This window comes from Ixodes scapularis, unplaced genomic scaffold, assembly GCF_016920785.2.
Source record: "Ixodes scapularis isolate PalLabHiFi unplaced genomic scaffold, ASM1692078v2 PGA_scaffold13__105_contigs__length_92229423, whole genome shotgun sequence".
NCBI lineage: Eukaryota > Metazoa > Arthropoda > Arachnida > Ixodida > Ixodidae > Ixodes > Ixodes scapularis.
Genome location: NW_024609839.1, coordinates 67,204,199 through 67,326,094, shown reverse-complemented (window position 1 = coordinate 67,326,094; position 121,896 = coordinate 67,204,199). Strand labels below are relative to the sequence as shown.

General features: G+C 46.4%; 1 protein-coding gene across 2 annotated transcripts; it reads left to right on the top strand.

The window, feature by feature from the left end:
• The first annotated feature begins 2,659 nt into the window (after nt 1-2,659).
• Nucleotides 2,660-100,983, top strand: LOC8041612 (sodium- and chloride-dependent glycine transporter 1). 2 transcript variants are annotated; one of them, XM_040213801.3, is made up of 15 exons: nt 2,660-3,386; nt 78,207-78,408; nt 82,796-82,927; nt 84,453-84,596; nt 85,580-85,736; nt 86,010-86,142; nt 89,314-89,448; nt 90,861-90,964; nt 91,109-91,233; nt 92,396-92,508; nt 92,612-92,743; nt 93,166-93,265; nt 93,393-93,499; nt 94,165-94,332; nt 96,416-100,983. In XM_040213801.3, exons 1-15 carry the CDS (start codon nt 3,351-3,353, stop codon nt 96,671-96,673), a joined length of 2,046 nt encoding a protein of 681 aa, XP_040069735.2. In that variant the 5' UTR covers nt 2,660-3,350; the 3' UTR covers nt 96,674-100,983. The 2 variants fall into 2 exon arrangements, with proteins under 2 accessions (XP_040069735.2, XP_040358147.2); XM_040502213.2 differs by lacking the exon at nt 2,660-3,386 and adding an exon at nt 76,658-76,890.
• Nucleotides 100,984-121,896: the final 20,913 nt, after the last annotated feature.

Below are 121,896 nucleotides of genomic sequence, written 5' to 3'. Positions count from 1 at the left end.
ACGTCTCCTCCACTCAAAGATTAGACGTTTCTTCGTCAAAATATAAGTCACCACACGCCTAAAAAGAGCAAATAATAATAACGTTCGGAATCTCCACGCAGTTATCTATCTTCATTGTTCAAAATTTATGGAGGTGGTGGGGACCCTAGGATGAAGGAGAAAATAGTGCTCGTGTATTTTTTTATTGCTGCGAGTTTCCCAGGACGCCTTGCTATCTAGAACTGGTATCTTTTATTTACTGAAGCCCAAGAAAACAATATGCCAGCAAGAGCACTCGAGCGCCCCTTTAAGTATACATCAGAGTGATGGAATTACGGGCTAAGGCAATCTCAAACACAAACCGGACTAAGAAAAAAAAAAAAAGAAAGAGTAATGACGACTTTTTATACGATTGCATGGCTAGTGGAGTCAGAAAATCGTGTAATCTACTACTTTATAACCGTTTCGTATTCGATTTCCTTCTTAGTGGTGAGCTGATAATTGTTCTATACAGCTCGGCCGAATCTCGAAGCAAACGTCGTCGAGCCAGGTACGCATTCGTGTACCTAGCGTCCACAAGTACAATAACAACGGCCGTTTATTCGCGAACTCGCACCTCTGACGTCACACCGCCGTGGTGGCGCTGCTGTAGGCACGGCGCACGCGCAGTGCGCCCACTTGGTGGGATCAAACGCTCGCGCTTGTTTGCAGACAGCGTGATAGTCTACGTGGAGTTCGTCTGCTTCTTTGTCAGGGGTTGTTGTGGTGACGTCAGAATGCCGAGCCCTGATTGGTTCTGAATGAAGGATAGTGAGTAGGCCTCAGGTGCGTTGAGCTCTGATTGGCTCAGGCAGAGCCAATCAGAGCTCGGCGTTCTGACGTCACCACAACCCCCCGCAAAAGAAGCAGACGAACTCGCGCTCTGCATAAAAGTTGAAAGGTACGAATTGGCAGCTCAGGAAACTGTGACGCTAACCGGACTGGGACATGTACCGACGCCACCCAATAGCATAACACCAGTTTATAGTGCACATCGTGGAAACGAACCCCCCTCCATCTCGGAAACCGAACAAATGCGGTTTCTTTCGTAGAAGCGCGCACCGCTTTTCCGAGTCGGCGAACATACAATGTGTCTCAAGCATACAAGACCACCCCTTTACCACCGCTACGCCCGACGAGTACAACCAGAACCGGTGAGAGGAAAAAAAGAAAAAGAAAAGATAAATAGAGGCGCTGGGAAGCAGCTTTTGATTGATGGCCTTTGTAGACGCTGTAGGGCTTCACCGCTAGTGCAGAGGAGTGGCCGAAGCCAAACCTAATGAGCATCGCGTATAGCCCTTATTTATGTTTCGGCGCTCCATTACGGTAGTGGAGAAGGCTCACTAATTGATAGAAATCGAGGCTCGTCTCTTGGCATGGTCTTTAAGAGCGTGTGCATTCCAAAACATAGCGATGAATGAAACCTACAAACGGTATAACAAAACCGACAAAGCAACCTAAAAAAAGAAAAAGGAAGGTTGACTCAAAGTCACCGACCACTTAAGGAACGGAGGGTGTGGCGAGACCCGCGCATCTCATTATCGCTCCTCAGCCAATGAGATTGCAGCATCGGTCAATAAGAACGCCGATCGAGCCAATCACGAAGCAAGAGGCGTTAACTAATAGATGTCGCGCCCTGCGTTTCTTAGGATGGCAGTGACTATCTCGCTTAGACCCACGTATCCCGACTATACCAGTCAGGCGCGCTAACCGACACCGCTAATCGTGCTCAGTTGCGTGTTCTGATATTCGCAGAAATCAATACATTGAAAGTTGGATTGATCGACGCATTTGTCTGGGAACTAATATATCACCAAAGAAAACGAACACCAACAAAATGACAAATTAATTCAAACACCAACAAAAAATCCCAAAGAATATTTTCTTTAAAACAAATTTAAACAAATCGACGCGATAAGTTTTCACAAAACATTCAAACGACAGCGATCCGAGACCAGACTTTGCTCGTTACTCTTTACAACTAATGAAATTACTTGTAATAGATTATTATTGGAGAAATTTTGTAATCGATTAATTACTTTTGTTAGGTAGTAATCACGAGAGTATAATTTGACTTCTGGAAGGATTAAAATTACTTGTGGCCGCTACTATCCCCCCCTTTTTTTTTCATCCATTTTTCTTTTCTTAATGGCTTCCTTTTTTCTTGCACATACATGTTTCCTGCAAACGAATCCTCGAACAATATGTCTCCGTCAGGAGGACTGTCCACGGAAATTGGCGGATTGAAAAGTAGCTTGTAATTCAGTGATGCTACTCCAATAATAGAGAGTACAAAAGTCTGTCTCGAAACCGTCAGAAAGACCTGTTTTCAAGATGTGAAGTAATCGGAAAAGCAACCGTTACTTTTTCTAACGGTTGATATACTTTTCATCTCAAGAAATCGAGTAATCTAATCATGCTTATTAGCCAAGAGTAATTGTAATTGTAATCAATTGCTTTTGTAGCGACGTGCACAAGACCGCTCGAGACGCACGATCATTGCAATGCACGCAGAAACACGCCAAAGCCTAAACCAAACCGTGTTTCCCGCCACAAGCGAGAGGCAGCCGGAGGCCGCGAGCGGCGCTGCAGTAGCTACAAATGCGAGGGAGAGGAGGCACTGGCGGCTCGCGGCGGCTCTGTCCCTCCGACAGAGCCAATATTGGTACGCGCCGGCTCGGCTCAGAACCCGACGGCTTAGCGAAGCGGCAGCACCCGGAGAATCACAGCGGCGTGCTGTATATTTTTTTTGCACCGCCACATCTCTCTCGTGACCGCCACAACCCTCCTCAAGCCAGTTGGGACTCGTTTGCACCCAGTCCGAACCAGGTGTCATAATAACACCCTCTCTCTTCTCTCTCCCGGGTGTGTAAAAAAAGAAAGAAAGATAAAACGAGAGTGACAAAAACGTCTCCCAGAGAGAAAAAGAAAACGCGTTGAAAAACGAACGCGCGCGCGGAAGAGGAGCGACGGCTGCTGCTGTGTGTGATCGGTAAAAAGCGCCACGTCGAGCGTGCATCTGTTTGTTTCTTAGAGGAACCTCAGTATACCGCTTCGCGATTTTCTACGGGCAGCGGACAGGAACAAACCGTGTACACCGCCAGCCAGTGACAACGTCTCGATCCGCGGGTTCGCTGTTGGTTCCCCGGGAAAGGAAGCGAACAAGAAAGAGGTGATTCTTCCCGCCGACGACTTCGAAGGACCTCACCGGTGGACTCGGGACCTAATCCAGTCCTCATTCCCTCGCGGATTTGGGTGAAAAGGCGGGAGCCGAGAAATCGTCATCGTCCACGAGGAAAACGGATCGCTGAGTGGTGACAACGCCGTGTGCGATGGACTATTCTCCGGTCAAAGTGATGCGGTACAAGGTGAGCGGCAGACTGGGCCTCTTGGCCTTTCTTTTTTCTTTTTTTACTCCCAGATCACTTGCTTTACTTCCCAGATTTGTTTCTTCCGTTTTCATTGAATTATTTATCATACCACTCGTCGTCTTGTTTCATCTGAAGTCCGCCAAGGCACAGGCTTCCCGTTTTGATAAAAAGAGAAGAAAAAAAAGTGCGTCCGTTTTGTTTGATCGGGTTCTAAAGTTTTTTTGTTGGTTTCCTTCTACTATTTATACGAGAACGCAAAATTCGTACGATGGGGCGGTAAAACGTGTAGAGTGCGACGTCGGTCCTGGTGTAGAAGCGAGCCGCCGTTTCGGAGAAGAGGATATACGCAGCTTCAGAATGCCTTTTCGGGTTATTTTGTACACGCGCTGGTTCGAGGATAAGTATCGATTTTAGCGAAAGAGCGCGGAGTCTCACTCAGGAGAACGTCTCCGTAACGAGAAGCGACTCCCTGGACCGTTTCTTCCTTTCTTTTTTTTTTTTTTTTCTTTTCTTTGTCCCGGCGGAAACCTTGTTAACCACGCGGTTTTTGTGTAAATACACCTGGGAAGGTTTCCTCTGACTCGTGCCGCCACGCCGTCCGCTGGGTGTCGCCGCGATGAGAACTCCGGGTCAATTTGTATACGCCGTTTGTTGTAGCTTAAATTCCACGGTGTCAAGATAATTTTGCAGAAAAAATAAGTCCTAGACATTGAGTTTTTGTTTTTTGTATATACACGGAATTGAGAGAGGACGCAAGTTATAAATAATTGTACAAAAACAAAACCAAGTTCAAAACGCGTACAGTCTTCGGACATCTTTATAGTTCATTAATGAAAGTGAATGCAGTTAAGGAAAATAGTTAAAGCTTCAAGCCTATAAAAAACGTGCTAAATATAACAAAATAGATACAGAGCCTACCTTTAAAACAGAAAATTGCACTTAGTTTCAGCTCAAGACAGCGCTGTTCGTTTACTTTCTGTGTCTGCGTTCTTCGCCGTTTTAATATGATTTAACGGAAGATCTCGACACTTGAAGCCAAAGACTCGCATGAACGAATATTCTAACTTTCGTATACTTTTACTGTTATATTATGCGAACGTGCTAACCTTTTTTTTTTTTTTTTTTACTTTTCTTTATCTCGTAAAACTCGCCAAACTACTAAATTCACTTCCAATATTAACAAAATCTGTAACTAAAAAAATAACAACAAACGTTAACACCATAATTTATTACAGTCATCTGGAAAGAATATGAAACCTGACTGACGGAGACCTTGCGCACTGTATACAGTCATTGGCAGGGCGTGTCTTTCGAATCTCCGCGCGTCCAGCCTGCGCTCTATGCCTTCCACCGTGCTTTGGTTGAGGTGCACGAGACGCCGAAGCACTGTCGAAGGTAGGAGGCTCCCGCCGGAGGCAGAACAGCTGAAACTCCTTTCTGCTGTTCTCAACTTTTTAAGCGACTAGAACAATCGTAACAGTACACAAGAACCAGAACGTCGACGCGGTTTTCGCATTCCCATGGAAGTGACCACATGTGTACAGTCAACTGACCCGGTACCCGACGACGACATGATTCATGAGCAAAGGCTTTGCTCTTGGCAAAAAGAAATACAATATTCATTTTATACTTCTCTTAAAAGCTTCGCACAATATCCTCAAAACTGTTTTTTTCTTCGTTTGTAGTATAGTTATTAAATATATACTTTTTAGTATGGACAACTTAGTTGTCATATGTCGACGCGTGAACCAAACCGCTAAAGTAGTACACACCTAAATGTATATTAGAAGTATACTTAAGTATGCTAAAAAGTATGCTTCGAGTGCAGGTATCTGTTTCGTATAGAAGTGCAAGAATAGTGTATACTTCGCATTGCTTTTTATACCGAGGGTGGCGCAGAACCGAGTACAGTTATCGGAGTTATCGGAACTAGGGAGTTTTAGCAGATCGTTCGGATACGTCCGATAATGATACCTGCTAACGATACGATGCACGCTCAAAGACATCGGCGGAGTGTCGGGCATCGTTCGCGGAGTTGCCGGAACGATCTACCAAAGCTCCCTAGTAGAGAGTTTTAGTAGATCGTTCCGATACCTCCGATAGCCCCGATAACGATACTATGCATGCGCAAGGGAGGCGGTGGCGGAGTATCGGGCTATCGTTATCGGAGTCATGGGAACGATCTACTAAAACTCTCTATTATCTGCTAAAGGTCTTCCCTAATAAAGAGTTTTTTTTGTGAACCGTTTCTGCATTCCGCGGAGCGACACCCGATAACGAAACGATGCGTGAGCAAACGCGCCGTGTCGTAGTGTCGGTAGTCAATAGAGAGTTTTAGGAAACCGTTTACGCAACTCCGATACCGTACAATGGTCCTTATACGGCACGCACTGCGCATGTGCGTGCCTTCTGCAGACGCGCATGCGCAGTTCGTACGGGAGGGCCCATTGTACCGTATCCCGGACGTGCAAAACCAGTTCCCTAAAACTCTCTATTATCGAAATAAAAATTAGAAAAGAGCTATCTGCGGGATTTATTGGCCTAATCGTTGGTTAAACGAACTAGAGAAAGGCTAAATAGTTGGTGTTTTGAATGCAGGGGTTGAGAACAAGAACGTATGGTTCTTTCGAATGGCGTACCGTAGGGTCACACAATAAGCTACGTTTCAAAGGTAAAGACAAATTCAGCCATCTTGGTGTACAAAATCATTGTTGCCAGTTATCTGAAATTGCACGATACGCTTTTCGGTCCCGCAGAAATGTTGGAACCGTCCACGACAGAGCAAAACGATATCGTCTGAGCTTTATTAGACCGTAATCGAAACTCAGGATGTTTGCTTTTATTATTTTTTATCGTAACTATCACCAATTGCGCCGACCCTGGCTGCACTAAGTACAAAAATGGCGGCGTCCAGAAGAAAATTGAGGAATGAAGTGCCGATACTCCAAGCCTTATTTAGCGACTCATAGCGTACCGTGTACAGCGCTGCTGACTGCGCAACCCACTCATCCTGCAGTCGGGAAATGACCACGATACTATACGCATCCGCTATGTTGAAAACTTTTCTTTATGACCGACATATTGGAGCCATTTGTGTGACGATATCGACCCTTGAGCGCAATCCAACGCGTATCCGGTGTGCGCACGTAGCTCTCTGAATGAACGCCTGAGCGTCACAACCGCGTGCTCCGTTGTCCCTAAAAATAAAAAAAATATTAATGAAAAAAATTCTAATGTTTGGACGAAGTACTTCGTAATTTTTTTTTATTCATTTTCCTAAATGACCGCAAGGTATCGAAAGAAAAAAGTAACAAACTTCTAAGGGAAATTTTCTAGAGCCCATTCTCAATATATCTACGCGAAGAAACAGTAAGACACGCGTCCAAGAATAACAAATCAACGTAGCAACTCAAGAAAAAACAAAAAACAAAAACAAAAAAACCACCAGGCACAGACACACATACACACACACGCGCGCGCAAAGTGTTAAGCTTAGAAAGTTTCTAAAAAAAATCGATGTTCCTCCTCGCCCTCGCTGCCTGTCCACTGTTCATTGGGTTGCTCGCAATGAACAATGGGAAGGCGTTTGTACAATCCCGTCCCGTCTGCGTTGTTAATTTGGTCTATCCTTTTCCCTCGGCGTTTCTACAATCGGTTGTTCTAACTATTTTTCTCGGCTTTTTTTTATTCGGTTTACAAGCCCTTCCCCTTTACGTTGTTTATTCGGTTGTTCAAGCCCTTCACTTCTGCGTCGTTCATTCGGTTGTTCTAGCCTTTCCCCTCAGGGTTGTCCTTTCAATGGTGCTCGGCCTTCCCCTCGACGTTGCTGAATGGGTTGTTCAAGCCCTCCCCCTCGGGTTCATTAGATCGATTATACCATATCTTTTCAGCGTTGCTCACTCGGTTGTTTTAGCCTTTACCCATGGCGATGATGAATCGGTTATCGGGTAAGTCCTTCTCACTGTTCTTCAATCGATTGTTCCCGTCTTTCCCCTCAGCCTTGTGCACTAATTGTTACTCGTCACTCCCCTAGGCGTCGTTCAATCGGTTGTTCTAGCCTTTCACCTTTTCGTTAAATCGGTTGTTCTAGCCTTTCACCTTTTCGTTAAATCGGTTCTTCTAGCCTTTCACCTTTTCGTTAAATCGGTTGTTCTAGCCTTTCACCTTTTCGTTAAATCGGTTCTTCTAGCCCTTCCCCATGGCGATAATGAATCGGTTATCCGGTAAGTCGTTCTCACTGTTCTTCAGTCGATTGTTCCCGTCTTTGCCCTCAGCCTTGTCCACTAAATGTTTCTCGTCACTCCCCTAGGCGTCGTTCAGTCGGTTGTTCTAGCCCTTCGCCTTCTCGTTAAATCGGTTGTTCTAGCCCTTCCGCTCAACGTTGATCGCTCGTTTTCCCTAGTCCCTCCACTCGACATTGTTCACCCAACTGCTGTAGGCTTTCCGACCGTTTATAGCGCCTCGTTTGCGCGTCAGCATTGCCGTGGCGGCGAGTATCATTAACCCCGACGAGGTTTTCAGACGGCGCCAACGCCGCTTCCCGTCTGTGTGAACGGACGTGTCTCGCGGGCGGACAATAAATCCGGGCGTTATCGGATGCATGGAAAGAAGATGCGGCCGCGGTTTCCTTGACGGTTTCGCTGCTGCTGCCGATGCTTCTTCATTGGGCCATCGCAGTTTCTTTTTGTTTTGTTCTTTTACAGCAGGCGCGTCGCGTGGCTCGTATAGACAGCTGCCGGCGATTGTGAGCCGCAGTCTCGTGTGTCGTGTACGCGCAAACTTAGATTAGTATAGCTGGACCATGCACGCGGAAACGTTTCGTTGTATTTAAGCGCGGATGGCGGCAAAAGTGTCATTCGTTGAAAATAACTACAATCGAGAACAACGTTAGAAATGCTTAGTATGCTCACGTTTCTTGCTTTGCGATTTGTTCTTTGGCGTCATTCTTATCGGCTAATGCTAGAATATAATTGGCTGCGAAGCCGTAATAATAATTTAGATGCTCGGTATACTCGCCACGCCCTCCGCTCCTTAAGCGGTGAGTACAGTGCAATCCACTGATAACGATACCATATATAACGATGTTCCGCTTATAACAATTAGTTTCTAGAGTTTCTAGACAAGAATCAATGATGATCGGTTATAAAGATTGAAATTTCCGGTTTTCTCATCATCGTTATACGTGGATTGCACCGGTAGTTACAGACAACCTTTCAATCGCTTAAGCAGTCTATGAACATTGTACAGGGCGGCCGTTAGCGATTCCAGTGAAACGGTTTACTACCATTTGCTTCTCACATAGTTCGTGTTTTGGCCACCAGGTGACAGAAAGACTTGACGGGGTCAGAAATAAAACTTTGCTGCCACACCGCCGCGAAAAAGAGCACGACGCGGGTATACGTTTGTGATCTTAATATAGGTTTGTTGAACGCCCTCCGCATTATCTTTTGAATCGGGCGGGGGCTTGCGCCACATATAGTTAATATTTTATTACAATATATCTATTATAACATCTCTAATCTATATAACGATAAATATATCTACAGAGAGGAGATGTGAGGTAATGTCTCAACAAATCGGTTCGGAGAAGTTAGTAGGCGAAGGCATGCGTACTGTAAGAGTAACTACTTACGCATTGAACACTTTAAGTATAGTTAATTTAATAGTACGTATCTTTTAGATATCTATCTATCTACATAAGGAAGTTAAGGTTAAGCCTTTTTAATGGCGCCATTTTTAAGGGTGGCGGCAGGAGGCGACTCACTGCCGTCGCATCTCGAAGGGCTTGCAGTAGCAGTCGGAGTGACGCTCCAAGTTAGCTTTCTTTCTGCCTTTTTTTTTTTTATTTATCTTATTTCGAAGTGCCCCCGAGGTTCCTCGTTCTAAAAGCGACGAGTAAGACTCTATTTGCGTCCGACCACGCCGCCCGACTGGGATGCGATCCCACTTTAAAATTGCATCCACGGAGCCAGCGGCGGCGCGGCGGCGCCGAGCTGCAGGCAGCAGGGGCGGCGTACGAGTCGAGGAATTCGGTGCAAGCGCCATCGGCTGCGTTTGGCGGGCGCGTGGCTCATACCTCCCTGTGTTGACAAACCCGCTCGGAATCACGTGGGGCAAAAGGAATGCGCAGTGCGCTCCATAACTTCGAGACAGGAGTATATACAGAGACAATTGGCTTTGGATTAGAGGTGCCCTCAGATCCAAAGGCAGAGACGCGAATCCGTGGTTTCTGCTCCTTTATGCCATCTCGGCGTTTAGAGCAAGACACGACCCAGAGGAAGACAAAACTACGTTTATAATGTGAAAACAAAAGTGAGGAGCGAGAGGATATTGGTGCGTTGTGGTGCTCTGTTCTAAAGTACTCGTTTTCGCTTAAAAAAACAATTTTAGCGGTGCGGTACTGCAGTTCTTATTTGTGTGGTGAATAAAGATACATGTACACGCTTTTACGATAACTCATTTGCTACTTCAACAAACCGAAGACGTTACAAACGCAACAACAACAACAACAAGAGACATTGTTTTCCCGCTGGGACAACCGAATGTTGTAAGCGCATGATCAAGCTATACGGCATGTAAAATCTGTCTATTTTTTTTTTCTTTGAGTGACAGCGAGTAGAGTGCAATAATTAGAACCCGCCAATGCATGGAACTATCCTCCAACGTTACTACAGACATCGTTGAGTTCTGCCTAACCATGGAAACAAAAAGAATATCTGCGGAGACGACGACTACAACTATATCACAACCACAACTTCCGAGCCTACAACTTCTGTTGGCCTATTGTTTCGTTCAGATGCACGTGTATTCCTCTTCGGGGTAAATATGCAACGCCGTGAAGGCTGCTTTCACGAGTACGAAGGATTTCCATTGTGCAAGCAAGACGGTTGGCGAAGCTTCGTGTTTGCACGATTCACCTTAGATATCACTGCACGCATCCTTTTAAATTTAAGTTGATTGCTGTCACTCGAAAATTACACCAGCTAAATCTTTGCATTAGCTCTAGTGGCTGAAACACGCGGTCGAAAAACCAACCGAAAATCTGACGACAATCGGAACTGGTGAAAATCATTTCACTCAGTTTTCGGTAACTGAAGGGATTTGTGGCACTCAAACTGCAAAATGATCTCTATGAAAGCTCAATCGAGATTTCCTTTCCCCAAATGCTCTACTCTAACTCGTTTTTCCTAGAAATGCTGTATACTCTTTTAAAGTTTTGGTTCTTGTGCATTTTTCGGTTTATTTTTCGCACACCTGTTCCAGATTACCACCTTTAACAGCGAGTAATAGCGCAAATACACAAAAGCACGCATCCTCACTACAAAACATAGTCGCAATACCCCGTATAGGTCGATCCCGATGTCGCTAGCACAGTGGAGGTATAAAATGCACCATGTGTTCCTCAACGTCAAAGTAGTCTGGACAAAAGAGTGCGACAACACCGGTGCCGGAACCTGCATTTCTAGCAGAACGGAGAGATAACAACGAGTGTTCCTCCGCGTCGAAATAGTCCGGACGAAAGAGTGCCACCACACCGGTGCCGCAACGGACATCGCTAGCACAGCGCGGATTGATACCAGTGTGTGTTCCTCTGCGTCAAAGAGGTCCGACAAAAGAGGTCGACAACACCGGCGCCGCAACGGACATCGCTAACACAGCGGAGGGATACAAGCGCGTGCTCCTCCGCGCAAAAGTAGTCCGGACTAAAGAGTGCGCGAAACACGTCGTCACAGTGCCGCACCCGCGGCGCCCGCACGCCCCCGGTCCAGACCGGGGGTCTAGACAGGGAGACGCCGACACGCTGACGGAACGCCGCGGGATCAGTGTCAGGGTTATTTCGGTTCCTGGGAGACGGATGGATTGGGCGGGCGGGGACGTCCCGGGCTCTTGCCCAAGGTTCGGCACCGGCGCACGCACCCAAAACAACGATTAGCGCTCCAAGAGGAAGGGCATGCAGCCAGCGCAGTGCCTCCGTGACGCGTGCGTTGCTTCACTGTTATGTTGCTAGGAAACTGTTTCTACGATCACATTTGACTATCTAGGGCTCAGAGGTACTAAATCACCTACGCTTAAAAGCCACCGTCGAACTGCTAATGCATAATACAAAAGGCAGTCTGCAAACGATTTCCGAGGCGTGTTTCCTTGGTCACGCAAAAACTGTCTGCAGAAATGTTCGAAGTACACATATGTATTTTTAGACTTAAGCTAGGTGGCGCAAGCTACCGCCCGTTATAAAGGGTATAGCCATTAACATCCATCCATCCATCCATGTATGAAGGAAACATGCCACGAACACACTTGAGGCGTGTTCGCGGATGGTTCCGTCTCATCATGTCCGAAGAGAAACACCGCGTTTCTCTCGAATGATCTACGAGTAGTGCAAGCAGTGTTTCTGCGGCTTTAGCGTATATTGGCACTCCATTTCACAGATTTTATTCTGGTGCGTCGCCATTTTGGTGCTTAGGGCAGAGCGGAGCGCAATAGACCCCTTTCCAAAAGTCCATCGGGCATCATTAAAACACCATGATGGCTGGAGTGTCGCTACTGGAGGCTGAAGCGTAGCAACTATCGAGTGGCTCTCTCTACTAACGATTTTCATCGCGTTTTTTTTTTTTTTTTTTCATCTGCTTTTATGGTTTTGTGTTTTGGCCGCCAGACGCTGTGAATTTCTGATTCGCTCTGGGTGCTGAGAGCGAACTTGCCGCCACAGCTTCTTTTTCAATAGCCGCTAGGTGCCGTCGATTTGGTTGACTGCAATCGCTAGTAGCTAGAGGCAGAGGAGCGATCGAGCGGCGGCGGGGCAACCGTATCCCAAAAGAGCGCTCCGGTGCATCTCCAAGGAGCAATGCGGGAAAACCAGCACCCTGAAACATTGCGCTAAAAATAAGAAAAACAAACAAACAAAAAACTGCTTCTTTTATTTGTAATTTTCGCACGTTGGTAGACTTGGCAGATCAATGATTTAGAGACGGCAATTATCGGTAGGTCTTTCTCTCTCCCACCCATTTTTTATTCTGCCACTCCCGGTGACGTTTTCTTGTTTTCTTTTTTTGTGTTTTTTTTTTATGGAAAAAATAAACAAATATTGATATTTCGTTACAAAGAATTTTGTGTCTTTCCTCACAGGCAGTTCAAGAATTGCAAAGCGGGACATGATGAGTTCTAACATCTTATCGTAGCTCCGCAGCAAATGAAATTGCGGCATTATAGCCGATAAGAGCGCCGAAGAACCAATCTCGAAGTGAGAAGCGTAAAGAACATAATTCCCGCCCCACGTTTATTAAGTTGCCAATGAATACATCCCCCCTTCTCCCCAAGATAAAACAACGACAATGAGAGTGTGCAGGAAACGCGTGAGTTTGGTCACCCCTACCACGTGTGCGCGTCAACCGCGCAAAAAAAAAAACAAGAAACAAACAAACAAACGGGCAAGCGTTTGCTTAGCACTACGAACTTCTAGAGTTCACCCCGAGAATTCTGAGACGACTCCAAGCCAAGTTGTTCGTCGTTAGAATGTAGACAAAGTGCATTGCTCTTGTCACCCTGTCACCCATAATGTTTCGAGACAATAGAATTTCTTTAGCTTATGCTGCCAAAACCGGAGCCGCCCACGAATATGTGTATGATGCTACCAAAACCGGGATTCCAAGTGGGAAGTGGACTCCCGTTTTAATTGTAATTAAACAAATATTTAATTGCAAAAAAAAAAAGATACGTTGGCGCGCGGCTAGCAGAAAGATCGACTTGTACATTGGTACAGCGCTGATATTTTTGTATCTTTGACGGCTTCAGTATGGTTTTTGTTAGCGGTTCGCTTTGTTCTGCCACTGTAGCGGTTCTTTCACCCCTCCACTCCCTCCTAGAATGTTATTATTATTTTTTATTGCTGATGCCTATTAACAGATACATGCCTTCCCGATGGAATGTGCATTAGTACACAGGCACGGGAAAAAAAAAAAAGAAATCGAGCAGCAGTTCGAGCGTTACGGCGGAAAGGAAAACCGACTTGTAATGAGAAGGAGCTGAGCTAGTTGGTTGTACATACTTAGATCGTGGAAACCAGCTGAACTTAACACTTTTTTCTGTAAGTTCAGCTGGTTTCCTCGATCTAAGTAAGGAAAACCGACCACGCAAACGCGTGGTCTTCAAGAGCGAAATCGAAGGGAGAGCAAGAGCCTATTGGGCTGAAGGATTATAGCTAGGTCGTAGTCGTAGATTTCCCGGCATTTATTTATAAGAGAAATCCGCGGTTCTTTTAGCGGTGTTTATTTATTTTTTCAGATATCGGTGTATTTTGTTGTTTTGTTCCGGACAAACACTACAAACGGTGGTCGTCGGTGAAAAGAAATACAATAAAATGCCAAAGAGCTCAAGTATAAGAGGGGAAGACGTTTCCACAAAAGCTGTCATAGCTGAGCCCAAAAGTTCTAGATATCGGTGTCTTTTTTTATTTTTTAACGATGATGTATTTTTAAAGTCAACGGATGTTTATTGGTGGTTTCCGATTTTAACTGACTTTTTTTACTTCCGACACTGACGAATGTTTATCGTTGTTGTTTTTTTTTTGTTAAAACTGAAAAGTTTATGGTCTAATTATAATTGGACTTCCGTGATTTCGGCGTTAATATTTCTTCTAATTCGGGGAGGGGGGGGGGGGGTATTTTTTATTTATATCCTTGGTGGTGGTTATTTCCTTTTTTTTTTTTTTAGTTTCGGTATTAATTTTTTGGTGTCTCTTTTTGGTGCTGTATCAAAATCGCTGTTTATCAAAGCGTATGATGATAGCGCCTGTTTTTTTCTTTGTTTTGTTCTTCGAGGAGAGAAGAGGGGGGGGGGGGGGCACCCGTGGCGCCGCAAGGCGAAGTGAACTCTCCGTATACGAATGGAAATGGTGCACGCAGCAATGAAGACCGCCATCCCCTTCAAGACTTGGCGCCACTGCCGTAGACCGAAACACAAACGTCGCATTAGGAGTCCGGTCTAGGCAGAGGCTTACATATCGATCGGCCCAGCGAGGCGGCGGCACCGAGCACCCGCAGCGATCCCGACGGCAGCCATCGGAACCTTGTTTATCAACAGAGCGCGCGCCACGCCTGCCGCGGGTCGCAGACGACCCGACCCTTTCGCCCAAAAAGAAAGAAAAAGAAACAGGTCGCGTACGTGCCTGCCAGTTCTCGCGTCCGCCGCGATAAGGCACGGGGCGCTGCATGTGTACCCCCATTGAGTTTGAAAACCTCCTCGCTGCTTCTTGGTCCTTTTTTTAAAAAATATTTTTGTTACATAGAGAAAATATGGCGGCCACGGGGAGATATCTATGAAACGGGGCTCTCCCTAGCACGCTGGAATGTGAACTCTTTTTGAACGTTGAATGATTTGCACTTTTCCACTCTCGAATGATTGGACACGTTCGATTAACTTGCACCGGTGTGCATTACAATAGACACCAGTTCGAAAAGTATGTCCCCGGGGCAAGGCAATGAGCGTCCGGTCATGTTATGAGATTGGTTGCACTCGTAAACCAAATAAGAATATATGGCATCGGAGCACATCGGCAGGGCAGGTGTAGCTAAATCGAACACACTCAATATTAGACATAATTATGTTGTAGGTATAGCCGGCGGGAAGTTTGTCAGACTTAATAAAAGTCTGTCTCCCTGGCGTTGTATATATATTTTAAAAAAAGCATGGCCGCCAAGAGCTTTTTTTTTTTCTTTTTTTTTGTCCGTTTGAACATGGTAGGAATGCAATTTGGATACCTTAATTGTAGGGCTCCTCTGCTTCTCAAGAAATAACGAAGCCATGTCAAAAATGTCGCGTACCCCTGCAATCAGTGACTGAAAGAACACCCCGACAGTAATTTGCTGGGAACAGCTTGTACCGTCGCAGTGGCGTACTATACTGCCAATCTGACAGGGCGTTAAACCTGGCAACCGTCGGTCTTGAAGAGCGCGATAACACTCTTTAAACCTACTTTCGCTTAGAGAGAAGACGATAAAATTCACGCTAGACTACTGATTTGTCCCGCCAGCAGATAGGTTCCACTAGTGTGATTCAATGCCCTTCTGTTTAGGGTGATGCCATCGTTTGTAGTACCCGATGGCGACAGCGCGCGCTCACAGGGAAAATACAAAGAAATCGCAGGAAACAAGATATCGCCGTAACACAGTCATCGTCACGAGCGCGTGCAGGGACACGCTCTTTCACGCGCTTCAGAACAAAAAATAAGCATTCAAAACAAAATGGCCAGATGTCATCATCCGAAGCAAAGCGCACATGGAGGCACCCTATACTCTGTTTCATACTTAGCGTGCAACGCTGTCAAAGCTACTGGCGCGAGCGCGTGGCTTCATTTATAGTTTTGTTTGCGCGAGAACTCGTGCAAACGATCAACGAGATCAAGCCTCACGCTCGCGCCAGTAGCTTTCACAGCGTTGCACGCCAAGTATGAAACAGAGTATAGGTTCCACTGACCAGTAGGCTTAGCTGTGAACGGAGTATGGCATTATTACACGTGCCACACGCTCTCGTGCCGCAGGACTGTTTTCCTCACACGTTGCGGTGCTGCACTCTCCATCAACAAAAGCGTGTCGTCCCGGTTGGTGCCCCACGCAAACAACAAGCTTGTGCGACATACATGGCGTGCACGTGACGTCACGGCATCATGATGGTGGTCACTTATAGTTATTCTTGCTGACAAAAGAATCTGGATGGTGGGAAATGTATCTTGCACAAGCCTACGGGCTCAGCAGCAAAGCTAAAACAATTGCCAATGGTGTATCGTCAGTGCATGCCATGTAGAGTATTCACAGACTATACAAGCGGCAAGGGACGGTCTACATTTTACGCAGAATTGAATTGGCTGGCAATTAGACGCGCACAAAAAGACAATGAGCGATATGACGTCGCGCTTTAGCCGCTTCTTGATCGGTCCCGTGTACCGGTAGCGTGGGCTAGCGAGCGCTCTCGCCGCCAACAGACCTTGCAGGCCTCTCGTCAATCGCGTATTGCACCGCGCGGCGCGAGGAATTGTGGGACCATTCCTATGTCCCCTTGGGCCAACCCGTACGCTCTGCGCGTCCTGGAAGTGACTCGGTACATTCTCTCTTAACACTGCCAGCTCAAAATGCATAAAAAAATAAATTAAATAAAAAACGAACTGATTACAAATCCGACTATGCTTCGTTATCGTCCTGCTTTGTTTCCGTTCTGAAATCGCAAAATGATCAAAAAATGCGAACTGCTCCTTCTATGATATGGCTGCTCCTTCACGCGCCGTACATCGGATGGCCGTATAGTGTGTCGAAAACACGATGGGAGTCGTTGCGTATTTCCGGAATGGTCGATAAAGAACGGCGGGTCTGTCTGCTAAATTATGACATGACACCCGGTACAGATCAGACGCCGCCATTTTGAAAGCGAACAACCGACCGGTGCCATTTCGACGTTGCGTTGTAGCCAGCGATTCTAGCGACCCATTCGCGTATACCGTGTGCAAGTGGGCGCGGAAACACTGGCGGGAGGAGGAAAAAAAGAAGAAAAAAGCGGCCACTGGCGCCAGTCGGGCGCCTGCGCAAGTTTAAAAACCGTAGAAAATCCCAAATACAGTTGGCGCACAGCTGTTGCGCTCGAACTCGCGGACGTTGGGGCGTCGTTCCGCGACGAACAGCGAGGGGCTTGCAACCGGAGAGAAACTCCCGCCGTAGTTCGCTTCGCGAACGCCCACTCCCATTCAAAAGGCTAAAAAAATTCGTGTACGGTTTCTCAAAACTGATATAAATCATCGTGTGATATTATAAGCTATCGCGTGTTTATGTGGCGCATTCACATAAACCTTCACTCTGGGCAGCCTGAATCGATGCATTCAGTCTATGGTACTTTGTATATTCAATTATTAACAAAATACTGGCTAACCATCCGTTAGAGGTAGTACATTTTACTTAACAGGCTATAGAAAAAGTGTATAATGAAATGTACTAAATACACAATAATAGGATAGAAACGCAACGCAACAACAGAACCTTTTCAAAAGTTCATCGAGCAACACTGGCCGCCGCCATTTCTTCAGTATGAAGCGTGGGATTGGATCCGAGTGCTCGCCGAGTGCTGACGCAACCCTCGTGCCCCAATACACGCTCAGAGCACGTGACCGAACAACGGCGGAGTCGGCTAATCGGCGCTGCGTGCACCAGATGGCGCGGACTTTTGGAGAAGGGTAGAGTTTTTCACGGACAGCCTTCTAATGTTTCTGAAGAATAGTTTGATGGACGGCGGGTGCACTTCAGAAAGGCTCTTTCATTCTTGAATAGTTCGCCGGGGAAAAAATTAAATTGACGACGAAGGTATACCGAGGAACCGGCGGCCTACGTTGTGCAAACTTCGCGTATAGGTCGGACCGGTCTTCGAAGTAAATATCTAGGTCGCCCAATAAGCAGCGTGTCAAGATGAACGAACCACGTCAATTCATTTTACCTGTATCGAGCGCGTGGTTTTTAAAACGTGTTGCTTCGGAACGAGCGTTCGCGCAAACGAAGTATTCAGTACGCAATGACGGATGTGCCCTTGGAAACGCCACAAGCTTATTATTCGTGGAAGTCTAGATACCGTGGTCTATAGAGATAAAAAAAAGAGGGACATATATAAAGAGAGAAAGGGAGAGTAGTATGCTTTTATTAACCAATGAGATCAACCAGCGCATTAGTGCCAGCTTACGAGACTGTAAAATGCCAGTAGATAAAAATCATAGATAAGTAGACAGATAGAGAGAGATGGACATAGAGACAGAGGCAAATAAGTGAATATTATTATAGCAGCTGTAAATTACTAACAACGAAAAAAAAAAAAACCCAAAACCGCACTGGGAAGTGCCATTTGTCAGTACAGTTTATTTCAACACATTGAAAGAATGTATATAGCGGTCCAATGCACGACCGAGGTTCGAGGCGCCGTGGTGCGGAGGGTTTTTCTACGTCTACACAGACACCCATCAACACTCACTTCACTCACTATCGCCGAGTTCTCTGTCTGCGACTGTATGGAGATTCCAACTGTGCACGGAGCAAATTCACCTATAACGGCGTCGATTACAACGTGATGGGCGACGGGACTGCTCCCACGGTAATCCAGGCGGTGGTGTAATGGCGGCTCTTTAAAAGCCGCGCTCATGCCGCTTACACCATCACACAAAAGGCAGTCTGCAGACTCAGGTATATGTTTCTTTTCTGTATGACAGTCACATTGGTCACACAAACACTGTCTGCAAACATGTTGGAAACATGTATACGAAGCAAGCATTCTTCAAAGATGCTTGAAGTAAACAAGAGCACACATACACGAGAAAACCCCAAAGACATCTTCGCGTACGAACGAACTGGCTACACGAAGAAAACGCTCGGCGTGTCCTTGCTCAACCTCACAATTCGCGTCGCGGCATCTTCCGCGTTACGTCGCCGTGAGTTTCGTAATCGACGCGCAGCCCCTTTCTCCGACGTACGCACGCACGCACCAACCAAACGCGCAGGTCTTCACGCGTGCGATGCGTGCACATAGCGCGTGAGTACATAAAACGCGACTATCGCCGACGGTTACGCCGATTCATCGGAAACTTTTTCTTTGTACGCCCCATTGCGTAGCAAGCGGGCAATTTAAGCGCCGGTGACGGCATTACGACATAACCTCCTCCAACTTGCCGACCCAAAAATGCAGTTCGCTTATTTCGTGACTGGAGGCAATTAAAGACACAACGGTTGCTACGAGCTGTTCCAGACAATCCATGCGCCGTGAACGTGTCACGTGACTCGCACGCTGCTCCCGGTTGTCGCGTGATTCTGCGGTTTTTCCCCCCAGATTCGCAGCTTTATTCTTCCAGGCCTACAGTCCTCTGCATGCGCTTATCACCCCAGGTGAAAAACAAAATGCTGAGTCACTGAGCTGTAGACGCACGCGCAGCTTCTGATACGCCGCACGGCAGAGCTACAGCGCATGCTCTCAAAACGTTCCACAGTCCAGCAAACCAAGATGGCGGCGCGAAGAAGGCGATTTTTGCAAAGGTCTATGGATAGACCCAAGACGTTGTTTACAGACAACTCAGCATTTTGCCGAGATCACACGTGGTAAGGGGACCAATAGAGCAGCGTCAAAAACGTAGGTCAGTACGCAGGCTTTGTTTCTGTTTGATTGGTTCAGCGATGTCAGAACACACACAGAAATACGACGAATATCATGACGGTGCGATTTTGAGGCTCTGTGATTGGTCCCATCAGCTCGTAGCGTCGGCTGCGTCTGGACTTACAGGGGAAACGAAGTCGCACATTATTCATTCGTGCAATGGAAAAATATACATATAAAATTATGTAACTAAACATTCAACAGCCTCGATTAAATGTTCATCTAAATCGGTTCTTAAAATAAGAAATACAACTCTCCCGTTAAAAAGAAGGAAACAAAAAGTTGTTTAGAGTTTTCGCATTCGAAAATCGTTTTCAAGTCCCAGGTGTCTGTGGTTACGTGGCCCAAAGCACATAAAGGAATTAAATATGACATCATTTTTTCTATGCGCCTCTCGATAATCCTATAGACCTTTGCAAAAATTGCCTTCTGCGCGCTGCCATCTTTGTCTGCTGGGCTGTAGAACTCCCTCTGAGCATGCGCTGTTGGTCTGCTGTGCGGTATATAGGGGTGCTGCGCATGCGTCCCACAGCTCAGTGACTCAGTGGCCCGGGCACTTCGTTCGAGACTGCCACTGATTTATAACTTCATATTTTGATCAAGGGCACGCAGGGAAAGCACAGAGTTTGAAGAGTAGAAGGTTGCTCGGTACCATGACAATATAAAGTGTATAGTTTTAATCCCTGCAGTAAATATTAAAAAAAAAGATAATGAACATATAAATGAAGCCATTTTATACAACAGTGACTCATGTTACACAATATTTTATGCTTTATTTTATATTTGATATTACAAAATATTTTATACGACAGTGATTCATGTTTACACAATACAAAACCGAAGGTGTGTACTTTGAATGGATAAGTAGTTCGTTTATTAACGCGAGAGAATGCAACGACGTACCCAACAAATATTCCACTTTTCCTCCACCAGCCGCCGTAAGCTAGTTTTAACATTTTCGCGCGTGCGCACGAAAGTCGAACTCGAAAGTCGAACTCTAGTCGAACTTCACGTTGAACGTTCGAAAACGTCGAACCTCGGCAGGTTCGCGACATCCCTACAGTTACGAGCCAGCATATCGGCGAAAGAATTTTCCAACGTGGCGCCTTCCAGGGGGTCACGACCGCGCGCTCTGTCGCCGGAAGCGAGGCTCCTTGTTTATGCACTATGGCGGGGGAACTCCGCGTTCCGGCGAGGCGACAGCTCGCTGACCCTGGACTCATCCCTCCAGAACAGACCGCATTGCTCGACGAGTCGAAAGGCACGCTCCTCGCCGTGCGCTCCCCTAAATATAGACAATACGAGCAGTATAGCTCATGCACTGCGGTACCATATATAGACTGCATCAGCACCCCTCCACGTGGATGTCTCTACACTCGTGGTTACAGCTACTCGCCTCGTGATTCGATCGGCACGGTTCGTGTGGTGAAAAGCAGAAGTATACGCTTTGTTTTGCACTCACTTGGAGCGAAGAATGGAAGGCCGCAGCCAGAGCCCTGTATAGAGAGAGTTTGGTCAATGGGAGGCGCGGACAGATCCAGGGCGTGCACCAGACGCAGGTAATGGGCTTGACATGCTCCCTTGGCCATCCAGAAGCCGAAGTATAATCGCACAGACAGCAATGGCGGTCCGTGCGAGTATACTTGGACCAGACTATAGGACGCCCCTGTAAATCTGTGAGCATCCCAACCCGATATCGTTTCATGACACCCTTTGAAGCTACGCTTCAGAGGAGTGGCACTTCAGTCACCTTAGTGCCTGAACTAATTGCTGTCAGTAATTGCAGTATCTGAAATAGCAGGAAACTGTTTTATGTTCTCCAGAAACGTTGAAACAGACCGCCACAGAGCGAAAAGAAAAGTTATTTCCTGAATTTCTTGACGCCGCGTACAAAGCTAAGGAAGTCGCACTTTCGAGTCGTAATGATCACCGATAAACCTTTTTCAAAAATCCCAAACTTTCCCTTGCGCAGTTTTGTACGCTTCTCTTTGCCCCACGTGACACTGCAGAGAGCGAGAGGGTATTGCAGCTGCTCGCCTGCCTTTGCCCACTCGCCTGCTCTCGCCCGCTCGCTGTCGCCTCCCAGGTCGCCTCGGCCGTCTGCTACAAGCGGTTGTGTCTAATTCCCGGCATTCCTTTCGGCGCCGCCAATGGCGCTGCACGCTTTGCAAAATGTTCATTCGCCCGTTATGCACTAAGAACCTAATGGAGGGAACAAACACAAGGACGTTTGTGAATGTGGTGATGATACTGAAAGCGTATTTTAGAGTATCACAGCGACGACGACGGCAACGTCGACGAGAGAGGCATTTCGCAGTCGGCCAAACGCTCACAGTGACGTCTTAGAAGGAAGTGGCTCCGTTTTTATTGGTGAAAGTAAGAGTTATGTGCCGTCGTCGTTGGCGGTGTTCGCATAAGAATGCGATGATCATGCTCTTTACACACAACATGAAACACGTCGTTCGCGTGTGACGATAAGTAGCCGGGATCACGAGACGTGACGTCACGGAGAGGCATACCTTGGTTATGACGTCACGTAGAGGAACCATTAGAGGGCGCCACCGCAGAATTCCTGCGCTAGTTGGTGTGAAGTAACGCGGTTTTTTTCTTAAACCAAAAAGGCGCACACAATTGATCTGTATTTCGACTTTTGTGTACCACTTCGAGTGTACCCTGACCTTAATCTTATTAGTACCAAGGCAACAGAGATTACGTGGAAAAATATACAGAGTTACCTATATGAGAGAGGAAAACCGAGATCTAAACTGGAAGGACAACCCTATCTGAACGATAAGAGCGGAAGTGAGGTGCTGTTTGCACATGCGCAATCGTTCCGTGAACACGGTCAAGTGTGCTTCGCGTGCCAACGTAGCCTGCCTTCAAAGACGACGCCACGCGGTGAACGGGTTGTCTGGCCTGTCAGTCGCTCCATCCACCCGTTCGTCGAACCTACTGCTCAAGACTCGATGTAACAAAACGCGTTATTTTTGTGAAACGCCTGGCGCAAGCTGCGGGGCTCGGAGGTGCGGTTATAGCTTAACGTTCGACAATGACGCATTCTTTTCCTTGATTGCGTGAATGTGTGCGCGAAACAAGCGCTGACGGAGGTACTTCAATGAAGAAAAGGCAAAACAAAAAGAGGTGAGATTTCATTCGTAGCCAAAGCAGACTTCAGTAATGAAAGGTATTAACCATTCTCTTTAAAGGCGGGTCCACGCATATGCGTTTGAGGGCGATCTATAACGCTAATGGCACTGATTACGGCGTAAATGGCTTTGATTACCTACTCACTACCCTCCCCCCCCCCTAAAAAAAAGAAGGAGAAAAAGAATGGAGCATGGATGGAACAGACAACGCGAATACAGAGTTACTTCCGAGATAATCCCCAGACTCCCACATCGCCATTCTCTGCTGGACTATAAGCAGCAGAAAGGTAGGCGAAGACGAGTGACGAAACTTTGTCAAAAAACGCCTTCGGTAAAGCTATGACGCCTCCGTAGTCACGTGACAGTTGCGACACGGCTACGCTCACTGGCTTGTAAAACGTGACGACACCGGGTTTTATCCCCTCCGTCAATTTCTCCCCGGAAACTTCATCGACAACGGTAAAAAACTGAGAGAGAGAGAGAGAGGGAGAGCAAAAAAAAAAAAAAAAAAAGTGCCGGCTTGCATCGTGGTATATTATTCTTCCGGGGAAGGAAAACGACCACGTGCTTCGAAATATCGACCGTTATCGAACGCGCAGAGTCCGGCCGGGGGAAACCCCTGGAAGCGCTAGACCACGGAGCAGCGAGCCAAATCGACATCGCCCGTGACGTAACGGCCGGGAATTGACCAATCAGCGAGCGAGCGACATTAGACTCGCTCCGTTAGGTTGCCGTGGCAACGAAGAGGCACGGGAGCGGGAGGAGGAAAAGGGTATGCAAAGAGTGGAAGGATGAGTGAGTGAGAGAGAGAGAGAGGTGAGAGAAGGAGTCACGTGACAAAAAGAATCGCGGCGGAAGTAGTAGGGTCGCCATCTTTATTTTTTCATTTGTTTTGGCACAGAGGGCGCTCGGCCTGGCACGTGGCGTCGAGGGGTTCCTTCAGGTAACTTAAGAAATGAAGGGCGTGGCCTATTATGTTCCTGCTTCGTGACTGGTTCCTTGGCTCGGCCAATGCAAATATCTGATTGGCTGCGGAGCGATAAGAAGGCTCGCCACGCCCTGTCGTTCTTAAGCTCTCAGGGACTAGGATTGGTTTGCGAGATCTGTTATACGATAAGAACGCCAAAAAACGAATCAAGAACCACGGAGCATGAACATGATGAGTGGCTTATCATGTTAATGCTTTTTGGTTCTTGATTCGTTGTGTGACATTCTTATCGCATAAGTCTTCAATCTCGCTGTGCAGGTATCGTAAGAGATCAGTGAACTGATAAAGCTGACTGACTAGTTCAGCCAACGAAAAGTGACAAAACGGTTCCTCTTTTTAACAGTAACACCGATTGCTACGAGGGACCATGGCGCATCTCACCCCAGGGAAAATGGTGGGAAAAGTCACAAGAAGACTATCTGACTTCGGTAATGCATTGTGAATTATGACATCCAAGGAGGGCCGCAAAGAAATTTTGAGCAGAGCTTTGATTATTTCATCAGGTGATAACGTTACTCTTAATGAGACAGGCATGCCGACGCCGCCTGGAAGGAAACGCCGATCTAAGGAAAGGGGGCGGGGGATGGGGAGGGGTGGAGGAGGTCGATGTACACGAACGCTGCGCTAACATATTCGAGAGACTTGATTGCTGAAAATAAGTATTTCGAGACGCCATTACGCTATCGATCAACTTGTCTCTTCAACTCACGAAAAGCAGAACATATCGATTCGGGAGAAATATAAATGTTGAAAAGGGGATGGAATTCGTCGCAGTTTTTCTGCCCCTTAAAAAAGGAACGCATAGTCCCATTCAAATATTGTGAAAAAATACGTCGTGCGAGTTTTCCTGAATAAAATAGCTGCGAAGAAAATAACATGGGGCTCGAATAGAGTTAGCCACGAAGCGCGGGGATTTGTAGCAACTTTCCGTCACTGAATTCAGCAGTTTTTGGTGCTTTTTCGAGGGGAAATTTAAAATGTAGAGGTGAAGTGAATTCTATGCGTGAAATTAGTTACAAGGAAATTGTCAATGGGGACCGATGGTGTTTTGCGGGTTAGGTAAATAAAATGTGCATAACTGAAAAATCGTAATACCGGAACCTTATCGCTGATGTCCATATACAAGCTAACCCTTTCAGAGGACATCATATACTGGAGTTCGTATCATACCAGCACCTTGCGTTCATATCGCAATTATACTGGAATGAAACTGCACGCTGGGTTTATATTGTAACCATACTGGCATGAAAGCATGCCACCGCCAGGAATTAAACCAGAGCATTATGGGCTAGCCCCTGTGTAAGCATAGTGAATTCTAACTGGTAGGTTTTGAATTTTGGGCATGCTGAGCTGCAATTATGGGTCCCCTTCTGTATAGTAGTAAAATGTAGCAAAATGCGTCGCGGTAAGAGGCCAGACAAATGTCGCAGCCGTTCATTGGTTAAGGCTTGTCACAAAAAGTAACTAACTGGATTACTAAAACCATATTTCTTGGGACAGACCTGCATCGAAGATCTGTACACGTATCGCGAGAAAACACAAATAAGATCTGCCAAAACTTCTGGATGCCTGTCGTGGCGGAAAATATGAAAACACACGCTTAGGTCCTGGAAAACGACCTCAACGAGGCATCTTTCTTTCCTTCTTTCCAGTTTAGACATCGGTTCTCTTTGAAGCCTTTTTTTTTCGATTCCAGGCATACATTCAACCAACCGGTTTTTGAACCCTTCCTCCGTTTCGAGTGAAACCGGTGAAACGGCGACTCGTCCTCTTCGGCCACATATCCACGTGACATCACATCGCCTTCTCTCCCTCGGCATATATACGCGAGAGGCAGGCAAGGTTTCACGGTTTCGGTTTCACACAAAGGCGGGTGGGGGAGGGGGTGGGAGCCAAGCCAAGCCAAGCAGATTTGCTCCTCCGAGCCGGCGAAAAAGAAGGAGAGGCTCGTCTCCACTTTCCGGTGACGTCACGGCGCCACGGCGCGTGGAAACTTTCCACTCATGCCAACTCAAGCTCCCGGAGAGAGAGAGAAAACATGAGAGAGGAGGCAGAAGAAGAGAAAGAGAGATAGAGCAAGTGTTGGAGAGGGACGCAAGTGCTGAGGTGGCTGAGGGACGACCAAGACTGAAGCCGTGGGTCTGCCGTCTGCTCTGATGATGATGATGATGATAGCGATTTTTTTTGTAGATGCTCTTTATTGATCGCGCCCTTCTTGCGTTGTGCGCAGTTGTGCGCGACGGCTTCGACCTTCAGGGCGCGTGCGCGTTGTGCGCACGCGTAGAAACACACCCTCGCGCGCGCCTCCGTCTACGCACATCCGGTTTCCTAGTACGCGCAGGCGCACACCCCCCATTCATTCGGACGTCCTTCTCGCGCTCTTTTTAAGAGAGGAGGATTGAGGTCGTCGGAGGCGCTGGAAGCTTCGGGTTTCCTTTTCAGGATGCGGTTCACGATAGCGGGGTGCCTTCGCCTAACGCAGAGAGGACGGTGGATTCGCTCCATTTAAATTACGACTGCTCTTTAGAAATATTTCTTTCAACGTCCAAAAAAAAAAGTAGCAGAAAAAAAAAAAAGAAACAAGGGAAAGAAGTCGACTGGCTAAAAGTTTCGTTCCCACGCTTAGTGCGACTGAAATTACATTGCAACGTCTAAAAAAGCAGAAAACACGAAAGAAAGGTACTGCGTAACCTTGATCGGTAACCAGTAGGCGTGTGAGAATAACCGGGGTGACTGCAAGCGGCGGCTAGTGTAATTTGTCGCAGCTTGAAGCGTGCTACAATCTCGACGAGGTAGAATCGCTGACGATATAGAGTTGCACATGGTATGTGGGAAATCGGGCAATATTCAGAATGAACCAATCACCGCACAAGAGAACACCTCGAGCAAAACGAAGTACCAGTATCAAATATATTAGGAAATTTTATAAAGTGTTCCTTGATACAAGTTAGAGTCAATGTCAGCTCAAGAAACGGAGGGCATGGGTTATTATGTTCATGCTCCTCTCTTCGTGATTCGTTATTCGGATGGATGAATGGATGCCAACAGCTGTACTCTTATAACGGGCGGTAGCTTGCGCCACCTAGCCTAGGTGGCGCAAGTACGTCTTCAACCTTCTTATCAGGTAATGTTGACTACCCGTAGCCCGATGAGAGATAACTTTGTTAAAATGCGTATGTAAAACTCTCACAGGGGTTCAATTCAATCCTGTGGTTAACAAGAATGTGTCCCGAAAACTGTGGTCGAAAACGTACCTAATAAAGGAGCAATGGCAAGCAGACCCCAGATGCCTGACTAATCCTTAATGTTCATTGTATAACTGCATCAGGGTGGTAACAAGACAATGTGAACACATCTTTTAATCACAAGTCCGAACGCAGTCGACGCTACCGGCAAATGAGGCCAATCAAACACCCGAAAAGAGCAACGCCAAGGCTGTCATTCTGTTCTAGTGGGTGTATGTTATCATCGGCTGAAACAACGAAGCGCAGAGGATCAGCCATGACCTTGCTGTTTCAGTCTGTGCGTTTGTGTTTGTTGTCGTCTAGTCTGGACTGCGCCCTTACTTGCGGTGAAACGAAGCACTTGAATATATTACAAATTCAAACCGCCACGAGCCACCGAACACGTGTTGAAGGTCCTCATGAAAGTCAATATTATTTTTTTCAGCCGCGTAACATCCGGTGCAGTTATGCATCTAATACACCTATAACACGGATCATCAGTGTCTGTCTGACATACGCCTGTACAGTACATAAATGCAACCTCGCCCTACCAAAAAACAAACAGTTTAACATTTCGCTATCTGGATTATGGAGCTGGAAATCTATCTGGATTCTATCTGGATTTCAAGTATGCAGAAATTATTCCTCTGTCTGCAATCTGGATTTTAAGTTTCCAGAAACAGATACCCAGTTTCATTATCCAGCTAGTAAAAAGTTATCTCGTTTTTCAAAGGTCTCAGAAACACCGCAAGGTGATGTTCTAAAAAAAAGTAAGGGTGTCGTGTGAATGTTTTGGGCAGCGTGAAGTATAGTCACCGATTTTGACGGAAAATGTAGCCAGTGCAATACCCCGGCTAACCTGGGGTCTCTAACGTGCTTCGCGCTGTATAGTGACGATACACGATGGCACAACGCCGGTATGATGCTCATTCACATCATCGAAACGGGCAGGGCAGGGGATTGAGCCCAGGATCCCTAGGTTCCGCAACGCGCGAGCGTCCGGTCAATCACGTGCTCCGAGCTGCACAGTGGTTAGCGCACTCATCAACCACCGATCACCGTTCCCCCAGGGAAGTCCTTGATTCTCAAGGCAAATGTGGCCCAGCCTCGTTTCCCAAAGCCGCGGTCATATAAAACAAATGAGGAGTTTGCAAACACTCCCTGAGTCGTGTTTCTTCCTAGCCCCATAACGGCCATGTCACATTATTCATAAAAAGAGACGAAGAAGCTATCTGCACATGGGCGTACCAACCCGGGGGGGGGGGGGGGGGGGGGGGGGGGGGGAAAGGGGGGCGCTTGCTCCCCCCCCCCCAGTTCTCAGAGTGGGGGGGGGGGGGCAATGTATGTATTTTGCTCCCCCCCCCCCCCCCCCCCCCTGAAACAGCCACCACTGGGCAGGGCAAACGTTGGCTGGCGGCGCCCAAGGGACACCAAGGGCACCGCCCACCCCCCCGGCCCTGGGGGGGGGGGGGGGGGGAGCGGTGTTCTTGTTTCCCCCCCCCCCCCCCCCCCCCCCCCCCCCCCCCCACACACACACACACACACACACTCAAAAACAAGTTGGTACGCCATTGTATCTGCAGACATGTTTTCAGCATACAAATGTATGAAACAACGTGCTTCGAACTTCGAACGATTCTGACATCGTATCCGCAAAGAAACACCGTGTCTTTTTTTTTTTTTTTCATAATTTATGAGCAGGGAGACGGCGGCTTAAGCCAAATGGATGACAACACCACGTGCGCCCATCACATCTCCGCAACGTTCCTCCGTTCGACTCGCTCCGGAATGCTCGCGAAGCATGCATTTGGGCCAGCGGCCTGGAACGCGAACCGTGGTCTCCGGCAACGAGGGATGCCAGACTAAACACACCGTGGATTGTAATTTGTTGCCAGCTGAACGTTCGGCAGGAGGATGTACCGAAGCGTCCTGAGCCCATGCAGCGTGTAATAGACGACACGCCATTCCTAGATGTTAACACTGTCGGATAGAGAGAGAAAGGTTAACGCGTTATGAGCGCTTCTTGAATCTATGAAGAGGGATTTTTTGTTGATTCAGAGCCATGTTAGCAAATGAATTTCGACCTTCAAAGCAAACAGCAAAAAACTACACCCGCCGAAATACACGAAGGCATTACGTTCAACCATTTTTTCATTTTTTGGAGCGATAAACAAAAATAGATTAGCTAGATTTACGTATTGGTCAATCCATTGATTAGGACGTAATGACAGACTATCAGCTAAGGCTATTATACGAAAGACGCCGTATTGTGAAACAAAGGTTAAGAGTTCTATATTAAAATACTGGATCGCTGGGATAGTTGGTGATCGATCGACATAACGAAAGCAGCGCAAATGGACCTGGCGGGCCGGTGCCTGTCCTGTTGACTTTATCTCCACTGTTTGCGCTGTTTTCATTACGTCAAAAGGTTAAGAAGTCAGGATCAATGCATGGTTATGCGCCCTTTCAGCGTAAGTCTAGCTATTTCTGGAGATGGACGACTCAATAGCTTCGAACATCCTCGCTCCCTCCCACGCCTAACGTCGCAGACGTCGCGCACCAGGCGCATCTTCCGCGCAGCACGGTGGACGAGAAAGGAGATGTCAACAGAACATGACGTCATCCACGGAGATGCTCGCTGACGTCTCGGTCAGACTTTCCCGCGGGAGAGCAACCTAAATATTTACGAGCCATTTTTAGTGCGCCGCCTTCAACCTCCCCCGTGCCGCCTCCGCCCCTCCCTAGGTTGCGCGCGAAGCGGCCATGATGAAAACAACTGCCTACAAGAAAAAAAAAAGAAAAAGAAGGAAAGTATAACATGAACGAAATATGCGGAATTGGCAGTGGGTGCTCGCTTCGCTCTGCTGACATTTCGCGGAGGGAGTTACTGCGAGCAGGGGGTGCAATGTATTTCCGGAACGGAATTTGGCTGCCGATAGCTTTCATTTTGGTTTTCTTTGTGACGATGCGCATTTTCAAAAGCCCACGCGGTGGTTTCACATACCGGGCATTCGTTGAGGCGGCGGATATTAGGGAGTTTTAATGGATCGTTTCATAGACGCCGGCACCCAATACTCCGCGTTGCGCACGCGTTGTTTCCTTAAAGGGTGTCCTTATCGGAGGTATCGGAACCATTTACTGGAACTTCCCATTTCGGCGGTAGGCTCCGATGCCCGCGCTGGGCCGTGGCGACTTAAAACCAGGAACAGAACGTACAGCCGATATTCTGAATTGTGTCCGACTCTCAAAGTCGAAATCAACGGGAGTGATGATTATTACTACGGCCCGTCACTGACAGCTTAATAACCCCAGGGTGTGGCAAGTCCTGAGCACCTTATTAACGCTCCTCAGCCAGGGACATGAAGGCATTAGCTGATAATTTACCGAAGAAAATATCATGAATTTTGAAAATAACAAGACTCGCCCTGTGTTTTTTAAGCCTTTTGAGGGACCATATATGCACCTTGGTCGTGGTCAAAAGGCCAGGGACAGCTACGTACTCAGAGGTTTAGCAGGTGGAGGAGGTGCATTTTCAGCATCTAAGATCAGTTAACACACACACACACACATATATATATATATATATATATATATATATATATATATATATATTCAAAATCTAGTGTTATCTGATTGCTCGAAAAACAAAAAAAAGCAAATTCGCTTTCAGCAAAGTAATGGTTGTCACGAAACAGTATATCATTAGACACAGTCGCTTTCGTACGTTTGCACAGCAATGGCAGTTGAGAATCGGTTCTTCGATCACCTCATAACTCGTTCCTAATATCTTTCAGTTACGATGGTGTGAACATAAGAAATGAGCAGTACAAAGCGGGGACCTGTAATCCCTTAGATGAAATTTCCGCCCTCAAAAGGGTTTTAGAGCCAAACTTGTGTCAAAAGATTGATGGGATCACATTCCGAAATAAACGCTTACGCAGCCGTTGTATCTAATGTGTGCGTCGTGTTGGACTGACGTCTCGAATGTGCCTGATATGGGCGCTTGGTAGTATATTCAAAATGTTCCTTCATCAGCTTCAAGAAGGTCGCCATTAGTTTGGCACAGATGCCATACACTGAGATGACGATATTGATCAAAATTGCCAGACTTAGTTTCAAGAAGGGTCTATTTTCTCGCCATCACAATGACGACCTTCACAAGCAGCACGGGGGATCGGTGGTCGAGTGGGCTAGCGCACCCCAGCTCAGAGCTCGTGGAGTGAAAGCTCGCGCTGCAGAACCCAGGGACCCTATGTTCAATCCCCACCCCTGCCCGTTTCGATCTAGATGAGCATCGTACCGGCGTGCGGTTGTGCATAACTACTGCGTGGTGTACGTTAAAGACCCTGGGCCAGCGGTTGTACTGCACTGGCTAAACTGCTTGTCTACAGCTGAGACATCAGACGCCCACTAAGGCAGACTAACTTCTGGCTAAATAAACATAGACACAACACAATTACTTTCACAAGCAGCACGATAAGTGATCCTACAAGTAAACATTGTCCGCACCATGCATGCTGCAGCTTTTGTGCGTCAACACGCATCAGTTTTCCATCAAAAGCGTGAACCAGCTCGAGCTCATATTCAACGCACTAACAGATCGATTAGTATCCAGCTACTGTACGGCGGTCAGTGACATTCACAGAGAGGATAGAGGAAACATTGACATTCAGATCGACAAACGTGTAATGGCACAGGTATTCGTATCAGCTCTTCATTTACGTTCAGGACCACAGGTACACAACATCCTGCTCATTGTCATTACCAGAAACATCGGCCTCTCACTTTCCCGTCCAATAAGGTTACTGCATCGTCAGCGTCCCCGAACACATCGGAACGAAAAAACAAGTCAGTGACCAGATCGTCAATATGATCGCGAATAAAAGGAACTCGTGAATGTTATCTGAAACCCTAAAGAAAATACCGCCCATCCGGCGTTGGAGAAGGGAGGGCGACTAACACGATGATGCCAGCCAGCCACGGCTTCCTTTTTATCGGCTACGTTGTTAAAACAGTTACAGGCGAGAATGCGTGATAAGAACCAAGATTCTATAATGGGACGTCCCAGAAAAGCTAACGAAATTTCACAGTACTGGCAGTGATGTTCTTGTTCGTATACGCATGAACGTTAGGAATCAACAGGTGAAACCATATTCGAAGTATGACATTTTCCATTAAACAAGTTGGTGACGGCGTCATCTGCAGACCCAGGAATCGTTAGGGGAATAGTCCAGACATAAGCTATGACCTGAGATCGGTCCCATATGAACGAATCCTCCTGACGGGCTCTTAGGTATATGTTGGAACGGCGTATACGCAGACGCTTCACCCTCACGTGAAGCTGCTGTCCGTGCAGTGCCCACACCTGGTGTAGGCAAACCCGGACTTGTTCTTAAGCAGTGTGTGGTTTAACACGCGCCGGCTCCAGTCCGACGCCGCCGCGTCCCCTCGGTCGCGTGCCGGCGGGCGCCGGTGGCCCAGCGGGTGGCGACCGGCTCACCTCGGTTGACCAGAGGGTCGCGTGGTACCAGGGTGTCACGTGGTCATCGAGGCGCCACCGCCGCCGGTGCCCAAGATGGATGGACGGTATCAATCTGGTCCATCGATCTTCAATGCCGAAGCGGAGGAGGAGGCAGCGCGAGGGATCCATGGGACCGCCTCCTGCGGTTTTGCTGTTTGTCCTTGCCGATGTTGTGGCGATCGGGCAAGATCTCGAGAGAGAGCCGGCGCTGGTCGTCTGGCCTCCCGCATTCCACGGCGGCGGGAATGCCAAGGAGGCGATTGGCCGATCACGTGGCCACTCTCCGATGCTAGGCCTTCTTTTGAAAGGGTTGCCCGACCGTTCAAGGAACTTTCGCGGCTCTCTCTCTCTCTCGTCTAGAAGAGAAGGGTGTGAGTAGCGAGATAGCGTAGGGGGAGTGAGAGTAATGAGGCCGGCGGAGTATCTTTAAACGCGGTGGCGCTTGGCAGCGGAAACCCGTCGAAGGGCATAGGCTTTTCAAACAGTTGTTGAACCCGTGCTAGTTACACATTAAATACATTTTTGTAGTGTCTTTCGCTTTGTTGGTTCGTTCTCTGGCAGTAGGAGATTGATCTCAAGTGCTCTTATCTTTTTTTTTGTCGACACGATAAAATAGAGAGTAGCGTTGCTAGTGGCCGAATTCGCGCATCATCAACGTATCGCGACTGCAGTTCTGTTGTGAAGAATGAATGATATCCTAACACTATATTGTCACGCTGAGGTAAGCGCATATACACGTTAGGTGTTTATTTTACTTACTGAACATTTTGTGATGGACAAGCATCAGTGTATGGCATGCACACTAAAAGGGCGTTACCTCTTATGCAAAAAATAAAAAAAAACAAGAACAACAGCAACTGGAACTTTAAGTTTAGACGCAGTGAAAACCTACTGCCAATATACTTTTCCGTACAGCCCTATGAACTAATCAACATATACAACTCGCCTGGCAATAAAGAGATCGTTTCTTCATTTAAGCTTTTTCGCATATTCTGTTCACGGACCATCCGACCGTACATGCCCCTATCGTTCTTTGTACGCGCCCAACCGGAGGTCCGTTTCAAGATATGTCTTTCTTTATTAGTATATCAGTTTGTTTAGTCAAAACTGAAATAAATGCTGAAGGAATAACAAGCGTTGCGGGTTGACCTTTTATTGACTTTTGTTTTGTACAGGCAGGTGTCTTTTTGTTTACAATATATTTATACCTCGCAACGCCAAAAAAAAAGAAAAAAAGATTAGCGATCTTGACATTTAGAGACACGAATAATGTCAGCTTATTTTTATATAAATTTCTCTCGTTACACAACGCTGCCGAGGATGGTTCGATAAATGGAGATTTCATTCGAATTTATGTTCGTAAAAACAAGAAAAGCTTTGTTTCCTTCGTTTGTGTCGTATCACATGGGAAGATCAAGTTTTCGATTTGCCTTCTCTGTTCTTTTGTTCCTAATTACTCTACTAATACCATAAAGACGTGACCCAATGTTGTTCGGACGCCATCTTGCGACGTCGATCGTACCTCATTATTATATAGAGAGGGTCACGTGAAAAAGAGGGGCGGTAGCACCTGAAAGCAGCGATCTTACGGTGGCCAAGCATTGCACGCAAGGGGAACACCTGCAGTGATGTGATTGCTGCGCCAATTGCGCCAAACTGCGCCAAGTGGCTAATCTGGCGACATCCTGCTACATTCTGCCAAATTATGGGTGATCTGCGCCAAGCCTGCGCCAAAAAAACAATTTCGGTCGCCTTTCGAAACCGAAGCTAAACTGAGTACCGTAATTGAGCAAGCGTGTGTTATATGGCGCAAGCGGCCGTCCGACACAAAGTACCCTGCATCAATGGTCCACCCGGTCTTGCATGATTTTCCCGCCGTCTCGCGTTTTGCGCTCTCGTCGTCTCGTCTCGTAAGTCTCAATCATCTCGAGTCTTTTTTTTTTAGATATTTTCAACGATAGACGCGGGTGCGTGCGGACGCTCCGACGCTAGTGTGCCGGGTATCAGCCATGCAGTCATTCTGTGAAACGAAACCACGTGTTTTTGCGCTGCGGGAGTTATTTTGTGAGCTGAAGCACTCGCTCCTGAAAGCGACGGCCATGGGAAAGCTATATTTGGTCCCTGCCTTCCAGTCACCGTGGTCGCGCGACGTCGGGTGTTGCCGTCCCCACGTCGCTAAGATATGGCGTTTTCTAATGTGAAACTAAGTACCGCCGCCTGTTCGTCAACATTCCTGTTATTTGGTAAACCAGACGTTATTACAAAAATCCCCCTTGAACTCAAAGACTGCTGTGTCGAAGTATTGATTAATTAGGTTTCTCTCGGTGGGCTATCTTTCGAGAGGGACTCTGCCGCGAAAGAAAGTCGGTGAAGTGAGCTAAAGCAAAGAAGCAAAAGTCTGCACGCTGAACTCACACAGCGCGCTTGTTTGTCTCGAGTTCAGTCTTTGCACAAAGCACTTCAAAAACGTTTTTGCCCTGGCTCGCGATGTCTGGCATCGATGCGCTCAGGTTCTTGTTTTTTGTGTGTAAATTTAGCTCGTACCTTGTTTGCCGGCCTGGCAGGCACGCACCGCTGGACTTTTCTTTGTCGTATGCTCGACAGTTACAGTTTCCATACAATTTTGGGATTCAGTTGGCGACGCAGCGGATGGTATGGTTTCGGTTTCGATCGAACAGCTGTTGTCTCCGCTAGCGCGCCGAAGCACGTGCAACTGCAAGCCTGCCGAAGTTACCCTCACGTGCATGCAGACATGATTGCTCGACAGAGTCACCAGCCGAGATGCTTGCAATTCATTCTTTTACGTTTGCTTACTTTTGACGAAAATCTGGCACGTCGTGAACCAGTAAAACGGTAGCAAGCGGTTTTTCGGAACTGCTCGGCAATGCCTACAGCACTGTACATTTGTGGGATGTTTCAGCAGTAAAAACACAAGCATCGAGTTCCGTCACAACACGTCACATCAGAACACAACACAACACAAAGCGCCCTTCGTTAGTACAGCACTTAAAACAAATATATATATATATATATTTTAAAGAATTACTGCTCCAAAAGTAACTTTTGCTGCTCCGAAACACTGTTCCGGCTGCTTCGAAGACCACTTTTTCTGCTCCAAAACACTGTTTGGGCTGCTCCCAAAGGTGCTCCAAAATGGCTTAGGCCAATCACGTCACTGCACCTGTTGCCATGAAAACGATCAACAGAAACGGCGCTTGTATATGCATGGTGTCAATAAAAACAAAACAAAAACACTACTAGGTGGTCCAATTATGTCGCCATATGATAGAAATATCGTTCAGGCGCGTGCATCCATCCACCTGTCTACGAACGTAACGGATCAATTTCAAAACTGCTCCGCTCGACGGCTCACACACACACACACACACACACAAACATGTATTATTTGCAACAAGTTTTATTGCTGCGGGAAAGAGTACCGGCGGAGAATACAGTGTACTTTATGCGCCAGGCAGCGCTACATGATCGATATAAACTCGCCAGGCCGTTGCGCAGTTCGTGAGAGAGCCGCCGTCAAAAGACTGCGTACATTCGACACCATTTCCAACCGCATTAGCGCAATCCGATTCACAGCGTCGAGTGGCCCAACGCTGCCCAGCTGTCCTTTGGCACGACCTTGTAGTCAGCGTGTCTGGACTTCGAAAAGTACTCGAGTAGCTGTACGGTAGCCGCCCGTAACTACTTTTAGCTCTTCCCTCTCACTCTATTTTTTTTTTTATTTGAGCGCTTTTGGCAGTCTGCAATCGTCGCGTCGCTTTTGGTTGTCTCACTTCACACAATTCCCGCTTAGCTGGCAACTGTCCATCCTCTCACGCAGAAAGCCGGCAGCGCTGCTTCTGACTCTGCTGATGCAGACAGGGGTACCCACGAGGTAGTCATAGGTTTACGTACGCTGCACGCTCGCAGTCAAGTGTGTCGCCGATGTAAAAGCGTGCCTAGATAGGGGTCTCGCGTCGACGCTAAGTGGGTAGTGCCCAGTGCCCACAAATATCCCATGGACGTCCCCTGGGGATAGCTACGCTTGATTTCGGTTTTTCTAAAACAGAACACAAAATATCCCGTTGATCTCGTTATGACTCACGAATATTTCGTGGACGTCCCTTGGAAATTGCAACGCCTGATCGCCGCTTTTCCACGACAGAGCACAAAATATCCCGCGGACATCCCGTTAATGTCGTTATAGATCCGACGATATTTTCATTGAAGTCCCGTGGAGATCGCAACGTCTGACTGCCGCTTTTCCGGCACAGCATATTCCGTGGAGATCCCGATGACATCGTTATGTCGCACAAATATCCTATAGATGTCCCTTGGATACTGCAACGTTATGCCCCACATATATCCCATGAACGTTCCCTGGAGACCGCACTTCCTGATCGCCGTTTTCCCGCTACATAGGACCGAGTATCCCGTGGACATCCTTATTATGTCGTTATGTCGCACGGATACGCCACGGATGTCCCCTGGAGATCGCAACACTTGACTGCTGCTTTTTCAGAACAGAACACAAGCTATCCCGTGAACATCCCGATTATGTCGTTCTAATATCGGATGTACGTCCCCTGAAGATTGCTGCGCCTGATTTCCCGCTTTCCCGCAAAAGAACAGAGAATATACCGTGGACATCCCGATGACGTCGTTATGTCTCACGATTATCCCACGGAGTCCCCTCAGATATCGCAACGCCCGATTGCCGCCTTTTCACAACGGAACACAGAATATCTCGTGTACATCCTGATGGTGTGATTATGTCCCTCGAATATGCCATGAACGTCCCCTGGAGTAGTTCTGTATTTAGTAATTACGGAGGGACTCGAGAGAGCTAACGCGGATAGAGGGCAACGGGATATCCAGGGGATGTTCATGGGATATTCGTGGGACACAAATGACACCATCGGCACATCAACGGGATATGCTGTGAGCGCAAATCAAACGTTGCAACGACAAGGATCACCGGGAAAGAGAGACAAACTGTCCAAAGGTCATCTCTGGACAGGCTTCTGTAGACAATTCCTTCTTGCAATTCATTTATTGTTTGTGCTTTTGTGTAATGTCTGGTAACTATAGAGGCTATAGTTACCAGCCATTACAGGTGTGCTTGAGATTATGCTTGCTTTTATTCTAATACGGCAGGAATTAAATATCAAACATTGACATGGAGGCGGCATGATATTGACACGCATTCATAAGAAACACTGAAGACGATTTACTTTTTTTTTAAACAAAATAGTGCTAATATTACGCGACAAGAACCTGGAAGCGAAACTTGCACGGAAAATCGGACACACACTAGCACTGTACTTGTTCATTTCGTAAACTTGGTCTTCATTTTTTTTAGTACTGTTTTGTGCGAACGCGAATGGTAAAAGAACGTCGTCCCAAACTCGAACTAACGCAAGCATGATACCGCAATCGTGATGTAAATACGGTAAACCTTTCCCCCCATCCGGGAACCAAACCGACTCAAGGAACCACAAGTAGCGTTCCGCCAACAACAGATTGGGTGTGGTTGTAGCCACCCAATCCACCAACCTACCTGCCACAACTGTCAGTTCGTTCAGGGATCGCTTTATTAGACTGAATAGACTAAAAGTTAAGGGGGAGGGGGAGCGTCATTTTTTCCCCTTTGCGTACACCGGCATCCTCCTATAGAAGACTCCAACAACGGACATACATTGATTATCCGGGTTTTACGGATAGATAAATGTGTGCTAGCCAGTCGTGTACGCGTCACTCAGAAAGAAAGGTAATAGATTACAATTACCCTTGGTTAAAAATTATAAATCATATTACTTGATTACTTGGAACGGAAAGTAACTGACCGTTACTTGAAAAAAAAAAAAAAAAGTAGCCGTTCTTTTTTTTATCGCTCCAGGTTTTCGAAACAACTGATTTTTCTGCAGGTTTGAAAACGGGTCTTTTGTACTGTCCATTATTGGATTCGAATCACTGAATTACAAGTTACTGATCTTTTCAATACACCGATTTTGGTAGACCATTCTCCTATTGGAAACGTGTAGTTCGAAGATTCTACTGTTGTAATCACTTGGTAATAAAAGTAACCAAATGATTACAAAATTCCCCGAGTAATCGATTACAAGTAACTTGATTACCTGCAATGAAAACCGTAGAAGTCTGGTGGCAGTGGAAGTACCTTGCGGTGTGGCGCCATCGTAAACCTGAAAGACACGGGTAGTATTGGCGAGGAGATCAAACTATGCGGAGTGCAAGTTCGTCTGCTTCGTTTGCAGGGGTTGCAATGATGTCAGAACGCCAAACTCTTATTGGAAAATTTGAATAAAAAAAGCGGATAGATTTTAAGGCATCCAGCACTGAGGTCTACCCACTAACCTTCCAATCAAAGTCAACCGAGAGCTCGGCGTCCTTATGATGTCACCGCTGCTCCTGGACAAGAAGCAGACGACTTTCTTTCCGCATAGGGGGCGCTTTTGTTAAGCTTCTTTTCAACACTGGATTCTTACGTCATCTTGCTGTATCGAAAGTGGGGCTTAGATTGATCACGCTTTTCTGGGAATTGTGTTTGGTACCCTGAACACGAGCCCAAGCCGAACTCTGACCGAGCGTTTGGGCTACACCAGCCGGGCGCTTCGTCAACGAACACAGACAAGTAATTCGCGCTGTTGTTGTCCCAATGGGTTTAAGTTCACAACCCTGCCGCTAGAGCGCGCGACGGTTAGATCAAGCTCGAAGATCGCTTCGCGTGAAACCCGCAGCGTGGCACTCTTTCTCTCGAAGCTTCTACTTATCGTGGACTTACTGCATATCTGTCGCTTTTTTGTTTTCTATGCTACACGTAAAAAGCTTTGTTCCTGCAGCCATATGGAAGCACCCGCTATGACGAGAAAGGACCATACATCGCAGACACGCTAAATACACCTTGTCAACAATGTTTTTTTTTTCTCGAGCGTTATTGGTTTATTACTAAATACATGTATGTAAGCAAGCATGCAGTACTAGGGAAAACCGTGGCCAAAAGGTTGAGCTTGTCAACTTTGTCGGACGTAACAATCGCTGCTTGCCACTCCAGTGGGAACTAGACCAGTTGTCTTGCATCGAGCGAATCTGTTGGATGGATGGATGAATGAAATGATATCCACTAGAAAAGTTGATGGTCTCATGGCCGCATGCGGAGCAACTAATCAACGAGCTTTCACTGTTTGCTTGGATACGACTCACACTGGCAGTGACGCCCTGTACGTGAATACGACAAGGTCGAACTTTATTGGCGTGGTATGTTCGAGATATGTTTTTGGACGCCACTTGGCAGTCTTCCGCGGACGTCATGTCTGAATATATTTGCGTCATGCACGTATGAATATTCTTCTGGACACATTAACACTTTGTCCGGAAGAAATTCCGTTTGCGGCAAGTAATTCATTTTTTTTCTTTTCATTTAAATTTTAAAATCTGTGATATGCCTGCGCAATCTATGGGGGTATCTAGAGCTCGCAACAAATCACGGAATCTTTAGTTGCACTGTCCTAGTGATAAATGATACAACTTTCATTGAAACCTTGAAACACTCGGCCTAAAAATGATTTTCTTCGTATGGTAAAGCGAGGTCGAATAGCCGCACGTATATTATTCTTATCAAAAGCGTGCATAGCTGCTCAGTTCGTATTCAGACAAAATCCGGGTGCTGTGTTTGCTCCGTCCTGTCAAGTTTGCTGGCACTAAATATAGCAGTTCGTTCGAAATATTTCGAAATGTAAAGCCTAAAAGAAGCGAAAATAGAGCCACCTTCGACGAGAAAAAAAAAAAAAAGAATATTAATATAACAGTTTGAACTTGAACTTCAAAAAGGAAGGGTGTGATATTTCCCGTCGGGGAAAAAAAAAAAAAAATCACCACAACAACAAGAGAAAAATGAAGCGAAGAACTCGTGATTCACCTTGTTCAAAAAAGCTTTACAACCAGAAAATAAATAGCACGCGCTTCGCTCCGGAAATGACTGGACTTGTTTGGAAAAAAGCAAACAAAATAAAAAAAAATGAATAGGGAAGAGAGAAAGAAAAAAAAATCTTCTATTTATCTCTGAGCGCACCTGCGCAGGGACGTGCGTGTCGCTGCACCGTTAGCAGGAGACGTGCCTGAGAAAGACACAACTGCGCACGGTAGTAGAAAAAAGAAAAAAAAAAAGTAAACGACGAAACAAAAACTAAACCATGGACGCACGTCATCTATACACACTAACGCGGAGCTCTGACGAATAGCCGCTGTGATGGCGTTGGTTTATAAGTACGTCAGTTAAAACTTTCTCCCAAAATACTAGAAAGAGGAATGATACGCAAGAAAGACTAAGAAAAATCGTTCCATAGACTACTTCCAGAAATCCCTGCATGCAACACTGCGCGCGTTGCACTATGGGACCTCTTTGAGAATAGAAAGGAGTAGCATGGTTTCGATTTTGGTTGCCCCGTTGACGAAGTGATGCCTCTCGGCGCTGCATGAAAATAAAGTCGGCGGTCGCCCGCATTACACCCATTCATTCTCGCGAAAGCACCCGTTGAAACACGGCTCTCTAGCGGCCGTAAGGACCCGGCTTAGCGAGGGATATTGGAACATGGCTGGCCTCGTCCCGTACCTTTCTGGCAACCCGGCTATCACTCTAGTGATGACCCTCCCGGTTCACGGATAATTTAGAGCCCCATTGAGGAGAAGACGGAACGGGATGAGCGGCCCAGTATAGCTACTACTATCATGTGTCTAGTGCCTTAGTAATCCTGTTTATATGTGCACAAATTCTGGCATGTCAAACCCCCCCTCTCTTCCCAAAGAACCGCGACCCTGCATTTTGTTTGTATCGGTAGGCGACACCTGCAGGATTATAACTTTAGGAAAAATCAGATAATCGAAAATGCAAGCGCTGGATTTGGTCGTGACGGAATATCGTGTTGTGAGATTGGCAAACCGATTGAACTTAAATCGATTAAACTGTGGCCGACGGGTTCCCGAGATACTTCGCACGGCAATATACGCCGCTAGGATCGCTTCACTTTTGCAAGAGGTCTGTTAATCGAGCTTAACTTTCCGGCGGTGTCCCAAACGCGCTGTTTGGAGCAAAGAACGGTAAACAGTTTAAGCGTAAATTAAAAAAAAAAAAAAAAAAACAACCACGCAGTGTTGACACGGAACAATATTTTGTAACGCAAATTCTAAGTAGTGATTTTCTGTCTGTGGTAATGGAACCTGGGTGCATTGTGTGTGTGTGTTTTTTTCTTCGGGTATAATATAGATGACTTTTGAATTCCGTAAACGACCTACCCAACGGTAAGTTATACAGCAGGCATCCGTGAAATAGACAGCACGATTTCGGCTGTCTATAGTCGGTAACAGGTCAGGCGTTCAGAGGAAGCTCTTTCCACCTCTTTCCACCGTAGCAGGAGGAACGCTGGGGGGAAGGCCACCTCCTCTCCAGCGTTCGCTCTTCTAAAGTGGAAAAAGGTGGGAGGCCGACTATAGACATTCGTAGGCGTTACGACCTTCAGCTATATAAATAAACAAAGAAAAAGAAAGCTCCATAAAGTAGAAACAAAAAAGTCTAGGCAAAATAAAGGAAAAGTAAACAACTCAATATCGTTTATTTCTACCGCAAATAAAAAAATAATAAAAAAACACGTCATTCTAAGAAAAAAAGAAAACAGCCGAAAAAGTCTTACTCTTTTTGCAGGTGTGTGATACGTCAGACGATTGAGAATTCGATGGGTCTTTTCACGCCGATCTTGTTCAATCCCCGACGCCAAGTTTTCCCGGAATAGGTTTTCATGCCTATTCAAAGTTGAATATAGGCGTGAAAACGTGCCGTCCGCCCGTGTGCCAGTCATGTCGGCTTTCTAGTTTCTATCATTCCATACACTCTTTCTATACTCTTATGTTTTCTCTCCTGTTCAACGCCGCCGATGTTTACCTAACGAAAGCCATCCTGCAGAAATGCAGGATGGCTTCCGTTTAAAATAAAATAATCACGAACCTCGGTTTGGTGAGTTTCGTAGTCCTTAAAGACAATCAAACAAGACACGATAATATGTTTAAACGTTGTAACTGTACTAAATGTTTTTTTTTTGCGTTGTTGTTGATGATAATGACTGCATTCTTTATGTCGAAGACGCCTCTCAACGTGACAGTTACGAAAATGTTAGTGTTTACTTCCAGGAATTTCTAAAAGTAGGTAATTGCGGATTGGAAATTTTTGTTTTTATTCGACTAATGTTAAACTTGGAGAGGCTTGCCACCAAGAAAGTTTTTTTTTTTTTTTTTTTACTGTGTTTGCGAGAATCGTAAAATGCCAGCTGTGAGCACCAAATTGTTTCAGTTATGAGCATAATTCGGGTTTGAGCTGTGAGCAGACTCGAGTACCAGCTGTGGCCATACCGCACAGGCTCAGTTGTGGGCATAAACGAATTTTAATTGCGAGCATAATAAAATTTTAGTTGCGAATATCAATCCATTCCAGTGGAGGGTATCATAAGATTCTATTTACTGGCATCTTAGAACTTCAGAAGCGAGCTTAATCAGTTAAGAGCAACATTCACTTCCATTTTCGAGCAGCATCAGTTGCGAGAATCAGATAAACTCATTTGCGAGTAATTCAAGATATCAACTCCGAGAAAAAGATAACTCTATTTGAAAGTATCGTCACATACGAGAATCGCCGAATTTCAGTTGTGAGCAAGTTGTGAGTTTTACAAAATTCCATTGGGAGCATCATAAAATCTTACTTGTGAGCCTCATACAATTTCAGTTGCGAATGTCGTAGAATTTCACTTTTGAGCATTTTAATATTTAATTTGGGAGCATTACAGAATTCAAGTTACGAGCATCATGAAATTTCATTTCCGAGCATCGCAGAATTGCAGATGCGAACATAATTAAATTCCAGTGGCGAGCATCGTGCCATTCCACTTGCGAGCATCACACAATTTCAGTTCCACGCATCATTATCATAAAATTTCCGTTCCGACTCGGAAACGAAATTCCAGTTGTGTGAGCCTTATAAATCCAGTGACAGCCATCATAGAAGCAAAGTTTCGAGTTTCTTGGAATTTAAGTACAAGCATCATCGAAATTCAGTTGCAAGAGCTTCAAGATCTAGGCGTGCTTGCTTCACAAAATTACAGCTCAAAGTGTCACATCGTTGCAGTTTCGACCATCACATAATTCTAGTCGCGTGCACGTTAAAATTTCAGTTTCGGGCATCATAGAGGTTTAGCTTCGAACGTCATAGAATTTCGGTGGCGAGCGTCATCAAACTCCAGTTGCGAGCTTCTCAAAGTCATAGACCTGCGCACATCACAAACTTCCAGTTTCGAATATCATAGAATTTAGATTGCTAGAATCATAAATTTTCAGTTACGAGCATCATAAAATTCCACTTTCGACCGTCACGGAACTTCAGTCGCAAACATCGCGGAATTCCTGTCACATGTTTCGCGAAACGAATCCGGTAAGACTCCCAGGTGACGTTGCCTCCGGAAATAAATTCACCGTGACTTCCGTGCCATCCTCCCCTCCTCCTCACGCACGCAAAGACAGCAAACAAACAGGGCTTGATGAATGGAAAGGTGTAATAACGTCGCGCTCTGCAGGGCCCGAGCGACTACTAAATCCGTAGAACATCCCCCCCCCCCCCCCCCCCCCGCCCCTATTTCCCGCCTACACGCACACGCGCACATCGCAGCTGGCATGCGCGACACTGGAAGAAGCGCCAAATTCCTTCCTGTTTACAAACATAAGCGCATGCGCTGCGGCGACGACACCAAACGTAAAACTCAAAACGAAACTTGGGGCGATGCTTATATTAAAAGGCTGTTCCCAGATTTGCGTTCGAACGAGATCGGTTGCGTAGAGAGCGCTCGTTACCGCTCACGACGAAAGAATACACTTACGCCATCTATGAAGTAGACCTGGAACATTGCTTGCCGACCTGCGTACATTTTGCGCATCATTACTTCACCGCGCGCTTGAAATAATTCCGAAAATGTTATAAGTGACCGTTTCTCGTAGACTGTGCGTGGATTTAATTTTGCATGAATACCGCCAACCCTTCGGTTCAGTTAAACACAGGATTCCTTCAGAGATGGCGCCAGTGTGTTATCCCGGCAAACCGGTTAGAAGTGGTTGCGACTCAACCGACCGCACTCAAACCCAAATGTGTGAACCAGCCTTTTTAAGTTTCATGTTTCGCCGAGCGTTACAGTAACACTAATAACGAACCTTTTCCCGATGTTTCCTATACGCATGCGCGCGGTACACACGCGCAGTGGAATGTCTTCACATAAGGTAAAAGGGAGGCCTGGAGAAGCAAAGAGAGAACGAATGCTGTTTAGTTGTGAGTGGTTAGCCTGAATTTGACATGTTGGTTTTGAGGCTCACGTACAACTTCATGCATATATGATAAAATATTTTATTAGATCGTTCCGACGACTCCAATAAAGATACCCTATACTCCGCCGATGCCTTTACACATGCATCGTATCGTGTACTGCTATCGGAGGTATCGGAACTATGTACTAAAACTCCCTATTAGAGATTCTTAGTATATCGTTCCGATGACCTCGACAACGACACCCGATACTCCGCCGCCGCCTTTCTGGATGCATCGTATCGTTATCGGAGGTATCGAAACGATCTACTAAAAGTCCCTAGTAATACAGTTTGTCCCATATTCCGCATTACTTAACGATGTACCTCAGAGAACGCTACGAACCCTCGTAACCCATCCCGTATCGTGTTAGTAGAGAGTTTTAGGGAACCGTTTTTGCGCGTCCCGTACGGTACGATGGGCCCCCCGGTACGCAGTGCGCATGCGCTGCCACGGAAGACTGCCATATCCGCAGCTCGTACCGGAGGGCCCATCGTACCGTATCGGATGCGCGAAAACGGTTCCCTTAAACTTCCCACTAGCGAGTTTTAGTAGACCGTGTTTCCCAAATCCGCTAAGCCCTTCCGCTACCCGGAACTCTACAGCCAAGGCCATCGGCGCGTAGGCGCACTGGCGGTTTCTTCGTAGCGGAGGGCTAGCAGAGGGGGAAACACGGTCTACTAAAACTCCCTACTATCTTATATAGCGTCCGCCGCGGTCTATACCGTTATCGTTACTGCGAGCCGGAAATGTGCCGTTAAGGTTTAGACGTTTTAGAGCACGCTGTCGGGAAAAAGGAAAGGAGAGGGAAGCAGTACGTTTACGGAGTGATTACTTGGAGCTTATCGCTCTAACAGGCTGCTCAGACCTGGGAAGGGAGAACGGAAATACAATTGGTCAGGAGAACGCCGACGTAACATGGCGGTTGCCGTAACATGGCGGTTGACGTAACATGGCGGTTGACGTAAAACACGACGGGCTCTCCGCAGTACGTTTTCGGCCAGCTTCCGGCATGGCAGTAAAGGTAACGGTTTGATGACAGCGCTATGATAGCGAGTACAGTTGAAACAAGTATTGAGTTGAAAACCGGAGTTGAAAACATAACTATGTTCCCAGAAACTCGAACAGTTTGATGCAATCATCCGCACTGGCGCTTAGCCCCCGGGCGACTCTAGCCCAATACGAGTGCAAGTTTGCTTGAAACAGCTGAAACAGCCGTTTATTAGATACATCGTGAATGCAAGCAGTGGTAAAGCGAGGAAAGTAAAGCTAGTCGCATTTCGTACGTTGTTACTTGAGGCAGTCCTTTCAGATTGTCTCAAAAAGTAATTATCTGTACCTTGAGGCGGTGGGAAGTTTATCAGCACTAATTAAGTTCAGGCGTCTCTACTGGAGATAATGAATTTCACCAGTGCAGTAGCTATCTTGCGGTCTTCACGCAGCAGCGATTGCACCAACACACGCTGGTACGACGCTCATCCAGATCGAAACGGGGAGGGGTGGAGACTCCACCTGCAGAATACCCGAGTTCTGCGGCGCGAGCTTTCACTCCACGTTATCCGAGCTACGGTACTTCAAGGAACCATGCAATTAATTTTGGGCTGCAAAAAGTGATTTTAGATTGGGATTTAATATCCCATTCACACGGTCAACATAAAGGTACCTTTAACATAGGTCCCTTTGCTATCGGCGAATCAGCCCGTGCTCTTGGGTCGCGAGCAAACGCCACGCGCGGAAGATCGTGAATTGATTGGCCGCAAAGAAGAAAGGTCTCTTAGCTAAAGGTACCTTTACGGTCGTGTGAATGGGGTATCACTCTGGTTTTTTGCTGTGATGCATCCGCTGGGCATAAGCTCACCGGCCGAACCCAAGCTCACGCATTGGACACGAGCAGTGCGTCACACGGACGTATGCGCTCGTCAACAATCAATCCGTCGACGAATATTTGGATTCGTGTTCGTGGCTAGTGAGTGCTGCAACGGTACTTATCATCACTTGCGAAGGACAAGTCCCATAGTGTGTTTAAAAAGCACGGTGGAATCTTGAGTGATCGCATTCGATGAAATCGTCGCGATCCCGTCATTGCTCATTTCGCTTTTGAGTCGGCGAGGAAAGCTAAGGAGGAAAATGTTTGAAGATCATTTCATGGTTCTTTTAACACTTTTGGCAGCCGATCACTTTCTATTTTCAAATCTTTTAATTTTATACTGACCAACTAAGATACATAGTCACCTATTTTTTCACACAAAGGTTACACGTATGATGTAAATTTTACGCATATAAACTCCACACAGTTTACAGTAGTGTAAACATGCCAGATTACTCGATTCAGCCACGAGAGGTGCGTGAAAATCGATGTCAACGGTTTTCAGAATTCCGTGCACACACGTAACTGACATGCGGAAAAGGAGACTGAAAACAACATTTCAACAATAGTTCTACATCGGTTCTTGTTCAGTGCTGATAAAGACTAGACGGTAATGGTTAAAGGATGGGTCAACCTAACAGCTGCCTCATCTGAAGGAGATAATTTAGTCTCCCTGCCTGTGTCAAATAAGTCGCTGTTTTAAACAAGCCGGCCCAGAAGTACACCCAAGGAAAAGTACGATGTCCTATCACCATCGACCAAACCGTGCTCCGTCAAAATATACAGCGTGCAGAGAACCTCATAAGAAGAAAAGCGAAAAAAACAACAACAACAAGAGTTCGAGAAGCGTACGTTGTCTGCAGGAGAGTGCATCTTGGTCTTGGCTTTCCTGTACAGACAATGATAAGTTTAGGGAAAGGAAAGCCGACAAAACATCGCTTGTTCCTGGAATTCGACTAGCGCGCCATCTCGGCAATGAGAGGAAGTCTTTCGTCGTTTTTCTTCCGTCAGGTAATCTGTGCGAGCCAGATATTTATTCCGTGTTTAAGCTCTCTCAAGCTATAAAAAAGAAAAAGAAATTGCAGAAAAAGAAAAAATGAAAAAGAAAATTGGATGGATGAATGGATACATCTAAATCTTTTTTTATGGGCGGCAGCTTGCGCCACCTAGCCAAAGCTTTTCACCTCGATGGCTATTGTGCTCTCCGTTGGCAATTTCAAATTAGTTCAATTGTGCGTTCTTTGTTAAAGACATTTCTGATGATTTATGCCTTGAAAAGGACATACACACATTGAAAGCATAGCATTTGTCTGATTTTAACTAGCTATTGATGGAAACCGTTGTTGATAGGCATTTCTTGGATGGTCAATTTAAAGTTCTATATGTACCTTCTCGTATTCTTAGCCGCAAAGAGCATCACCAGATACCTAGATGCTCGACAAGACTTAAAGAAATAAAGAGCTCGTAGGTTATTATGTACCACCATTTCTGAACCAACTACCCTTTAGTATCCTTAATTTAAGGACAAAATACAAGCTCAAGAAGCCCTGAGAAATTTTTGCTTTGTAAAGTGCTCACTAGTTTGCTTTTTTATTCCTATTTCCTTGTATGGATTTTATTTAACATGCTTCCTTGTGCATACGGCCTGTTTCACCGATTGTAAGACGCTCCCCAGTCAAGCCCAGTGCGGCTTAGGCAGGTCTGACTTCACATTCGCTTTGTTAATTTGCAATAAAAGTATTATTATTATTAACCAATAATCGATTAAATTCGGAAATTGAGCATGGTAAAAAAAAATCGATATCGCTACTATGCAGAAGCGTTCATTTAACATAAACCATTCCCGAATAGTTGGATGGATATGAATATGGTTGCAAGCCTCTCAATGTGAAGGCGGCTTGCGCCCTCTAGTCAAAGAACAAGGAGATTTAACCGTAGCGCCCCTACCGGCGAAGTTCAGAGCTAAACCCACGGGGACACCAACACAAATTATTTGAAAGGGCGCTCAGTGTGGCCGGATGAGCGCGGTCAATTTGTCTCAATCCTGACGGGCGTATAGCACAGGAAAGTTACAGATCATGCGGCGATCCTCTCAATTATTGGCGAGGAGATCGAACTATAGCGGGCGCTGTTTAAATATCATCATCATCACGACAAACAATCGCTGTGTGGCAAATAACTCCGACGCTATAGCACTGGCCTAGCGTACGCCGCACCGTTTGGCGCTGGCTGCGTAAACTTCGTATTAAAGAAAAAAATAAAATCCAGTCCGGCGGGGTCTCAGTCCTTCAAATAAGTTCCGAGAAGTTGCCCTAAGGCGCCGTTTTTTATATGAAAAATATACGCTCGCCAGTTGGCGTAAGCGGCCGGCTACGCCAGGGCTCACTCAGCTTTGCTACATCTTGCCATTTCAATATACACATATACAATTTCTTTTTCATCGAACAACTTTAGATCTGCGCACAACACAGATGTCATGCGAAATCCGACGAAGCCTCCTTCGTCTGACCGACCGCAGTTCACCTCTTTAAATGCCGTCCGACCTCTCTCCCAACCCCTTGCCACGGTTGTAAGAGGATCGTGGCAGAGGCCTCTCGGACGTCGGAAACCACGCATGCGCTTTAGAGTTTTGCACTCGGCGGCGCCAGACGGGCGACATGGCGTTCATACGATCTCTCCTGTATCGTTGAAAGTCGACACGACTCGTCGGCCTCCCTCCCAGTCGCCGCCGCACGCACACGTATAACGCGACAGAGGCTACCGACTCGGCGACTTCTCGGGTTTCTGTCGTTTTCTTTTCGGTTTCTCATTTTTAACTACAGTATTCCTTTTTCCTTTTTTTTTCTTTCGTTTTTTGTCTTTATCGTTTCTTTGTCTCAAAACCGTCCTCGGATAGAGAGAGAGAGAGAGAGAGAGAGAGAGAGAGAGAGAAAGGACGACCCAAATTCCAAATCGCCAGAACCATATCCACTTTCGCCCGGATCGCGTCCTCGTCGTCTTTGCCGCAGTCGTCTCTGATAACGCGTCTGGAATGAATGATCCCGTCGGGGTCTAGTTTGAGTACACGTTGCATGCCGCGGGCAGCTGCACGTGAGCCGCGTAGCGTCACAGCGACCTCCGGTTACTGTGAAAAGGTGACCGTTCCTATACACTTTATAGATGCGGGTTGATCCGGAGCGGTATATACAGTAGGCGAAGAAACAGCGGCAGTGGGGTATATAAAACAAGTGTCGATAAAAAAACAAAACAAAAAACCGGCACATCGGCTAAAATCGGTTTGTGGCAGCTGCGCGCATTGTACCGTCTGTTTTGGGGGAAATGTGACCCGTGTTTTTCTCATCGTAAAAAATAAACTACGCATCGCGGAACGCGCGCAGTGACTGCCCAATTATAGCGCTTACAGCGGTTGAGACCGGATGCTAAAGATTGAGAAATCACCGTTAGGTATATGGTTTATATAAGCGATAAAAAAAAAAATTAGAAAACGCATGGGCCCGTTCCAGTGGTAGCAGGCGCAAATTTCTGCGGCAGCCGTTTTCTCATTTCGAATTTCCGAAAGACCGTTTGTAACAGGTAACGAAAAGTTCTGAAACTTGGACACCTGCAAAGTCTCAACCACTAGCGCTCTGAATGCGGGACGCGAGTTCGTCTGCTTATCTTTGCAGGGGTTGTGGTGACGTCAGAAGGCCGTCCCCTGATTGGCTCTTTTTGAAGGATAGTGGGTAGACCTCAAAGCAAGCTACGCCTTGACGTCTACCCACTATCCTTCCATCAGAGCCAATCAGAGCTCGGCTTTCTGACGTCACCACAGCCCCTGCAAAAATAAGCAGACGAACTTGCTCTCCGCATAGTCAGCGACAGTTTACCTAACGCATGACCTGCCGGGTCTCGAGCATCTTCTTATGGCTCCGCAGCCAATGAGGTTTCTGCATCGGCCGATCAGAACTCCAAAGAGCCGATCACGAGTTCAAGGATCATTAACATAATAGGCCACGCCCCCCCACCCTTTTCCCGTTTCTTAATCTATAGGCGACTATAAGTGGTGCACGTTAGAAAGTTTAGGTGATTGGTCTAATGGCCTCTCTGCAGCGGAAGCACAAGTCGATCGCTGCATTTCAAACCAGACTATGGCTACGTCTACAAGGATGCGAGCGAAAACGCATCCAATCGAGACGGAGCCAATCACGCGCAACCAATGATCCTCTCCCTTCCTCCTCTCCCCTATCATTGACGTCAATTCTCGATTCGATGCATCATGGGTGAATCCATGTAAACGTGTAGCTTATAACTCAGTCGCCAAAGTCGACATCTATTCACCATGAAGGTTTCTTTCCAACACCGCTTTACGCCCACTAGCTCGTTCGTGCACCTGTGCGCCGTTAGCGAGAGTAAGGAGAGAGAGCGAGAGCGAGAGCGAGAGAGAGAGAGCGCGCGCAAAAGAGAAAACAAGCGAGAAAGGCACAACAGAGATACACCGCGTGCCGCCATATTTTCGCTCAAATCGCGCAAGTGTTCCCGAAACGCAGCTTCCGGGCAGAGCCTACAAACAACCGCGCAAAGAAGGAAAAATGCAGCAGCCCTACTCGCACCTACAACACCACCACGCCGCAAAGATGTGGCTTTGAAGTGCGCGGGGCTTTTCCCTGCGGGGTAATGAACTTGGTGGGATGGTTGGGTTTTGCTGACGGAGGATTGAAGAATGGCGGGGAAATGAAGAGTTTGCTATCACAAGATTGGCGGAGGACAAGATTGGCGGAGAACTGCTCCTCAACGGCCATAGCTGCGGTCAACCCCTGAAGAAGAGACCGAGCAGGTCTCGAAACGTAGGGTTCCGCCTTCAAACGAGGATTTGGTGGGTGTATATTTTATTTAATATTAAAGTCTAGAAAAGTGTGATAATACACAAAATTGGTGGGGGTACATGATTTAACCAGTAACAAAGTTTGAAACAAAATTTAAAAAAAGGCGGGGGGGGGGGGGGGAGGGTAAATTTCTCTAGGCTTGGTGGCGCACGCCTTTTTCCAATCCAAAAGGTTTAAACCAGCAGGCGTTTGCCCACACCCGGGTGTAAACACTGCGCGTGCACAAAAACCAGATTCGCCTAAGGTGAACCTTCTGCGCATGCGCCATGCCGCCAGCGACTCCAAATCAGCGACGTGACGTCGATGCCGCGTAGTTTGTTTATAACCAGTATCAACCATCCATTCTATCTAGCGAGCGTATAGAGTTAGGTAGGTGGCGCGAGCTACCGCCTGATACAAAGGGCATACGTAACTACCATCCATCCATCTATCCATTCATCGACTACCGAACGCCACGTGGCGCGACGGCGAGACTTGGCGCCGCTCCGCTTTTCCCGCGTGTCGGCATCCTGGCTATAAATAAGGAGCAGACGATAACGGGTGTCTAGGCGTCGGCGGAAAACGCCGCGCGCCGTTGTAAAAAGAAGGCTCCCCCTTCCCTGTAGTAAGGGCAATACGATCTTGACCGGCAAACACGTGCCCTTGCATTTATAACTAACCTTCGCCATCAGAGCGCCGACTGGAGGCCGACACGTCTTTCGTTCATTTATTCTAAACCCTTCACCACGAGCGTCAAAGTGGAAAGCATGCGCCGATTTAATCTTCTGCGCCATCCGTAGCTCGGGGGCAACCCTATGGATAGAGCGCGGTCTTGGCCAAAATAAGAAAAGAGCACACAGACGAAACAGTAGCAGTACTATTTTCTCTGGGCTATACCTGCATGGGGTACACACTCATTTTGTCGAATGACATTCAAACAAACGAAGTCCCGCCCCCGTCTTTTCATCGAAAGAAAAGTTTAGCGAATGGTCGGCTGCCGCGAAGCGGCGTGTACGGGTGAGCCAAATGGGTTAACATTTTTGCAATGAGCCGCCAGACTGTCGCCGCGAAGCTGCATGAACAAAGTGGGGCGGGTGGGTTAAGACACGCCTCAGTGATACGTCATTCGCTAAAACGTCGATTCGCTCAAATAACAGCAGTTCACTAAAACGCCATTCACTCATGCGATATGAACCCGCATGCACGTGGTACAGCTTTGTTTGCTAGGTTCGAGCATCTCCGGTTCGTGTACAGTACTGAAACAAACTCCCTGGAATGAAACGGACTGCATCCCCGGAATCGCGGAAAAGGAGATTGCGGTTATATAGCTCTTCCAACGCTTCCGCGTTGCGCAACCGTTACTAAAAATTTCGAGAGATATTTGGCGGAGAAGGCTCCAAGTGAATACATCCAGCGAATCGAGGAATCCTATATTAAATCTCTTGATTCTTTGGGTTTTTCCACACGCCATGGATATTGCCACGCGCGTCGCCGAGTGAGCGAGTTCGTGGCCGAATGGTTAGCGCGCTAGGTTGTCGCGCGGTTGGTCTAGGTTCGATTCCAGCCAGCGGAATGTCCTTTTATTTAATCTTTCAACTTGGTGTTCTCGTAAGTTTGAGAACATTCTCGTCTGATCGAGTTCCGAATGTTCTACGCGCCGAAAGTTCTATGCCGAATGTTCCAGGAACCCACGAGGGTACATAACAGTTCCGACCCTGCAGCAACGTAGCCCAAGTATAGTGCCTGGAGCGCGTCTTCCAATGGTGTGTTTAGCGTCCTATCCCGCCCATCCACCATTCAAAAGTGGTCCCGAAGTGGCAACAAAATGACGTCACAGAAGCCTGAGTGCTGTCGGATGTCGCGATCCTGGCGGTTGGTCGTAGAAATGCTGGCAAAAAGCGCGAGCGAACGCGACTGTCGCTGTCGTCGCGGCGTCCCAACTTCTGACTGCAGAAGCTTCCGTGAACTGCCACACATGGAGAGCAACCTGCAGCAGAACAGGCACCTGCCACGTCTACCACCGCTGCTGGGACGCCGCCAGGATCGCGACTGGCCACAGCATGACACTTTTATGACGTCATCAAGCGGAGATTGATGGAACACTTCTTTTTTTTTTTTCTTTCGACGCAGTAAACACACCACCAGCACCATAGGGAAGGGATGTCAGCGTAGGTGTCTCATCCTGCGGAAAGTGCATCGTCCGCTCACTGCCTCGTGGACAACGTCCGGAAACCGCTCCGGGTATCGAGTTACATCCGGAGTGGAACGCAGCCAAAGAGCGTACTTGCAGACTTGTCCGGTACCCCATTACAAGTAATCGAATACTCGTAATCGATTACATTTTGGAGTGAGTTTGTGACCGCTTGAATACGTTTATTAAGAAGTAATCGCAAGAATAACCGTTACCTCTGGTAGTACGAAAACAACTTGGAACCGTTATGATTTTTCCTTCGCCTCTCTAACGGCGCCCTCCCCCTGTTTGGACAAGTTTCCTACCGAGAAATCCTCGAACCAAATCTTTCGACAGGAGGATGGTTTATTAACATTAGTGGATTAAAAGATACGTAGCTTATCATTTGGTGATTCTAATCCAATAATGGATTAGAACAATAATAAAGTGGAATTACGATGTAGTTACTATCGTCACTGACAGTTAAGAAACGCAGACCTCGGCTTATTTTATTTTTTTTTTTTAGATGAGCGCTTTGGTGTACAGCGTCCAAACACAAATAATTAAATATACAAGGACAGACACGAACAACACATCTGTTGTGCTGAGAGAGAGGGAGAGAAAGAAAGAGAAGAGAGAGAGAGTCAGAAGGTTTGCAAAAGAGGAAATCCTAACGGGTACGCAGGGTTGGGCAGAGATACCCTGAAAAGTAATTTGAAATGCAAATACTGGACTGCATGGCAAAGGTGGCTAAAGTAATGATACTGAAATACAGCTCTAGAGAAGGTATCGCGACACCTGTCCAAAATACGTTTATAATATATGAAAATTATTTGAGGCTTCAAATACAAGAATACATCGTGTAGGAATACAGATAGCGAAAGACATTTTGCGACAAAGGTTTTTTGAGGTGTCCTCATACTCTGTAGAACTGGTTGAGCGCACCCGCTAGTTTATGCGAGGAACATAAAAGAAACATGACCTACATTACTTGTGCAATATTTGTTTACCAACAAACGAGTACTCCCCATAGGATTTCAACGACGTCGTTCTTGCGCCCGAGATTTAAAAAAAAAGGACTCCTCGAAAATTCACACAAGATACACCTGCCACTGATAGTATCGCGATACCCTGGAGGAATACACCGGAAAATGTATTTTGGTAGAGGAATACAAAATACAGTCGAAAAATTGTGGCGCAATAGAGAAATACAAACACAACGTGTATTTCTAAACTACTATCGTCATGCATTTGTATCGCGATACTGCCCAACCGGGCGTGTACGTCATAGCCAGATGCCAGACGGTCACCTTTAGTTAGGGAGAAGGGAGAAGGGGATAAACAGCTGATAGACGAAAAAATTGTGAAAGTGAAGAGGGGTAGTGATACGGGTCAAAGCCGACATCGCAACGGCGTACGAAGCCGCGACCTTTTTCGTGCTGTCCGTTTCCGTCCTTTTATATTCAAACTTTCCCTAAGTTTCACGCTTGTTTTCCCGATTCTTGCTTCGGTGATCCCATCTTCGGCACTCTTATCGCCTAATTATCTCGCTGAGGAGCGATGACAAGATACTCGAAATTCAACAGCAGTGCGTAACGCTGTTATCAGTAAACCAGCGATGTAAGCATTGCCTATCTGGGGTAACGCGTACGTCCGGGAAATGTGACATGACGTCATCGTCACCTCCTTCAGAATCAGCACCAAGGCGCCGGCTTATCTCCTATTGCCACTCGATTGCGCGAAGAAATTGTGGGTTAACCGATAAGAACGGCTTTGGTTGCGAACGCTTATCAGCACGTGCTGCTTTGTTTTGACTGGTTTTGCCCGCAACGCAAGTGCTGATGCAGGGTCGCGTGCATGTTTACAATTCAGCGGTCATGAAACGATTGTGCACGTGTAACGAAGAGAATTGAGTGTCAACAAAGAGTTGTCTAACCTCATGTTAATCCACCTATCTATTCATCCACGCATGATGTCATTCAATCACTCGTCAAGAACTGTCTAGAACATTGCGGTCTTGATGCTTCCGAATAATAATAATAATAATAATAATAATAATAATAATAATAATAATAATAATAATAATGAAGGAAAAAGAGAGCAGAGCCTAATTAAACTCTTTGCCCGAACCAAGGACAAACTTAAAAGAATCGCCCTCCATAGCAGTACGGGTCCGGTTGCAATGGTGACGAACACGTTAAAATTGTACAGCGGCCGCGTTGCAATATCATTGTGGCTTTTCGTCTGTTGAAGAAAAGTGAATATCTTTCTAGGGAGACGAACATCCGCAAAGTAATCCTGGAGGTCCCGTGCTTAGTGGTTTCGAAAAAAAAAAAAAAATTGACCGTTGCCTAAAGCTGAGTGACTCCAGCACATCTAACCCCCCCCCCCCCCCCCCTTTAAAAAAAGAAAAAAGCAATTGAGAAAGCTTGTAATGGATAATTTTGTAATCAATTACAGCCAAAAAGAAATTCAATTTCAAGGATCGTTACTCCTTAAAGGAAGCAATTGAAGCGTTACAAAATTACAGTAAAATGTAATCGATTACAAGTAATTCATTACTTGTAACGCACTACGTACAAGTCTGGTTGAGAGTGAGAAAGAGAGAGAAAATAAATAAAGGGGGTGGAGAGATTGGCAACTTTAGGAACGGCGCCGGAAGCTAAGTATCTTGAAAGTGAAAAGAAGAAAGTTGACCTTAATCAACAGTGTTTCGACATACTTGCTAATGTTGATCGGTGGTCGAGATAATCTTGATCGATGGATCTTAATTTTGATGCATCTACCACTTTATTGCGTGAAGTTACACAGTAGGTGAAGGTTAAATGGATGACGGATTGGTGTTTCATCTCAGCCACATGTGTAGGCTTCCTTTAGGCAGCTCTGTAGGTGGAGTCTGTTGTACAGACAACAAAAGGAGGTATCCTCGAATCTAGGATTGAAAGTTTGCAGAACTCACTTCCAGTCATTCGGAGTAAAAGGAAAGGGTTAAACTGTTTCTCGACTGCCAAAGACAATGTCTTGCGTGGTGCTACCGCGTTTTTCCTGCGGTAAAAGTTTGGTCAGAACAAAAGAAAACAGACGCATACATCTATAATCTGTTTCACTTCACACGATGGACTGCAGTGGATGGATCGAGCCGTCAGAGCCAATCCAGCGCAGCGAACATATCACGCGACTACGCGTCCAGCGCGATGCCGAGTCCCTCTCATGGGTCACGTGACTCTCACTCGGCCTTGGATTAGCCTCGACGGCTCTTAGGGTCCTCCGCGGTATATCGTGAAATGAAACGGAGAAGTGCGCTAGTTAGGGCGCTAATGACTCGCGTGTCTGGAGTCGGTTGCACATGTCAGGAGCATCCGTTCCACGATGGATTCCCGTTAGCACTATGGCGTGGCGTCGAGCGCAGCTGATAAGTCCACCTTCCTTTTTTCAAGGGGAAGTACTTTCTTCAGATCCTTAAAATAGATCACACAGACAAGGAGAACGCTAACCAGACCAGCAGTTCCGACTAACACGGCACTTTCGTAATTCCGAGTGACTTCCAGCGACAAAAGGATATTCAGAAAACAATATACGTATAAATGTACGCTCTAAGTATCATATCGTGCGCCTTGTCAAGTGACCGAAGCCACAACACGCCGTTCCGATCTTTTTGTTACTAACACTGTCCAAGGGTGCCTAATCATTTATAACGGTCAAATTGATTCGAGCTTTTTTCGTTATAATCATGGTTCTTGACATGAAGCAATCTCGTTCCACTTCTCAGCGCATTGCTCTTCCTCCGTCATCAGCTTCAACGCATTTTACGGTGAACAGCTAATTTTTTTATTATGGATGAATTCCAGCCACGTAGAAGATATGCATGAAGAAACCAGATGGGATCATGATGGGTGGATGCATACGGCCGTCGCGGAACCCTTTAAATTGGACGGTGGCTTGCGTCACCTATAAAGTATTCTTAACATGAACGGTTAACCTCCACTATTATACAAAACAAGGCTAAACCTTGTATGCAAAATGTATTCAAAGCTTGACCACAATGTATGCAAAGTGGCACCATCTGGCATAATACATAACTAGGGGTTGTTTTAGTAATGTGCAAATGACGATGGACGACGATAGTGCTCGTCCAAGTCTCGGCGTTGGTGGCAAAGCCCCAAGTCATAGATAAGGAGACCCTTGTAACTCGGCCGGGGGTGTGGAAAAGGCAGCGTTGACATCCGAAACCACGGGCGGTGGCCTCAATGGCTCCGACGTGAGATAGCGATTATGGTGACGCGAGGGCAATTCACCAGGTCATCGTGGCCCGCTGAAGGCTCCAACAAGGAACGCACGATCTCATGACAGGATGTAGAACAACGATAACACCTCTCGTGCAATCTTGTTTCAAAGAAAGCTCCAGAGACAGATGGTGCAACGATAACAGGAATCGTTACCCGCAAGGACAGCAATTTCAGATGGGCCCGTATTTTGCGCAGCATTTTATTTTTAGTACTGTTCACACACTGGCGTTTGGTTGTGCTTGAATCCTTTGCTTTCCCTCGTAAAGGCTTCCAGTGAGGAAACACACCGTCGCCATCGATCAGATGGCGACAGTGTGTCAAGAGTATTTCCGATCCGCGTATACATTTTTGTAATGTTTAACGTACCAAGATTTTGACCGTGGGCACGAAATAATTATGACAATGTTCGGACATTCTTAGAAGTGATATTTCTCAAAGGTAGCGCTTAGACGACTTCCCCAATACTGCGAAAAATTTGGTCTAGTTATACACAGAAGGGAAGTGTTCCGGGGCCACCTATAGATGGCGCCCGCCACCAGTCTGTTCTCGCTATACTGCGTTTCACTATAACTTGACGAACTGTGGAGGCTACGGCTCCGCGAACCAATAAGAGCGTCGGAGCGAGGCACGTGACCCGACGTCCCGGGAGCGTCTTGTGTCACTGCGCCAAATGCGAGGCTCGGAGGAACCTACTGTGTCGTCTGCTGGCCAAGAGTCGTCTGCTACGAAACCAACCAACTTCGGATGAACGTCCACCCCAGCAACATTGCCGTTGCTAGAGTAGTGAGAGAGCTCTTCAGGAACAATCCATGAGGCAAACATATGCTCAGCTTGACCGCAAATTTGTGGCGGGTGCAAATGCCAGCTAGGGCGATGTTTTGAGCGGAAGCAGTCGATTACACCCCCGACAAGGATTATATATTCACAAATTCAGTAGTTTCAATAATATTTAAACCAGAAAAATAAAAAAAAATATAAAAGAGACGCCACATCCGTATCCGCTCTCGATTTTTTTTTCTTTTTCTACTTGTAGCGCCGTGGCCGGTCGCAGTAGCAGCCGTGTAATTTAGACGGCTGCGATCGCCAACGACCACGGCAATGGAAGAAAAAAAAAAAAAAAATCGGGAGCGGGTACGGATGTGGCGTCACTTTTTTGGTTTAAATATTATTAAAACTAATACATTTGTATATGTGAATTCCTTATTTTTTATATATATTCTCGACAGAGATGAAATTGCGCAAATTCAATTACCGTTAAAAAAAAAAAAAGAGAGCATAGAACTACTTTTTTTTTTGTCACGGACGGCGCTGTTCCTGTGTCGGTAACGAGGCCTCCGTGGCCTCGACCATGGGCTGTTGTCACGTGCCTTGCTCCGACGCTCTTATTCGGTTGAGGGGGCCGCAGCCTCCACAGTCCGCCAAGTTATCGTGAAACGTGTTCTGTACTGTTAGCCACGTAGAACTAACAACCCTGAGGGAAAGCTTTTAGGTCGATTCATTTGTCCGACCATCGTAAGTGTGGGCGAGCGCAACCCGCGGAGCTGAAAATGACACAGACAATAAAACCATAAACCGGTACAAGGGAAAGATAACTACTACGTGAACCAGACATTGGGGTTTCAGGAAGCGTCCGGGGAGACGCCAGTCTAGACACGGTGTCGCTAGACACTTTCCACCAGACACTTTTCCGTCGTTCCTCTTAAGTTGGCCAACATATCGCAAGGCCGGCCACCGCAAACGCTATTACAATCCGTGAGATAAGAAAACAAACGCGCATGCATCTTGATTGTTGAGCACGAGATTGCTCCTCCAAGGCGTTCTTCTTGCTCGTGTCAGAACAAACACAGGCGGAATCGGCGTCTCAAAACACAGCAATCCAGCCGCGACGGATCCTGCATAGGCGTCGGCGTGTCGCGCTGTCAGACAGCTCGAGAAAACCCCACGACGATGTCACGAGGTCCTCGGACCTGTCACGAGGCTAATGACGTCCGATTCTGTGATACCTGCCTCGCTGTTGGAGGGAACGTCGACATCGCATAGCGTCCGGGGTCACATGTACTGGGTGCGAAAACTTTCCGCTCTCCCGTGTCGAGCGCCGGCGGATGGAAGTGCGACGCTAAGCGCATGCTCGCCTTACCTAGACGCCCTATGGACTCGTACAACCATGCGTGCAAAAAGGAAAAAAAAATAGTAACCTTTACGAGCTTGCGCACAAACCATCTACGCCAAAAAGCGTGTTGAAAAAAAAAAAAAATGTTCGTAATACATGAACGTTTTGCGCTTTCGCGCTTGACTGACTTGTGTAGCTTGTGGTCGGGGCGTCGTTGCTTTCTCACTGTGTATTTATAGTTTTGTACTTGCGGTATAAATCTCGTTTTCACGTATTTGAGTTTTAGGGGTCCAGCCATCACATACCTGAAAAGTCGAGGGCCAACGTAAGACGAGGGTTGGGGAGAGAGAGAGAGAAAGAGAGAGAGAGAGAGAGAGAGACAGAGAGAGACTTTGTGCTTTATGCTTTCTGAAACTCAGTCTTGCAAGTGAAACCTTTAGATTTGATTTGTTTATAAGACTACTTTGGGCCCCGACTTCATGTGGTGATAATTAAAATGAGACCGCACCGCCAACGCTCTGGCATTTTTACTAAATCAAGTACACTGTCGTTCCCGTTACTTAATTCACCCAGGAATAAACCAAGCTCAATATGTCTTTAAAAGCAGTCAGTTAATATGAGAGTTGTTGCTTTCCGACGATTTTTAATACAACACCGGAACAAATATATGTCTTTTAAACGGTGATATCTTTTTGAAGGCGAGAATCCTGAGCTCGTAGCTTTATCCTTGACAGCTGCTCCGGCTGACCTCTCGCGCAGCCGAAATGCATCCTTCAACGAATAGCTTGCGCTTGCAGCCCACTAGCGGAATCGTTGTACATTACAAAAAACTGGGAAGCAAAGGGCAAATGAACAGAGATGAGTATAAACTATGTGAATACGTTAAAAGAAAAGGGCTACTTTTGGAGCCAAAAAATTATGGACGATATGAGATCACTATACCCCAGGCCATTTCTAGCGCTCGAGACGTGGGAACCGCGACCCGTAGCCGGTTGCCTTCGGGCCGCGTCCCAGCGAGTCACGGGCCGTATGCGGGCCGCGGGCCACGTGTTTGAGACCCCTGGTTTAAGAGCTCGTGTCGCAGAAAGTCCGGCGTCGGTGTGACCGAGAAATCCCATAATGCAACGCTCGCAGCCACGTGGGACATCACACGCCAAATTTAGCGGAAAAGTTTCCTGCCAAATTTAGCGGAACATTTCCCGCCAAATTTAGCGGAACATTTTCCGCTGAATCGAGCGGGTCAATAGGGTCATGACGTCACGTGACACGTGACGCTACCGACTAGGCCACGCTTACACGCTTGCACGGCTTGGAAACGAGCGCGCGTTTATATGAAAAGGCTTTGCTAACCGGGCCCGATATTGATATCTCGTTCAACTCTTAAAGGCGAAGCTTAAGCGTCCCTCAAGTTTTTGTTTTCAAATAATCAAACATTTTTTTAGTTTCTGCCCTTATTCAGAGCTAACGGCCTTTTTCGACAACGCACTCGCCGTCTGGTACAGTGACTCATACCGTACAAACGTCACGGCTGGCGGTTGTACCGCGAAGCAGCTGGTAACTGAAGTAGTTTATAAGTCTCTGGCGTAATCAGTTGTTCCTTAGCGTCGGTGACACACGTTTACAAATACGGTATCTGGACGCCGACATCTTGCTGCTGGGGTAATATTGTCGGATTGCCAAGCTTTGCTAAGGCCTGTCCATGGTTGCCAGATTGATGACCACACAAAGCATTTTTCTTCCAAGGTGGCCAGACTAAAGCGTGGCTGCTTAGCCTTTCTGGAAAGCCGTACAGACGCAACAAGCGCATGGCCTTTCGGCCATTGCATACGCTTCACAATATCGAAACCTCAGAGACATCGAAGGAAGCAGAATCGAGCTTGAACTGAACATGGGGATGAGAGTAAAAGAAAAGAGCTCGGCGCCAGGACGTGCCGACGCTCCGTCGGCCGCGTCCAGCGACCCCACCACAAGTGGCGCCCAACACGAGCGCGCAGACACAAGCGGATGACCCCTCCGAGTGAAAAACGGCAAGATGCGACTCGCCACAGCGGTCTCCCTTTAGCAAGATGAACGACAGCGTCTTCCAGCGCAGTCGAGTGAATGGCCCTGCATGCTTACTCACCCGGCGCGCTTCCGACGGCGCCGCCGACCTTCACCCTGACCTTGCACCCACAGACAGGGCCCGTGGAAGAAGGCAAGGCCGTAGGCGCCGTAGACGGCTGCGCCCGAGCCAAGAAAAAAACTCGTTCAATGGCCCTCCCTCCGCAAGGCAATGGCATCCCTAGCAGACACCCACATCTTGGAAACTCTCGTCAGCAGTCAGTGTCCTCTGGTCCCGTGAATGAATCACGCCACAGGACCGCGGCGTCGCCCAGAAGACAAAAAAGAAAAAAAAAAAAAAGAAGGCGAAGAGGATTCAACGTGATGGTGTGCCCTACTGGTTTATCACAGAGTCCGTGCAAAGAGTTGAGATAGATCAATGGATACGCTTGTCGCGGACGTCCGTCTGTTCGAAAGAAAGAGTTTGGTTTGATCACGTGGTTTGAATGAGTAAGTAATGAATAGACTGCAATGCGCGGTGGTCGCACGAGGACTGTCTCCTTCAGGAACCGAATCCGCATATAGAGACAAATCGTTCTCGAAGTTCCTCGGCCACATCTCTCCTTAGTCGAGTGTGTGATAAATGACTCCCGATAAGAGGTTCTAATATGCCCTTTTCAAAAGTGCGCTGCCATCCTGCAGCTGCTGCGGCAATCACCCGAGTCTGCCATTATTTCGGCGCATATATACTCGGTGAATCTATTGAACACGAGGTTTCTGTAAGCGTTGGGCGTGAACTCGGCTCCGCTCGTACCGACAACAAGTGCTAAGTCAGCGTTCGGTGAAGCCTCGAATCCTGTTACACGCTTGATACTCAAAAAGCGGCGACCACCAATGTTGCTTGAAGGTGTTTTGGAAAAGGTCTACTTATAGAGACAATAACAATTAATTTTTCCGCCCAATTGGTTGGGTTCGAAGTGATACAACTCTCGATGCGCAGTGAGACTTAACCAGCATACGGCCTCGATTTCGAATACTTACGGCTTTATCTGTCATCTGCAGAGAGAAAAAGAAATGATGCGCAGTCTGCTTCGGCGATGAACGATAAACAAGGAAGCTCGAAGACAGTGTAACAAACGGTTAGCGAGGCGGCGGCAAAGAAGGAAGGGCCTGTCAGAAAGACAAACGTGTTTGGGTGTAGTCGCTGACTCCTTCAATGGGCGACTGTCTAACCGATGCTTCGCTTCGCTATCCAAACTAGTACGCTCCGTGAGTGTTTCATTCACTGCCCACATGGACAGAGAGCAGGCCAGTTCGCCCACGTAGCAGTCCCGATGTCTCGTGTTGAACCCTTTGACTGAATGATGCTAGTCTGGCTGAGGGCTTCCCACGCTTTTCTGAACTAAGTGGGAGAGGGATCTCTTCGTGCACCGCAAGACTCGCATCGCTTTGACAAACGAGCAGGGGACGTAGGAGAAGGAAAGAAGGCCGTTTGTTGAGGAGCGAAAAGGGTCAAGCGTCCGTCGCGATGAAAGGTCGTCGTGTCGAGTTCCAGACGTCGACCGAGTCCTGTCGTCACGCTTTCGGTGGAATTGAGCCAACGTGGTGGTGGTGTGTGGCAATGCGGGTCGAAGCATCCGCTGCTGGTTAACGAAGCGTGGGGTCCGGGGACTAGACCGTTTCTGGAGGGACGGACACTGTCGGACTGATGACATTGATCCAATCGAGGACCGACCGTGTTTCGACGAAGTCGCCGATAGAAACTCAACGATGTCGTCCGTTGGTTTGCAGGCGAGGTTTTCGCGGGTCCACTTCTTTCTACACACTGCGATTGACGGTGACAAATATGTAAATGCAGCTGTGCTGACTTGTTGATGCTAAAAACAAAATAAAGCTATAAGGACAGAAAAAAAAACAAAAAAGGCATAACGAAAGTGCATAATAAATGTGTGAATAAGATGTTGAAACCGGCAGAGTTAAGCAAAGCGCGCCGGATTCCACCCGACACAATAAAAAAAAGTTCGCGCAAAAAATTCTGAAATGACATATTCCCTTATATGGCTATTCATCAGATATATACCGCCGTGTTTTTAAGCTAGTCATAATATAACCTGCAGAACAAAGTGGGTGGAGAACCACTTGATAGCGCTGCCTCATACCAGATATCCAATAACCGAAGAAATAATGCCTCTCATTTCCCTTCGACCAAGCATCGCCGTGGCGTTAAAGTTCGCGATGCCTAATTTCACTCTTTTTTGGGGGATAACGCTACGTTAGCAAATCGCTTTTATGTTGAAGAATCGCGACACGTCTCCGAACGACTCCAGATACATGGCTCACCGAAGTTTTCTTCCCACCGGCTCGAGCCTTTCAGAATCTTCGCTTCCACAACAGGCAGGTGTGGACACCTTAAAGTGTCCACACCGACACCTTAAGGTGTCACCAACACGTTAAGAAACGCGAGGTGTGGCGAGTGTCGAAGCATTTGACTAACGCTCCGCAGACAATGCGATTGTGACATCAGTCATTAAGAACGCCAAAGGACAAATCGCGATGCAAGAGGCATGCATATAATAGGCCACTCAGACTGCGTTTCTAAAAACAAGAAAACGGCGTACACGGGAGACTCCGACCAGCGCTGTATCACTGATTAACAATGCAAACTGCTTTCACGGGCGCGGCGACGGAGTACACGCCCAAAAAGCGGTAGTGACCCGGCGGACGGTTGCTAGACCAAGATACAAAAAATAACTCTCCCTTTGCGCAACTCACACACACGAAAACACACACACAAAAAAAACCTAAACTTTTCTTCTTTTTTTTTATGTTTTTGCGGAGACTAGTCCGTCGGTGCGGTGTCTGGCGGCAGACACCACACCCCCATTCAAGGCGTCCGTGCATTCATCTAGAGTATATGCTCATTGACGGCTTATAAATTTAAGAAACGCAGGTTCAGGCTTCATTGTGACTCATTTTTCGGTGTCCTGATTGGCTAATTCGGCAATCTGATTTGCCACGGAGGGGTAATAAGATGCCCGGGGACCCGCCACCCGCTTTGTTCCTTAATTAAGCTGTCAAACTCTAGCTTGCAGACTTGCGTGTCGTCCAAACAGCTCCGGTATTTTTTTTTCCTCCGAGTCGAAACATAGCATATTGCACCTTACTAGTTCGACGGAATATCGAAGGAATTTAAGCTTTTAAAGAAGGAGCAAAGCGCGAACGGTCAGACTCTGGAGATACGTGATTTTGGCTTCCTCCAGAACTATCCTCGACGCTTGATGAAGCCTCAAGGATGTCGGACATAGCGGTGTAGGGGCTTCGCGTAACGTTAAATTGTGCTTGCAGTCGCAGTGTCATTCAAGCCAGGACGCGCGTTTCAGATGTCAGGAAACATGCGCAAGGTCCTGAAAGCCGTCAATGTCCGTACGTTACAAGACGAACCGGAAGGACTCTGCAGCTTTGCCTAATACAACGAACCTAGCAATTGATATAGTTCCAGGCGTAGTTTGACTCTCCAAGATAGAAATGGAGAAGATGAATTGTGGATCGGGAAATTATCCAGAAACAGCTTGAAGGCATCTACATCGTTTCTCAAAGAGAACAGCCACGCGAGTGCTGGACCCTAAATCGACTGTTCTTCACAACTACGGAGTAATCTCAGCAGTACTCGCCAGATTCACATTCATGATGTCTTGGGGCTAGCCTTACTGGCTGAAGAATAGGGGGTATAAAATTGGCCAGCGAGAGAAAAGGCCTGCAAGATCGAGTCTGCTATGCATCATATAACCACGGTTTTAGCTTTACACCCCCGGACAACATAAGCCTACAGTTTCAAGAAGCTTCATTATCTCTTCAAATTACAGAAGAGTTAAAAGGTTGAAACCTAACGTTCGCCTTCCAATCAAGTTCGGACAAAGCTCCCCTTAAACTCTCAAGAAAGCCAAAGCATAGATGTCTGTTTCTACCGATATTGTGCGCGGTAGTATACAGTGCAAAAGTTTCGTGTGGCCTTTAACCGAAGTCATTCTAAGCGGATTCATTGTGAAGCGAGCAAAGGCTAAACGTAAACAACGCGGTTGTAGTTCACGCTTGGTGCTAAGCGTCAGTTCTGACGTCCAAGTGACAGTCTTGACATAGTTCCTCGGGACCCTCTCATCGCGGGCGGTGACATCAACGGGGCGTAAATAATGTTTCGCGGGGGCGTCACACCATGCTTGCTCAAACAAGAATGACGTCAGGATGCGCGAACAGTTTCCAAGAGATAAGCTTCTCTAAATACATAGGATACACGTTTTATACTTCTCTCGTTCCGGATTTACGTTAGGTCGTCTCGGCAGTTTACGGGTTTGCATATATAAAAGTATCGCTTCGTTAAAATGCAAATTAGCTTCCAGTTGGTTCCGCGCTCTACGTAACGCGTGCGCACATCGAGGCTAGCGGCAGATATTCGTCCACACATGAGCGGCGTACACTCCATCATGCGAACATACGCGCGAGTTTTCGCGAGGCGAGCTCAACAACGCTGGCCCTCCGAGGGAGGTTCAATTAACCTGTCCGTTGTAACCTCCCGTAACTCTGTACACCATCTTAAACAAATGGCTTCCTCAAAGTTGCACGCTTTTGACAGCTTCTACCGTGACGGTGGTCAAGCGAGCTTTGTCTCTTTTACTATAGTTTAGGTTTGTTACTCAAAGATGGTGTATACGGATGTGATGAGGTTCGTTTGACCTTCGGTCAGAGAGGCCGAGCTGTTCAGAATCAACGTCAAAAGGCTTCAGCGAATAAAGGATCGGGTGACTCATTGACAGTCTTGCATATTCACCGCGACGCAGACACGTGAAAGAGAAACTCATGTTACATCGCTCGGTTTTTGAGTTGTTGAGACCTGTACTTTCTCTCATCCTACGATGGACTAAAGGCCAAAGCTACGGTCCGCCAGGTCCAATCACGTGCCACGCTGAACTATGACATGCTTAACGCTTATTAGGGGTGGACGAATAGTGCTCCGAATCAAAAAGCGCAGCATCATGTTTATAGCTTCGACAATGCAAAGAGCTTGTATGTCTTAGCTTTCTTTGCAATGTAAAATTGATGAGTCACTTAGTGCCATTCGATTCGAAACACTGTCCGCCCATCCCCATCAGTGACCCGAAACGCGGGCACCGATAGAGGCGTCGAAGCGCAAAACCATGCAATTTCTAAGTGACTCGTGACTGGATCTCGGGTCCGTAGCTTTTGCCTTTAGTCCATCGTAGGATGAAACGAAGCATAGTAAGTAGATCGGTGTCACAATAATTCATATCGGCCATGAGATTTTGGCGTGATACAAGCGTTTCAGTGTAGTTACTGGTTGCTTAACAAATCACCACGTAAAAAAACGTGAAAACCATCAGTCACACCCAATATCTTTCTTAACCTGTGAGTTGCTATAGACGTTATGCGAAAAGCGAGTCACGGAACGACATGAGTCTACGAGATCGGTTAATGGAATGGTTTGAACGGGAAAAAAAAAAGAAACAATACCTCGCAATCGAGAACACAAAAAAAAGGCCCGTCACACAAAACCGTTGAACAGTCTTCTGGGCGTGTGTCGGTTCGAAACGAGAGGAGGTCGTCTCAGAAAAGTAAAAATCTGGAGCGATGCCATCTCTACGCTCAGTCGCCTTGGCTCCTTGCCGTCTCCTCGAGGGCACAAGCCTTCTTCACCATTATGAGGATCATAGTCTACCGGTGATCTCGCAGACATCAAGCTTGTCTTGGTTTTAGATTCTTAGTGGACGAGACCTAGTAAAACAAAACAAATCCGTGGCGCCTCTTCATTTTTGTCGGCTAACCTCCACCCCCTCCTCCTTTCGCATCCCCCAGCCTTTTTGCGCACCTCTGGTGCAGTCGGCTCCAGCTGGACTTGTGCCTAGTTTCGTCTCTTTATATTTGTTTAATTTTTTCCCCCTCTTTTTTTTTCTTTCACTCTCGTTCGTCAAGTAATAAGTGAGAATGATAATTAGTTGAGAGTGTTCTTTGAGGAAGATATTTTGTATACAGCTCACTTCAAATGCGAAGGCTGACAATGAAAAAACGCCAGAAACACTTCGAGGCGAATACGATCGTTTGAAGTACTGTCTCTTCAAAAGGCATACAGTGTACTGTCTCTTTAAAAGCAGCAAGGTTGGGGGGAGATTCGTAAAAAGTGTTTTATTGAACTGGGTACATCTAGAAATAAAGACTACCAAGAGCCCTAGGGTTTTTGTTGTTCTTAAGTGACATCAAGCAGCCGAAAATTGTTAAAATGATCTGTGTTTTTGTCGAGAATGTGGGCCCATCAGTCAAAAATGAGCTCACCAACCACTGTTCCTGCTACATCTAAGAAAATTACTGAAAACGGGAAAAAATGGTTTGCCTATCTGCGACTCTCGTATTCACGCCCGAAAACTTGGTCATGGTCAAACGACGGCGAGAACAACCCTTTACTCGATAGGTTGGTATAATCGAATGAATGAACTCACCCGTGAGGTTGGCAGCTACGTTGGCATGCGCTAACCGCGGTGAGGTTACGTCGAATTAGCCGATCAATAAATATATGTGTTAATGTAGCGAGGGAAGATTACCTAGCCAAGTTTAACTTTATAAACATGTCACAAGACTGGGTCAGGGTTTTCGGGTATTTTGGTACTAGGGCGCGGGCCCGGCGGGTCGGGGTTTCCCAAACCTTTCCCCTCGTCTCCGTCTCACCGTTCTTTCATCTCTCACGTTCTCCTCTCCCTCGTCGAGTTAAACGCAGGATGGAAAAATTTTGTGGCTTTGATTTCGTAACCTCGGTGTCAGCGTGCACAAAACAACAAGGCGGTCTCATCAAAAGAATTATCTGGAAATAAAACCTAATTAAACAACCGCAAGAAAATGTGTGTCGTCCACATTTTCGTTCTGGAGCCTCATGTTTTCAAGATGTTATACGTCATCCATCGAAGAAACCAGTTCAATTATTGCCGAAGGCAGTGGATTGCTTCGCACACTCCGCAGTTCCCCGAAAGTAAGAGGAATAAAAATTAATGTGTTGCATGCATTAATGTGTTGCACACACGAACTCAACTCTCCTACGTCACGTCGCGGTGGTGGCGGGTCGGGCGCACTTCCGGTCTGGGGCGGTGGGCAGAAGTCGCCGTGCGAGACATGCATTCCTGTGTTCTTTTGGAAGAAACCAGACAAAAAACTTACCTTCTCGTCAAAATTCTGCGACGGGGGCTGCACCAAGAGTGCCTGGAAAGGTTTGAAGATCAGCTTTCATATGTTTCTGCCCCCTCCGTTCGTCCGAGATCGTGGATAGTAGCCGTGAAAAGGGCAAACCAGACGCTGTCGAACTACGATTGCTTGTGCGGGCAACACTTTGTGGTCGCCAGATGGTTTTGTTTTGTTCCAACATGAACGAGAGAAAACTGCCAAGTTGTCCGGACCACCCGCGGGTTCAGTGCGTCTTCAAATTCACACGGCCGCCTGATCGTTCGAACTTTCGTCTGCTCTTTCGAATTTGTCTTTTTGTCGTCTGATTGCAATAAGAAATAATTGCAGGCCTTAAAAGACTAAAGTAGGCTCGGTGTAAACAGTAGATAAAAGATGTTGATCATTGGTACCAGTGGCCATCACCGACTTGTTACGGTTGGTCTGTTCCCGTTTCCGATTTTCAGTATCGACGTCGATCATCGCCGCTACCTTCTACACTTTTGCAGCACGGGCGACGTCGCGACCGAAAATAGTTTGAAGGATCTCATCATGGTTATGGCGTCCATTCTGCGGCGTTCATGCGAATGAATCGCCGCACGTCAAATTATTTACGCAAAGTTTAGCGGCGTAACGAGCCTTGACAATTTCGCTGAGGCGATTAAAGTGGTAAGACATTGCAATGAGGACGTAGAATCGACAATTCCAACGCGAAACAGAGCAAGATAGACTCACACAGACGCCGACAACGTGACATTCCAATGGTTTGTTGACGCGAGACGCGCTGTTTCTTGCCCGCACTCCATTGCGCATGCGTTCGAACTGTCGTCTGCTCTTCAAACTTGTCGGCTTTTTATAGTCAGCTCGTTCAAACGACAGCGGCCCGTAAACCAAAAACTGACCCGGTAATTGCGATAAGAAGTAAGTGCAGGCCTCAAAACACTTTTGAAGGTTGGTTGGGGTAAGTAGGCTAAGTGTAAACAGTAGATACAAGAAGATGTTGATCACTGTTACCAGTGGCCATCACCGACTTGTAATGCCCGATTCTGCTTGCGATTTTCAGTATCGACTTCCACCATCTCGGCTACGTTCCACGCTTTTGCACCCCGAGTGACGTCGCTACTGAAAATAGCGAGCAGAATCTCATCGTGGGAGTCCGATTTAACGCCCATTCTGCGGCGTCCACGTGAAATGAATCGCCGCACATCACATTATTCACGCAAAGGTTTACGGTGTAACCAGCCTCGTTAATTTTGCCGAAGCCGCTCAAGTAGTCAGACATTGTTAGGAGGACGTAGAATCAACAATTCCAACGCGAAAAAGAGCGGGACTCACACCGACTTCGACGACAACGCCATTCAATGGTTTGTTTATGGGCGACGGTGAGCTTCTTGCCCACCCTCCACCGCGCATGCGCGGCGCCGGCGGCATCCACTAGGGGCGCTCCGGTTTGTTTGTAAACATGAGTTGGTGTATATGTTTATACGGCGGGAAGTTAGTGAGCCACAATGGACGTCTGATTTCTCCGCCGTAGATGATACATTTTGCCAGTGCTGTACAACTGCTAGCCTGGTGTCTTAGACCTGTATCAAGCAGTAGTGATTGCATACACGACCGCACGCCGATACGATGCTTATCCAGATCGAAAGGGACACGGGTGGGCATTGAACCCATCAAAAGTTATAACGATACAACAAAATGCGTGTGTGCTGCTGAGTTAGTGGTCACGTGATGTGTTCTGGGTGAAACTTAATACCACACACATGTCGTTGTCAATGACCCTGAATCTGCGCTGTGACGTCGGCACCGGTAGCGACATTTTTATGGGGATACAAAGAGCTCTTGAAACCCGGCAGATGATCGAGAAAAGTGGCCGGAGCTTTCCAATGGTTTCAGGTAGAAGCCTTTCGTGAAATAAGTAAATAAATAAATAAATCGCGCGGCTATAAAAACGCTGGTTTCTTTAAAAAAAGAAAAAAACAAACAAAGAACCTGAGCTCTCCTGACCTTGTAGAAGGAACCTGCATTGGAATCACGTGCTTGTTTTATTTTTGTGCCTGTCTTCTTTCCGTCCATTTTAGAACATGAGTCTTGATATTTTCTCTTACACGACGTGACGGCACTCAATGACGCCGCGTTATTACTTCTTTCAACGAGGTCCAGCATCTGAACGTGCGTGCAATTCAGGGAAACGACCGGCGAGAGAGAGTCACCGTTCGAGACCTCTATCGAGGACAAAAACACGAAGAAATCAGTCTTCACACCGTTAGCTCTCTCCTCGGATCACCGTTTCAAAACCTTGCACTATAGGAATCCGATTGCATCACAGTCATAGCAGTCGGTTGGAACCGGATTCGGCCGATCCGCACGGTCGCGCAGACATACAAGTTCTGGCTTGGCGACTTGGCTACAAAAACCCGACGACGTCCCCTTTCTCCCCTCTTTCTTAAACCGACCGCGTCACACAAAGGACACCTCTCGCGCGTCACCCGCCAGGGTCGACCCTCTCCAAAAAGCAAGCCACGTGCTCCATCGCAGAGGTTACGTTCCGAGCGTAACGCTTTTAATGAGTTACGGATCGTCCAGGCGCCAGGGTAGCGGTACGCCGGCCACCGAACTTGCCAAGACGGAGCGGGAGAGAGGCAGCGTCGGAGCAGACCCCATGCCGGGGCACCGACGCACGGATTGACGTGCTTTTGTCTTAAAGGTGTCCGCCAGGATCGCGAGCTCAGAAAGTGTGTGTACCTACCGTACGTCGCGGTCGTGTGCTCCGTTCTGATACATTCTGCGCTTCCTCCACGTTGGAGCCCGTTTTTTCTTGGGACTCTTGGTGGATTGCTCTACGAGTGCTTGGTTTTTGCGAGAAGATTCTCGTGGACGTCTTCTCTTGGGACCCTTGGTGATCGTTCGCCGAGTGATTCTTCATCTCTGCTAGAAGACTGTGGTAGAGACATCTTCTCTCCTGGTACCTTAGTCAACTGGTTCGAAGTCTTGAAGGAATAGGCTCTGGTACGCTCAACTGTTTTTGTGCGAAGAAACGTTTGGTGCTTCAGTGTCGCCATGCACCAAGGTCTGCGGAAGTACTCGCTTTTGAAGAACAAGCTCCAGGATGCTGAGGGCGATGACGAAGAAAGCATTATCGAGGTACGTTCGTTTTACCATCGATGACTGCTGAAGGTGGTATCGCTCTGCAACTCCCTGAACGAACAAGGACCAACATTGGTTTTTGGCTTTCGTTCATGTTGGTTGCCGTGTCGGTTCGGGTTGGATAATTAGGTTTGCCTGCTCCGGATATATTACGTGATATCACTACTTATAATAGTCATATTCATGAAATGAGACATGCTTACGCGACTGAGCTGATTGCGTAGGACATTTAAAGACCACAGTGAATTTGAAAAGGGACTAGTGATGTTTAATGTACAAGCACTCGCCAGCTATTTGGATCAGCAGGAACCTCGGCTTAGTGTCTAGTGATTTCTTACTGTAGACGATTTATGGCCCACGACAAGAAACAATAGCGTGGGATAAAGTAGACAACGTTGAAGGAAAAACGCTTCAGCAATAAAAAAATGTCGGCTATGCAGTAGGAGATGTCGTTCCAAGTTCGCTAATTGTCTGATTCGGTTGTCAGCAGCCTTGTGCATGTTATGGAGATGAAAGTCATTGATGATAATTGCAATTACTCTCGAGAAACAAAAAGCTGTTGATTAGGCCACCCTTCATTAGGCATCGAATAATTACTTCAAAATTATTAATTACCTTCCTTCAGAATACTTTACAGGATCACGTGCTTAGCGTGGTTCGTCACTTTACTTTTTCTATATCGACGAGAAAACCAACCTGCCTAGTTGGTTGCACCATAGTTCCTTCATACTTTATTACTTTTCCCTCGTTTTATGCAGAATCCCAATAAGATTATTACTAAAATGCGCATAATGAAGGCAATAGACCCTTTTCAAAAATTATTCAAGCAACATCAACGAACACATGTTCAGAGTATCTGATCAAGCAATGGCGGATTGACGTCGGTGCGGATTTTTGAAAGGGATCTATTACTGGTCTGCGGATTGCCAGCCAAAAGTAGTGGCACTCATGCAGGACCTTCACCCTAAACAGACAACTTAATGGCGCTCAGTTCTCTCGAAGTACCTCTAGGTGTCGCAAGAGTTAACCGACGAGTTCAGTGCCATACATCTGGATAGTTACCGTCGTTCGAACCCAGCAGACCGCTACGTTTACCTGCGAGTGCGTTACGCCAATAGAACCTAATGCCACCGCAATCCGGCCTTGATAAGCGATGTCCTTCGAGCTCCCCCTCCCCCTCCTCCCCCTTCCTTTTTTTTGTCTTATATTTCCAACTTCTCGCGGTATTCCGAGCACATTCTCAGTCCGAAGACGCGTCTGGATCGTTTCGTTGCCCCATATCGGCAGGTCTCTTTCCGCGGAGTTTCGAGACGCAGATCCCGCATTGTCTTTTTTCCTTTCTCTTTTGGTATTTTTTTTTCTTTTTTTTTTTAAACCGGTCAAAAGTGTCTTAAAAGCACGAGAAAAATTCATACAAGCAAGCATGAAATATGTCTTGTTAGCAAACCTATACCGGAAGCATGGGGGAGTTTTGAATCGCTCCGATAACTCAGATAACGACAAACGATGCTCCTCTGGCGCCTTGGCGCATGCCTCGTATCGTTATCGGGTATCCTAATCGCACGTATCGGAACGATCCGCTAAAACACTTGAACACGGCTGTGCGTGCACTTAGTCGACAACCCCGATGACACCTATGATAATCAAAGCCCGTGCACAAGCATTTTGACGTCACTGCGGTGAGATCGAGCGTCGATGCATATGAATTGGACTCGAGTGCTGCTTCGGTGTTCGACTCGGCCTCGTATCCAATCAACACGTCGAAGGATACTCGGCGTCGGGCTCAGACCAGATGCTGAGTTTCCGCCATCTTAGCCCTATGACGTTAACTGGAGGTAAAGTAGACTGTTCACAAGGTTTGATTATTCTAGATGGTGTTGACTAGGTTCCTGGTACGTTACGCATCGTTGTCAACATCTTCATCCGGAGCGCAAGTTCGTCCGAGGTCAGCACGCCGAGCTCAAATCGGTTCTGATTGGAAAGATAGTGGCTAGACTTCAGTGCTATAGCTGCGTTCGGGTCTACCCACTATCCTTCCAATTGGAGCCAATCAGACCTCGGCGATGTTCTGACGTCACCGCCACCCCGCGCAAGAAGCAGACAAACTTGCGCTCCGATAGCACGCCGGACTTTTTCCACACTGGACCAGACCTCAACTTGATGCAATAGACTGCTCGCCCTAATCAAGACGTCCACAAACGAAACAACATCGGAACCGTCAAACTAGATTCTCTAATCTGGCTGGATGTGACTTCAAGCATGACCCTCGTACTCGTTGGAGGCTGAACAGCAGCGATGCGTATAGTTGTTCGGAAATGGAATTTCATTATCACTCGTTACGACACAATGCCAATTGCGTTCATGTATACGACGAGCGACGAGCCTCGCTGCATAATGACTATTATGATGCTAACGACGATGATTGCAATAACTGCGTTTGACTGCAAACAAACCAGAACAAGCTTTTTGTATTGAATTATTTTGCGCTAATTAATCAGCTCTTCATATAGACATATCCATCGCTTATCACCCGGGCGAAGAATGCCGAGTCACTCAGCTGTGGACCCACGCGCAGCTTCCGATCTACCGCACAGCAGAGCAACAGCGCATGCTCAGAACGTGTTCCACAGCCCAGCAGACAAAGATGGCAGCGCGCAGAAGGCGATTTTTGCAAAGGTCTGTACTCAGTGAGAGCTTAGGAAATGTAGGCTTATCATGTTTACGCCTCTTGCTTTGCAATTTGTTCGTGACGTTCTTATCAAGTATCCCCTTAATATTATTGGATGCGAAAGGATCATAACATGCTCGGATCTAGCCGCGTCCTGCGTTTCTTTGTCTGTCAGTGACTACGGTAATATCGGGAAAGACGCGACACCTCCCATAGATAATTCTCCCCTACTTTTCTTTTTTACATAATTAGCTAGTTTATTTGTTCAAAGATACAGAAAGATAGCCCACTTATATTATTGCAGTGCCCTGGCCCTTGGCGAACCCCGGCTGCAATGGGGTTAGTTACCTATGGCGGGAAATAAGCAAACATTGCAGACTGGGAAGGACAGTTGTGTACGCTACACTGCCCCTCAACGTGAAAACAAGTTTGGCGGGTCAGATAACACAAAAATACAATTAAAAATATTTTCAAGATCGCACTCTGAAAATTAGCACATCCCTGATTTTCAGACCATTCGCCCCTTCTTTTAGATGGGCTATCTCTCAAAACATCACGGTATTAAAAAAAAGGCGTGAGATTTTTTTTAAATATTTCTGCATGACACGAAGACAGCCAATCACGGCGAACAAGAAGAATGAATCCCAGCGAATCTCGAAGCTCGTGAGCGTGACGTTTCAATTGCGCATGGACCCTGCACAAATCGCTTTTTTTTTTTTCGAATCTAATCACGACTTTCTTTCGCCGGGACCCTTCTGTTGTTCATTGTGGTTGGCTGTCTCCGTGTTGTACAGGTAAGCGAACTATGTTTAAAGCCGCGGGTTGCAGTGCTGATACATGATACCCATAGCCTCATATATACTGACAAAGCCTGGCAGATCGCCACAAGAAGCGGCCGCCGAAATGGAAAAGGTGGAGCGGCAGACAGCGGATGAGAGGAGAGCCACGTGACTGGCGCCCTGCTGCGGCAAGACGCCGAAACACACTTCTCCCGAGCGAACAAGTGTGTTTCGGGTCGACGCCGCTGCAAAAGGGTGTGCTCTGACGTCCAGGTTCGCTGAGAAATGGCTTTTTGATGCTCTGTGCTACCAGATCCTCGCGCTCCAAATCTGCGACCGGGCACTCTATGGCTCTGCCGCTGAACTTCCAGACTTTGTGAGTATAGAGGAGGTGCGATGCTACAAAGCAACCGTAAGAAACAACAAAAAACAGCAACAACAACAACAACAACAAAACACAATCGCAACAAGAAACCAGTGATCAGCTAGGTTCTCGCTGCCAACTGCGCGTACTTGGCTCTCAAAAAGAGGAAGAAAAAAAAAAAAAAAAAGAGAAAACATAGGACAAAAATAACAACACACGAGACTTTCCCGATCCGTTTGCCCGAGTCTCAGACTCCACTTGAGATATGCGTCCAAATGAGATATGCAGAAGGAAAAAAAAAAGAAAACGCGATGCGTCCGTAAAACAGAGGTGTTGGGAAAGAAATAAAAGCGGCGCGATAGGGTGCGCGAGCCGCGTGATTCCGTTGCGCAGTTTGGCGGAATCGCGGCGGTCTTCAAACCGCCTCGGAGAGGGCATAGTTTCCCCGCGAAGCTTTTTTGTGGTGCGCAGAGAACGCGAGTGCGTCGATCAAGCGAGTGATATGAGCTTCCGAGAGATCAAGGCGAAACCTACGGAGATCCCAACACCGGCCTCTTTATGGATTTTCACGGTGAGCGCAAGAGCTCGAAAGATATATATATATATATATATATATATATATATATATATATATATATATATATATATATATATATATGGAAGGAGTACAATCTTGAACACAGTAAAAAGCTTAGGTAAATGAAAACATCGCCAGAAAACAACCTGGAAACTTAGGACTTAAAACTTTAAAACTTTATTTGTGTGTGTGTTTTTTGCGGCAAAAATAATTGGCGTATTGCCAAGTGCTCATAGTGTTGGCGGTCGGAACCAGACGCCAAAGTTTCAGAACTATGTGTTATCTTATTCAAAAGTTCTATGTGAATATCTTATAGTTTCAATGAGAAAATAGGGTTCGCCCTTTACAGTAACTGACACCACTCAGCTCATGTACTTGAAATGTGCGTCAGCCCCCATTTTCCCACTGAAATTAAAAAAAAAAAATCACGCATATTTTTTGAATAAGATAAGAGCTCTGAAATATAGGCATCTGCTACGGACGGCTAGCGCTACTCTTTGGGCGGAGAATGAGCGTTCGGTCATGCGAAGCTTACTTTTCCGATGAGAAAATAAGAACAACCATCCACACCTTTCTTTCTTTCTTTTTTTTTGTGTGTGTGTAAGGGGGGGGGGGGACACACATTTTGTATATCAAAAGTCTGACAATCGCAATTTGATTTGCTGTAATCTAAACAACAACAAAAAAGCGCTCTTTTGCACATATTTTTCCATTTGACCTGGATACGACAAAATCACAGTCGACCATGAACATACAGACCGTTGCAATTAACTCCGTCTGCTTCGAGCTATCATGCTGATTTACTGGGCTACGGAAAGCGTTCTCAACATGCGCAGTAGTACCCCTCGACTGCGCAATACAAGATGCCGCGTGTGAGTTGACACCTTTTGCACGGTTGGTAAGCACTCAACAGGTGTGTGCCACATTTCAACAGCGATTTGCTCGGTGTTAGGAAGCAGACGGCATTTCTTTCCATGCGCTCTTAAGTCGCGGTTACACTGCTGGTACATCATACAAAAGTCAGCCTGTAGGCACTAACTGAAGCGGTGTTTCTTCCTTGCATGACATTCCTGCTAACTTGGTTGTACAAAAACACTGTCTGCAAGCATGTTCGAAGCAGGCATGTGTATAAAGCTGACATGCTTCGAAGATGCTTGAGGTGCGCCTGCAAGTGATTCTGTCACCATGTATGCAGCGGAAACCCACCGTTTCTTTTTGTATGTTGACATGAGGAGCAGCGTCCGTACCTCTGTGCGCGGCGCCGCCTCGTGTCTCCCCCGATAACCGACAACTACTTGGTGTCCCTGCAGGGAAACCACCGGTCAGTGGCCATGCCGCCGCCGCCGCCAGACATCCCCGAGGTCATCATCACGAGCTCCAAGGACGTGGACGAGAACAAGGAGCGCGGCAACTGGACCTCGGGTGTCGAGTTTCTGCTCTCGTGCCTCAGCTACGCCGTGGGCCTGGGAAATATATGGAGGTTCCCTTACCTCTGCTACCGGAACGGCGGTGGTAAGCTCACAGACTGCTGTCTCTAGGTTTATCCCCTTTTCTCAATGAATGGATGGATGGATGGCGAGAGCGCTGAATCCTTTGGATCGGCGCTCTCTGCAGCCTTTGGAAGCACATATGGTTCTGCAGACATCATTGGAACGTCCCAACGCTCCACGGGTATCATGTAGACGTGTACAGCCCATATGTGCTGCCCGGGTGCCCGGGTTAAAACAGCCGATGCGTCCAGTCTACTGAAGAACAGGCGGACAGAGAATCACTGCGAGGAACGATAGAATCTCGGTGAATGACGATGGTCAGAATTCGGTTAGACCTGAAATATGTGATCCTCAAGGACATTAAAAAAATTATTCGTCTTGCTCCTTGTCGTTGGACACATTGTAGTGTTCTCGTCTGTAATCGTATTCTAGAACTTTTTTTTTTGTTCGCGGTGATTAGTCATTTACGTGGTCTGCAGAAAAGTTAACGAGACGCTTTTTCCCAGGGTGTTTACCCAGTGTTTCAAACTTATTAACCGACCGAATGGATAGCTGCGTATGGCTGAGTTATATTAATCTTTTAACGGCTCGCTGAACGTGGCCAGTCTTTTCCATGTAAGGCATCTTCACCTGGCGGTGAACGACTGAAGCAGACAGATGAGAATCTCCCGCCTACTGAATCGCACGGCGAAAACGGGTACTGCCAAGAGGCCAAAGTGCGAAACAAAGGAGCGAGTGGTATTTGACAGCTAGTAATTGGGAGTTGCGAGTTTGGCGACCGATGTACCTTTCAAAAGGAACGCTGGACTGCGTACGACGTGTGCTTTTGCGTTGAGGGATCTGTTATGGCGTGGCGCTTACTGTTTTGAAAGAGAATATCTCGCTTTTTTATCGTTTTTTTTTGTGTGTTCGAAATCGCAGTTGCGATTGCGGCTTAACAGGGGCATGGTTGAGGTTTAGAACTAATGGAGTATACTGACAGCAAGTTTGTCACAATTTGAAACGGTACCAATCCTTGGGACTCCGTAACCATATGACGGTCGAGAGTGGCAGTATATTTAAATACATGCCGGGAAAAAACCCACACCATTTGTGCAGGTATCTTTTAATACCCGCTATTGTAGACACTGTTACAAACTAAAAAAAACATCAAACAAAAAACCCACAATAAAAGTTTAGAAAAACAAATCTGCTAAATACAAAGAGCAGGGAAAGAATAGCTTTCTAATCAAATTTACTGCTTTAATTCAATACAACAGGAAAAAAGTATACTTAAAAGGAAGCTTTCCTTTTTGACTGACCCTGCTTTCATGCACACAAGGAATAGCTTCCAGGTGTGTCGCCATACCTGACGGCGTAACACCTCCGTCATCCGATATCTCCCGTCCAACGTTTGGTGGTTCGTAAAAGCTTCAGCGACCGAAATTACACGCTTTTGCATAAAGTTTCGTTTTTGAGCAGTGATATTTGACTCGAGATGAAACGCTTCAATGAATCAAGGCCAGTTTTACGGGGCGCTCGTAGCGCGTGCTATAACCAGGAAGTTAGGCTTAGGAGGATGACCGTGTTGTGGCGACATTTCAAAGGCACCGGAAGCGGGGCCTTGGGCAACCCGCGAACTTCCTCGAGTTGAGGCGTGCCTTGAGGGAGGGCGTGGACAGTGCTCTTCCGCTTCGAGTTGTTCACCCGGATGCTTTTTATCACCTCTTCCGGCTTCGGTCCTCAAGAATGGAAGTTTCGTATTGATTGCATACGGACACCGACATCCACTCCATAGACCCTTTTCCGAAAGTGGATGCTGTCGAGTAGCCGCTGCACTCATTATCCGAATCTGCTGTCGCTTGATCGCGTATACTCTGAGTACGCATTGAACACGAGGTCTGCATCAGCGTTCGGCGAGAACTTACATCCGATCATACTCCTCGTGGCCGAGAAATGGCGACCACAATGTTGCTTGATGAAGTTTTGATAAAAGTTTAGTGGTCTGATTTCAGTTTACTGCTTAATTCTCTTTTATTAAAGCAACTTAACCATTTAAAGCGCAAAAAAAATTGATTTTATTTGTTCGTTTATTCTTGAAAGTTCGTTGTCGTGGAGGTTGAAAACTCGGTTGGAACGACTTCAACAAATGTGGCCGTCCTCCAAATAGACATATGCGTTTGTGACGAAGCGAAACACGACGGTACAACTAACTTTCAGACTCTAAACACGAAAGTTACAAGGATGCCAATATAGACAGGTTTTGACAGAAAAGGGAAGAGGAAAGGGTAAAGTGGCATTGCAAGCACAGTTCCAATGCCGGCGGTGTAAGAACAGGGAGGGCGGGAATCGGTTTCAAATTAAGGCAGGCCCGAACATTTCAGACATTCCTTGCAGAAGATTTTGAGGAAGGGTAGGACAATCTCCCTCCCCAATCTCTCAAACGATCCCTACGCGAAAAAAACGTGAAAACGCCATCCTCTGCGAGGCTTTACCGCCATGCTTCTCCTCTTGTCACCTGGTTCTCCACCGCGCTGTGAATGGCCAGCGAAAATGCTGCCGCTCTGCCGCCGCGAAAACTTTTCAACCTTAGGGAACCGCGCCAGTCTGCCGCTGCGGCTGGCCAGAGCGCCGCGGCGGCTGGAATCGCGCCGCTCTAGGCGCAAAATTGCTACATGTGAAACGTGCTTTAAGTGCCTTTGGCACGGAGTAATATGCTACCGACAAGTGACCAGAGCACTAGTCGTTTCAAAAGAAACAGGGTTGTTTATTATTCTTGATTGCATAAAACATCCATTACGCACATCGCCAAGAAGACGGGAGGCTGTAAAAGTAGGCCGTAAAGTTTTACTGTAATCGCCAATGGCATTTTCTGAATGGCGGTTTCATGGGACCGGAATGACGCCGCCTAGCCGCCGTATTGCGAGTATTACAAACTACTGCGCCTTTGATGGTACATCTCAATAGCTTCGTTTGATTTACCGGCACTTCCTGCACCGGTGCAGAAAATTGTAGGGCGGTGTACTTACGGTCGTATCTAAAAAAAACACACCGAAAGTAGGCTGCACTACACTTTTCTGCACCGGTGCAGACGATGCAGCTAATTTGAAAGAAGCTGATATGAACCCTGCAACAGATCGAGGACGTGGCTGAGGTAACCGTTAACTAATGATGCTTTGAAATGTGTCCTGACTAGGTGGCGCTAGCCGCCGCCTGATCAAAAGGGTTTAGCCGTATGCATTCGTCCATCCATCCTTTCGGCGGCGTTTTATCTTAGCAAAGGGGCAGGTGGTCATTTGAAGGGTTTAATGCGGTATTGGCGATATTCAGAAGATAGGTTTCCTCAGCTCTCCGAGGTCGGCTTCGCCGTGTAGTAATGTAACAAAACGTGCGGCTTCGCCACAAGCCTTGTTTTGACGCAGGGAAGCCCATACTACGAGAGCGCAGGCACCATCACGTTTTGCATCGACGATGTGCGGCTTGCGTTGCATGAACGCGTGCTAAAATTCGGAGTTAATTTCTGGAATTTTCCGCTTACTTTTTGGCAAGTGTCCGTGCCATCTTTTCTTTTTTACAATTCAGGCTATGCTAAACTATTTATCTACTACTTACGTTTTTTTCTTGTAACTCCAACAGCTTATAGAGGTAGTCAAATTAATTTTTCCTGAGTGCTTTTTGACTCTGAACATCATGTAATTACAAGATGTGTGCTTATGAATTGATTTAAAATAAATACCTTCCAGGAATAATGACCAAATGTTTCTGGCTTGATGAGATAGTGTTTGCGATTCAATCAGTTACCAATTTCTGAAGTTTGAAATTTGGGGTTTTCCGTCGCAGATGTTTCAGTAACCCACAACGCAACAAGGCGTCTACTTTCATCGCTTAAACGCTTGTTACCTACTTGTACCCTATTATTTTTTTGTTGAAGTAAATTTTCTCCTAAACCATTTCAAATTTTGTGGAATTGTCCCATCGCTTGTATTCCAAAGCTTGCAAGTTTGTACATACACGTGTGAAGATGGCCAGATCTGCAAACTAGTAGACTCTTCAAGATCGCTGATAAAAACACCGACTTTAAGCTTACCAGGGGGTTATCCAGGATTGTGATCCAAAATGGTTTTATAAATTTTATGAGAGGGGTATAGATGGGTGTCTACCATAGGCTTCTGTACTTTGTGTAAGAAATTTGGGAAATGTTGAACTCAACTTGGGGGGGTTGGGGGGGTTGGGGGGGGGTGTAGGGGGGTGTGTGTGTGTATAAACCACAGATTATTCCTTAGCACAACAAGTAAATAGCTAGCCTCTTCCTCTTGCAGTCTCAAGTCCTAAAAATCCAGACAGGCACATCTGGGCACCTGGTACCGTCGTGTTCGTCAACTCACAAGGGCATCCAATTTAATAGTGGTCTCTTTCCTCGTTTGCTGCAGGAGCGTTCCTCATCCCGTACAGCATCATGCTCTTCTTCGTTGGTCTTCCACTCTTTTTTCTGGAGCTGTCGTTTGGCCAGTACGCCAGCGAGGGCCCCATCACGATCTGGAAGATCTCACCCCTGTTTCAAGGTATGCTCAATCATCCGACATGATGACTTTCACTGCATGCACCGAGCTTACTAATTTGCTCACACATTTGCGTGATCGACTCCGTTGCAACTGCTTGCGACGAGAGAACAGACCGGTGCCATCTATCAGGGAGCCCTGGAAACACTTTCGGCCTGCGTATAACGAGACAAGTGTTCTAGGGTTACCTCAAAGGTAGCTCCAGTGTGCTTTCTTGTCGTAAGCGGTTGGAAGCGGTCGCAACGCGGTCGATCCTACTCAAATTCAAATGTTAATGAACCAGCCTCACTGGTTACAGTGCACTCACTTCGCTTGACCCCTCTTATTCTTCTTTCTATTTGCAAGGGTTTCCAAACTTGTGGAATCTTAAGGAATGCCCAAAGCTCTCGACTGATAACTGAGGAAGCCCAACCGGTTTTGTATTGCTGCATGAAAGCAGTGCAGAGGTCGGCAGACCTTGTAAATAATAATGTATGTACTTGGTGAGCACTGGGCACGTAGGTATACCTCAGTGGATGACTCAAACATTCTTAAATACTGCATAAAGTGGAAGAAAATTTACTTGGGGGGCAGGGACAAATGAGGAAATTTGTCAGCTCGGGGAAGTCCCAAGGGTACTTTGAGAAACCCCTGGGCTCGTAGGAATTCAATTTGGGAATCCATATATTAGGGTTTTTAAAAGTTATTTTGCTGAGAGAAAAACAAAAGTTTATAAGTATATATTTTGCACTAAGTGCGACCTGTGGGTGAAAAATTACCCGAAGCAGCAAACCGAGGTACATCAAAGCAAGGGAGGGTAAAGTGGTATAGTGCACATCATAGGTCCTTGTTGCATTTCTTCAAACATGAGGCATAATAACTTTTGCCTAATTATTGACATTATCCTAGCCCCTGCATCGCGTGGTGTCCACAAGCACATCAGCTGTAAATTAGCTAGATATGAGACACAAGAAATAGACAAAGTAAACATCGGACACTTAACATGATGTTTGGTGCCTATTTTTGTTTCCCTGATTGGTCAAAATAACATTAGAAGCATATATACTCTCATTTTTTTTTGTATCTGTGTGAAATCAGACGTCGTACGCGACTTGTAGTTTGCTGCTCGTTAAAGGAAGGAAAAGCGAGCTTAGAGCCAGTCAATTTGCCACTCCCCGACTGCGTTGTGGGCGCAGCCATCTTGGTGCGCAGTGCAGAGCTGGCGCAATTGGCGATCGTTACGATTCGAAAGTGCGCCTTCCCGAGTTTTAGATGCAGCGTCAGTAAGATCAGGCAATATCGTTTTGTCACGAACTGTTTATAACATTTCTGGAGGACGCAAAAGTGTTTTGTCCGACTTCAGATAAAGCTTTAAATAAAGCTTCATATCACTGGCAAAACGATTTGTGAGCACCAAAATAGTGAAAGTGTCATTACTCTGAGGCGTAGCTTATGTAATGGCTCTGGTTGAGCTCCGTTCGGAAACAGTGAAGTTTGGTCCCTTAAACAGACATTCGGTATCTTAACACATGCTCGATTTTCCTCGCAGGTATCGGCTACGCGATGTTCATGATGACAACGCTGGTCGGCGTTTACTACAACATGATCCTCGCCTGGTCAATGTTCTACCTACTGTCGTCCCTGACGACGCAGTTACCGTGGAGTTCCTGCGACAACTGGTGGAACACCAACGGTACGCCCTCAGAATGCTCGCTAACTTTTATAGTTAGACTGCAAGAAAAAAGCCGTAGGTTCTCAATCAGAGAAAGTGGGGACTTAACCATAATAAAGAAAATCCCCCGCGTTCCGTTTATAATCGCGTTGCGCGCATGCTTCGACAGCCGGAAGTTAGTCAGCCTCGATGGGCGTCTGGTGTCTCAGCTGTAGATGAGAAATTTAGCCATGGCAGCTCCGCTGCTAGTCTGGGACCTTTAACATGTACCCGCGGGAGTGATACACAACCGCGCGCCGGTACGATGCCCATCCAGATCGAAACGGGCGGGTGTGTGGAGTAAGCCCAGGATCCCAGGTTCTGCAGTGTGAGCTTTCGCTCCACGCGCTCCGAGCTGCAATGCGTTAACACAATCAACCACCGACCCTCGTGTTCAGTTGACGCACATAAGGAAGCACAACTTGGAGAACTTACCGAGTGGTATTGAAATTAGTATAGTAGAATCAAGTATTTCGGAAGTTGGGTAATATTTCGTTCTTTTCGAGTGCAAGCGGAACCCGTTTTATGCATCTTTTTTGTGATTCTAAATAGTAATATTTAGACACATAAAAACCAGCTGTCTTTGATACATCTACATCTTACAAAGCATTTTTTAACCCCAAAACGAGCGCATTCGTTGAGCTACACGGTGGTTACAAGACGCTTCATGACGCCTAAGAATGTCCAGCTAAGATGTCTGCGGAACGTCTTGGAGTTTACTGGATTGGATATCTTTGGATGCATCTAGGTAAAAATACGTTCTAGACGTTTAGAAAACATGTCTCCTGGGCACATTTCTAGACATCTTCACTAGTCCAAGACACCTATAGCTCATTCTAGATGTTTGAAGAGATGAAGAAAGCATTTTATGCCCGGTGTGCTCCCACCTTCAACCACAGAGGGCAGAATGTTTCTGGAAAGGTATCGGGCCCTGCAAGTTTACTGAGTTCGCTGACCACCTACAGCATGCAGAAAGTTTGACACCAAGAACTGCACTGCTCACGGAGGCGTCCACCTGTCCAACGGATCGTGCGTCATCAAGGACGAGGTCGAGCCGTCCGTATGGGACTCCGTGGTCAACTCCACGGACAACACCAAGATGGCGAGCGACGAGTATTTTCAGTGAGTTCTCTCTTTCCTATTTTGCATGTTAAGAATTACTGGATGGTCGTGAACTAAGACCCTGTTATAGTGTAACATAAATTAATGTGGTGTCCCATAGATAGAAAGAAAACTACCATTATAAATAACGCACGTAGACGAACCGATCATATCTGGTGTTTAGGCTTAAGAAATACGAATGCCGCCTGCTCAATCGTGCTTTGAAATCACCCGGACGTGACTGGTTTTAATAAAGTTTCTCTCTAAATGGACTTTCACTTCTGTTTCGTGCAGCAACTTTGTCCTCGACCTGACTGAAGGCATCCATGATCTCGGAGGCCTGCGGTGGCAACTGGCACTGTGTCTGCTGGCATGCTGGGTCATTGTTTTCTTCTGCCTGTCCAGGGGGGTGAAGACAATGGGCAAGGTGAGTTTGGCTTGGTTCGGAAAAGAAACACTTCTTACGTTAAAAAATATGTGACACCCTGCTAACACTTCAGAAATACCATATTAACTTGTGTACAGCCCATTAAATCTTTATAAAAGTGGCCAGCGAATTAGCTTCCTGGTAAAGCCTGACAAATGACGAGGCACCGATAGTTGTCAGATGAAACTGTAACACGCGGGGAATTTTCAGCATATTGAATGCTGTGTTTATTGTCGCAAAGCGGGTGCCGAATTTTGTATGAAAGATTTACCTGTCTTATCCTTTATGGACTGCTTTCACTGATACATCAATTGACATTTAAATCCATTGCAGAAAACCAGATGCATGAGCATTTTAATGACGATTTCCTGCTGTATAGACTCTCCTGCTAAATTTTAAGATGTATGAAGCTGTTGAAAAAAATTTAGGCAGCGTTTTCTTAAATTGTCATATAATACCAATAATTATTCATGTAGCATCGAGCAAAAAGAATTGGTGGGCATGCTATTTTTTACATTAAAACCACAATACTTGCGTGAGAAATACATACATTATTAAGGAGCTGCATAACAATTTTAAGGTTTAAAGAATGGCATCTTCTACTTTTGACATTGTTTATCTTGTCACAAAGGACAGAAAACATACCTCCTTCCTTCAAAATGTTTCGACTCCGCCATGTAATCGCGAGGCAAAAATTAGAATATTCCCCAGACCTGCAGCCGCGAGCGGCAGCCACGAGAACCACGCGGCATGACGTCAATGGGGGTCTTGTAGAAAGTTGGAAGTTGCGCAAATATCTGCTTCATAAAAGGTAACTTTTCTATAAATCTTGTCGTTCCAACATAAATATAAGTGCGTCAAAAACCTGGTACCATGGAAAAAACTTTTATTATAGGGAGTTTTAATGGCGCCATCTATCCTGGGTCCACAAAACCGTCAGCTCTTTCTGCTACCGCGAACAGCCACCAGAAGCCGGAGAGGAAAGGGGGCAGAGCCGGACGGGGGTGGCCGGACCCGGATGAGACTTTCCTCCTTTCACCATATTGTTCGCGCTGCGCCAGCACGTGGTCACGCGGTCGCGAGCGGTTGAGTTCTCGCTGCTCACTCACGGCTTTAGAGAGAGAGTTTCACCGGAACCCCGCGCGGCCCCCATTGACGTCACAGCACACGTCACTCGTAAGCTGGTGAAGGAGTTGAGAGGTGCCGAAAACCTCAATCTTTGTCCATTTTTAAAGTAAAAACTAGAACGTGGGGGCAAAAGCGTTTTTGTTTTTGTTCTTTACTTCAGAAAGGTCGAGGCATTAACTCCCAAATTATTCAAGCAATGCACTGAAATTGCTGCACAGCTCCTTTAAAGTCAAGAAAACCACAACTGATGTAGCGTAGTCAAGCTATGACCCCTTGACAAGAGCGCCTTTCCTACTAACTACCTGTATCCTGCAGGAAAGCTATTATAGGCACATGGTTGCACAAACCTTGAAATCATTTTCCGAAAATTTTATGCCGCTATTCACACTTTTTTATTTCGTAACAATCTCAGTGGTGCCATCTATTGGGCAGCTCCAGCACACTTCCGGTTCACGTATATTTTTTAAATTTTTACTCATAATTTTTTTTAATTATAAGAGGGAATTACGTCTGACAGTGCTATAAGTGGCCATTTCCAGATGATGGAGTATATATTTGACCTCGCATATACTGGGAAACTCGCCGTCTAGTTGAGAACCGGAAGTGGTTGGGGACTATTTTTAGACTTTCGCCACCATGTTTCAACTTACGCGAGAAGGAGCAAATAGGAGACGAAATCTGACCAGTTTTCAACATCTGTAGACAATATACTACATACTATGAAAGTTTCACTGAGCTGTGTCTCAAAATGTTTTACATTCCTTAAAGGACGTCATATTTGGAGCTAGGTGCTTATCACCACGGCAGGTTCAGCCACTTTCCTTTAGCCGACGAAGAGAGCTGACCGCCTAGACCTGCCGCAGAACCCTGATTATTGACAGGACAGCAATGACGGATTTACACAAAGATGTGACGTGCGCTGCGACACTGGATGCGATGTTTCTCATGCCCTGAATGCAGCGCAGATCAAGATCGAAGGATGTTTCCTGCATTTAGTCGGTCGCAATGATTGACCCACTATACAATTAAAGAAAACTCTATTTGTGGATCCTTGGGGAATGCGTTAGCATGACCCCAGGGAAACTCCACACACGTCCCTTTTTGGGAACCGCTAACGCTAACCTAATCACTTTTCTGCTATGGCTTTCTCTTTTGCTTCCTCTATTTTTTCCGCCTCTTTTTGGCTTCGTTATGGGGTCAGTGTTAGCGTTTCCCATTGAAGGACGAGTGTGGCGTTTCCTGAAGGTCATGCCAACGCATTCCTAAAGATCCACCAGTTGATCTTCCTTCAATTTTTTCCCGTCTACTTGGACCAGTGCTAGTACTTGTTTTACACTCCATTTTGTAGCACAAACCAAGGCATACGCGCTCCAAACACCTGCAAGTTTAGAATCACCCCAGCATCCGTGCACGCACTGGCCTTCACCTATGACGTCTCCTTCCTCTCGCCTTTATTCTTACTACTCTCCTCCTCTCTACGCGGCGCGCATCCCTTTGCACTCCTTTGTCCACGGACGGTGGCCGACAGCTTTTGGCGGTCATTTAGGTTCTAATGCTAACTTATTAATAAGGAAAAAAAAAAAAGAAAAGCCGAACCACGGGTGTCGTTTTTCAATAGCGAGTGTTTGATCTAGGGCAGGGGTCCTCCAACTTCCCAATCTCTAAAAACGCCCATCTTGCTTGACTGACAGCTGAAGAACTCCATCTAGGCTGAGCGTCGATGCTGTAAAGACTGTAAAATAGTTGAGAAGCCCACAGACCTTGTGAACAATAACACACATACTCAGAAGTGCTTGGCACATCGTGATGCATGAGTGAATTCCTTAGACGAAAATCTTGAAAAAAAAGTGCTTAAACTGAACAAAAAAAAAGCTTTACTCGGGTCCAGGAATGACCAATCAGATTTGGGAGCTTGAGAGGAACCCTTGAAGGTACCTTGGAAAACTTCTGAGTTCCTGGAACCCAGTTCGAGAGTTCAAGGCAAAGAGGGTAGAGATGGAGAAAGGGGCGTAGACTAAGCATTCCCAACATGTTCCATTCCAGGTGGTCTACTTCACAGCCCTGTTTCCGTACGTCGTACTCGTGATCCTGCTCGTCCGAAGCTGCACCTTAGAAGGCTCCTACGACGGCATCATGTTCTACCTGACGCCACAATGGCACCGACTCCTTGAAGCACGGGTAGGCGAATTATCTCTCGAGGAGAGAAGCCATTCTTAACTTTTCCTAACACTTCCACAGCACTTTCCATAACTACGAAGTGCGGCGTTATGAACTGTCCCAGTGGCTGGGCGCGAAAGCCACGCAAAGACCCGAGTATGTTAAACCGTTAAAGGTGTGGTTTGAATGGACTGCCACATTTTCACACTTGGTTTCATAGCTTGGCACGCCAGAGGCATTCTATGTGGCATTTTACTCTTTTTAGCTTGCACTAAACTGGGTCAGATCATATTGCCGCCCTGTCTCTACTTTTCTAGATTATTACAGTTCCTAATTTCTATAGTAAACTGATCCCGTAGTAAGGAAAAACTCATGGAAAAACAAGTTTAGCATTTACCTCTTTCTTCCTTGCTTTGCAAAGACAGCTTGGAATTGCAATGGCACGATTACTGTGAGCTGATCAGTGCATCAAAGGTCTTTTCAGATTGAACTGTAAGGTGATACTGTGACCTAATGATTAAGTTCTGGTCACCGCTATGGCACTGATGGTCTCCCGTAAGCTTTGTAATCCTTATGATTTGTATCTCGTCTTGAATTGGAATCCTTAACTGAAGGCCTGCGACCCAACTTGCAGTTTGATGTGCCTAGTTTTCAGAAACTAATCCCGAAGTACTACAAATTTATTCAGTGACATCTTTCAAGGAAAGCTGGAGGAATCTAATAAACTTTGTTTGGCAGCTAAATCAGTAGATATCAGTGTCTGTTGCAGCTCATGCTGGGCATGGATGTGACAAACAATTCAGAAAAGAACAAAAGCTTTTCCAATCTAAGGTGAAACAACCGACCATGATTCTATGCAGAGACTTTGTTCCGGCTTTTGTCATTAAAGACTTATGAAGTCATGCTCTGTGGCTTCTCCGAGAACCTTCAAAATTGTACTAAAGAGTTGTGCTAAAAGCTGCTGTTGCACTTGAAGAAGAACAACGGCTAAGCAACACACTAGCAGCCATAGGACATGTGGATCACATGTATGCCAAACATTTGCATATCAAAGGTAAATAACTGCATAAAATTAGTATGTCGGAATAATAACAAAAACGATATACAAGGTCTGATGAGTATTAGCTTCTTGTTTGTGCATCAACCTAATTTTTGGAAGCATAAAACAATTTCAGCATAGTTTCAGAGTCCTAATTTGCTATTCACTACAATAGGTGGAGCCAGCATCGCATTTCTCACAGCAGCACTTGATGAATAGAAGCAAATTCATGACAAGAAACAGAACATAGAAAAGAGAAATACAATGACTACATACCTCGTAAAGAAACGAGCGTGCCATCGCTTCTAGCCCAATCCCAATGCTGGGAATCTCTCTTGCAAGCAAGGCTACCATGTTACGACTGCATAGACTTTTTTCCCTGCCACTGTCTCAGGTCTGGGGCGACGCAGCAATGCAGATCTTCTTTTCCTTGTCTCCATGCTGGGGAGGCCTTATTACCTTAGCAAGTTACAACCGTTTCCATAACAACTGCTACAGGTGAGTTCTCCTCCGGAAAAATTAATTTCTCGACCATTTACACGCACATGCACCGGCTACGCTTGTTGCACAAGGACGCACTCGGCTCTGAGTCACGCTAACGGTGTGTCGTCCTCCTCTTTTTCCCACGTTTTCTGCTCGCAGGGACACACTCTTCATCTGCTTCGGAAACTGCGGCACGAGCTTCTTCGCCGGCTTTGTCATTTTTAGCATAGTGGGTTTCATGGCAAACAAGCTTGGTGTGGATGTTTCACAAGTCGCTGCTCAAGGTAATTGCAAACAAACAAAAAACACACCCAGAGGCGCTGCAAACCAGTTGCACGTGCCTCATACACTGTGCTGTCTCGGCGCTTGCGCCGGAGTGGACGTGGCAAGATGTCCTGGTGGCGCTCGTTGCCATGTTTGCAACACACTTGCGAGTCTTGCCCTCTGGAGCTTTACTGGCAAACGCTGCCATAGTGTGAAGCTCTATTTTCTTTGGAACTGCACTCAACAGTCGGGGCGCCGCAGGTCCCGGCGGCCTATCTTGGAGCGCACCACTATCCTAGTATGGAAAATTAACACACTGCAGAAGCTTGTGCAGTTTTGCATCATTGTAAAGGCAGCGGGGTGATTCTCCTACCTTGATAGCTACGTTTAAATGGTCTTGTACATGTGCTATACAGATGGCCCTATTTTGGGGCAAAACAGCTAGTCACTCGTTGAACTAGCCTTATCTGGGACACCAGAGCCTTTTTGAAAAACTCTGGGATCAGTGGTGCCGAAGCGACTGTCTGTGACGTCTCCAAAGAAAGAGTTTGCACTTTATTCCAAGTTGTTGGAAAGGCCGCAAGAAGAGGTAAGTCTCTGGCTGGGAATGAGGATCGGAGACAAGTGTGCACGGAAAGAGGTGAAGGCGAAGATGACAAGAGGATGACGACGGTTCTCCAAACTCTGACACAATTATCATCGAGTCCGCTGTGGACCTTTCAGAAGTGTCACTGGGCATGTCATGCTCATGTACTTCCGGTGAAGGACATTAAAGAGCCTTCCATTCCAGACCGTCGTGTTTGGTGCCCACCAGGATATGTGCTTGTATTTGTCATGTTCCAACTGCTTGTGTATGTGGCCTGAAAGCATTAAATCGATGCTCTACCTCGGTATGTCTAGTGGTTGATTGGTGCCTTGAAGTCGTACTGATTTGAGTGTTATTCTGTGGGAGAATTGTGACACCATGCAAGCGAAGGTAAGTAAGACTAATAGAATTTTCAGGAGTGTGAAGGTGCCAGGGATCGAGTCTGTTACTTCAGGTGATGTGCTGACTCATCCGGGACATTGTTGCTGTGTGCTTGCAGAGACAAGGGTTTTTGTTACCTCCTGGTGAAGAATGAGACATAGTCATAGAGAATGAAGACATTGTGAACAAAAGAATATTCCATGCTTTGTCCCCAGGTCCTGGTCTTGCCTTCGTAGCCTACCCAGAAGCAGTCACCCACCTGCCCCTGCCACCTCTGTGGGCATTCCTTTTCTTCTTCATGCTGATGACGCTTGGGATGGGAACACAGGTACAGCCTTTTCTGTTGACAGAGCAACTGCATACTGGGAATATTGCCTGGTACATCTTATGTTATATGAACTTACATTAAAATGTGTCTTCTCTTTCTGCAGTTCACTCTGATTGAGACCGTTGTGACCACGATCGTCGATACCTTCCCGGAGAAGCTTCAACACCGAAAACCACTAGTGCTTCTCGTCTGCTGCATTTTTCTTTACTTGGCAGGCTTGATAATTTGCACAAATGTGAGTGCTTGCTACAGCTACTACTGTTCTTTTTTCTTGCAATGCTGCCGCAAAGTAGCAGATGCTTTGAAGACCGTAGTTCCAAAATACCAAATTTGCTTTTTTTGAAGTGCAACTATGGTTACAGCTACACGGGAATGCACATTGCTCTATGCTCCTACAAGAATTAATACAATTGCTTTTGTGCCGATTCACTCATTACACTAGCGTTAAAGTTATAACAGGTTCCCAACTGATTCAAGCAAAAGCATCAGCCAAGTCTCTAAGTTCACCTTGGTTGAGAGAATTCTCCATTGCATACTATGACAAAAAATACTTCATTCGACCTGTTCACTTACAAGTTTCACTTAATGAACTCATCATTTGGTTCTTCTTCAGAGAATCTCAACTGTTTGCCTTGCCATTTTGTTCACATTTTTCAGGGAGGCATGTACGTTCTTCAGTTGATGGATGACTACTGCGCAAGCTTCTCTGCTCTGATGATCGGACTGGTGGAAATAATCGTCATCGCGTGGGTCTATGGTAGGTTTAAACTTTTTCTTATCATGGCGCATTATGGTAGTAGCACATAAAATAAGTTACCCCAGTATAATTTCTCACCATGCTCAGTGTCCTTTGTGGTTAAAGATCCCTCTTTGTCTTCTGACAGGCATTGACCGATTCATGGAAGACATCAAAGTGATGCTGAACCACTATCCTTTCCCAAGGCGCTATTGGAGGTTTGTCTGGAAGTTCCTGGTGCCTACAATGATCATGGTGAGGCCACTAACCTTGCAGTTACTAAAAAAAACCTTTTCTGATGCTGAGTAAGCAAACATTTGAGCCAAGCTTAGCAATCTCAAAATATTTTCATTTTTAAGTATCATTTATGAACATGCTAAAGGAAATCGCAGTAGCTGTGGGCTGCTACATCGACACCCAGAAAGCGCAAAAGTCATATCACCACTTACTTAACCATTTGTGGTGTATAGAGTGTGTAGAATGCGATGTCTTTTCCGTTAGGGGCTATGCAAGATTAGCTATCCCCCACCTGAATGTAGAGAACAAAGATCCGTCCTCCACGTGTAGCCCGTTTTAGTTGACAACCTTAAGTATACGCGACTATGAGGAAAGGAGGCAATTATGCTTATTTATTCAACGGGAATAAGCTTACGAAACGTAGTAGGGACATAGAAGACTATACATATGACAGGGAAAAGACCGTGCCGTGTGCAGTGCCTCTAGATCCCTGTCTCGTTTTCGTCAGTTTTCAACAACATGCTCAACCATTCAAAAACAATAAGTTTGTACGTCGGCTTTTACTTCGCAAAATACCACCTAAATTTCAGCCAATACATCGTTTTGCATGTCTTTAATCAAATATAAAGTCTAACTGAACCACTTAACTCAGAGTAATCAGTGCATCTCCACTCTCTCCGCAGTTTATCCTGGTGTTCTCGTGGATCAGCATGCCCGTGACGAAGTATGGCGACTACGTATACCCGTCCTGGGCCACTGCGGTTGGCTACCTGCTCTCCTTCACGTCAGTCAGCGCCATTCCGGCTGTGGCCATCTTCAAGATTTACCACGCTAGGGGCTCCCTCATAACGGTGAGCACGAATTTGGCCTTAAAGATTGGAAGGATTTGACATCTTGCAGTTATGCCGTTTTCGTCAGTGCGGTCTAAAACAGGGTTCAGGAAGGTGCTTGATTGAAGTAGGATAGTTAGCTGGGCGCCTGCGTGCGTTTTATATGTTGCTTTTTTGTGTCCTCGTCCGAGTGTGCTGTTTTCCTCATTCTGTCTGTTTTGATAAGTATCGAAAGTAAGATATTGTCCTGGCTGCTTTTATATGCTATGTTCGTATCACAAAGAGGAAAGACAGAATACTACGGTATATTTCTCATTTTTTTTCGAAATTCTTTTCTGCACTAAATATGTCATGCCATTTGCATACTGGATTCAAATGATATTCATGCGCTTCAAATTCACTTCAGTCAGTCAGACACCACAGACTTTCTAGAAGGCCGCGCGTTCTTTATTGCCACTGACCACACTCAACTGGTCTACGCAATGAAGTCGTCGAGCCAGAACCATTCACCACGAGAGCTGCGACATCTTTCCTTCATCGCGGAATTTACTTCCGACGTCCGCCACGTAAAGGGAAAAGACAACAGTGTCGCAGACAGCTTGTCTCGCTTAGACCTCAATGCGATCAACACGGAGAAGGAGCACTTCACCTACGCCGAACTCGCCGCGGCTCAAGCAGAAGACGACGAACTTCATCCCATGAGGCTGACTGACACATCACTCGTGCTCAAGGAAGTCAATTTTCCCGACAATAACGTTACATTGATAATCAACACTTCAAACGGCAAACCTGCTCGTAGGCGTCACGTGAGCTACGTCCTGCGGTATATACACCTCTTCACTTTCTTTGTCACCCTGGCATACGAGCAACACAGAAATTAGTTACATCCCGTTTCGTATGGCCTAAGATCTATGCCGACATCCGAGATTGGGTGCGCTGTTGTCTGGCCTGCCAGACATCAAAGATACAGCGCCACACACAAACACCACTAGGAAAGTTCCCTTTGCCTTCGGCTCGCTTCGAGAATGTCCACGTGGACATTGTAGGCCCACTTCCATTTTCACGTGGCTTTACCTACCTACTGACCTGTGTGGACCGATTTACCCGATGGCAGGAAGTAATACCTCCGGAAAACAACACCGCGGAAACGGTAGCCCGAGCATTCGTTTTCAACTGGGTCAGCCGTTTTGGTGTCCCTTCAACAGTCACCACAGACAGAGGACGCCAGTTCAAGTCGGCCCAAATTCACTTGCCAATTTTTTTTTTTTTTTCACTAGAGCAAAATCCAAGAGCTGCAGAGCCATAATCGTCTCTTAAATTATTGGATCCTATTCACTAGAAATTAGACAGCACGGAACTCAATGATGGTAACCTGTTCATCTTCTTCTCATAATCTTGGATATGATGTTTATGGGGTTTTAACTTGGTGGTTGCTTGAAGGCAAAATAACCGATAGCACGGTCATTCAACTGTTCTATTGAATATGCACCAGTGCTTCATGGGAGATTCGGAAAGCGATTGACTGTCGTGTCGATAGTTCAAACCTCAAAGAATCGTGTTTCGATTTAAAGCTATAGCTTTATATGAGAACCCTCCATGCTTCTTCCTTGCTCGTGTCGGTCTGACCGTGGTAGGCAAGACCATATGAGGGAGTGTCAGCTTCAAAGTGTAGAAAAGTATCATTCCTGATACTATCATCGTGGTTTTACGCTCTCCCATGGCTGAAACGCTCTGCCTTGGTTTGACGTCAAAGCGCGCACAAGCAATATGCCCCCCTCCCCCCTCCCCCGGGTTGTGTGTAGAAAGAAGGGCTGGGCAATTGGGTAGGTAGGAACTGCATGTTAGTACGGTAACCTAGTAGGCGCAGAGGCATTTCACGGTCAGACTGTATGTTTGGCGGCATTTCCGAGAAAATGATGCAGTACCCCAAAATAAGTGCGTGGATGAAGAGAATTCCTTTATAGGTTCCCATTCCTCCACCGCGTGTCACATTGCGTATAATTCCGATGGCAAGTGCTGCTAGTTCGAAGCCCTATCAAGTGCCATCGCACCCTCACTGCATTTGACTGAATGTCTAAGCCAGGTGCTATTTTTTTCACAACAGCGCATCCGCACGCTGAGCCAGCCCACGGCCGACTGGGGACCCAAGCTCCAGATCCACCGCATCGAGACCCACAGCCCCAAGCACACTGATTCCCAGGTCCCGCTCGCCCTGCCTAACTACAACCAAGACGGCGATGGCGACGACGACAACGACTACCCCGTCTACTACAACCACTCCAAGACCGAAAACGGCGACTCCGAGTCCGAGTCCGGCATCAACCTCAACATCCCCAAGAGTCGATATGAGACAGGTCTATGAGGACCTGTTCTCGCATAGACACAAGCTGTGGGACGCTGTTGTGGATGTTCGGCCGGGCGTCTTGGCCTGCGTGCCCGCCGCATAGACGCCCCCTTCTCCCCCACCATCGACGCAGCAGCACCTTCTTTGGAGGAGTACGGCCGGCCTGGCCATTTGGGGTAGCCAGCTTAGACTCTTAGGTCGTCTTAAGAACTCCTTCCTCAGTTCCTGTTGAAGTTGAAAGGCTAGAACCACTACAAGTGCTCAGGTACAATGGAGACTAGACTGTGGGGCCCCACGCCATTGTTCTTAGACCTCGTGGCGTACGTTCAAAACAGTTAGAGACCAGATAAGAATGACAGCCATCAGTGTAGGACGACATCGATTGGTCTAATCGTGAAAGAGGTAATGTCAGGCCAAAGTAGGAGAAGGTGAAATATGTCTCCCTTCACATAGGGGATGTTTTCAGCAGATCTTGTGCTCATAAAGGTGCGTGTCATTGCTGCTGAGATATCTCGGATACCCGACACTCGCGCAATGAAATCCCCATTGATGTCAGTTTCAGTTAGAGCATTTAAATTTTTAGTGCGATAGTTGATGATAGCCAGATGATTGATTTGATAAGGCTTTGAATCTAGATACTATCAGAGATTCTAATAATGCCTTGTCAGTATAATGTAGCAGGCATATATTGCACAGCAATGTTCTGAACTATAATCAACCGCATATTTTGCCGAAAGCACAATGGGGAAATAGTTTACAGACGTGTCTTCAAGGACAGCGATGGCCCAGGGGAGGTGCATATTTTATGACCAGCTTTATAATTTTGTTGCAATCACCATACCAGCAAGTTGTGCTGCTCTTTTTTTCTTTTTGTACATAACATGTCTTACATTTAGAGTTCAAGAAGAGATAATATGGCGTCTGTATCACCAGCCATCTCACTTACGCTTAGCTAATGGGTTCCACAAGGACAGCACTAGTTGCGGTAAATTTTACCTTGGTCGAGATCAACGTTCAACACTTTTGACATCTCTGCAGTTACAGCTCACTGGAGCAGGAGCACATGTACATATGCCACCGAAGAAACTAGTGTAATGACTGCACGCGAGCGGAACAAGAAAAGATACACTCTAGGGTATTGCAGCCAATACTCCTGCAAAGATGGTGCTCTGTGTGAAAAGGAAACTTGTGTCGGATGTACATTTTCTGTAGGACCCTAAAGGTTTTAGAGGAGTTGAATGTCACGCATTTCATTCTTCATTCTTTTTAGAACATCGTCACTTACCGGACTGGCATTGAGCCAACGGGATTGACACCGTGTGTTGGTCTGGGCAACCCAGAGCCAGCATATGATATATACTGAGTTATGCCCAGGCCAGAAAATGTCCTCTCCAGATGCACCCTAGACCAGAAACCCATATCAGAACCGAGCACGTTTGATTCTGGGAGTGCAAGGCAGACGGACCTGCCAGAGATGTACAGTGATACGCTTGTATATAGTCATCCCATTCAGACCGCAGTGAGTGCCCATGAAGACGTTTTCGCTGACTCATGCTGTTCTGAGAAGGACCATATGAGACAAGCTGGCCAAATGGCGCCTTTCCCGAAGAACTGCTCTCCGTCACCTCGCGACGAGGGAGAGTTTTGTGTGCCGAAAACGGCGAAGGTTCTGAACGGTGATAAGCTTGCTTGGAAGCAATAGTCATTGTGCCAACATCAAACATTGTTCCGGCGACTGCTATTGGGGAGGTGCGCATATGCTTTGGGGATCATCGCTCGGTGCTGTCAAGCCTCGGATGCTGTCAAATGACCCGAAGCCACTTTGCTTGACCCAGTGCTGCGGAAATGCAACCTGTTTCGCAAATCTTTGATTGGATACATTGCGTGCAGCAGATGATAGGGTGACCCCAAGACAACAGTCAAGCTGAATCTTTATATTGATACTAAGTTTATCATATACGACGCAGCACATTTCTGACGCTAACGCGAAATGCCTCTTCCTATAGTGCTGTTGCCGGTCTCATGCCATGGTAATGACGACATGGTCGACATGAATTGTATATTTATGTAATGTCGCACCTATTATACTTAGCGCAACACAGAGTTTTGAGACGTGTTTATAGTTGTAAGAAACGTGTGAGTTTGTAACAACCTGATTTTTTTTTCTCTCTCTCTTGCGCCTCAGCCACAGCGAGTTCTTTCGATTTTGCGAGAAATAAGGAAGTATAACACCGGTGCCGACTCATTGGAGATGTGCAGCGTGTATAGTGCCTCAATAACCGTAGGTAAGAACAGCGACTTATATACACAGAACATAAACATGTGACCAACTTACACTTTCTGTTTATCCATAAGCAAATTGCATATCTGTGCTTGACGCGCAGACAGTATTTGTGCACGGTCAGATGCGAGGTGTTCACCAGCGCTGTTCACCAGTGTATAAAATGATGTATTTATTTTGAGTGCCTTGAAGAATTTGGAAACTGACAGGACAGCTTTGTTAGCAAGGTGTAAGAGCATAAAGGGCAAGAAAGTATGTGAAATTTGCAATTGGAATTCATAGGTTCTATAGTGTGTTGAGTAGAGTGAGGGAAGGGAATACCACACATGCCCTTCGTCACTTTTACTGAGATCAAATGAACTTCAATAATTGAGATTGTTGTCTTGAAGTGTGCCCGTGTCCAAATTCCATCACTTTCCAGTCCACTCTTTAATAGAGAAACGATTGCAATGCGCTTTTCGAGATGTTTACCTAACACGTTTTCTATGTCGACAGCATTAGTACTTAGAATCAAATGAGTGTTGACCCGAAGCTTGGCAGAGAAACAAAATCAAACTAATAGCAATTGTGACAGTTAGTTTTGCTGTTTCATTTTTTTTTAGGTCACTATAACAGACATTACACCTGTACTTTGTAAAGTGATCACCTTTCAAAATGTGTTTGCATTTCGTTCCATGACATTTCGAGTGAGCTTGATCAATGCTGGTTTCTTGAAAATGTGAGACGATGTATTTACACAAGCTTAATACTGTGCCCTCTGCACTGATACCGAGCTGGGGCTTACGCCCACAAGGTACTTTTAAAAATATACTAGCGTGTACAAGTTGACATGTCGCGTATGACACTGTTTGTTCCCAACTACGGGCTTGAATCATGCCAAGTATGGCTGGACTCGTAGGGGTCAATGTCTTTATAGACCATGTTCTTGTTTGCAAGTTCATTGTTGCTAGTCATTGCGTTAAGCGACGTTTCAGAGTGGTTAGTATATTAAACGTGATTGGTCCATGTCATTATTATAACACAAACGTAACGTATGTACATTCTAGAGCCAAATTGATTTGTTAATTTCAAAACATTCTGATCGGAAACTTCAAGAAGGCCATATGATGGAAGGACCGTAAGGTGGTGTTGAGTTGAAGTGATACTTCCCGATGTCATACTGCAATGTTTTCGGTACGCTCTGTAAGCCTGTAGCTTTTTATAATGTCGCGCACTGATTGAGATCGCTAATGCCACCCGTGGTTCTGCGTGATTGATACAATTTCAATTGAGACTTTCACATTAACATTGCATATGCTTGCAGAAACACATTTATTGGATTATAAGTCTCTAGTTTTTTGTTTAAGCAAATGCAGCAGCACCAGATTTTGTAAAATGTTGTTCTTTCCATGTTCAAATGAAAAAAAGAAATAACTAAATTGACGTTCCTGAAGCTGATAGAATCTCGGTGTAAGTTACGAATAGAAATAATTTATCTGTAAGCTAGCTCTTATGTATTGCCAGCCAGTGTTTGATATAAAAAAGGAAACATTGATGGATAAAGTTGTCAATATTTAAGGATCTAAAAATCTCTTTCGTGTAAGCAAAGGATTGTATTGGACTATTGACCAATGTGATACATTGGAAACATTCCACCACAATCCTTAAACATCTACAAGTCTCAATCAAGAAGAGCAAAACCGGCGGCTGCTCGAACTGTGACGTAATAAAAGTGCAAACACCATACCGCAGTTGCGACATTTAAAATTAATGTGCACAGAAACATATTCGTCAGATTAACTGTTCATGACGTGTATCAAAATGAAACTGACACCTTTCTCAAAATGTAAAATCGCTGAGCCTATGGTACGAGCGCCCAGCAAGGCACTGGCGTATTAACTAAAAAGTGGTTGCTCAAAAGAAGAGGTGAAGAGTAGCACATCCTGTATATAGTTCTAAATATTTCATCATTGCATGTTTCTTTTCTTAGCGCGTTTTGTGTTACTATATGCCTGAAGAGAAAATCTAAGATTTTTTTTTTCTGGTTACAATAAACATGTGAATTGAACTCTGTCTTCTTGTGCATTTCGGCGCCGAATTAATACGATCACGAGACTTTAATTGATGGAAATTAATCTTTAATTAGGAAAAACAATTTGTTTCAAATAAAAAACAACCAATTTAGAGCTGGGCAATTGATCGATTAACCGTCCAATTAATCAATTAATGTTTCAGTCGCCAGTAATTTCTTTAACCGGTTAATCGGCTGGGTTCATATAGCTTGAAATGGCATGGAAAATGCCTGTCTACTATTTGGTGCGCGTTTGTTCATCTCAGAAGACAGCAGTGTTGTATGCACTGGTAAAGCACTTTTACATTCCTAAAGATTGTCATTCATTATAGTTATAAGGTTTAAATCATAACGTGAAAAAAAAATATTATAGATTTAAAATGACTTGCCCTTGTTTTCTTTTTGTGGGCGGTACAGCGTCAAGTTTCAAGCAAAGTTGTACATTGCGCGGCTGACGACATAGCAAGAATAGAACAAAAAATATGTAGTTTGACAATTTTTTTCAGATATTTTGCCTGAAAGCCACCCGCCCCAACCATGGTACTAATCGTCGTCTAGCCCTAACCAAATCTTTTTCCTTTTCACAAAGGGAAAACTTCGCAAGTTGTGCGAACGCACCATTAGAGAAGAATCGGGTCGTTTCTTTTGGAGGATGAGGATGGCTCTGGGGGAAAACCAGTGTTACCTGAATCGTCCCATGGCAGAAAAAAATGTGGAGCATGATGCTGCATTCTCCGTCAATGGTGAACCGGCAAAAGATACCTGCTCCTGCTTCCACCATTAAAAAGTGCGAGTGATCGTATACACTGAATGAATGGATATAAATAAGCCTAGTCACATAACTTATACGCACTTTTTTTTCTTTTTCTAGACCAGAATGTGCGTGGGATCACCTCTGGTAATCGTATGGTAACCGGCTGTCGTGATCGCGCGGGTCTGCTTTCTGCCGCATGGCTATCAAATATGGTCTCATCTGGGCGGTTAATGTTACCAGCGTTTTTTATTGGCCTACTCACACGACGGACTGATTCGCGAACGGATTGATCACGTGATGTCACGTCCGTGGTTCGTCCGTCTCTCAAGCGCATCCACACGAAAGAAACGACTAACAGACAACAGCGAGGACGGACCGAACCAGTTCGCGACCCCAAAGTGCCGCAAAACTCCAACATCGCACGTGGCACCGTTGTCTAAGAGGGAAGTCGACGTTTGCTACAGCGACAAAGCATCCTGCGGCGCTGTTTCGCACAGAGCGAGAAAGAATACCATGATAGTCTTAGGGCGAAGTGCCATTAGCTTTAATAACATGACTGACACAGGCATGGTCCTGCTCGAGAGGGTTTGGACGCAGAAGCGACGAAGTTTTGGGCTCGCGGAAGGGCGTTTGGAAAAGCCGTAACGTACTTCACGCTCGCGCGCAGTTTCAGTACACCACAGCTACAAGAATGGTCATGCTAACTTAAAGGCTGACTGGACGTGCATAAAAAATGAACATGGCTAAAATTGCGCACAAATAGAAAGGCATAAAGAATCTGGCGTGCTATGAAAATGAACAATGTTTTTTGTAATGTACCGTTGGTTTAAGAAATTCCGAGGACCCCTAATCACTTCTTATGAGTTGTGAATGCGAAAGCATGAATATTCAAGGTCTTGGTTCTCTTGCCGCCTTAGACGCTTTGAATCGCGATCCGCTTGGGTCTCACGCTTTCGAATGGTTTTGTTCTGCCTCCTAGCGCGTTGCGCTGCTCTTTGTTGCGCCCGCCGTGTATTCGGAGACTTGACAACGATGATGGATATCGCTGCCTGCTTCCTCGCTCGTTGTTCTTCGTTATTCCGCTCCCTTAGTTCGTCTGCGGTGTACTTGCGCGGACGGGCAGGTTTCGCTACTGTCGAGGTTGCGGCTGCCGACGATGCTGATGCTTGAGGCGCCGCCATGTTCGTCGTCGTCGAGAGGAGCAGAAGCGTCCGAGCGCGCGCCACCGTGTTCCTTTTACCGTCGCGGGGCCCGCAGCGTCATGGGGCGGCGTTCCTTGAAACTATGATGGGCGCCAGCCAATGGGAGCGCCGTTCTTTGAAACTATGACGCGCGCCAGCCAACAGAAGCATACCTATCAAATCGCTGCTACAAACGACAGGCTTCGCTCCATAAGACAGGGGAACTTAGGTGCTTGGCGTGGCTTCAAGAACTGATCACGCCGGTTCACTGCATGGGGCCCCATTTATTGCTTTCGCATTAAAATGAATGCGGACAATAATAGCAAAACTTGAAGTTAAAAAAAAAACGGTGTTGCATAACAACTGGTGCTGCATGACGCAACGCGGTAAACGCAAGTGTGTGAACCAGCCGTAGGCCCACGCGAAAGCCTCGATATTTGGAAGCCGTGCGCCAGCCACGCTACGAACCATCCAAACCAATCGAATGCCGTGTGTCGCGTGACTTTCGGGGAGGGGCGCAGCAACGCGCGCGGTGCATAATCAGGGGGTGCCTTCACAGCGCTGGGTGGGCTGGCATGTCTTGCAGCGTCCGCCGCGGCATATCGCAAAGTGAAAGGGAACATGAGAGCGCGCCGCTTGAAGACTTTGCTGGACACGGACGTTATACCTCGGGGAGGGGGCTTTTGTCGTCCTCGTATTACAGGTTTCGGAGACTTTTGTGGGAAATGGGGGAAACTAGACACGCTTCCGCTCCTGCGACGTACTTCCGGTTGATTGAGATTATGCGCTTCCGATCTCTATAGGCGGCAGGCTTCTGGGTAATAAGATCCAGTTCAAAAGTCGAGAAGGGACGCAGTTGCCAGGGATCCCGTGAAACAAACATTACCGAAAAACCCAGTATACGGAGTGAAACTTCGTCTGCTTCTTGCACAAAGGTTGCGATGATGTCAGAACGCCCAGCTCTTATTGGCTGATTGAAAAAAAGATATTGCGTAGACTTCAATGCATCCAGCATTGAGGTCAACCGACTATCTTTCGATCAAAGCCAATCAGAGCACGGCGTCGTCCTGACGTCACCGCAACTCCTGCGCAAGAAGCAGACGAAGTTTCGCTCCGCATAGCTTTTTGTTACCTGGAATATGGAACTGGAAATCTATCTGGATTCTTCCTGGATTTCGGGTTTTCATAAATTATTCCTTTGTCTGAAATGTGGATTTTAAGTTTCCAGAAGCAATTTTAGTTATATTTCCAGTTCCGTAATCCAAGTAGTGAAAAGTTATACTGGGTTTTTCGGTAGGGAATTTTTCAGCAATTGATGCTTTTTTGTGCTTGGCTCTTTTTGTGTGATGGTTTCTAGGTGTCTTACCTACTACGACCTTGTTCGGGTTTGGCGTTGCAGAATGCACTACGAACGAATGAGAAACGACTGTGTCAACTAAGGATTGATACACATTTATGGAAGCAACAAAAACAAAGATAATGTCAACGTATAAAAAAAAGTTTGCGATACTTTTTTTTTTTTTTTCTGGATAAGTAAACAGATTACTATTGTCTGTCGGATTGTCACGGGTGCCACATCGCATGGTCTAAGGAAGAAAAGATAGAGGTGCAATAAACCTGAGCTATAGAAAGAGACTTGTCGGGATCTTGTCATGTTTATGGTTTTTTATTACCGTATTTTTCGTGCCATAGTCCGCACGCGGTGCGCAGTGCGCAGTGGAAAATTTGGGGTCAAAAATAAAAGCTTTTGTTTAGCTAGTCCGCACTCGGTGCATAATCCGTACGCCGTGCATAATCCGCACCTGGTGCTTAGTCGACACGAAAATATCCTCATAAACGGCACACCTTGACAAATGTCTGCTTTTTTAGCTCATGAATAAGCTTGCAATGTACATATTTCATCATTAACATACATTTTCATTCATAAATTCCGTTACGTCTTGTCATAATGAACGATCTAGAAAAACAAAATGTCTTTATGGTCCGGATGCGTAGATAGTCCGCACAGCCTCGAATATCAACTTTTAAACGCGTACTGCCCGCGCCCTCTAGCCCCCAACATACGGTAGATTTAAGGTTTATATTGCCACTCTTTTTTGTTCTTAGTTTTAGCGTCAACGATAATCTCAGCCTACCAAGGCCGAGAGCTGTTTGTGGTCACAGTACACGGAACAATGCATAAATAAATAAACAAAACCGCCCCTTTTTTCCTCCTTGAAGACTCCCGGCAACCAGCCAAAAGCGAAGATGCTGGTGGATGTCGACAGAGTCGACACTGATGTCCTGTGCAAACAAGATTGTCAGAGCCATCGCCCAATAAAATTACCTCGTGAAATGCTCCTCAGCAGCGCACGAAAGGGATGCGGCGAAGCCGAGGATATCAATCGCCAGAAAGGTTTTGAACTCGTTCCAGAGATGGCGGTACCTGTTCAGCGTTTCACGATAACTTGGCGGCGAACTGTGGGGGCTGCGACAGCCGGGACCAAGTAAGGGCGTCGGAGCAAAGCACGTGACAATAAATACTCCTTGGTCGGGGCCACGGAGGCCTCGTTACCGTCACAGCTACGGCGCCGTTCACGACAAAAAAAGTAGTTCTTATAGTCTTTGTTCTTCTTCTTTTATTTGCAATTGAACTCACTCGATTGCATCTCTATCGACGCGACAAAAAAAGAAAGGCGAAGACATGTTACGTTTTAACGATGCTTAATTCGGATCAACCATTTTCCGAGAACAACTTGGGTTTTGAACGATGTTTGAACGATCGCGGCCCTGTAACCGACCGCTTCCGCTCAAAACTTCGGCCTGGCTTTAGCGCCCGGCACAGATTCGCCAGTAAGTTGAGCGTATAGTTGTACCATAATCTGTTCCCGAAGAGCTCGCTACCCTAGCGGACGGCAATGTTGCGGCGGTGGACGTTCATCCAAAGTTGGCTGGTTTCGGAGCAGACGACTCTTGGCCAGCAGACGACAGCCGGTTCCTCCGGGCCTCGTGTTTGACGCAATGACTCATACGCTCCCGGGACTTGGCGACACGTGACTCGCTCCGACGCTCTCATTGGGTCGCGGGGGCCGTAGCCTCCCCAGTTTGTCAAGTTATCGTGAAACGGAGTATAGCTTGTCGCAGCGCTCTTTATTTCCTCTTTCTTGAACGATGAGACTAGGACGATGTGCTTCAAGGACGCACAGGGTAACCCCCTCCCCCACTCCCTCCCCCCCCCCCCCCCCCCCACCAAAACAAAAAGAAAGAAAAAAAGAACGTTGGGTTTTGCGGTTTTTTACCTCAAAAGTAAACTACGCAGCGCCGAATGCTCATTTCCTTCCCAAAGCGCAAGCTGTCCAAACCATATGTCAAAGTTTCAAAACAATCCGTCATCTCATTCAAAAGTCAAAACGAATTTTCTTGAAATTTTAATTAGGAAAATAGTGGCCGACAAAGTTTCAAAACAATCCGTCATCTCATTCAAAAGTCAAAACGAATTTTCTTGAAATTTTAATTAGGAAAATAGTGGCCGACGAACCTCGGCAATACGTAAAGCTGAATGGCACCATTTTCCAATTAAAAATTTCAGAACTCACTTACAACTTTTGATTCAGATAACGGATAGTTCTGAAATTTTGGCATATGATTCGGACTGCTCGCACTACATTGGGCTGGAGAATTAGCGTTCAGCGTCGCATTGTTCATTCTTGCAATTAAAAAAAAAAAAAATGTTAACACATTTTATTATGTTAAGGCTTCAGTGCTTCCTACGTCACTCAAAAGAGGCCACCGAAGGTCACAGATAGAGTGCTGTGTCAGCCTTCGGTCTGAATTCGTATTCGATCAGAGGGAACGCGAGTCACGGCCGAAAGCTGCAGCGGCGCTGTCCTTCCGAATCTGGACGATATGGTTGCCTCTTCTAGTGACGCAGCAAAATTCAGCACTCTAAGGAGGTGCTGGCCAAGCGGTAGGCTTCCAGCTCTAAAAGGGAAAGGAAAATAGTTCCGGATTTGAACACGGTCGTAAAACTTCTCTCTCCCAATGACTTGACCGTTTGCGAAATATGTTTTCGGCTGGTTGACCTTAGGCCTAACGTCTTTCGCCGCGGGAAAACGACGGAGACTTACTTCATTGGACACGAAAACTCGGCGGTTTCTCTAAAACCGCGTTCACACAGCTGACACACCGTACAAAAGACAGCGTGCAGACAATGTCGGCAGACCTTTTTTTTTTTTTCCTAGTATGACGGTTACACTAGTCATACGAAAATTCTCTGCGGGCATGTTTCAAGCATACAGGTGTATTAAGCGAACGCGCTTCGAATATCCTCCTGGTTTGTCCGCAGAGATTGCTGTCATCATGTCCGCGGAGAAACTCCGTGTTTTTGGTAAGATGAATGAGCCGTGCGACTCCGGCTTGATATAGTAACTCGTTTCTACGACGTGCATAACGAGTGCCCAGGTTTGAACCGGCGTATCTTACTTCTGGCTTTCTAGTTTAAGGGGCCACTTGTATTGCTTCAGATATTAACCCTAAGAGGGTTAATACTAGGGCTGGGCGTCGATTAAAAGTTTTAACCCAGTTAATTGCCACCCTTTAATCGATTAATTAAGCGATTAATCGGTCGCGTTATTTGTGCATAATTAATACCCAACCCTTGAAAATTAATTGATTTTTGTTTCCTTTCCTGAATATGTGATTAACGATGCAATACACAACCTCGATGGTGAATTCCCGATGTGTAGTTAAGAACAGTTAAAAAACTCTCGCACTCCCAGATTGTTACATCAGAATAGCTGCCTGAAGTAAATAGGCTCGCTGATATTCTCCGGCGAGAGCGGCCTCCTTTGATTGTTTACTACCCTATCTGCTGCGCCAGACGAACACTCGAACGGCGTTGAACGGCCGGGACAAGTGGAACGTTCTGCACATGTCTGGAGTTACAAATCACGCCCCAAGAGTTCACTTTATTTTAAAATTTAACCCCAAAGTTTGCCCTTCATACCGGTTGCTTGTCTACGTCTGCGTGGTCAAAGAGCTTAATTTTTACTTCCTTTTGGTCAGTCCTAATCTTACCTATTAACCGGTTAAAAACTGTAATTGCCATAGAACATTAATCTATTCATCGGTATACGTTAATCGATCAACAGTTCAGCTCAACTCCCGTCTTAAAAAGATCCCCCGAATGGACGCCTTAAAAAAAAAAATCTGCGCGTCGGCTCACGATCTCGAATTTGCGTGCGCGTCGGCGTGAACTGGTTCACTTCTTTTTATTTTTTAATGAGTTCGTTTTAAGGGTTTTTAAGTGTCCGTGGAACAGCTAGAATATTCGTAATCATCGATCACCCAACAGCCAACTGAAAGGAGATTAACTAAGGTGAGATCGCTGTCCCCGCCCCAGTTTACTTATTGATTGTCGAACTACAACATGGGTACAATAAGAGTCCACCGGTTGTCGATAACCAAAAACGAAGGAAAAAGATGCAAGCACGATCTCGGATGAACGTAACCATCGTAACCATCAGCAACACGAATACGATCGTATAGATCCCGAACAAAAACATGAGGAAGCCTGAAAATTGTAAGATAATTGTCAGAAGAATAAGAAGGATGCAAATTTCGCGTGTGCTCAAGCCTCTCAACGTGGCAGGTGCGTGCCACGCAGAAGCAAAAGCAAAACCTCAAATCCGCAGTCCCACTGATCATACATCATGTAAAAGACGCGGAGTTTTTCTGCAGACGAGATGGCAGAAGTACCTGCGGAAACGCTTCAAACCCATTCTGGAGCATGTTTGCTTTATACGCGTGTGAAGACAGTTTGTGTGTGACGGATATGGCAGGACCGTCGTACAAGAAAGACGCCCGAGGCGGTGTCAGCCGACGGTTTTTCATATGATGCATTAGTGGCGTCACCGCGGTTTAGCGCGAGCGGAAACGAGCACATCGAACCCAAATGCCAGCAATGTGATAGGTATTTGTTGACATGAAAAGCAAGTACCTCATTGCGGCAATCTCGAAGGTAAAGTGAGTAGGCGGGCGAGTAACCCCAAACCAGTTCAAGTATGAAAAAATATATGGATATACGTCAGCGCGCGATGCCGCCTGTGTGACTGGAATTTCAGGAAAATTAAGACTCGAGTACACATTAAGGTTCTTTCTCAGTCCAGTGCCCGCAGCACGCAAATTTGTTTTCATAGCTGTCTTTTCTTTTTTTGTAACGTTTAAACCGCTAGTTTGGGGTCTTTTCGGCACTCTCTTGCATTTCCCCAGCGTCACAAAATATCGTACACTGACGTTCCTGACCAGGATTCTGCTAGAAATTCGGACACTGAAAAACAACTTCGACGGTACTTTGAACGTGCTCACATAAACTAAAGTCACTGGACCATGGGAAAGTAGCGAAATCGCCTTCTCTACCTGCTAGCTGGGCACAAGCAGATACTGTGTAAAGGTTTTGGGCAGTGAGAACTGTAAAATAATTAAAACAGATCGCAAAAATGAAAAACAAACCAAAGCATGACCACTACAAGATACAAAAATGACCCCCCCCCCCCCAAAAAAAAAAAAAAAAACCAACAACAACAACAACGACAAACAACAACACTGACATAGCGGATCATACAAAGTCACATATTAAATCACCTAAGCAGATAAAAGGAAACTCTGTCTTTTATCTAACAAGAGACGTAATACTATAGCTGGGCGTAGCACCCGATCAACTGGGGCCGGAAGAGGGAGGTGCAATAAACCTCGTCTATACAAAGTTCGAAAATAAAAGCTTTTGCTTTGCTAGTCCGCACCCGGTTGATAGTCCGCACGCCGTGCATAATCCTCACGCGGTGCATAGTCCCCACCGAGTGCTTTAGTCGGCACAAAAATAATCTCATACATATGGCACATACTGACAAACATATTGACAAATGTCTGCTTTCTTAGCTCACAAAGAAGCTTGTATTATACATATATCATCATTAACACACACTTTCATTCACAAAATCCGTCAGGTCTCGTCATAATGAACGATCTTGAAAAACAAAATGTCTGTATGGTCCGCTGGCGTAGATTGTCCGCACCGCCTAGAATGTCAACGATTAAACTTGCACTGCCCGCGGCCCTTTAGCCCGGAAAATACGGTATATTTAACTTTTATATTGTCACTCTTGTTTGTTCTTAGTTTTAGCTTCAATGATAATCTGCACACTACCAAGGCCGAGAGCTGTTTGTGGTGCCAGTACACGGAACAATAAATAAAGAAACGCCCTTTTTCCCTCGAAGATTCTCGCCAACCAGCCCAAATCGATGACGCTGATGAACAACGAGAGACTCGACACTGATGTCTTGTGCAAAGAAGGCAGAGCCATCACCTAGTAATGATTCCTCGCTGAAAGCTCCTCAGCAGCACACGAACGGGATGCGGCGAAGCCGAGGATATCAAGCGCCAGAACGATTCTGAACTCGTTCGAGAGATGGCGCAACGTGTTCAGTCGTCGCCATCCTGCGGCTGCGTTTCCCGATCACTTGGCAAACTGTGGAGGCTGTGGCACCCTCGACGCAATGAGGGCGTCTGAGCAAGGCACGTTACAATACTCCATGGTCGAGGCCACGGAGGCTTCCTTATCGCCACAACAACAGCGCCGTCCGCGACAAAAAATCTTGAAAAAAGTATTTCTAGTCTTCCTTTTCTTTTAATGGCATTTGAACTTGCGCGATTGCAGCTCTATCGACACGACAGGAAAGAGAGACGAAGACACACTACGTTTCAACGATACTTAATTCGGATCAACCCTTTTCCGAGAACAACGTGGTTTTTGAACGATCTGTGAACAATCGCAGCCCTGTAATCAACCGCTTCCAATCAAAACTTCGCCCTGGCATTAGCACCGGCCACAGATTCTCCAGTAAATTGAGCGTGCGGTTGTATCATATACTGTTTCCGAAGAGCTCGCTACTGTAGCGGACGGCAATGTTGCGGACGTTTATCCAAAGTTGGTTGGTTTCGCAGCAGACGACAGCCGGTTCGCTCTCGCAGTGACACACACGCTCCCGTGACTTGGTGACACGTGACTCGCTCCGACGCTCTTATTGGGTCGTGTGGGCCGTAGTCTCCACAGTTGGCCAAGTCATCGTGAAACGGAGTATAGCTTGACGCAGTGCTTTCTTTATTTCCTATTTCTGGAAAGATGAGAATCGGACGAGGTGCATCAAAAACGCACAAAATACCCCTGCCCCCCTCACAGACACAAAAAAACGAACAAACAAACAAAGTACGATGTGTTTTATGACAAAAATAACCTACGGCTCGCCAAACGCTCATTTTCCTCTAAACGCGCAAGCTGTTAGAACCAAATGCCGGAATTTCAAAACAAGCCGTTATCTCATTAAAAAGTTCTATACTTTTTTTTTTTTTAATTTGTATTGGAAAATTGATGGCCCAGTGCCCACACCAGGTGCGGGCACTACGCGTGCGCAGAAACCATATTCCAGCGAGAGAAAGCGTCAGCGCATGCGCAGTACCGCCAGCAGCGCCACCGCAGCAGCGTGACGTCAGAGTGTTGAGTTGGTGCATTAGCCTGCCCGAGAAGATGGTGTGGCGCCACCTGACGGCTCCTCGTTGTGACGCAGTAGCGAGTGTCACGCGACCGCTTCTGTGTTTGGACGGTATAGAAGGTAGGTTGAGGAGTATACTTCAGAATTTATATGTAATTCGCCAATTTACACAAAAGATTAGGGTTGCTTTTCACTTAATTTGTTCGTTGTACTTGTCGACAAAATTCAGCTCGAGCAGCAGGACAGCAGTGGCGTCGCGGTTCACTGTGGTCGTGACCTGCAGAAAAGGGCCCATATGACCCAGCTTCGTGTCATCGTAGTGACCACGACAAAGGCGGTTGACATCGTCACTTCAGAGGCTTGTCGAGACCAAACAGGTGGATTCCGGAACAAAATGATTCCCAAAACGAGTTTTTTGTTTTTTGTTTTTATATATATATATATATCGTTTTTGGGGACACAGGCACCAATCGCAAGGACGGTCAAGCAGGTGTCAAACTTCGCATTCCGATCGACGCGGTTTTTCGCAGTTTGCTCGCGTGGTTTTAGAGACAAACAGGAAAAATAAAGCGTACTGCGTACCACATGATGCGAGGGTAAGCCATATCATGATTATTTGAATAGTTGTTAAAAGAAAACAGCAAATAGAGTCGAGGAGTATGTCACCGCGACGAGACCGTCGGCCACTAAAGCACAACACTTCGAAAATGACAAGGGGACGACGAAGTGATATGTCACCTATTAAACGGAACGTCTAGGTCAAGGTTCAAGCTATTCATACAAAAAAGTAAACTTCAAAAAAAAAGATAAGTGTCGTGCGAATTTTAATTTAACAAGGGAAGTGCTTGTAGGCAGCGACCTGCTAGGCCTTTATTGTTGGTACGGCTTCGGCCGCTCAAACCGATAAGACTGTTCTGGTTGCTTCCGGAATCCATGAATCGAGCAAAAGTCAAAGTCAAATTTGGGGGTTTTACGTGCCAAACCAATGACAGGCATCTGGCACGCCCCAGCAGAGGACTGAGGATTAATTTCGACCACCTGGAGATCTTTTGACGTGCAACCGAACGCTCGGTTACACGGCGCCTTCTCCGCAGTAAGCCTCCGTCAAGATTTCGGGCACCTCGGCCGGGATTCGAACCCGCCTCTTGGGGATCCGTAGGCCGGCGCTCGGGGATGGAGCACCTTTCTTTGAGAATTGTAGTTTCGAGTACGTATTATTTATTTTTCTGGTTGAACTCGGGAAGCGCGCGAGGAGCACGCTGAAGTATTCTCGTTGGTCCCCACGGCGATGTATACGAACGGTGTTGGAGGCCATGAAGCTGGTGGTAAAATACGATTGTATACCCTACGCTTAGCTTCCGATTGTTTCTCTTGACGCAATCCGATTTGTTCTTGGGTTTTGCCATACGTAGGTTTTCCACTATTGCAAAAACGAAATATCCTTAGCGAACAGTTCCTGGTGCTGCGCGTTAAATCGCGCAATCAAAACGAACCAAAGCGGAGAAAACGCCTTGCTCCGCACGTGATAATTGTCACTACGTCACAACCGAGCGATCACAGCGCTCCAATCGGTCCCGCACGGGGCTAATGGTACAATTCGTCAGGCTCAGCCAACCACACCTCCTAGATGAATTAAGTGCTTCCCGCGCCACTAAAAAGAGGCCACCGCAGGGCCATATACACTCAAAAGCCTCACTTCAACGACGGAGCCATACAGTGCCCTGTCGCAGATTTGGAGCGCGAGGATCTGGTAGAACAGAGCATCAAAGAGCCATTTCTCGGTGAACCTGGACGCCAGCGCACAGCTTTTGCAGTGGCGAGGACCCGACCACATTTGTTCTCTCGGAAGAAGTGTTCTTCAGCGTCTCGCCGCAGCGGGGCGCCCGTCACGTGGCTCTCCTCTCATCCGTTGTCTGCCGCTCTACCTTTTTTTCCATTTTGGCAACCTCTTCTCGTGGCGCTCTGCCAGGCTTTGGTCAGTATACTGTAAACGACTTAATTTTCGCAAGGATCTAATTTTCGCGATTTTCGCGTATTATCTACAATTCGCGAAAAATAGATCCCGCGAACAATTCGGGCAAAATTTTAACACACAGGAAGCTATCGTGGGGTCATTGCTACTTGCAAAAACTAGAGCCCGCGAATAATTCCAATTTTTCAACTTTGGCCCGATTCGCGAATTTTGAGCCCGTGAAAATTATGTCGCTACAGTATATAGGAGGCTATGGCAGGGCGCAGGTTGAGCGCGGTGTCAGCGTCCGGCCTGAACTCGTATTCCATCAGTAGGAACGCGAGTCTCACTCGAAAGCTGACGGCGCAGTTCTGTCCAATCTGTGCCCCACTGTGTTCTCTTTAAGTGACGCGGCAAAATTCAGCACAAAGGACGTGCTGGCCAAGCGGTGGGCTTCCGGCTCTGTAAGGGAAAGCAAAATAGTACCGAATTTGAACACGGTCCTAAAAATGGCTCTCTCCCAGTGACTTGGCAGGTTTGCGAAATAAGTTTTTGGCTGGTTGTCTGAAGCTGAACGTCCTTCGCCGCTAGAAAAATATGGCGACTTCATCGGATACGAAAAGCCGGCGGTTTATCTAAAGTCGCGTTCACGCTGCTAACACACCGTACAAAAGACAGTCAGCAGACGTGTTCGAAGCAAACACGTGTATGAAGCAAACGCGCTTCAAATATCCTCGAGGCATACCCGCAGATAATTCTCTCATCATGTCTGCGAAGAAACTCCGTGCCTTTTGTATATGATGTATTAGCCGTGCGACTACGGCTTGATGGAAACTCGTTGCCACGACTCGCATGACGAGTGCCCATGTGTGAACCCGCATCCTATTTCTGACCTTCCAGGTCCAGTATGCAAGGGCTATTTGTATTACTTTAGACATCAACTCGAAAAGGGTGAATTTGATACCCCTTTTTAAAAAGAACCCTCAGAACGAACTCCTTGAAACAATTCGACGCACCAGGTCGCGACCTCGACCCGTGCGCATCGCCGTGCGCTGGATCGCCAATTCTTTAAATGAGTTCGTTCTAAGGGCATTTTTTGTTATTTTCCGAGGAACAGGTAGAGAGTATTAGCGTCATCGATCGCCCAACAACTATCTGGAGGGAGGTTAATTATCTTGAGATCGCTGTCATTGCGCCATGGAGTATTCTTATTGATTGCCGAACTGCAACATAGACGCTACAAGAGCCCCCCGGTGGTCGATAATGAAAAACGGAAGCGAAAGGTGCAGGCACGATCACGACAGAACTTAACCATCGTAATTATCAGGAACACGTATACGGTCGTACATCTCGATAAAAATATGAAGAAGCCCGATAATTGTGAAATAGTTAACAGAAGAAAAAAAAATCTAAGAACGGAGATTTCGCGTGTGTGCACCTCTCGGCATGATAGTTGCCACGCTGACGCAAAAGCAAAACCTTAATGCCGCTGTCACACTGCTCTACGTCACGTAAAAGACGCGGAGTTTCTCCGCAGGGATTTATGACAGAATTCTCCGCGGACATGCCTCAAGCATCTTCGAAGCATGTTTCCTTCACACATGCTTCGTAGATGTCTGCAGACAGTTTTTGTGCGACCCATGTGACAGCTGGCCGTCATATACGAGTATGAAACATGCTTCAGGCAGTGTTTGCAGAATGCGTTTTTGTTTGTAATGTATTAGCTGCGTGACCGCCGTTTTGCGTGAGCAGAAACGGGTATACGTCAAACCCAAATGCCAGTGATGATTTTTGTAAGTATTTGTTAAAAAAAAGGCACCTCGTCGCAGAAACCTCGAAGGTAAAGTGATCAAGCAGGTCAGGTAAGTGCGAACAAACGAAGTTCATTTATGAAAATTTAAACGTTATCGCTTGATGCTGTCTGCGTGACTAAAGGTTCAGGAAAATTGAGAATCCGTATACACATTAATTTTCTTTCTCAGTCCGGTGTCCGCAGCGTGCAAATTTGTATTCATAGCTGTCTTTAAGGTTTTTGTTTATTATTCCGTGCTTTTGTGACCGTTTGAACCACGTGCTTAAAAGTTTCTTCGGCTCTTGTATTTCTCCAGCGACGCAGAAGATTGTGCGCTGACGTTGTTGACCAGCAATCTACTGGGAAAATTTGACACTGAAGAACGACTTCGACGGTAATTTGAACGTGCCCAGGGGGTGATTTCAGATAAGATCGACCAAAGGGTGGCTGGTCGACATTTTTAAATCAACTGATGTTTTTATATGACATTGTCTAGTGTCTGGTATAAGTGAATCCACACTTAGTTTTGACCAGAAAAAAAATTTGGAGACAAGAAAAATCGTAAGGCAGGGAGAGGTGGACAGTTGCAATAACGCGCACTGATGGAGGGGGCAAGTTTGAAAGTGAATAATTAAAACAATAAAATTAGGAGAATTTTAAAACTTTTTACAAACAAACTATGGGTACAACTTGCTTGTAATATAAAGTAATAATATTTATTAAAAATTTATTTAGTTTTCTAAAAATTGCCAAACATGCCTGCTCGAACGACAAATGGCAAAATTTGGAAATCTGTATCTCATGAAATAATTTAATCATTATTACATAACTTGCAGACATTATTTTGCTAATATATGGCTATTATTGAAAAAATAAATAAGGTATCTGAGTGACACAATAGTTACAATATATTTAGGCAAACATGGGAAAAAAATCAAACAAAGAAAAATTCCAATGCAAATTAAAAAAAAAACACCACTTTCGATTTTTTTTTAAATTTGGGTACCCTGTTATACTCTATTTCGGCATTCATTTCTATTAAAAACATGTTGCATCATTGCACTGTGAAAGAAGAAACAACTCCCCAAAGTAGGGTCCTTTTTCAAAGCCTACACTTAGCAGTGTCCTACACAAGAAGTGACTCTGAGTTCCAGTTTCATGAAACTTGCACAAATCTTTTATATACATTTATTCAGATGAGGTCATTGATAAAAAGAGCGATCGGTCACACAGTAAAAGGGAGGAGAAACTATATACAGCATTTTACATAAGCGTACAAAGTGGTACCATATTAGAGACTAATGATTTGAGAAAAGATGATGCAGTGTGAAGTTGTACCTTCCGGTATATTTTACATCTAGAGTAAAATAAATAACTTTACTTCCACACACAAAAACAAAGATATAATAGTAAGATATTTAGGTTGGCTGTGTATTTACGATTACAAACAATTTCAGGTGACGGATGCCATAGTGCCTAACTGGAGCAGCTTCGATGCTCTCGGTGTATGAATGAATCGTGGCAAGCCGATATATTTTATCCTGCTCGAGGATAACATTTTGGGATTTTTTTTATAGTGATCAGATAAAAATTATTAGTAACCACCAACAAAAACAGTAGGTTGAATACCCCGTGAAGAAAAATGTGATAAATAAGATGTCCCTGCATTCAAAATGAGCAGTCCTTGGGAAATCAAATTCGGCACTTTACGCTAAGGTTTTCCTCGCTGTACCCATTTAATAAAGTTGCTTCCAAGCAGATCCGACTGTCCGTGCTACATATACGTCACAGGTCCCTTCTGTTGATGACTTGCTGAGCCGCCACGCGTGCCAAGACTGAATGCCAGGGAAGGCGCGCACCGTCAGCCACTCTTCTTTTTTTTTGTTCACGATACCGAACAACCTCATTTTCGTCCAGATATACAAGATGCACGCCTTTCAGTTTCTTTGATAGAACGCTCACCATTGTCCTGGCCGTCTGAATTGCGCTTACTGAACGTTCTCTCAGGTTGTTCAGCGTGGCCTGGTGCTTCACGAGTCCGCCAACTCCGTCACATGCATTTTTCCCATGTCCAGATGCAGAAAATAACCACTGGGCTTGTGGGCAATCGTCCTTTGCAAATTGGTGAAGCTGGTAGCGATTCTTGAAATGACTGGCGGCGCCGTCACTTACGTACGTCACGTACGAGTATACCGCAACGTTGTCTTCAACCCACTCCTTCACTTTTTCTAGAGCCAAGCAAGCGTGAGCGGCGTCGTGACACAGGTCCTCACTGATGATGGCAAAGCTGTTTGTAGATTTTCTTGTCGTCACTACACATGTAAATATCGAAACTTGTTTTTTTTTTTTTCCAGTGATATGCTTGCACTTCGTCAGGAAGCACGATGGTCCAGTTTTCAGCAAAGTCAAAATGAAAGACAATGCTCCCGCGTTGCATGCACTGTTTTTCATCGTAGATCGCTTTACCTTGCGTTTGCCGGATATGGTTGTGAAGTACCCAACTTCCAACCGTCACTTGGATGACTTTTAGGAAAGTCTCAGGTACCAAAGTTTTTTTCACAAGGTCGCCGGACTCCCATGTTGCAAGCACAATCTCTTCATCCTCCGGGATATCAAGTTCCTGGAGTGTAAGAAACTGGCCTTTTGGGCAGTGATCACAGTCTCCTTGAAGGCACAGTTCTGTTGCTGGGTAGCACAGAAATGCCGAGTTCATTTCACCAGTGTTGAATGTTGAGCCTGTAACGTTCTCTAGAGCGGCAATACAAAGATAATAATTGGCGCAGCGCACACAAACGCACACTTCCTGGTGTGGAATACATTGGACCCATCTAGGGCGCAACGAATAAAATTTCGTTAGCCCAACGCCGGAATCGGGATGCTTGTCTTTGTATATACGGAAGGCCTCTCGTATTGAGCGTGTCATGAAGCGCTTTGGCACGAACGTTTTCTCTCCGTTGAGCATGACAGAGATGACGTCCTTCTGGTTGGGACTTCGGCGCGAACATTGTAGCTCGTCTTTCGTGAAGTACTCTAGGGCAGCAGACAGGTTCTCAGGGCTCACCTTGCACCTCGTGTAAGGATCCGGCTCATACCACACGCCATGCTTTTCCTTGAGTTTTCGGGATTTACTGATGAGGTACATTGAGGCCTGTGGAATCATCTTTTGAACCTCATTCTTCGTCAGTGTTGACGGCAGGAGTGTAAGCAGTTGACAACGTTCCCGGAGAGAGGTGGCGGTTTCAAAGGCCTGCCGAAAGTTGTCCACCCACTCAGTGCATGTGGAGCATGTTGGTTCGGACGACCCCGACGGTGCGTCCCTGTCGTACGCAATACGTAGCCTTGAGCGTATATTCTTGACAGCAACCTGCTCCAGTTCTGTCTGCTTTCTCTTGGCATACACTCTAAAAAAAAGGGTGTAGTGGGTACACCCACAGGGGGTGTAAGTGCTGCCAAATATACTACACCCATAAAGGTATAGTACACCTCAAAACGAGGTGCATATATACACCCTCGTTAGGGGTGCATATGTGCACCCTTTTACACACCTTCAGCCACTGGGGGGTGCACAGATACACCCCACACTGGGGTGTACCACTACTTCTTTCTTACACCCTCACTGTCGTTTCGGTGTGCAGGTACACCCCAATTTAAGGTGTAGAAGTATACCCTTCTCTACAACCACCAACAGGGTTTGCTATTACACCGTTGTTTACACCCACGCCGCTCATAGGGAACGGAGATACACCCGCCAACAGGGTTTACTAGTACACCGTTTTTTACACCCACCCCGCTTATATGGAACATATATACACCTCATTCAATAATGTACCATTACACCTCTTTGTGCACCCACCTCAAGGAAACCTGCAAAAAATGTACGCGCCCAGGTGGTTGCAAAAAGGCAGGTAAACAGACACAACGGATTGTTTTCAAATCTCCTATAAGTTTATTAGACAGCCTATTCCGTAAACAAGTACAAACGTGCATGCGATCTGTGATATGTGAAGATATACAACGAAGCTGTTACACAACTGAGGAGATTACTGAGGGAACAAGAACCGGGGTGATTCTTAGGTAGTGTCTATTCTCTCAGCAGCCGGGAGAATTATTTACCCGAAATTGTGCCGGCAGTCTTCACTCATTGGCGATATAATCACTTCATCGAACGACGTGTCATCGACAGCTCTGGCTAGCATTCCTCAATAAACATATCTTTTTTTTTTTGTAATGAGCCGCCCCAGGCTATGTGCGCGAGGTGATATATACGGGTATCTCAGGCAGGGTGAACATTTTGTTTAATGAGCCGCCGCATACTGTCGCCACGAAGCGACGTGAACGGGTGGGCTGGGTCGGTGAGCACGCGCCTCAGAGACACATGCACGACGAAATGTCCCTACAGCGTGTATTTCGCGTAACGAGTAATGGTGAAACGTTAGTGTCGACGAAACGAGTCTAGAAAACGTGTATCAACGAAAAGGTGTCCATGAAATGCGTGTTCACAAAACGCCGGGAGAATAAGAAAGTCACTTGCAGTTACCACATGATTGTAGACAGCCAATGGCAGGCGACTGCCGATAGAATTTTGGGAAAATTATTCTCCCGGCTGCTAGGAAATAGACTCTGCCTAATTTTAGACGTAATCAGGAACGGAACGGTCAATTGCTGCAAAAGAGTAGGTTGCAGCGCACTTAGGATGAAAATATCGGACTTGAAATATGTAATCCGAGATAGATGTTGACACGGGCACTGCAGAACCACACAAACACAAACACGAAAAGAAAGGGGTCTGTGAAGATTCAACACGATGTGACAGAAGAAGTAATTTGCGAAACCGAACACTAAACGCATCACATGAATTCCGTGGGCTTTTTTGAAGAAATCGCTTGTTGCCGATGTACGTTGGACTTTTTAAACACTGGAAGCCTTGGTACACTCGAATACGATGTCAAGGACGAAATCTCTGGCAGCCCCGCTGGTCGCAGCACAGCACACAAGAAACTAGGCCGGGAATCAGACATTTCCGGATCGGAAAGAGCTTCTACGTCACCCGTGAAACCTTTGCCACATGATCACGCTCCTGCCATTACCCGCGCCCAGACGGCGGACTCAAGGCATAAAAAAAGCCTCCGGTTCATCGGTCCGACGACTGCGTAGCCTGTTTTACGCCTTCAGCTTAGGGAGAGAAAGAAAAGAGAGGAGTATACGAAAATAACAGCTCCTTCAAGGCCAAAAGTGGTCGCCCTCGCGAAGGCTTATCTTCAGGGTTATCCCAACAATGAACGCAGCTAGAGGATTTGTCCCCTATATCCTCTTGAAAGTTTGACCCAAAGTTAATAGTGCAGTGGATGCTACCCGTGGCCTTGGCCTCCAGGCAGGTGCCGTGCTCTGCTTTATCTCTAGCTTGGAGACTGTAGTCACGTGATCCTACCCGGAGACCCGATTGGCCTAAAACAAGCATAGCGTCTACTCTACTGTCAATACCGAGTGAACAAAACAGTTCCATACTTCCTAAGAAACTGACCAACCCAAAAGTGACCCCCAAGAGGGCATCCAAGCACAGGCTGGTTGGGGCGCGTGGCTAGCGTGGCGGAGCACTGATACACCTAGAGGTTTTTAAGGGAGAGGAGGATGCTCATTGTCGGTGCACAAATACACTGGCTGGGCAACTGAGGGAGCATCTTTCAGGAAAGGGGTGCATGTGCTGCTGATACACCCGACTACACCCGTTTTTTCTTAGAGTGTAGGCAGGCCTGTCCCGACTTCTTACGACGCTTGGTTGTTTCAGCGGCGACACATCTGTAGGTAGTATGCTGCGATTTAGATCTTCAATTGCTTCTTCAGCTGGCACAAATATGTCAGGGCACTGCTCTGAGCTTCGCATCGAGATCTTCTTAGTGATGTGCATGAAGCAATGGTAGCACAGGTAGTCCGTCGCACTCACTTTGGTGGAACAGTCAGGCGGAAGAATTTGCTTCAACGAGTTTAGGTCCAACTCGCCAACACTTCGAAAATTCCGCTGCTTTGGTATAGTCTTTTTGTGTTTGCAAAAGTAATCTGCAAAAAAACACTCGTTCGGAGCTCCAGGACGTCTTCATAATGTATACATAAATAATAGAAATTAAACCCCAACTGATGGCATATAATTGCCAAGTGAAAGAACTACTGGGTGCACAAGTGACAAGTCCGAGGCTGAGGAGCTCACTCACTGCAAACGTACATTTGAAAAGAGAGGTCACAACTGAGGCTGTCGGCAAAGCTTGATCCACGTCAAAGGAAGAAAGAGGGAAAGTCTCCAGACAAAAAATTGTGGTCAGCGGCCTTCGAAAAAGACTTTCCGGAATCGCACTGTCGTCCCTCCACGCGCTGATATGAAAGCACCCGAGCTTCTACCACGTGGTTCATGACACAGCCTGAGCCATGTCGGCGACCGGTTCGCGAGGGGTTGGCGGTGGGGTTACGTTGATGGTCACTCGGATTAGCCCTTGCTGTACTGAGCTACCGCCTGCAGTGCCTTATCGCCGGCTGGTGTCAACAACGAGAACACACACACCCTGTCTACACCAAAACTACAAGCGTTCACCGCACACGCGTCGCCGCCGCTTTTAAGCTTTTGTGAAATTGCTTTCTTTTGCCGCGGAGAACCGCCTTATCTTAAAGGGAAGATGGGGCACTTCTACTTTTGAGAAAAAACGCTTGAATTGCGTTC

Coding starts and splice junctions, on each gene's coding strand:
- LOC8041612 (XM_040502213.2), top strand. CDS start 76,822: ATGAGCTTCCGAGAGATCAAGGCGAAACCTACGGAGATCCCAACACCG. Junction 90,965..91,108: donor TTCCATAACAACTGCTACAG/GTGAGTTCTCCT, acceptor TTCTGCTCGCAG/GGACACACTCTTCATCTGCT. Junction 94,333..96,415: donor CTAGGGGCTCCCTCATAACG/GTGAGCACGAAT, acceptor TTTTCACAACAG/CGCATCCGCACGCTGAGCCA.